Source organism: Schistocerca nitens, chromosome 5 (assembly GCF_023898315.1).
Source record: "Schistocerca nitens isolate TAMUIC-IGC-003100 chromosome 5, iqSchNite1.1, whole genome shotgun sequence".
Lineage (NCBI taxonomy): Eukaryota > Metazoa > Arthropoda > Insecta > Orthoptera > Acrididae > Schistocerca > Schistocerca nitens.
In genome coordinates, this window is record NC_064618.1 from 502,730,434 (window position 1) to 502,857,173 (window position 126,740).

General features: G+C 42.9%; 1 protein-coding gene across 1 annotated transcript; it reads left to right on the forward strand.

The window, feature by feature from the left end:
- Window positions 1-61,901: 61,901 nt before the first annotated feature.
- On the forward strand, window positions 61,902-105,770 carry LOC126259944 (uncharacterized). The gene is made up of 4 exons (XM_049957046.1): window positions 61,902-62,287; window positions 81,121-81,348; window positions 99,423-99,665; window positions 104,316-105,770. The coding sequence occupies exons 1-4, from the start codon at window positions 61,948-61,950 to the stop codon at window positions 104,474-104,476; spliced, it is 972 nt and encodes a 323-aa protein (XP_049813003.1). The 5' UTR covers window positions 61,902-61,947; the 3' UTR covers window positions 104,477-105,770.
- The last annotated feature ends 20,970 nt before the right edge of the window (window positions 105,771-126,740 follow it).

The following is a 126,740-nucleotide window of genomic DNA, read 5'->3' on the forward strand; positions in this document are numbered from 1 at the left end:
AAATGTAATTTGTCGATGATTATATAATTTTTGGAACTGGATGTCATGGACGATTATATAATTTTTTGAACTGGTTGTCACATTATTAAGGTTGTAAGTAGGCTGTTTAGGTTTTTTTATTGGTAACGCCACCTCTGTATGAAAATCACTGGCTGTGCTGTGTGTAGTCTGTGGCTGCTTTGCACTGTTGTAATACTCGCCATTGTAGTGTTAGGCAGCTGGCTGTGAACAGCGCGTAGCGTTGCGCAGTTGGAGGTGAGCCGCCAGCAGTGGTGGATGTGGGGAGAGAGATGGCGGAGTTTTGAAATTTGTCATGAACTGCTATATATATTATGACTATTGAGGTAAATACATTGGTTGTTCTCTATCAAAATCTTTCATTTGCTAACTATGCCTATCAGTAGTTAGTGCCTTCAGTACTCTGAATCTTTTATTTAGCTGGCAGTAGTGGCGCTCGCTGTATTGCAATAGCTTGAGTAGCGAAGATTTTTGTGAGGTAAGTGATTTGTGAAAGGTATAGTTTAATGTTAGTCAGGGCCCATTCTTTTGTAGGGATTATTGAAAGTCAGATTGCGTTGCGCTAAAAATATTGTGTGTCAGTTTAAGCACAGTCCTGTATAAATAGTTCTAAGGGGACGTTTCATATGTCGACCCTTAGCCTAGGATACCTCACTGGAATCTTCTGATTTTTTTCTTGTAGTTTGTGTAATTAGTGTAGATTTTGTTTACTGCTAGCGCGTAATTGTAGAGAGAATCTCCTTTGTAGTTGCAGTCTTTCATTGTTGTACAGTAAAACAGGTGTGGCACGCATGTAGATTTGCACCAAGTATTTCGCAGCTGCAATTAACTAGATATTATTTTCAGTGCTATGTTAATGTGTTCCCCTATTTTTGCTCTTCAAATTGTGTTTTTCTGTGTTGTCGTGTGAAATATTGTGACAATAATGGCGTGTGAAAAACGTAACACTAGGCTCCAAAGTAAATTGAGAAATGACAGTGAAGACGAAAGCAGTGTGTTAGCGCCACCGTGTAATGAATTAACTAATATTCAAAGTAGTAATTTGGTAACTGTGCATAGGGAAATGGAGCGGGTGGCAAACAATGGCGTGGACAGTGAAACAATTAGTGAAGAGGGAAGCATTATCGATCGATCGGTCGGCAACAGCTCACCTCAGGAATCGGGAATGACAGGACACAATTTTGCAAATACTGTAGATTCAGGTTTTGGGTCCCCACCGTTTTCTCAAATAAGTCAAGACACAATTTCTGCTTGTCAAAATGTGAATGTTGCCGGTGCAAATGCACTGCCGAAAAGCATAGAGGAACAGATTCCAGACACTAATACATTATTATTGCAATTAATGCAACAAATGAAACAAAATCAGAGACAAACACAGCAACAGCTAGACACAATGGGACAAAATCTTCGAAAGTTAGACACAGTGGAACAAAATCAGAGACAAACACAGCAAAAGCTTCAAAAGTTAGACGCAATGGAACAAAATCTTCAAAAGTTAGACTCATTGGAGCAAACTCTTGAACAAACACGTGAGGATTTAACTAATGAGTTACATCACATTGAATCGAAATGTCAAAAAGTCTGTAATGACGTAAAAACACAAATTTGTGAGCATTTCCAACCTATTTTTTCGCGGCATGAAAATGCACTACAGAATCACGAAGCAGCCATAAAAGAACTGCAAACTACTGTTCACGAAAATCATGAGACCTTGCAAGCTAAATTTGACTCAGTTGTATCTACCGATTCGGTTACGAAACTTGCAAAAACTCAGGAAAACATAAAGGACACAGTAGATACTCTGAAACTTGGTTCAGAAAAACACACTGAGGAAATAAGTACACTATCGGATAAAGTAGCCGAACTTTCAGATCAGTTCACTAACTTATCTACAAAGGTAGATGATGATCTGAATGACACAACACTTGTAGCCTTCACTGACACTGAAGAGTATGAAGAAATTAGAAAATTCAAACAAAATCAAAATCAAATCAATAAACAGTACAAAAGAGAAACCCGCGAAGTACAAGATCAGCTGACACAGGTAATACAAGAATTACGTATTTCAGAGGACACTCGCGCCCCAATACGGGAAGAGGGACATAGAAATACGGAACAACCACAAAATAATAACACAGGACACTTCGGAAATTATGAAAGAAATTGGCAAGGCACACCGAATTTTGAGATGGAACCGCCGACACGACGTAACAATGACCGATATGCGACTCGCCGACATTTTGACTATAAGCTGTTCATTACTACACATAAATTCAAAACATTTAAGAATTCTGCCAACGACATTCATCCACAAGCGTGGCTCCATCAATTCTCTCATTGTTTGCCTCCCAACTGGTCGTTAGAACACAGATTAGAATTTATGTGTGGCTATTTAGAGAATGAACCAGCTGTAAGAATGCGATCGGTCATTCACGATTGTCACAGTGAAGGAGAATTTTATCATGCCTTCCTCTCAGCGTATTGGTCTCAAGCTACACAAGACCGAGTAAAACATAGCATCATAATGATGAAACGTTTCGAACAATCTGAATTTTCCAGTCTTATGAAATATTTTGAAGACATGTTGCATAACAATCAGTATCTTTCAAACCCATACAGCCCCTCAGAACTCATCCGCATTTGCTTAATCAAATTACCTGAACATTTACGGCATATTATTTTAGCAGGACGTTGCAAAGACGACATTGAAGCTTTTCAGGGACTGTTACAAGAACTGGAAATTGACACTGACAATCGCGGAACGCGAGAACAGGAGCACAATAATTACAGGTCACATCTGTCAGAATGCCGCGATGACAGAAATAATACACGACAAGGCTATTCTTATAACGTAAATCGTGACCAAAACAGACACCACCCGTATGACAACCGTTGGCAGAGTAGTAATAATTACAGGGAAAGATCGCACTTCCATAGTAATGAACATGATAGAGATTACCATAGAAACAGACAATATGGGAACCAAAACAATTAGTATCAAGGGAGGCAGAATAACTTCAGACGCAACAGTTCGGCGCACAGTTACGATTCAGGGAGAAATTCTCCACCACGTGACGGACAAAGAAGAAACTACGGAACCTACCGACATGACGACAGACGATATATTCGTAACGACAGACCTGAATTGCATCAGAACTGGCGGGATTCAAACAGAGCAGGGCCTTCTCGTCACGGTGAATTTGTAGAAGTTAGGTCTCCTAATCCCAATAACGGCGCGCGCCAACAAAGAGACAGACAATGACTCGCACAGCAGGCAGCCGCGTGCGCCAGCTGGCTCAGGGAAAAATAACATAGACGCTAACCTTGAGAAAAATTCCATTATTCTCTACCGACGTATACCACTTGACAATTGCGTTAAAATTGAAACTCTGCGTACTAGGAAGAGTAAAGGTTTACACCACATTTCACATGTAAAACCGTTTATTGAAAGATAATCTGCTTTTTAACTTAGTCTTTGTCATAAAATTTTTCACTTTACGTTTCTAGTATGCTTTGTCAGAATTAGAATCTGTTAATATGCAACAATGTTTGAAGTTAAATATCCAGTAAAGAACCAAGAGAACTTATTTAAACAGAAATTACGAATGCATTGTTATTGTGAACAGACGACACAGTGTTATTGTGTGTGTGCATTCTTGCTTGTTTGTTGCACGATTACGTAACGACTATAAGCCTCACATACTTAGAACGTTTACCAGTACTGCTAATGAGATTTTAATGCAACATTTTAGTTTATTTGAAAATACATTCTGAATTTAAAGTGCTTTCTGAGAGATACCAGATGACACAGAGGTTAGTTTATGTGACAGCTACACGATTTTTATCACGACGCTACTAATGAGTGACAATTTACAATGTTGCTTTTGCGGTGTATCTCTTTTATATCTGCACAGTTTTCTGAATTCTTCTGGAAAGAAAAACATGTTTTAGTAGTAACTTTTGTGGTATAGCAACAATGAGACAGCCTTTTTCGTGGCACAACAATACGTTACAGCACAGTACTTTCCTCATCACGGCAATAAGCTTAATAACTAAGATATCTATACGCAAAGCATTTCACTTTTGTGTATCATGAGGTAAGTACATTGACTTCTGCAGAACTTAGCTTTCAGAGGACGATAACTACGACACTTCCACAGATATTATGTTGCAACAAGACGCACATTTAGCGCTACAGGACACGTATTTGAGTGATTAATTTCGCACTTAAAACATTTTTTTAAGATATTTGAAGTACAATGATACAAGGGTTTTCCGTGATATATTTCATTCCATTGCTGTAATCTGTAACACCTGAGGGTATAATTACATTAATCCTCAGGGGTGTACACGCTTACTTTGTGTACCATGTGTTTGGCAAGCACAAGAAGCCCTAGCTAATATGGTATTTGCTTATACAACTTTACACATCGGTACCATATTTCTCTAACACATAAATTACACAGCTACCTGATCATTTAACAGAGAAAGAAACATTTTTTTTACTACGTCAGTGACAGATGTTTACGTAATTACACAGTTGGATAACTTCACACTTACGAAATTGTATGTTGTTTGTACTTTGTGAACTGTTCATATTTTTTCAGAACCATTGTGATACTATGAGAGCTTTGAATGATATATTTGGTATGGGATCACGATTTTTAAAGTACGTTTGAGGCAGATGACACTTTTGACATGAGCAGAGATTTTTTTTTTAGGTTTTGAAACTATTGGAGGAAGCTACGACGATTTTGAGAGTTGACTGAGGTGTTATGATGTTATTTTTACGACGACGATGTGTATTATGCTGCTGAGGTATGTTTATGGTCAAGAAGCTGATGCTATATGAGGAATTTGATTATGCTACATATTTCATATAATGAAATATTAAAGAAGCGTCGACGAATATATATATGTGTAATAAGGTAAGGAGTAATGAATAGTACGTAGGGACTCTGACTGGTGAAAAAGGATGTTGTAAACCGAGAATCGTACTTTAAGAGTTATGAAATGTGTGTAAATGCGTGAATGTATCACAATGCCGGCGAAAATTTTTTGGACACTGTTATATTCATACGATTTTGTTTCTACAGATTTGTAACGCAAATTCTTCACCTATGAAATTTTTATATGAGACTGTCGCTGTAGTGAAAACTGCTGTCGTAAATATTTCGTTAAGAATGGTAAGTGACCATGAAGTAATTCGTTGTGAGCGGCCAGGTGTGTCAGACGCCTGGAGAAAAAGCCATTATTGCGAGCCCTTTTCAGCAGCACAGGTAGGAAAAAAAAGGGAGGCCATTATCCTCGGTATTGACGTTCCTTTGTAGAGAGCATCGCAAAAACGACACGATCGAACTTGAAAACATATGTTGACACTGTGGAAGCTCTTAATTTATGATATTTACAGAAATGCCTAATGAAATGACGAGAAATATTTTTACATCTGCACACCTGATTATGACAAGCGTCTTTCTACGAGAGTTGAGAGATTTTCTGTACTACCTTATGAAATGCCCTATGGCTAATGAATGATGTTTCATGCCTTCCTTTGTACATATTTACTCATTTTGTTTAATATCTAGTTTCTAGCTGCACTGCAGCATTGGTTAAAATAAAATTTTATAGATGTACTGATATAAATATTTTCTGTCTACAGATCGAGTAAATAATAATTTTTTTTCAAAAAAATGAGGGAGCACAAAAAGACATTTACCTTCACAGGAACTGCATTCATAATTTTCTTTTCAAGTACTTGGTAATTTCTTTTGTAGAATAAATTGTGATGCATCACTCTAGTGTTAAGATGTGACATAGGTATTAGACATGGCCATTTTTAGTGTAATATTTTTTCTGCTTGAACTTTGTCATGTTTAGGTATAAGTTATTTCATTTTATGCTGCTGTTTGTCAGGCATAGTGCTACTAAATTTCACTTTGCATTACTCTGTTAAGCCAGTTTACTACTGATTTATTTTTCTTGTTTGCTGCTCATTGCCTTATATTAGTTGTAATTTATGCTGCTTGCTTTGCCTTTTGTATTTTTTGTCATTGATGTTTGTGTTAATTGTTTTGTGCTGCTGCATTGCCTCGTCCCTTAGTTTAGCATCTGAGCTCAGTAGATTTAAGTTAGCTTAAGAGGGGGTAGCCTATAAGAGAATGAGTTGCGATGAATTTGAAGAAATGCACTGAGAGGCTATACGAGAAAAGTACAGAAAGCAGGTATAGATAGGACTTTTTGGAAATAATGAAGAACGAAGGGAGATCTCCGAGAAGTTAAGAAAGTTTTGTTTGCAAAATACTGCAGTAAAAGAAACCTTGTCCTTTCCTTGTGTTATCCCACTATGTGTTTGTGTTCCCTTGTGTATTTGTGTTTTTCCTGTCTTTGTGTGTTTAGCTGATGTTATGTTGTAGAATTTTGCTAATACCATGTTATTTACTTTGTAAAGATGTTTAGACATTATTTATTCTGTTTTGTTTTCATGCTCATGTGTGAAGTTGATGTTTCGAAAGTCATTCTGATCTTTTATGTATGTACTCATGTCATAATTCCTGTAACACTGATGTATATGTTATTTCGATTCTTTTGTAAAGCCCCTATTACTACAAATGTTATCTGTATTGTTATGTTCTTTAATGATGTATTCTGTATCTTTGTAATTGTAATCATATGTCATAAGATTGTAATAGACACCAGTTCATCAGATTAAGCAACTTGTAAGTTACATTTCACTGCACACGTTTCTGTTGGTCATAGTATATGGACAATATGTGAGAAGTAGGGACTGTTAGTGTTTGCACGTGTGTTAATAATTCAGCAAGGGACTGGATAACAGCATTGCTGGTTCTAAGGACAATTAAAAAAAAAAAAACTTTGTGAGTGCACAAGTGGTGGTTTATGGACTTGCTATATTGTCCGCAAGACTCTTCGATGGTGATTGTGCACCTGCACATTTGCAACAGATGGCTGCTGGCCGTCTCTACGAGGACTACAGTGGGTCTGCGTCTTTGCTGACTCACCAGTACCATTATCTCTACAAGGACTACAGTGGGTCTACATCTTTGATGACCCACCAATACCATTATTTCTACAAGGACTGCAGTGGGTCTGCACCTCTGGTGGCCCACCAGTACCGTAATCTCTACCAGGACTACAGTGGGTCTGCTCTGTGATGACCTACCTACCAATACTCTTCAAAACTTCGACTGACTCTGCGGTGGGTGTACTCTGTTGTGGCCCATTACTTGTCTGCATTTCAAGAGTCAGCACTGTCTTTCCGTTGGAAGGACACTACTTCTTCAAGACTGCATGGAAATCCACTACTTCTGTGTGCAATTTCTTTTACTAATGAGACTTTGTGAAAAAAAACTGTAATTACTATTATGATGAATGATCAGAACTATCTTTACGGACTGTGAGAAAATTTTAGCTTTTGACCAACATTGTATCAATAAGTGTGTGCATTTGATATATTTGTTATTGTAATTATGAAAAATTTCTTCAAATCTGTATTGGCCACTGTCCAACACAATTTGTAAAATTTTTTGTGGGGAGCATGGGGGCTATGTAAGTAGGCTGTTTAGGTTTTTTTATTGGTAACGCCACCTCTGTATGAAAATCACTGGCTGTGCTGTGTGCAGTCTGTGGCTGCTTTGCATTGTTGTAATACTCGCCATTGTAGTGTTAGGCAGCTGGCTGTGAACAGCGCGTAGCGTTGCGCAGTTGGAGGTGAGCCGCCAGCAGTGGTGGATGTGGGGAGAGAGATGGCGGAGTTTTGAAATTTGTCATGAACTGCTATATATATTATGACTATTGAGGTAAATACATTGGTTGTTCTCTATCAAAATCTTTCATTTGCTAACTATGCCTATCAGTAGTTAGTGCCTTCAGTACTCTGAATCTTTTATTTAGCTGGCAGTAGTGGCGCTCGCTGTATTGCAATAGCTTGAGTAGCGAAGATTTTTGTGAGGTAAGTGATTTGTGAAAGGTATAGTTTAATGTTAGTCAGGGCCCATTCTTTTGTAGGGATTATTGAAAGTCAGATTGCGTTGCGCTAAAAATATTGTGTGTCAGTTTAAGCACAGTCCTGTATAAATAGTTCTAAGGGGACGTTTCATAAGGTAAATACAATGTTTGCTCTGTAACAAAATCTTTCCTTTGCTAACCACTTGCCTATTAGTAGTTACAGCCTTCAGTTATTAGAATCTTTTATTTAGCTGGCGGTATTGGCGCTTGCTGAATTGCACTAGTTCGTGTAATGAAGATTTTTGTGAGGTAAGTGACTTATGAAATGTATAGGTTATTGTTAGGATTTCTACTGATTCAGGGCCATTCTTTTGTATTAATTATTTGAAGTCAGGTTACCATTTGTGAGCAGTCAGATCGCGTTACCGTAGACTATAGCGAGTAATTAACGAATAGGAAAAGTCTGAGTTTTGTTTGTCAGGGCAAATTCTGTAGGTCAGTGTAGAAATGATAAAAACAAGCAAAGTGAGAGTACAGTCAGTTTCACTCAGCAGTTTAAGCAGGTTCACTTGCATTCAATTTCATTCAGCAGTAAGAACATTGAGTAAGCATTCAGCAATTTAAGTAAAAAAAATTATTAAGTAAAGAAGTTTCACACTGAACGGAAATTATGTTGAAAATATGTTTTCGTAGGTAAATGAGTGGGGAATAATATTGTTTATTGGAATCCTGAATAAAACCAACCAGCTATAAGAAATAATGTTTTGCATTACTTAGGAACGCCCCTCATAAAGTCACCTTTTCTTGTCAGCTTCAGATCCAAATTTAATCACTACGAATCGCTGTTCGTTATCAGGCCAGACGTTCAGTTAAACCTACAGAAGATGTGCAATTGAAATACATCATTGGCCATTAAAATTGCTACACCACGAAGATGACGTGCTACAGACGCCAAATTTAACCGACAGAAAGAAGATCCGGTGATACGCAAATGATTAGCTTTTCAGAGCATTCACACAAGGCTGGCGCCGGTGGCGACACCTACAATGTGCTGACATGAGGAAAGTTTCCAACCGATTTCTCATACACAAACAGCAGTTGATCGGCGTTGCCTGGTGAAATGTTGTTGTGATGCCTCGTGTAAGGAGGAGAAATGCGTACCATCACGTTTCTGACTTTGATAAAGGTCGGATTGTAGCCTATCGCGATTGCGGTTTATCGTTTCGCGACATTGCTGCTCGCGTTGGTCGAGCTCCAATGACTATTAGCAGAATATGGAATCGGTGGGTTCAGGAGAGTAATACGCAACGCCGTGCTGGATCTCAACGGCCTCGTATCACTAGCAGTCGAGATGACAGGCATCTTATCCACAATGCTGTAACGGATCGTGCAGCCACGTCTCGATCCCTGAGTCAACAGATGGGGACGTTTGCAAGACAACAACCATCTGCACGAACAGTTTGACGACGTTTGCAGCAGCGTCGACTATCAGCTCGGAGACCATGGCTGCGGCTACCCTTGACGCTGCATCACAGACAGGAGCGCCTGCGATGTGTACTCAACGACGAACCTAGGTGCACGAATGGCAAAACGTCATTTTTTCGGACGAATCCAGGTTCTGTTTACAGCATCATGATGGTCGCATCCGTGTTTGGTGACATCGCGGTGAACGCACATTGGAAGCGTGTATTCGTCATCGCCATACTGGCGTATCACCCGGCATGATGGCATGGAGTGCCATTGGTTACACCTCTCGGTCACCTCTTGTTCGCATTGACGGCTCTACCCTTCATTCGATCCCTGCGAAACCCTACATTTCAGCAGGATAATGCACGACCGCATGTTGCAGGTCCTGTAGGGGCCTTTCTGGATACAGAAAATGTTCGACTGCTGCCCTGGCCAGCACATACTCCAGATCTCTCACCAATTGAAAATGTCTGGTCAATGGTGGCCGAGCAACTGGCTTGAAACAATACGCCAGTCATTACTCGTGATGAACTGTGGTATCGTGTTGAAGCTGCAAGGGCAGCTGTACCTGTACACGCCATCAAAGCTCTGTTTGACTCAATGCCCAGGCGTACCAAGGCCGTTATTACGGCCAGAGGTGGTTGTTCTGGGTACTGATTTCTCAGGATCTATGCACCCAAACTGCGTGAAAATGTAATCACATGTCAGTTCTAGTATAATATACTTGCCAAATGAATACCCGTTCATCATCTGCATTTCTTCTTGGTGTAGCAGTTGTAATGGCCAGTAGTGTATAAGGTAAGAGTGCAGTAATAAGATTTCTATCACGCAACGGTCGGAACTGGTATTCCGAATAAACACAAAAAGTTGATCAGACGGCGTCTGTCTTCCTTCATGATGCAAGTTGTGAAGTTCTACATTACTAAATGGCCACGCAATCACCCGGTCTCTGTGGAATGATGGCCAATCTAACGGCTTCCAGGAGTAATAGACACTTTATTTTCAGTACTTCATATAATTACTGATTGTATTGAAAATTTAAAATGCTGCCATAATCTACTCATTAAGAGTTACGGTCTTACAATAAAGTTATAACACAATAAGCCAAGTATTAAAATTCGGAACTATGTCTTGAGGCAGCGTAACTCACGTCAAGAAAATTACGCGGAATATATTCATCCAGCATTTGAGAATAGAAGCACTTAGAGACTCCCAACAAACTTTGCACATAATTTCAGACCTTTTTGGCCATTTGTTTCTCGCTGATACGCGCCATAAAATAAAAAAGGACAAAAGTTTATACATTTTCTCCATTCGGACAGCAAAACTTCAGCAAAAGTCCTGACGTTTTAATTTATAACTTCTTTACTGCTAACTATTAGCAATACATATTGCAATGAGTATCCAAATATACCACTGAATGTACCTGCGATGTTATACACGGTTATTCTGAATGATGGACCTATTTTCAAAACTTAGTATTTATTCAAGTACAAATCCAAAATGAACAAGCTTTATACCAATGAAAAGAGAAAGTTTCAAAATGTTTTTCATAATATTTGATATCAATTTATTAAATTTAATAATTTGTAATTAATTAGTCTTTAATAATTACTTAATAATTACAATTATAATAAATGTTATAAATATTTAATGTGGTCACCGTTGGCTGTACGGCAAACATCCAAGCAGTAGCCAAACTCGTCCCAAACACGCGATACCGTATCTGCTGTTACCCAGTGCACAGCAGCAGTGATCCGGTTCAGCAAATCGTTCAGAGTGGCTGATAGAGACGGGACGTGAACAGCTTCCTTCACAGAACCCCATAAGAAATAGTCGCAGGGTGTGAGATCAGGAGATCTCGGTGGCCAGAAGTACAGAGCCAGGTCCTCAAGTCCCCTGCTACCGATTCAGCACTGAAGAAGGAAGTTATTCAAAAAGCCTTATACATCACGGTGCCAATGGGGTGGAACTCCATCCTGTTGGAAAATGAAGTCCTGGATATCTCCTATAACTTAAGGGAACAGCCATTGTTCCAACATCTCCAGGTACTTGACTCCCATTACAGTTCTTTCCGCAAAGAAAAATGGTCCGCAATCCTTTGGGCGGGATACGGCACAGCACGTTAATCTTCGGTGAGTCTCTTTCGTGTTGCAATGGTGAATGTGGATTTCCCAGACCCCATATGCGAACATTGTGTCTGTTGACTTTTCCACTAAGGTAGAATGTCGCTTTATCGCTAAAAATTACACGCTGTAGAATTGTGTCATCCTCCATCTTTGCTAGCACATAACCACAAAATGAGAGACGCTTCTCTTTGTCATTGGGGTTACGAACATGCAGAAGTTGTAATCGGTAGGGCTTGTACAGCAAACGCCGTCTCCGAACTTTCCATACAGTTGGTTGGGGTACTTCAAGTTCTCGACTGGCTCTATTGGTATTGCATGGTGGCTTAATTAAAAAGAATAAGATGGAATAAATGCAATTATTTTAGTAGCTGTGTGTCCGTTTACGAAGTCTCGTAACCGGTTGGCCCTGACTAGTATTAGCACGCAATCTGACTGCATAAAATAAAAATAAAGAATGACAAGAAATTTCCATTAGCACAATTGATTAATTAAGTCCCCTGCAACTATAAAAGCTACAAAACAACAAAGCACAAGTGTAACTGTTCTGTGTGTGGTAGTGTGACTCAAAGTACATGTATCTGGCTCGGTTATTCCTCGATAGAAGATACTGTATTTTAAACACCATTTACAATGAACTAATTGAAAAACCAGAAATACTATAATTGCACATAGAAACGAGAATTACAAGTCTAATACATGAACACGAGCAAGATGCTTTGTTGATTGAACCTGTGACCAAGAGGCATTGTCATCTGTAATACTTTTTTTACCTCAATATGTATTCACGAAAAATACACTGTGATAATTGCAACATCTTCCATCTATACATTACACCAACCGAACAGCAACTACTCTCTCGCTCAACAGAATAACAACTTCACTCGACATCCTCTGAACTAGTACTGCCCTCGACATCCCCTGAATTACAACTGCGCCAGTGCAGGCGGCGGAATAATAATCTTTGGCGCAATCTCTGGCGCTGTGACTCAGTGTAGCCACCTTTCATATGCCCCTCCTCTATGGGCTAGAATTTGGTGGTATTTTTGACAGCATTGTTGGTGAAAATACCACCAAATTCGTCTAAAAACACAAACAAAAATAAAAGATGATATTTATAAGTAAATATCACATAACTAAATAAATTTTGGCTTTGCACTGATCCTTCAATAACCTAATATATAAAACTAGAGTAAGGAATACAAATGCTTGCATACATGTGATTTTACATAATAGTTTACGCAAGTATCATTTCTCAGAATAGTTAAACAGTTCAATCAGTGGCACCAGCAATGAGGAATAGGTGCAGATAAGAGTATCATAACATTTCATAAACAGTATATACACAATAAATCAGTTTACATAAATATTCACATAAAATCTTTTCAATAGTTCAATGAACAAGTAGCACTCCTCAGAGTAGTTGACAGTCCCAACAGTGGTGCCCAGCAATGGTCAACAGGTGCAAATAGCAGTCCCATAACATTTCATAAACAGTAAATACACAATAAATCAGTTTACACAAATGTTCACATAAAATCTTTTCAACAGTTCAATAAACAAGTAGCACTCCTCAGAGTAGTTGACAGTTCCAACAGTGGCACCCAGCAATGGTCAACAGGTGCAAATAGCTGTCCCATAACATTTCCTAAACAGTAAATACACAATAAATCTGTTTACACAAATATTCACACAAAATCTTTTCAATAGTTCAATAAACAAGTAGCACTCCTCAGAGTAGTTGACAATTCCAACAGTAGCACCCAGCAATGGTCAACAGGTGCAAATAGCAACAAGTGACATCATTTCAGTAGCAACAGTTCCAACAGTGGCACCCAGCAATAGCGAGCAGGTGCAGGCAGGAATGGGTGTCATCACATCAATAGTAGCAGTTCCAACAGTGGCACTCGTACCCAGCAATGGCGAGCAGGTGCAGACAGCAGTCCCATCAAATTCACCAGTAGTAATTAAACAGTTCCAACAGTGGCACCCATCAATGTTGAACAGGTGCAGACAGCAACAAGTTACATCATCTCAGTAGCAGTAGTTCCAACAGTGGCATCCAGCAATGTTGAACAGGTGCAGACAGCAACAAGTGACATCATCTCAGTATCAGCTGTTCCATCAGTGGCACCCAGCAATGGTGAGCAGGTGCAGGCAGGAATGAGTGACATCAGATCAATAGTAGTAGTTCCAACAGTGGCACTGGCACCCAGCAATGGCGAGCAGGTGCAAACAGCAACATCATTTCAGTAGCAGCAGCTCCAACAGTGGCACCCATCAATGGCGAGCAGGTGCAGACACCAACAAGTGACATCTCATCAGTGGTTGAGCTGTTCCAACAGTGGCACCCAGCAATGTAGAACAAGTGCAGGTAACAGTCCATAATATTCACCAGCAATAATTACACAGTTCATCAGAGTTCCTCAGCAGAAATTAAACATTTCCAAGTGGCACCCATCGATGATAATAGGTGTAAGCACGAACAACAGTTTGAATGCTCACGCAATTACTTTTACAAAATTATTATCAATGCTCTTGCACTAAACATACAAATTATAATAAACACACAAATGATATCAGATAATTGTCATATTAACTATTACAAATACACAAATATCAGTAAACCTATAATATTTATGGGCGTCAGTGCAAGCCACAACAAACAAGTAAAATAATATTTAGGAGGTATGTCGATACTAATTATTTGGGATTAGGAAAGGAAAACACACAAAACACACTCACTCATCTTTCATCCACATATTAAGTACTATTGTGTAATTGAATAGTGTTAACATTGTAAATGCAATTCTGTCAGAATTTGATGTTCAACATGTGTATCAAATAGTAGTGACAGCAGTGTATAATAGTCAATAATAGTTAGTCACTGTCATAGTCATCATGTCAAGACCAATGTTTGCCAAGCCAAATCAAAATGTACGGTTGCTGAACAACTGTCAGTGTGCCAAAATATGCAAATACTTCCTCTCTCCAAAAAAAAAAAAAGTATATACTGCTTATTGATTTAACAAAGTGTGTGTGTGTGAAGACAATCTTCCTTCCACTGGAGTGTTCTAGTCTGCCATCTTCATCCTTCTTGTTCCATATAAACCAACAAAAAAAAAAAAAAGAAATGCTCCTCACTTACTTTACCTCTTATCCACCAAAACTCCAATAATCATCAGCATCACATAATCCCAATACTTCAATAATACCTCTTCAATACGTCGATACATATAAACCTTATCACCAATATCATTTCACTTCCATAACAACTCTTTCCTCTAGTCAGTCTCCTCGAACAAGTACAGATAAAATCCTAGTGCAAACCTCAATTCATCATCCCATACAATCCGAAGACACAACGTCCACACACTACCTCTGTGTAATCCATCTGACCCAAATCTTCTACTCATTATGAATTATAAAATACATTTTGGTTACCTTGTCCATCATTAAATAAAAGAAATGCATACATGACCTCTTAACAGCCTTCAGTTTGAATAACTTTCAGAAAGTAGGTGCGAGTACACAGTATTAATGATCACTTAAGAATTTGAATGAATAAACCGTAATATTTCGCAGTGTGTACACCACTTCAAGAATCATGGCAAAACAGAAGCAAACATGTGGAGTATTTTTTGTGTCAAATGTCACTTGCTATTTCAATTGCTCACGAAGAATGCAGTGTAATAACTGTCAATGGTCTAAAGCTGGTGTTGGTATTTCATGTCGTCAGCTTCCTTTCTATTATAATGAATTAATACAGACTCTATAAAACCTCCAGTGCATGTGACTTCAACGAAGTTTCTTATACCCGTGTAGTTCGTAGAATTATAGCAGTTCATTTTCTTATTTTAAAATATAAAGCACTGAGCGTAAGCAAAACATGCAATACCGAGTAAATATACCAGTAGAGAACAGAATATCAACAAGTGGATGCAGCACAATCCCTACAACGAGGCTCTGCCAAGCGAACAATCTATAATTAGTACCATAGTATAACCTAAACTCCATGTTCGTACACAGTATATAAGCATTTCTATATACCAAATTAAAGAGTAGTTATGACAACAAAACAGAAATGTGTAAATATGCAATCCATTCGCAAAGCAGCAAGTATATATCTTACATAATAAATAGGTCATTAGCATCATATCAGCATAAGCAAATAAATGTTCATATGTAATCTCAATAAGTAAACATGAAGGCGCAAGCAGATAAATCACAAAGTATAACCTACATACATAACCATATCAGCACAACTAATCAGGTGACAATTATAATTTAAATAAATAGGCACAGCAGGCACATAATAAAAAATATGACAACAGTGAAAAAGCATGGCGGCCAAGCGATGCATAATATATACAAGTAACAACCCTGTTCATTAATAAAACATTGTCAAAATCAGCAAATGTACGCAAGCATGTCGCTTCACAAGTAAATTCATAGAACATAAAATTTAGCACAAAGTATAAATCACGTAATCGCGAGCAGCAAATTACGTATAAAGTACATACCTAAGTAGAAATATGTTACCTGAAAAATAAACTCAATTAATAGTTACCTTTTTAGTTTATTACTTTCTTCTTCGAAATTACATTCTTCCTTAAATTTTCTCGATAGCAAGTCCTCTTAACGTCGGACACGCACAGAATTTACCTGAAGTTCTTAAATATTTTATACAACTGTATCCTGGAAAAACTGAACGTTAATAACGTAAGTTATCAAGTCACTATAGCTTTATACTGAATTTAATCGGAGAAATTAGACTGTGTATTTGTCTACGGCTGTCAGTGCATTCCCACTGAGCGCTCGATCAGCTGTAGGTAAGCGTGACGTAGGAAGTAATTGTTTGCGGTCAACGGCTACCTTGTGCGGCGCGTGGTCTGACTGTCGCTTTGTGTATGTGCCGCCGCCAGAACACGGCGCGGCACCCTTGAATTTTCTGCGCGTCTACGCGCAACTGTTAATCTCTCAAGAGGATGTCATTCCACAAAAATTTTAACGTTCGATATATGATGTATTCCCTTAGAGCGCCGTGATTTAAAAGTTTCTACTTCAACAGTGTTATCATGAATAATTTTGCGAACTCTATATGGACCGTTATAAAGCAGAAAAAATTTGCGACACAAGCCTTTTCCTTTGTGAGACAAACGATGAGACTTAATTAACACCTTTTGACCAACTGACAAAGTTTTTAAAAGGCCAGGACGTTTAGCTGATTTCTCTCTTCTAGCAGCCGCAGATGCAATATTTTGTAGAGCCAGGTTGACAACTTCAGAATGCCGCAGTTTCCGTGTAGGCGGAAAAGGAACTATTTCAGAAATGCGATTTGTCGGTGCTTTATTTTTTAATATCAATATAGGCGGTAAATAAGTTGAATCATTAGGGAGTTCATTCAGAATGTTTTGAAAAATATGAAGATACTGATCCCACGTTCTGTGATTATGATGACAATAAAGACGACACAATTTATTGATTTCCTTCATCCATCTCTCTGAAGCGTTAGATTGAGGGTCAAAAAGTGAAATGAAAATTGGTTTAATCTTACGACGCCGTAGAGTACGAAATCAAATTTTAGAGCGAAACTGTGATCCATTATCTGATATAACTGTATCAACATGACCCACTTCTTTAAGAAAATGTTTGATGAAAGTATTAGATACCGAGCAAGCTGTTGCTTTGCGTAAAGGTGTAAAACACACATATTTTGATGTCAATTCCACTACTACCAAAATGTACGCAAAACCATTAGTAGAACGAACCACTGGACCGACCAAATCGACTGCAGCCATCTCCTTTAATTTCGCTGGAATGATAGGAAACAACGGTGCTCTGTGAGAAATAGTTGGTGGCTTAGCCTTTTGACATAATTTGCATTTGGCAAGAACAAATCGAATACTTTTTTCCATATTACTGAAGTAGCAGTTTTCTCGTAATTTATGAAAGCATTTTCTGGGACCAAAGTGTGCATAACTGAAATGTGTATACCAAATCAATTTATTAACCCACTCATCAGGAATGCAAACTAACCAAACAAAGTTGTCAACCGATTTTCGTTTAAAAAGAATATCATTGCGAACTAAATAATACTGTCTAATCGCTACGCTTTCCTTTGTCATAAGGCTGGTATCTATTGTCCTGTCTGTTTCGTTTGTCATTTCCAAAATTACCGTTATAACATCCGTTCCGGTCATTATCCCTTTTCTCTGAAAATTTATTGTGATTACCGTTACTGAAAAAATTACAAGAAGTTCCGTCGTCGTTGTCATACTCAAGTTCTTGTAGCAAAGTCTTAAAAGTTTCAATGTCGTCTTTACATCTTCCGGCTAAAGCAATGTGTCTTATCAATTATGGCAGCTTAGTTAAACAAATGCGATTTAATTCAGTCGGGCTATAAGGGTTGGAAAGGAATTGATTCTTTCGAAACATGTCTTCAAAGTATTCTGCCGGGGTGCGGAACTCAGACTGTTTAAAATTACGCTGCATAATAAGACTATGTTTGACTGTCTTGCGTGTTTTCGGACCAAATGCTGATAGAAATGCATGATAAAAATCATTTAAATTATTACAATCTCTAATAAGTGCGCGCATGCGCGTCGCCGGTTCGTTTTTCGTCAATATCCTGAAAACTGTCACTTTTGTGTAAAATAGTCATATCCGGTTATTCTTTACTGACTCCTTTTCTAGATAGATTGATAGTTGAAGAGTTGTTTTTATAAATACAAAGAATAGTAAAAGAGTAGGCAGCAGTGCAGAAAACTAAACGGGAAATAGCACCATTACAGCTCGGGGCCCTGTGAACGCTACGGCACATATTCACTTAGTGTAGTGAATCCCCTGAGGACCTAAATAGCCACACATAAATTCCAGTTTGTGACTTAGTGGCCAATTTGGCGGAAGTGCGTACATAAATTGATCTAACCATGAACATGGGTGTATGTCATTATTAGAATTGCGAAAGATCTTAAATTTCCGAACAGTTAAAAAGTGTTTATAGTCAAAGTTTTCGCCTCGTGGCGACAAAGACCTACCGCGTCTGTCCCAGTCCGAATGTCGATTATTGTCAAGTTCGCGCGCCTGGCGCTCTCTTGTTGCATCTCGTAAATGAAATAAATTATATTCTTCAAAACCCGCTGCTATCGGTGATTCTAAATTTCTTCTACTGTCTTTTCCTACAATTTCGCTTTCAATTTGTTTAACTTGCTTTCGTAACGCCTCAAATTCCCTTTTAACGCTTTCATTAAATTTTCCCTGATTTTCAACATGTTTATTTATATTCTGGTACTCTTCTGTTTCTACAAATGGCAATGGAGCTGTATCATCTGAATCTCAGTCCCCATTTAAACTAAGACTTGTCAATTTATCTCAAATCTCCTCAACTGTTTCCGATAAGTCACCTATTTTTTCTTTCTGTTTATTTACGTCTTCCGTAAGTGTCGCGACTAGGGTTTCAGTATTGACACATTTAGTAGTTAATTGTTCATATTGTTGTGTTAGGTTATTTATTCTGTCATTTGGTACGGATTCCTCGATTCTTTCAAATTTTCTTCCTTATTGTGTGCACGTTGAAGATTTAACTCTGAAAAATTTTGTACTATCACGCGATCTCTTTCTTCCTGTTCTCTATCCTGTTCCTTTTGTCTAATTTCTATTGAAATTAATCTATTATTGTGAGCATTCAAAATCGGTTGTACTTCTTCTCTAACTTCTTTCTTTAATTCATCTTTCATGTTTTTAAAACATGTCCCTATTCGTGAGTCTAACCGTGTTTCCATTGTTCCCATATCAGTTTCTAACCGTGTTGCCACTGTTTTTAATTCATATCCTATCTGTGATCCCAAATTTAATATTGCACTCATCAACTGCCCCATATTACCTGGTTCGAAATTCTTTTCGCCCCTAACATTTCCTGTAAAACTACCTTCCTTCGTCATAGCTGTAAGGCTATCTGTGTTCGATACTATTCCAGAATCTTCTGTCGTTAATCTCGTATTCTGAAAATTCTTTGATTGTGAAAATTTTTAACTGGTTCCGGACTATTTTCCCGGCTTAGTAAATTGTTTTCTACTTCATTATTCATCATACTGCTCTCCTGTGTTGGCGAGTTCGCCATGTTATCAATTTCGTCATTCGGACTATCCATCATTTTTGCCTTTTTCATCGATCGCGTAATCATTTACAAAACTACAAATGTTCAATTACAAAATCTATACGTGCACTATAGACTACAATTACTAAACTACAAATTACTACAACAATACTACTGTCTACTATTTTTACTATCAGAAGAATTCCAAGGGACGATCCGAAGCAGCGGTCGCCACGTGTATGAGGGCTTAGTTAAAAAAATAAGATGCAATAATTTTAGTAGCTGTGTGTCCGGTTACGAAGTCTCGTAACCGGTTGGCCCTGACTAGTATTATCACGCAATCTGACTGCATAAAATAAAAATAAAGAATGACAAGAAATTTCCATTAACACAATAGATTAATTAAGTCCCCTGAAACTATAAAAGCTACGAAACAACAAAGCACAAGTGTAACTGTTCTGTGTGTTGTAGTGTGACTCAACGTACATGTATCTGGCTCGGTTCTTCCTCGATACGACAAGATATTTTAAACGCCATTTACAATGAACTAATTGAAAAACCAGAAATACTATAATTGCACATAGAAACGAGAATTACAAGTCTAATACATGAACACGAGCCAGATGCTTTGTTGACTGAACGTGTGACCAAGAGGCACTGTCATTAAAGAAATCTGTAATACTTGTTTTTACCTCAATATATACTGACGAAAAATACACTGTGATAATTGCAACATCTTCCATCTATACATTACACCAACCGAACAGCATCTACTCTCTCGCTCAACAGAACAACTGCCCTCGACATCCTCTGAATTACAACTGCACCAGTGGAGGCGGCGGAATAATAATCTTTGGTGCAATCTCTGGCGCTGTGACTCAGTGTAGCCACCTTTCAGTATACTTACTGGGACTGCGCCCCAAAGTTTCATCAGTCCGTCGGACATCATCCTCTGACGCACGCGGTCGGCCTGTGCTTTTCCCTTTGCACACACTCCCAGTCTGTTTAAATTGCTTAAACCAACGGCTAATGCTTTTGCGAGTTGGTGGTTAAATACCGAATTTGGTACGAAATGCCCGGTGCACTGCAATTTGCGACTAACTTTTCGCGAACTCAGAAACGCAGGAAACCTTGTGCTCCACAATCACCATCTCACTCTCAACTGACAGTGAGACGGCCCTATGGCCGCCCAAACTCTACTGGTCACTTCTGAAACCATCATCACCGGCCCGCCGCCGCCCGCCAAAAACTTCCAAACTTCCTCTTTTCATTGGTATAAAGCTTTTTCATTTTGGATTTGTACTTGAATACATACGAATTTTTGAAAATGAGTCGATCATTTAGAATAACCCTGTATTATTGTATGACACCCAGTTCAGTAGATGTGACGTCATAAAGACTGAGATGCGTGAAAAACTAGCTTTAGCATAAAAATGGCGCAAATTAAACAGATTATACTCTTCCATGGTTTGATAATGAGAGAACATGCATTATCTCATTTCTAAAGCAATCACACATTTAGAGCTATTTTATACTTGAGGGATGGGTTCTTTAAGAACCTACGGTGGTGATGTGGGTGGGGTTTGGGGTGGGTGTGGATAAGAGTGGGGGGGGGGGGGTTCATGGCGATATCAGAAAACATGCAAGCGCAACACGGCTCCGTATAACTGTGGACTAATTGATGGAGAAGTCTGGAGGCACCCTTTATCAGTGGTGTGTGACAAACGACTGATGGCGATGACACAGCACTCAACACGTATTCAAGCCAGGAAGCTACACGAGAGGATGCAGTGAGTTCCCGGTACGACGTAACGTACATCCGCTGAGCGGCAGCTGTGACGACAGTCCAAAGTCCAGCGCCGTGCCACAGTCCAGCTCCACCCAGTAGGCTGGAGATAACGTGCGCCGGCGCCAGGTTGCGTCTCGCCTTCCAGGGAATTTCTGAGGCACTCAGCGGAGAGGCTATGCTTACTGCGAACTGTGAGCAAAGAGGGTCGCAATGATGCACTTCTCAGCTATATTCTGCTATCCTCTAATTTAACACTTCTCAACAACTTTTTAAATTGATTCCTGTTGTTTTTGATCTGCTGGTTTCAAATCTAATGTCGGTTTTCAATCTATTAGAACTTTAATTTCCAAAAATTTGCTGCTAGACTAATTAATTTACCGACAGGGTTATGATACTGTAGCTTTTTTTCTCACAGATTTGATGACATTTAACCGTTGTTGGGAAATAAACTTTTCCTTACCAGCCATTTGCTGTTAGATTAATTGCTTACATACGTATGGTACGGACAGGATTATGATATTTCATCTTTTTTCTTACAGATCTGATGTCATTTCATCATGGCTGCGAAGAGACATCACTGTAACAATTATCTAGAGAGTTGCAGTTACAATTGTGGATACTACACCTTTATTTGTAAAAGACGCAATTTTGAGGCAAGCTTATAACGCATATTTTGGACCTACATACTGCAAGTCACAAATGTGAAGAAATGTTCCGTGACTGGACGAAAAGAAAGTGTGAAGGGTTACCTTTCGGACTCCCCATGTCCTGGTGAGAATCAGTGCATCACACAAGTGACTGCTATTTCTGTATCTTTATTACAGAAGGAATTAGTACGAAAAACAGACATAAAATATCATATATTAATATCCTTAATTTATCACAAAGGTGAACATCAAGGAAAAGGCTGCATGGGTGTCATTCGTGGCGGTAATGGAAAACTTCCTCGATAGTAAAAAAGCTGTTAAATATGAAAGTGTCGTAGCTGATACGTTGTCAGAATTTCATGTCCTGGGATGTGATATGAGTGTCAAACTCCATTTTCAATAAAATTATCGTGATAAATTTCCTGACAACTTAGGAGACGTCAGTGATCAACTGGGCTAACAGTTCCATCAAAACCTCAGGATTACGGCAGAGCGCTGTCAATGGAGTTGGTACGAGCATATGATGGCAGACTGATACTGGGGTGTTTAACGAGATCTCTCAAACAGCCCACAAACGACAGAGCTCGAAACGAAAATTTCTTCCTCAGCACAAGGTGTTAGTTATATGTCACTTTTAATAAACTATAACCTTCTTCATGGTAATATGTGCTTCACTTCGTGCCACTGAACAGATTTATACTCTATTCCTATTCAATTAGCATTTAATTTAATTTAATTTGTATTGCCAACTAAGTGCAAGAGACTTAAATATTTGTCCATCTACATTACGGTTTAATAATAAAACATGAAATACTGACTTTTGTGACTGGAAAAAACTGGAGCTTTCATAAAAAAATCGACCTCGGATCTGAAAACATCGCTCATAAAGTTGGTAAGAACAACTCCCGATAATAACGCAACAAAATGTTGTTGACCAGCATAATTTGTACGACTACAGTGTTACACTGAAGAGTAAGAGTTTAAGAAATCCACAGGGCCACGCCCCAATACCGAAATGGTTCCTTTAGGAATGTCACTGCAGTTTCCTCATACATCCCTTGTTTTTCTAGTATACCGTTCTTCTAGTATTCCGTCTCTAATGTCTTTGACGTCAGCCAGGCAAACTCTCTCCTTTTGTTCTTACTTCTTCCAGAGTCACTCGCTTCGTTTACGTACTACAAATTATCAGAAGACGAAAATTGAGTGTCGGGAACGTTTTTCGGTGTCGCACTTACATGTTAAGGTCAGAAGCAGTTTTGCTAGAACGGTCAGATATCGGTTTCTCGATCCTCAGTTTGTTTACACAAATAGCGCCTGGAAATTACTTAACATAACATAACGTAACAACGCACACACATTCCAAAAACAGTTGTGAGTTTATATGATAGCAAAAATCGATATTGGAATTGGAAATTCGGTAGCTACAGCAACGTTTTCAGAACAGATATTGGAGTGTTTTCAAATGAGCAACTAGAAGTAGTGCCGGGAAACCGGTTTACGAAAGCCTGCTTCGGGAACCCTATGTAAACATAGTGAGTCCCTCTACTTCTGTACAAACTTACTCCTACTTCATTTCTTAATGCTTAATGTTCTTCTGCACACAGGTGTTCGATTTATATCACACTGCCCTTCACTGACACAGGATATTGTATTGTTTCTCGTTTTGTAAATCTACGTTCACCTTGTATATTTTTTTCTGATCGTGCGATTCAAAATGGCTCTGAGCACTATGGGACTTAACTTCTGAGGTCATCAGTCCCCTAGAACTTAGAACTACTTAAACCTAACTAACCTAAAGACATCACACACATCCATGCCCGAGGCAGGATTCGAACCTGCGGCCGTATCGGTCGCGCGGTTCCAGACTGAAGCGCCTAGAACAGCTCGGCCACTCCGGTCGGCTGATCGTGCAGAATGTGATAGTTTTTGTTTTGTTTTTAGATTAGAACTACTGATGGCCTCGGGAGAGCCAGTCATGACAAAACTCTACCATCTGGTGAGCAAGATGTATGAGACAGGCGAAATACCCTCAGACTTCAAGAAGAATATAATAATTCCAATCCCAAAGAACGCAGGTGTTGACAGATGTGAAAATTACCGAACTATCAGTTTAATAAGTCATGGCTGCAAAATACTAACGCGAATTCTTTACAGACGAATGGAAAAACTGGTAGAAGCGGACCTCGGGGAAGATCAGTTTGGATTCCGTAGAAATGTTGGAACGCGTGAGGCAATACTAACCTTACGACTTATCTTAGAAGAAAGATTAAGAAAAGGCAAACCTACGTTTCTAGCATTTGTAGACTTAGAGAAAGCTTTTGACAATATTAACTGGAATATTAAAATTCATGGAGAAGAAGTAAAAACTTTGAGGTTCGCCGATGACATTGTAATTCTGTCAGAGACAGCAAAGGACTTGGAAGAGCAGTTGAACGGAATGGACAGTGTCTTGAAAGGAGGATATAAGATGAACATCAACGAAAGCAAAACGAGGATAATGGAATGTAGTCAAATTAAATCGGCGGATGCTGAGGGAATTAGATTAGGAAATGAGACACTTAAAGTAGTAAAGGAGTTTTGCTATTTAGGGAGTAAAATAACTGATGATGGTCGAAGTAGAGAGGATATAAAATGTAGACTGGCAATGGCAAGGAAATCGTTTCTGAAGAAGAGAAATTTGTTAACGTCGAGTATAGATTTAAGTGTCAGGAAGTCGTTTCTGAAAGTATTTGTATGGAGTGTAGCCATGTATGGAAGTGAAACATGGACGATAACTAGTTTGGACAAGAAGAGAATAGAAGCTTTCGAAATGTGGTGCTACAGAAGAATGCTGAAGATAAGGTGGGTAGATCACGTAACTAATGAGGAGGTATTGAATAGGATTGGGGAGAAGAGAAGTTTGTGGCACAACTTGAAGAAGGGATCGGTTGGTAGGACATGTTTTGAGGCATCAAGGGATCACAAATTTAGCATTGGAGGGCAGCGTGGAGGGTAAAAATCGTAGAGGGAGACCAAGAGATGAATACACTAAGCAGATTCAGAAGGATGTAGGTTGCAGTAGGTACTGGGAGATGAAGAAGCTTGCACAGGATAGAGTAGCATGGAGAGCTGCATCAAACCAGTCTCAGGACTGAAGACCACAACAACAACAACATGTTATTACTCTGCCACCACGTTTACATGCAACACATATTCCGAAAGACGAAAACCGAATTTCGAAAACCTTTCTTCGCTGTCTTGTTTACAAGTTACGGTCTGAAGCGGACTTGCTAGCTGTTGTAACAGCTGTTTTACAGGCACCATGTATAAATAAGATGTCTTTCTATTGTCACGTGCGTCGTCTGTTTATACAGACAGTGATTTGGCAAGAAGATTTGTATGTTATTTTACACTGATGAAGAAACGTCAACTTTAATTGAAAGCATTTAAAGGCGTTCGTGTTAATTCATTGATGTAAATTATAGCTAATGTTATTCACCAGTTCAAGGCAACAGATAAAGGCCGCAATTCTGTCTGTCAAACAGACGACACATATGCATCTCACAAGTAAATTTCTCGATGTAAAAACATTTCAATCCAACCGTGATGATGACATGACCATATAAATGCACAGTGGTGTTTTAAATGAAAATGAAAGTAGCTGAAGCAGTAAATCGATAATGGACAGTCAGAATCACAAGTCGAACATAAACCAGATTCACACAGAATATACAAGGTGGTCCATTGATAGAGACCGGACCAAATATCTCACGAAATAAGCATCAAACGAAAAAACTACAAAGAACGAAACTCATCTAGCTTGAAGAGGGAAACCAGATGGCGCTATGGTTGGCCCGCTAGATGGCGCTGCCATAGGTCAAACGGATATCAACTGCGCTTTCTTAAATAGTAACTCTCATTTTTATTACATATTCGTGTAGTACGCAAAGAAATATGAATATTTTAGTTGGACCACTTTTTTCGCTTTGTGATAGATGGCGCTGTAATAGTCACAAACGTATAACTACGTGGTATCGCGTAACATTCCGCCAGTGGGGACGGTATTTGCTTCGTGATATATTGTTGTTGTTGTGGTCTTCAGTCCTGAGACTGGTTTGATGCAGCTCTCCATGCTACTCTATCCGGTGCAAGCTTCTTCATCTCCCAGTACCTACTGCTAGCTACATCCTTCTGAATCTGCATGGTGTATTCACTCTTGGTCTCCCTCTACGATTTTTACCCTCCACGCTGCCCTCCAATACTAAATTGGTGATCCCTTGATGCCTCAGAACACGTCCTACCAACCGATCCCTTCTTCTAGTCAAGTTGTGCCACAAACTTCTCTTCTCCCCAATCCTATTCAACACCTCCTCATTAGTTATGTGATTTACCCATCTAATCTTCAGCATTCTTCTGTAGTACCACGTTTCGAAAGCTTCTATTCTCTTCTTGTCTAAACTATTTATCGTCCATGTTTCACTTCCATACATGGCTACACTCCATACAAATACTTTCAGAAACGACTTCCTGACACTTCCTATACTCGATGTTAACAAATCAGTTATTTTGCTCCCCAAATAGCAAAACTCGTTTACTACTTTAAGTGTTTCATTTCCTAATCTAATACCCTCAGCATCACCCGACTTAATTCGACTACATTCCATTATCCTCGTTTTGCTTTTGTTGATGTTCATCTTATATCCTCCTTTCAAGACACTATCCATTCCATTCAACCGCTCTTCCAAGTCCTATGCCGTCTCTGACAGAATTACAATGTCATCGGCGAACCTCAAAGTTTTTATTACTTCTCCATGGATTTTAATACCTACTCCAAACGCCGGCCGAAGTGGCCGTGCGGTTAAAGTCGCTGCAGCCTGGAACCGCAAGACCGCTACGGTTGCAGGTTCGAATCCTGCCTCGGGCATGGATGTTTGTGATGTCCTTAGGTTAGTTAGGTTTAACTAGTTCTAAGTTCTGGGGGACTAATGACCTCAGAAGTTGAGTCCCATAGTGCTCAGAGCCATTTGAGCCTACTCCAAATTTTTCTTTTGTTTCCTTCGCTGCTTGCTCAATATACAGATTGAATAACATCGGGGAGAGGCTACAACCCTGTCTCACTCCCTTCCCAACCACTGCTTCCCTTTCATGCCCCTCAACTCTTATAACTGCCATTTGGTTTCTATACAAATTGTAAATAGCCATTCGCTCTCTATATTTTACCCCTGCCACCTTTAGAATTTGAAAGAGAGTATTCCAGTCAACATTGTCAAAACCTTTCTCTAAGTCTACAAATGCTAGAAACGTAGGTTTGCCCTTCCTTAATCTAGCTTCTAAGATCAGTCGTAGGGTCAGTATCGCCTCACGTGTTCCAATATTTCTACGGAATCCAAACTGACGTGATATATTACCCGTCCATTTTAACACGCGTGATATATTACCCGTGTTAAAATGGACCGTTTACCAATTGCGGAAAGGGTCGATATCGTGTTGATGTGTGGCTATTGTGATCAAAATGCCCAACGGGCGTGAGCTATGTATGCTGTTCGGTATCCTGGACGATATCATCCATGTGTACGGACCGTTCGCCGGATAGTTACGTTATTTAAGGAAACAGGAAGTGTTCAGCCACATGTGAAACGTCAACCACGACTTGCAACAAATGATGGTGCCCAAGTAGGTGTTTTAGCTGCTGTCGCGGCTAATCCGCACATCAATAGCAGACCAATTGCGCGAGAATCGGGAATCTCAAAAACGTCGGTGTTGAGAATGCTATATCAACATCGATTGCGCCCGTACCATATTTCTATGCACCAGGAATTGCATTGCGACGACTTTGAACGTTGTGTACAGTTCTGCCACTGGGCTCAAGAGAAATTGCGGGACGATGATAGATTTTTTGCACGCGTTCTATTTAGCGACGAAGCATCATTCACCAACAGTGGTGACGTAAACTGGCATAATATGCACTATTGGAAAACGGAAAATCCATGATGGCTGCGACAAGTGGAATATCAGCGACCTTGGCGGCTTAATGTATGGTGCGGCATTATGGGAGGAAGGATAATTGGCCCCCATTTTATCGATGCCAATCTAAATGGTGCAATGTATGCTGATTTCCTACGTAATGTGCTACCGATGTTACTACAAGATGTTTCACTGCATGACAGAATGGGCAAGCACTTCCAACATGATGGATGTCCGGCACATAGCTCGCGTGCGGTTGAAGCGGTATTGAATAGCATATTTCATGTCAGGTGGATTTGTCGTCGAAGCACCATACCACGGTCCGGACGTTCACCGGATCTGACGCTCCTGATTTCTTTCTGTGGGGAAAGTTGAAGGATATTTGCTATCGTGATCCACCGACAACGCCTGACAACATGAGTCAGCGCATTGTCAATGCATGTGCGAACATTACGGAAGGCGAACTACTCGCTGTTGAGACGAATGTCGTTACACGTATTGCCAAATGCATTGAGGTTGACGGACATCATTTTGAGCATTTATTGCATTAATGTGGTATTTGCAGGTAATCACGCTGTAATTGCATGCGTTTTCAGAAATGATAAGTTCACTAAGGTACATGTATCACACTGGAACAACCGAAATAAAATGTTCAAACGTACCTACATTCTGTATTTAAATTTAGAAAACCTACCTGTTACCAACTGTTCGTCTAAAATTGTGAGCTATATGTTTGTGACTATTACAGCGTCATCTATCAGAAATCGTAAAAAGTGGTCCAACTAAAACATTCATATTTCTTTACGTACTACACGAATATGTAATAAAAAATGGGGGTTCCTATTTAAGAAAACGCAGTTGATATCCGTTTGACCTATGGCAGCGCCATCTAGCGGGCCAACCATAGCGCCATCTTGTTTCCCTCTTCAAGCTTCGTTCTTTGTAGTTTTTTCGTTTGATGCTTATTTCGTGAGATATTTGGCCCGGTCACGATCAATGGACCACTCTGTATATTGAAATACTAGCGTACACGAGTTCTTCAGTGCCATGCGATTCGTAGTTTAGCAGCATCACGTTGGGAGTTTAATTTCCTACAACAGGCAAGGGTAACAATGAACAAATTCCATCGCATTATGAAATACCAGCTGCAATGAATTACATTCTAAAACTAAACATAAGTACCGTGGATACCACTCCGCTGAAGCCTCCGTGGATTGCGTGATGATAGAATGATACATCTTTTCCTGTTTATTGAACAGACTGACTTAGTCAATAGGTGGCTGTTTGTAGACGCAGCTTGCAGCAGATCCATATTCTGAATTACACCCTGACACAAAGTTAGCTTATAACATTACAGGTCGGGATTGGGCTATGAAGTCTTAAATATCTTGTTTGTATCTGTCAGTTGGTATGGAGAAATTGATATTTCGGGCATTTCTTTATATAGTTTTGCGTGATTAAGTCCCGACGCTATGCAAAGCTTTCATTTAGTTACGTGCCCTTTGCTATTTGTAATGTTTTATTTTCCGATAATAAATCATATTATTTCTGATTACCATTAAATTCTAACAACGATAAATGTTTGAGGTCATTTGCAACAATATTTTAATAGCTATGTAGATGACGTGACGTCATTTTTACTCTTAGAAAAAGTGTTAATTGTTCGTTTATGAAGGGTCAGTGTCGGGATCAGTGATTACCATTCGAGAAATAATTGATTTGACGAAGTTCAATTGCACACAATCGAGTGAGGCGAATTATGACCTTGGAATTTATTGTAGATGTAAGCGTCGCGAGTGTGACGCGGTATCAAGGCTGCTTTCGCGCCGTCGATGGTTTGCTTTAAACTCGCGAAAATACAATTTACGCGAATTATTAATTACCGCGAAAGGGTAGAATATTTGATGGTTATCCCACTGTTGATGGGTCATTGTGGAGGACATAGGTTGGGATAGAAAGATCTATTTCAAAATCCAATATAAATCCTGTTGATCGAAGTAGCCTAGCAACCCAAAAGCTAATACGTGGTTATGAGCAGAAACAGTCTACCATTTTTCATGCACACATTTAGACTCTACATCGAGGTGTGAATGATTTTTGGGTGCGAAATAAACATTTGAAAGCATTTCATTGAATAAAAGGAAAGATATAAAGAAGTTTATACGTGTATTTTGTTATTTCAAGAACAGTGATATTTTCTTGTAGTGGTGTAGAGCCTTACGTATTATTAATATTGTGACAGACTGGTCGTAAGTACTCTCGTTAAAAGTCGAGTTTTGTGCCTGATTAAGAGTAGCTGGTTCTTAGAATCTCAAAGATTAAGTGAAGAATAAAATCACACTTCAATAACGCTCCATCGAAACCCACTATCTTTATACTATATTAAGCTAGCTATTCTGGTATCAGGTGGTGCCGTGGCCGTGTAGTTGTGCGTTGTGGACAACAAATAGGTAAACACAAACATATCGTCGAGGGAAAGAAGAGACGACAACGACTACATACACGTATACACATACAAACAGTATACATGGCGTCTTACAATACAACACAACGACGTCGCGGTATAAGCTTTAGTTGCGACTGTACTCTCATTTAGGATATCTCAAATCAGAAATCATTATTTAAGTTCCCAGTTAGTTCCCTACTCTGCATTGGAGCGATGCATGCGAAGATTCCTTGAAGTACGGCGCAAACACATGCTTTCCCTTCCCTGACCTAGTGAGTTACAGCGCAGTCCATAAGGATCTCGATTTTTAAGAAACGCTAACGTTTTATAGAAAGACTCCGCACAATGTAACTCCATTAACATTACTCAGCTCTATCTCAGCATTAAACTACTTCTTTGCATCTCGCAATGGAGGTTAATGAGAGTCTCGCAAATAGTTCAGCAAGACCAAGGTTGAGCTTGCATATTGTTTGCAAAACCTACGTGTTTACAGTAAATGTATTCCTGCCTCGTATTGCAGATATATAGATGGCACATATAAAAAAACTTCATGATAAATATTTGAGTATCAACAAAACCTCATCGCTTTTATTATTTGCTACTGAACAGTTTCAGGTCAATAATTTACTCATGTATAGTATTATAATACATGGTCCAGAATAAACGGGTTTTGATACAGACAACTCCAGATTTAGTACAGTCTTCATCACATTTTGGCGCAAGTAGAGTATAATCTTGAAAGGAATACAGCACTACGGAAATTCGATTATGAAGTGTGATGCAGATGGACTTTGCCGTCTAACGTTATACGAAAATTTTATAAACCAACACAATAGCTCTTTCAAATGGAACAATTGATAAAACTGTAGCAGTCAACTCAGCGACGTAATGAAAGCGTCTGGATTCAAATTTGGAAGAAGTGAGGTTAAAATCTCGTCCGTCTATTCCGGTCCAGGTTTCTCTAAAGCGTTTCAGATGAATGTCTGGGTGGTACTTCCAACAAGACTTTCCTCATTTTCGTCCAGTCCGAGATAGTGCTCCAAGTCTAGTACCCACAATTACGGTGGATGATTAAATTTTAACCTCTCTATTTTTGTAACGGACGCGAAATTACACCACAATTTTTTGTGATAATGTAGACTGTGTTACTTTTTATCAAGCATCTTTGTGCACCTTTTTGCGTCCATTGCGTTCCACAGACTGTGTACACTTCCAAAGAAAGCTGGAGTTTGTCCTATACTCACGAAATTAGCGTTGGGAACAGCTACAGGAATCCCGAATTTTCGACCGACAAAAGGCCTTGTGGAGGTGGTCTGCTATTGCCTTCCTCCATCTGTTATGAAGTGACGTCTGTATCTGTGTCTTGTGAATAACCGTCAGCAGTATTTGCACAGTGTAGTGTTGTTTAGTGGTGTTATGGATGAAGGAAGGCGTAAGGTGAAACGCAGTGTCAGTACATGGCTTATAGCTCTTCAAAAGCACCGAAGGAACAGCAAAGCTACTTGTCCACATCAGGCAGAGGTGAAATTCATGGGATACCCCCTAATATCGTAACGGAGCTTCTATTGCCAGGCATAGTGCAGCAACTCGACATGACATGCACTCAACAAGTCACTGAAAGTCTCCTACTGGGTCATGTTGCCTGTTTAACCGTCCATAATTGCGAAAACGTTACCTATGCAGGATTTTGTGGACGAACTGACTTCTCGATTACGTCCCATACATGTGCGATTGGATTCATGTCGAGCGATCTGGATAATCAAATCTCTTGCTCGAATTTCCAGAATGTTCTTCAAACCAATCACGTACAATTGTGGTCCGATGACACGGTGCATTTCATCCGTAAAAATCCCATCGTTGTTAGGAAATGTCTCCAAATAGCGAGCGTAATCATTTCCAGTTAATGATCGGTTCAGTTGGACCAGAGGATCGAGTTCATTCCATGTGAACAGAGCCCACACAACTGTGGAGTTACAACCATCTTAGTCAGTGCCTTGTTGACAACTTCAGTCCATGGCTTAATGAAGACTGCGCCACACGTTAACCCTTCCATCACCTCTTACCAACTGAAACCGGTACTCGTCTGACCATGCCACGCTTTTCCAGTAGCCTAGGATCCAACCGATATCGTCACGAGGTCATGAGAGGCGCTGCAGGCGATGTGCTGTTAGCGAAGGCACTCGCGTCGTTCGTCTGCTGCCATAGCCCACTAACGACAAATTTCACCGCAATGTCAAAAATGTTCAGATGTGTGTGAAATCTTATGGGACTTAACTGCTAAGGTCATCAGTCCCTAAGCTTACACACTACATAACCTAAATTATCCTAAGGACAAACACACACACCCATGCCCGAGGGACAATTCAAACCTCCGCCGGGACCAGCCGCACAGTCCATGACTGCAGTGCCTGAGACCGCTGGGCTAATCCCGCGAGGCGTCGCATGTCCTAACGAATACTTTCGTCGTAGCCCCTACATTGACATCTGCGGTTATTTGACCGCAGTGTTGTTTGTCTGTTAGACTGACAATTCTACGCTCGTTAACTGAAAGCCGTCAGCCACTGCTTTGTTCGTGGTGAGAGATGATGGCTGAAATCTGGTATTTGAAACGGAATGTCCCATGCGTGTAGCTCCAACTACACTCCTGGAAATGGAAAAAAGAACACATTGACACCGGTGTGTCAGACCCACCATACTTGCTCCGGACACTGCGAGAGAGCTGTACAAGCAATGATCACACGCACGGCACAGCGGACACACCAGGAACCGCGGTGTTGGCCGTCGAATGGCGCTAGCTGCGCAGCATTTGTGCACCGCCGCCGTCAGTGTCAGCCAGTTTGCCGTGGCATGCGGAGCTCCATCGCAGTCTTTAACACTGGTAGCATGCCGCGACAGCGTGGACGTGAACCGTTTGTGCAGTTGACGGACTTTGAGCGAGGGCGTATAGTGGGCATGCGGGAGGCCGGGTGGACGTACCGCCGAATTGCTCAACACGTGGGGCGTGAGGTCTCCACAGTACATCGATGTTGTCGCCAGTGGTCGGCGGAAGGTGCACGTGCCCGTCGACCTGGGACCGGACCGCAGCGACGCACGGATGCACGCCAAGACCGTAGGATCCTACGCAGTACCGTAGGGGACCGCACCGCCACTTCCCAGCAAATTAGGGACGCTGTTGCTCCTGGGGTATCGGCGAGGACCATTCTCAACCGTCTCCATGAAGCTGGGCTACGGTCCCGCACACCGTTAGGCCGTCTTCCGCTCACGCCCCAACATCGTGCAGCCCGCCTCCAGTGGTGTCGCGACAGGTGTGAATGGAGGGACGAATGGAGACGTGTCGTCTTCAGCGATGAGAGTCGCTTCTGCCTTGGTGCCAATGATGGTCGTATGCGTGTTTGGCGCCGTGCAGGTGAGCGCCACAATCAGGGCTGCATACGACCGAGGCACACAGGGCCAACACCCGGCATCATGGTGTGGGGAGCGATCTCCTACACTGGCCGTACACCACTGGTGATCGTCGAGGGGACACTGAATAGTGCACGGTACATCCAAACCGTCATCGAACCCATCGTTCTACCATTCCTAGACCGGCAAGGGAACTTGCTGTTCCAACAGGACAATGCACGTCCGCATGTATCCCGTGCCACCCAACGTGCTCTAGAAGGTGTAAGTCAACTACCCTGGCCAGCAAGATCTCCGGATCTGTCCCCCATTGAGCATGTTTGGGACTGGATGAAGCGTCGTCTCACGCGGTCTGCACGTCCAGCACGAACGCTGGTCCAACTGAGGCGCCAGGTGGAAATGGCATGGCAAGCCGTTCCACAGGACTACATCCAGCATCTCTACGATCGTCTCCATGGGAGAATAGCAGCCTGCATTGCTGCGAAAGGTGGATATACACTGTACTAGTGCCGACATTGTGCATGCTCTGTTGCCTGTGTCTATGTGCCTGTGGTTCTGTCAGTGTGATCATGTGATGTATCTGACCCCAGGAATGTGTCAATAAAGTTTCCCCTTCCTGGGACAATGAATTCACGGTGTTCTTATTTCAATTTCCAGGAGTGTATTCCGCGTTCAAAATATGTCTGTTGCCATAAACACGTTGGAAACCTTTTCACATGAATCACCTGACTCCAAATGATAGTTCCGCCAATGCACAGCCCTCTTATACCACGTGTACGCGATATTATCGCCATACGTAAATGTGTATATCGCTATCCCATGACTTTAGTCAAATGGCTCTGAGCACGATGGGACTTGACTTCTGAGGTCATCAGTCCCCTATAAATTAGAACTACTTAAACCTAACTAACCTAAGGACGTCACACAAACCCATTCCCGAGACAGGATTCGAACCTGGGACCGTAGCGGTTGCGCAGTTCCAGACTGTAGCGCCTAGAACCGCTCGGCCACTCCGGCCGACGACTTTAGTCACCTTAGTATAATCAGACACGTGACTGCGCAGGTGTCCAACAGGAATTCTGGCATTGCTCCATTAATTTCCAGCTGCAGCGTGAGTTTCCGCACGCCGTCTGCTGCTGCTATTGGCACCAGCTGTTGTTATCGCTCACTAGGCAAGAGAGACACTTGCTAGACGCTCCGATTTTTGGCCTGCAAAGCAAGTGAGGTCAGGGAACGAGCAGTGATGCCGTTGATAGCTTGGACTGCAATCAGGGCACAATGTAGTTGCATTAACTTCTCTGATACTTACACAAGCTGCGACATTGTCGCGAAGAAACCGTGACCGTATATGTAAAAAGTTTCCTTCAATTTGCGTCTATGGTGACTGTACGCCAGCTTGTTTTAAACAGTAGTGCTACTGACAACATGACTCGTGCATATGATGTTATTTATATGTATTTGACGATGCTGGTGCTGATTCCGCATTTAACATTTGACGATGCCACTATGGCTGCAGTACATTAGGACTTTGTTTTTATGAAACAGATCTGATGATGGTCATTAAAGACCGAAACCGGTAATCTGTTAACAAAACGTTTGTGACCATAGACGTAAATTAAAGGAACTTATTCTCTGATACTAAAATGGTTCAAATGGCTCTGAGCACTATGGGACTTAACATCTATGGTCATCAGTCCCCTAGAACTTAGAACTACTTAAACCTAACTAACCTAAGGACATCACACACATCCATGCCCGAGGCCGGATTCGAACCTGCGACCGTAGCATTCGCGCGGTTCCGGACTGAGCGCCTAGAACCGCTAAACCACCGCGGCCGGCTCTCTGATACTCTCTGACGACATGGAGGAAGCTGTAGCATAAGCTTCGACTTGCTTTGAGACAAGTCAACGGCGAACAAAGCGCTTCTGTTTGTGCACGTCTACCAACGCGGAGGGTGGTGGACTGCAAATTACTGCTATAACTGAGACGGGTCATATACAATATGTACAACAACCAAGAGGGAATAATAAGAGTGGACGATCAAGAACGAAGTGCTCGTATTAAGAAGGGTGTAAGACAAGGCTGCTGCCTTTCGCCCCTACTCTTCAATCTGTACATCGAGGAAGCAATGATGGAAATAAAAGAAAGGTTCAGCAGTGGAATTAAAATACAAGGGGAAAGGATATCAATGATACGATTCGCTGATGACATTGCTATCCTGAGTGAAAGTGAAGAAGAATTAAATGATCTGCTGAACGGAATGAACAGTCTAATCAGTACACAGTATGGTTTGAGAGTAAATCGGAGAAAGTCGAAGGTAATGAGAAGTAGTAGAAATGAGAACAGCGAGAAACTTAACATCAGAATTCATGGTCACGAAGTCAATGAAGTTAAGGAATTCTGCTACCTAGGCAGTAAAATAACCAATGACGGACGGAGCAAGGAGGACATCAAAAGCAGACTCGCTATGGCAAAAAAGGCATTTCTGGCCAAGAGAAGTCTACTAATATCAAATACCGGCATTAATTTGAGGAAGAAATTTCTGAGGATGTACGTCTGGAGTACAGCATTGCATGGTAGTGAAACATGGACTCTGGGAAAACCGGAACAGAAGAGAATCGAAGCATTTGAGATGTGGTGCTATAGACGAATGTTGAAAATTAGGTGGACTGATAAGGTAAGGAATGAGGAGGTTCTACGCAGAATCGGAGAGGAAAGGAATATGTGGAAAACACTGATAAGGAGAAGGGACAGGATGATAGGACATCTGCTAAGACATGAGGGAATGACTTCCATGGTACTAGAGGGAGCTGTAGAGGGCAAAAACTGTAGAGGAAGACAGAGATTGGAATACGTCAAGCAAATAATTGAGGACGTAGGTTGCAAGTGCTACTCTGAGATGAAGAGGTTAGCACAGGAAAGGAATTCGTGGCGGGCCGCATCAAACCAGTCAGTAGACTGATGAAAAAAAAAAGGCTGCAGAATCCCGCTTCGCTGGACTACCAGACGATCGGGTGCTCGGTATATCAGATTGTGACGCTGATTGGTTACTATCAGCTGATCGTAGAACACAATGGCGATTACTACTACTACGAATGTCGACATCAGAAGCATCGAGAAAATGTAGCTCGCGCTGATTCTGCTACTGTCGTGAGCTTTGGCTAATTTTTAGCGTATCGCTCACGGTTGGAAATAGACGTATAACAACATCACGGTTTAATGATTACACATACGATTCGCCACAGTTTTACTGCAAAAAACACTTTTGCTTTCTAAGCCTTGAGAGTCAGCTTATGCCTGCTTACGTTGCTTACCGCACTGATTAAATTTGAGCTGAGTTGCAACTCCGTGGGTGTGATGATCGTAGCAGGTAGTCAAGCCACAAACACCAGAAAAACTCAAAACTACTTCGGTCTGTGAGTATGTGTACTTTTTGTGTCAATGTGTATAATTTATTACTAGAAGACAGTAAGTGTACTCCGATGTTTAGTGTCAGTCACCGTTACGGTCGCAGGTTCGAATTCTGCCTCGGGCATGGATGTGTATGATGTCCTTAGGTTAGTTAGGTTTAAGTAGTTGTAAGTTCTAGGGGACTGATGACCTCAGAAGTTAAGTCCCATAGTGGTCAGAGCCATTTGAACCGTTTTTAGTGTCAGTTATTTGACTTGCCTTGCAGTGTAGGTGGTTGAGAAGGAGGCAACTGCAGACAGTTGTTGGTCTTGCAGTAGTTGTAACAGCAATTCCTGCCGTTGTTGTTGTCGTTGTTGCATTCCGACTGTTTTTCTTGCTATTGTTGCTGCTGCCAGTGATTATTGCTGTTGCAGATGCATCTGCTGCTGCCAAAACAGTAGAAAGTCCGGATCCGTGCTCCACAGCGAGTGTTATGGTCCAACCTAATGTAAGAACTATAAAGTCCGATACAGATGCAATTAACACCTGAAGGCAATCAAGATACGTCCTCAGTAAAAGCACATTGTTCAATTAAGATGTTGTATCTGACTGAAACCATAATCTGACTGCGTATTATAGATTAACCTGCAACACAGCGAGCGATCTCAAAAGTGTCAATTATGTCAGAGCGTTTGTAGTTTCCAAGGAATAAACGCTCACCACTAAATCATATAACTATTTTCAAATGAATTAAAATGCTTCGCTGTAAATTAATTTCACTCCAGCAACCGCAAATGAAATCCTTTCATTTCATAGAAATATCAGCTACAAATCAGAAGTCAAGAGAATCTGCTGTAAGGTAAGATCAACTATATTCTCGCAAAACTTTATTAAAAACAATGCTTCGTAATATTTCATGATTGTCGTTAACTTTTCAGTTCAAATCAATAATATATAATAGAGCCTCGGCTTGAAGCATGTATAATGAGATGAAATAAATTATTGAAACAATTAAGCGAGAGGAAAATTTAATTATGTTCGGGAACTGGAATTCGATAGTGGAAAAAGGAAAGGTATTGGAAGAATATGGACTGGAGGAAAGGAATGAAAGAGGAAGCTGCCTGGTAGAATTTTCCACAGAGCGTTAATTAATCATCGCTAACACCTGGTTTAAGAATTTTGAAACAAATGAGTCTACGTGGAAGAGACCCAGGGATATTGGAAGCTATCAGATTGGTTATATTATGGTAATAATAATCTCGAAGCAAAATTCTGAACTGCAAGAAATTTCCAGGGGCAGATGTGGATTCTGACCACAGTTTATTGGTTATGAACTGTAGATTAATACTGAATAATTGCAGAAAGGTAGGAGATTAAAGACGTGGAATATGGATAAATTGAAAGCACCGATTGTTGTTGAGAGTTTCAGTAGGAGCACTAAGCAATAACTGACAGAAACGGGGGAACGGATACAACAGAGAAAACATGGGTAGCTCTGATATATGAAATAGTAAGGCGCCCGCGGATCAAATAATTAAAACGACAAGGCCTTCTAGAAATCCTTGTATATCACAGAAAATACGAAATTTAATTGGTGAAACAATAAAACATAAAAATGCAACAAAAAAAGCAAGCGAAAGGGGATAGAGAAATGAGATCAATGGAAAATGCAAAATGGCCCAATAGGAATGGATACAGAACAAATTCAAGGCTATGGAAGCATATATAACTAGGGAAAACACAGATACCGCCTATCCTAGACCGCCGCCTATGGGAAAATTAAAGAGAGCTTTGGAAAGTAGAGAAACATGTGTATGAATATCAGGAGCTCAGACAGAGATCCAGTACAAAGCAAAGAAGGGGAAGCTGAAGGGTGGGAGGAGTATAAACTAAACTCCGCCCGAACAGGCCATGAAGGCCCAACGATACAGACCGGTCGTCGTGTCATCCTCAGTCCACAGCGTCACCGGATGCGAGAATGGAGGGGCATGTGGTCAGCACACCGCTCGGAAGGGGTATAAAGAGAAGGAAAATGAACTTGCAAGCAATGTTATAGAAAGGAAAGAGGAAGTAGATGAAGATGAAATGGCAGTGATAACACTGGCGCTTGGAGAAGACGACATTCCCTCAGACCTACTGATATCGTTGGGAGAGCCACCAACTCCACCTGTTGTTCAAGATGCATGCGACAGGACAAATACCCGCAGACTCTAAGAAATATGTAGTAATTCCAATTCTAAAAAAAGAGATGCTGACAGTTGTGAATATTACCAAACTGTCAGTTTAATTACTCATGCTTGCAAAATATCGACACGAATTTCTTACAGAATAATGGAAAATCAGGAAGAAACCGACCTCGCAGAAGAGCAGTTTGGGTTTAGAAGCAACGTAGGCACACGCGAAGCACTACTAACCGTAAGACTTACTCTAGAAGACATTTTAAGGAAAGGCAAACCTAGTTTTTAGCATTTGTAGACTTAGAGAAAGCTTTTGACAGTGTTGACTGGAATAGACTCTTTAGATTTCTGAAGTGGCAGTGGTGGGTTAGCGAAATATTATTTACAACCTGCACAGAAACCAGACAGCGGTTATAAAAATCGAAGGGCATGAAAGGGAAGCAGTAGTGGAGAAGGGAGTGATACAGGGTTGTAGCCTACCCAGGGCCTTATTCAATATGTACATTGAGTAAACAGTGAAGGAAAGGAAAGAAAAAAACTAGAGAAATGATTTGAAAGAGCGGTTGAACATAACTGAGAGTGTCTTGAAAGAAGAATATAAGACGAACATCAAAAAAATTAAAACGAGGGTAATGGAATGTAGCCCAATTAAACCAGGCCATGCTTTGGGAATTAGATGAGGAAATAAGACACTAAAACTAGTAGATGAGTTTTTATATTTTGGCAGTAAAATAACTGATGATGGCCGATGTAGATATGATATAAAAATGGAGGCTATGAATGGCAAGAAATGCGCTTCTGAAGAAAAGTTTGCTAACATGGTATATAAATTTAAGTGTTAAAAAGTCTTTTCTCCGTATTTGTCTGGAGTGTAGCCTTCTGTGGAAGTGGATGAGAAGCATTTAAGACAAGAAGAAGACAGAAGTTTTTTTAAATGTGACGCTATAGAAGAATGCTGAAGGTTAGATGGGTAGATCGCGTAACTAATAAATAAGTACTGTATGGAATGGAGAGAAAAGAAATTTGTGGCTCAATTTGACTAAAAGAAATCATGAACTGAGTACTGGAGGTAGGTGTGGTAGGTAAAGATTGTAGAGGAAGACCAAGCGATGAATACAGTAAACAGGTTCAGATAGATGTAGGTTGCAGCAGTTACTCGGAGAGGAAGAGGCTTGTGCAGAATGGAGAGCTGGCATCAGTCGTCCGACTGAAGACCACAACAAACAAGTGAAGAACTTGCGAATGCAGTATGTAGCTCGGACCAGACGACGTCACATCTTTTTTCTGAACTGCAATTATGAAGCTCATGTTTAAATGGCAAGACAAAAGGATTAGCAAGAAACGGAATACCGCTAACAACAAGACACACTCAAGATCCTCAGAAAACGTTTCAACAGTTAATCACACGGTTAACGACTTAGATAAGTTCCTACAGAAAATTTTGTGGCCTATTGTACATTTTATACGAATGGCTACAGAAAAAATTAACAGACACTACCTGAACTTATCGTATAGTCTACGCAGTTTACACTAGTAACATAAACTTAGAAAATTTAGAATTAAAAGCAAGCTAGGAAACGAGAGATCGCTCATCACTCGCAGCAGAATGACACTATTGGGTGGAGCCACAGGGCATCGAGTCACAACCTACATTATTACATACACACCACTGCAGCGCTTGACAACTACGCTGGGCGTAACTGAACTCTTGGCGTGTTGTCATCAGACGGTGAACATATGGTGGTGCCTTTGTGGGCAGAGCGAAACTAATAAAAGAAAAACACTTTTTTAACATACACTACAGGCCATTAAAATTGCTACACCAAGAAGAAATGCGGATGATAAACGGGTATTCATTGGACAAATATATTCTACTAGAACTGACATGTGATTACATTTTCACTCAATTTGGGTGCATAGATCCTGAGAAATCAGTACCCAGAACAGCAACCTCTCGCCGTAATAACGGCCTCCATACGCCTGGGCATTGAGTCAAACAGGGCTTGGATGGCGTGCACAGGTACAGCTGTCCACGTAACTTCAACACGATACCACACTTCATCAGGAGTAGTGATTGGCGTATTGTGACGAGCCAGTTGCTCGTCCACCATTGACCAGACGTTTTCAGTTGGTGAGAGACCTGGAGAATGTGCTGACCAGTGCAGCAGTCGAACATTTTCTGTATCCAGAAAGGCCCGTACACGACCTGCAACATGCGGTCGTGCATTATCCTGCTGAAATGTAGGGTTTCGCAGGGATCGAATCAAGGGTAGAGCCACGGGTCGTAACACATCTGAAATATAACGTCCACTGTTCAAAGTGCCATCAGTGCGAACAAGAAGTGACCGAGACGTGTAACCAATGCACCCCATACCATCACGCTAGATGATACGCCAGTATGGCAATGACGAATACACGCTTCCAATGTGCGTTCACCGCGATGCCGCCAAACATGGATGCGACCATCATGATGCTGTAAACAGAAACTGGATTCATCCGAAAAAATTACGTTTTGCCATTCGTGCACCCAGGTTCGTCGTTGAGTACACCATCGCAGGCGCTCCTGTCTGTGATGCAGCGTCAAGGGTAACAGCAGCCACGGTCTCAGAGCTGATAGTCCACGCTGTTGCAAACGTCGTCGAACTGTTCGTGCAGATGGTTGTTGTCTTGCAAACGTCCCCATCTGTTGACTCAGGAATCGAGACGTGGCTGCACGATCCGTTATAGCCATGCGGATGAGATGCCTGTCATCTCGACTGCTAGTGATACGAGGCCGTTGGGATCCAGCACGGCGTTCCGTATTACCCTCCTGAACCCACCGATTCCATATTCTGCTAACATTCATTGGATCTCGACCAACGCGAGCAGCAATGTCGCATACGATAAACCGCAATCGCGAGAGGCCACAATCCGACCTTTATCAAAGTCGGAAACGTGATGGTACGAATTTCTCCTCCTTACACGAGGCATCACAACAACGTTTCACGAGGCAACGCCGGTAAACTGCTGTTTGTGTATGAGAAATCGGTTGGAAACTTTCCTCATGTCAGCACGTTGTAGGTGTCGCCACCGGCTCCAACCTTGTCTGAATGCTCTGAAAAGCTAATCATTTGCATATCACAGCATCTTCTTCCTGTCGGTTAAATTTCGCGTCTGTAGCACGTCATCTTCGTGGTGTAACAATTTTAATGGCCAGTAGTGTATTTAATTCCCTGCTTGGAGCTGAGAGGGCTGTGGCAGAACTTCGTTCTTTTCATCCATTATCCCTGTAGGTTGGAGGGGGCTAGAGGGCTTTGCCAATTTGTTTCGATGGAAAGGAAGGAAGAAAAACGACTGGGTTTAACGTCTCGTCATCATCGAGATCATTAGAGACGGAGCACGATATCGGATTGTGTCAAGGATAGGGAAGGAAATCGGCCATCCCCTTTCAAGGGAAACTTCCCGGCATTTGCCTGTAGCGATTTAGAGAAATCACAGAAAACCTAAATCTGGACGGTCGGATGCGGGTTTGAACCGCCGTCATACTAAATGCGAGTCCAGTCTCCTAACCACTGCGCTACATCGCTCGGTTGTTTTGGTGGAGATTTCTGTTGTATCAGCGATTGAGATGCCCAAAAAATACACTCAGGCCTCTACAAAAAGGTAATATAAAGTTTATTTACACTATGTGCACTTAACAGTTTGAATACTGTAGGTTCTTCCGTGGTGCTGAGTTACAGTCATTGTTAGTAATGTTCCTGACTGTAACTAAGTAGTCTTGAACGTTGATGAACTTAGATAAGTTTCTGACACTTAGTAATGTTTAGTGGCGTTGGTCTTCGTCCGGTGTGTTGTCATCACTGCAGTCTTTCACACTAATATTGAGAGCAGCAGCATCGCATCTTCTCATGAGCACGTCCTGGGTGCTGGGATGGAGTGTTTACCTTGCCGGCATTTACTGCTATATCTGTAGGGAAGGAGTTAAGTGTATATGGACATCTCTTTATTTTGTTTGTGTAGTATGTGCTCGGCCAGAGCATTGGACAACATTGCTTTCACCTTACTGACTAAGGCTACTGGGCGTTTGAAAAGGTATCGAGGATTGTCGGGCCTACCAAAGCGGCAAATGAGGGGGTTCTAATGTTGATAAGTCTGTAGACGCACTGTATATAGGGCCTGATCTGAATTGCAGCTGTTTAAAAAGACGCGCTGACCAATCAGAGTCTCGAGCAGTGTGGTCAAGCGGAGATGTGTTCTCTGGTGGTGTGCACGCGTGGTGCCATCCCTCGGAGAACTGCGAGTCGGCGAACAAGGAAGAGCGAGTTTGCACTCGGGGCGCTAGAGAGAGGTTCAAAAGTGCCGTCTTTACAGTAGCTGCGAGCGTATGCGACGTGCCGAGTGCGGTCGCAATAGTTAACTGCGAGCTTCATTCTGATAAATTATTCATATGCACAGGATCATAGGAAAGAAAGTGTACCATATATATTGCCTAACACGAAACTTGGCTTGTTGAACGTTACTTCATGTAGGATGAAATCATCATTGAAAGAGCCGTTCTCAACGTGGTGGCCGGGGCAGGGCGGGGGGGGGGGGGGGGGCGCTGAGAGTAATAGAGTGCGACGCCGGCTTTCATTGAAATATTTGTATTTTATGTTATGTAAGAATAAAGACTTCCGATGATCAAATATTGATAGCGTCAGATTCTCATTTCCATGGACCAAGTTAGGAACCTGGTTCATCGTTAATTTGCTGTCTTGTTTCATAAGAACTGACCAGTAGATCCCGTCAGCAGGAATGGTGAGAAAAGTCATGAGGCGTATGTCATCACACAGTCCCTGTCACAGATCACTCGCTATGTTAGCAACTTACCAAAAATTTAGCAAACACTAATGACAATAAACCGCTTGGAAGTGTGACCACCACTTCCTTGCATCACTGACTTCAAGAATAAGTTGTCACAATCATTTTAACCGTCCACCTGATTTCAGTCAGGCTTCCGGAGACACCTTAAAGGTAGTGAGATAGCTAGAAGTTGAATTCCAGCTTGTGTTCAGTGGGAGTAGTCAGCCGGATTTATAATGAAGGGATTTATGTTCCGCTCTTTCCATGGATAAGTGGATGACTCGCAGAGGTAACAAGAGATCCCAAGCACATGACTGACCGAGTTTCACTTCTCCTTCGAAAGCATATGGTGCTAATAAGGAAAAAGATTCGAATTTAATCAGTTCCTAAGAAGCCCTAATATCAGCCCTAGAGGTATCCTACTTAAATAAAACAACAAGTTTACTGTTAGCAGTCACCGTTTTATTTATTTCCACGGCGCGTTTCAAAGGTTTAAGCCTCCATCATAATACACACACAAATGTCATACTAACTAATGTAAATCTAACCGATGAAGGAGGTTTAAACCTTTGAAACGCGTCGTGGAAATAAATAAAACGGTGACTGGTAACAGTAAACTTGTTGTTTCATTTAATGTCAATAACAGTCACGGTAAAGCCTAACCTAAAATTGTTCGCATTTAAAGGTATCCTACTTAACTGCAAAATTCTACTAATCACACATTATTGGTGAGAAATTACAGCCTCCCACAGCCGTCAAAATACGCAAACTCGTGCAACGAGAAAGGTTTGGCGAGAGACTGAAGTCGATACCTCTCTCATATGACATCGTGACTCGTCTTTTTGATCCTCTGATATAAAACAAAGAGTTGCTACCACATCTTCATTACCCCAAAATTCGCTTTGCAACTTGATTATAGTACTGATATCGGAAATCTTTCTCAGCTTCTTTTTTTGAGAGCTAATGTTATGAAAATGAAATGCAGGAGACTATCTATTTTGCAAATCTCTAGAAGGTAAGACTACAGACGAAGATGTTTTCTTTCTTGTAAATTCCTTTTCTATTGACAACATTCTGTTACGGACTAATTATATTGGTGTATGTACCGATGGGGTGGCAGCATTTATTGGAACTAAAAAGTGTTTCATGACAAGAGTGTGCGCCGTTTCTCCTTCTGTAAAATTCACATATTGCATGATACACAGTGAGGCATTGGCATCTGAAGTAGTACAACCGGAAGACAATGAAGTGTTGAACGATGCAGTTAGTTTTGAAAATTTGGTGAATGCATGAGTCTGAAACAGTAAGCTGTTTTCCATTCTTTGCAAGGAGATGGGTTCTACTCTTGATTCGCTTCTTTCGCACTTGGAGGTGCGTTGGTTGTCTCGTGGTAACATTCTTCGTAGCTTAGTGTAGTTGGAGGACGAATTTCGTCTTTTCTAACTGAACAGCAGTACCATACTTGAGGTTCAGTTTCTGGATGAAAAATGGCTTCTGACACTGTGCTTCTTGACAGACGTTTTTGAGAAACTGGATGATCTTAACGGGTCACTCGAAGGCCAAAATATTAGTATCACCTTTCTAAGCAAACAAGTGCTTGCTTTTAAGAGAAAACTTGGACAGATGGAGAAGGATAACTGCGAGATATTTTCTTGTCTGAATGATTTCGTGGAGAAAAATGAGTTGCATGTAGGTAAAAGTAATAGAATTGGCGTAGTACACACGAAAACCTTCGTCAACAATTCGAGAATAAATCACCAGAATTTTCATCTGAGTGTGACTGGATCCTCCCGTAGGATACGGTCACAACAGACAACTTGTCAATAGTAGAACAGGAGGAACCAATAGAACTCTTAAGTGATAGAGCACTTTTAAATGAATTTAACTCGAAGTCCCTTAACAAATTTTGGGGTGCAGGCTCAGTATGAATATCACAATTTAGCAAGAAGGACGGTAGACATTGTATTGCCCTTCACATCAGCTTACTGACGTGAGTCAACATTTTCCGCAATTATTTTCATTATTGCCATTATTTTTTAGGGGTGTCATCGAAGAATATCGTCGTGAAGGCTTGAAATTATGTGTAAACTTTGGTGGAAGTCGTAAGGCCCGTCATTCTAAAATACTGGATGAACGTAGTCTGGGTAATTTGCGCGCCGTGGGTTACACTTCGTCAAGACACATACACAATCCCTAACTTTAATGCTTGTCTTATTGCGTTAAACCTTTAACGTAAGATTATACCTCTTAAAGTGTAGATGATGACACCTTTTTAAATTTTTAAATCCAGTCAGTAATAATGTTAAATACTCAAAATCGAATTTTTGTTGCCCCTGGAAGACGTTAGATAGGCAATTCGTGCCTGGCATAGCTGTTTTGTAATATAGAACGTAAACGTAAGCAGTCCTTTAAAGATCAAAGAAACCATCCTATTTAGATTTTGGGAAGTAAAGAAAAGCTAAATTTTGATGCTCAGATGAGGATTTGACCCTAGCTCCTCTCAATTATCGGTTCGATGTAGTAAGAAACCGTTATGTCCTGAAACAAATGTGGCAATATTATGGAGAATATTTAACTGAATTTCTCCCTATACGCAAATTTAAAAGTCTCACTGATGTTTTTTCTAGCAAAACGCTCGAACTGAAATTTGGCAGCCGCGCGGGATTAGCCCAGCGGTCTCAGGCGCTGCAGTCATGGAATGTGCGGCTGGTCCCGGCGGAGGTTCGAGTCCTCCCTCGGGCATGGGTGTGTGTGTTTGTCCTTAGGATAATTTAGGTTAAGTAGTGTGTAAGCTTAGGGACTGATGACCTTAGCAGTTAAGTCCCATAAGATTTCACACACATTTGAACGTTTTTTTTTTTTAATTTGTCAGAAAATGATCCATGGAACAGGCAAGCAATTAAAGGACTAGCAGAGCGCTCAGAACTGAAGACTGTGGGGCAATACGAAACTTTAGATGCACTAGACTAACCTAAATTCTTCGCCTTTTTAGGTAAATTCAGCGGTAGCAACTACAGATGCAAACCTCTACACCACTTTGACGTCTGCACTTGAATTCATTACTTCTGCCAGAAAAAAAGCTTTAGACTGAAATTATCTCTCGACGACGTCTGAAATTTGTCACTACCGCGTCTCGAGAACAAAATACTGGAAATCATCCATTTTATCAACGAGTACTCTAAAATAGTATGACGTTTACATTGAAATAGCGGTGGCTCATGTGGGTGCGGAGACGCAAGGACTGGCCGCTGAGCCTCAATACAAAGATAACGTATTGCACACAGAACGTGGAAAGACACAATATTGTTTGATTAAACGATTGAAGAATGCCGGCCGGAGTGGCCGTGCAGTTCTAGGAGCTACAGTCTGGAACCGAGCGACTGCTATGGTCGCAGGTTCAAATCCTGCCTCGGGCATGGATGTGTGTGATGTCCTTAGGTTAGTTAGGTTTAATTAGTTCTAAGTTCTAGGTGACTGATGATCTCAGAAGTTAAGTCGCATAGTGCTCAGGGCCATTTGAACCATTTGATTGAAGAATAGTAGCTAGAAACTGTCACATCCATCAAACAACAAGTATTATGCATACATTGTGATTTAAAGCGAAACAATGACATAAAACTAACAGTAGAAAAGGCAGATACACGGCAGATTCATTGGAAGACTCCTCAAGAAGCATAGCCCACCCACGAAGGAGGTTGCTTACACAATCCTCGTTCGACAGAAACCTGAGAGGGACACTTACCAAGTAAGGCAGAGGATATAGAGAATACCCAAAGAAGATCAGCCCGCGTTGTCATGGGTTCATTTTGTCAGCACGACAGCGCCACGGAAATGCTCATCGAATTGCAGTGGTAGACGATACAAGAGAAGCGTTGTGCATCGCAGCATGGCTCACTGTTGAAATTCCTTGAGCGTACCTTGAAGAATCAACCAGATGTACTGCTTCTCTCGCGAAAAGGTCGTGAAGATGTAATTAGGGAGATCGAGCTCACACGGGAGCTTAGCAGCAGCTTTTCTTCACATGCACCATTCCCAGTTAAAGCAGGAGAGTGAGGAAGTCGCAATGGTACACGAAGTAGCCCCCACCACACAACGCCAAGTACCTTTCAGAATATAGATGAAGGTGTACTGTCTTACACCATCGTATCCTGGGACAACTCTTCATTTAGGAAGAAAGTTTTTGGTGCACAGGAGCGTGTGACGCAGTTAATACACACTGATCATCCAGAACATTATGATCACCAACCTACAATCGATATAAACCCTTCCAGGCGATAGCACCGTCACCTGGCAAGGAGTTACTGCTAGTCAGACACACGCACGGTGCATGTAGTATCAGTGAGCGTGCTGCCCGTGAATAGAATGGGGATGCCGCGCGATCTACCTAAGTTTTGATCGAGGGCAGATTGTGATGGCCCGGAGACTCGGCACAAGCATTTCGGAAGCTGAAATCACGTCCATACGTTGTGGGACTGGCGGTCAGCTCCCATTACAGATGTTCAAATGGCTCTGAGCACTATGGGACTTAAATTCTGAGGTCATCAGTCCCCTAGAACTTAGAACTACTTAAACCTGACTAACCTAAGGACATCACACACACCCATGCCCGAGGCAGGATTCGAACCTGCGACCGTAGCGTTCGCGCGGTTCCAGACTGTAGCTCCTAGAACCGCTCGGCCACCCCGGCCGGCCATTATAGATGTCGGACGTCGTAGACTGGGCAGACTAGTAAAACAGGAGAGGTGACGAACTGTGGCGGAACTAACAACAGACTTTAATGCTGGGCAGGGAACAAGTGTGTCTGAACACACAGTGCACCGACCATTCCTAACGATGGGCCTCCGCAGCCGACGACCCACGCATGTGCCAATGTTAATACCACGACAGCGACAACTACCACTGAAATGGGCAGGGGAGCGTCGGCATTGGACGTTGGCGCAATGGTGGAACTTTGCATGGTCTGATGAATCCCGATACCTTCTTCATCATGCCGATGGGAGTGCTCTAATCCGTCGTCTTCCAGGGGAACAGCTCATTAACATCTGTAATGCGGGACGGAGACAAGCTCGAGGCGGCTCGATTTCAGAAGTAGGAAGCACGACAATCGCGGCATTCGCCATATCACCTGTCCACTTGTAGACCGTGCAGTATTCCTCGGCCCCTAGAGTACTTATGCCAACACACAACATCAGCCACACAGTTCGGTCCCGGCCACCGAACTTTTCGGACTCAGCAGCCGAACAAAGACGCAGTCCAACCGCCGATCCTGGACCAATTTGCCTACGCCGTCTTCTAGAGTGGCCAACCGGTATACTACGAGCCTTCGCCTCACCAATCATTGACTTCTAAAGACTCCGGCCTCACTCTTGTTCTCCGTCTTCATCAGCACCGTTCTCCTGAAATGCCAACCGATCAACGCCGAGCCTTCACCTCACTGACTAGAACCTCTGAGGACTCCGACCTTCAGACTTGGTATCAAACTATCATAGAGTTTATAAGTGTGATTTCTGGACAACATTCCAGCTTGTGGCCCTCCGCACATAGATATTAGACATTAGTCAGTTATTGTGATTCATCGCAGACTCTTCAGTAAGAAGTGTTATCGATTAACAAAACTACAAAAAAGTACAAAAATCAGACAATAATAGAGCGTACTACATTCAGAAGTTCTTTTTGTGTTTTTCAAACACTTATTCAACGGCATCTCATTTGGCTATTTCACTGTATTCATTTATACTATTCCAAGTAAAGTGTAGAGTGTGACTTGTCTACTTGTGAGCATGTACACCGTGCCCCAGTCGCAACCAGTTAGGGGCATACTAACAACATATTTCGAACTTATGATCAACAAAATAGGTTGCGCACCTGACGCCTACACCAGGTGTGAATCCATTGGAAATAGACCTTCATATGCATCAGTTATTTCTTTGTTACTCCAGTGTGAATGACACAATGAGGCCTGTAAATCACTGATAATCTTCATTATTATTGCCAATCACCGTGTTACATCTGACCATTTTGTGAAAAGTGTTGTGCGGTCTAAAGTGTTAGCTTCATGGATGCGACTGGTATAGGAATCGGCTCTTCATAAATGTACCAGGATGACATTTTCGTTTGGGAACTGTATTCCTCGAATTCTGGTGTGGAAGGAGTTAAGAGGTTACCAGACGACTGACTGTGGCTTCAGTATTTGGTTGTACGGCGAAATCTCGACAATATAATTTAACATTACACATGCCTCACGCTGACTAAATATCCTGTGTTTGCGATAGGTTTTTCTGGTGCTCGTTCTGACTCACTGTCAAAAGTATTACGGAGTTTTTCACTATATATTATTTGATTGTGCTTACAAGTAATAATAAATGGAATCTAAGGTTATACTGTTCGGTTGCTAGGAACAGCAGAGGGCCTATAACACTTCCTTGAGGAACACCAGATGTCAGTTCTGTTTTACTTGATGACTTTAGGTCAATTTCTACGAACTGTGACCTATCTGACAGGTAATCACAAATCCGGTTACATATCTAAGAGGCATGCAATTTGAATAGAAGTCACTTATGAGGAACAGTGTCAAAAGCATTGCGAAAATCTAGAAATGTGGAATCAGTTTGTGATCCCCTGTCGAAGTCATCTTTGACCGTGAGTAATAATGCAATTAAAAAGTTAGAAGTTGGACAGTAAATAATATAAAGCGAGCAAACGTTGAAGAATTTGAACACAAAACTCTGAAAACAGTGCATTTATAATAACTTAGATTAAATTAAGAATCCGAATAAAATAAAGTTAGTATGCGACAAAAGTACTGAAGAAGGGCTTGAAGTGGTAATACGTACGGGAAGTGACACTGAAACAGAGCCGGCCATTGTGGCCGAGCGGTTCTAGGCGCTACAGTCTGGAACCGCGCGACCACTACGGTCGCAGGTTCGATTCCTGCCTCGGGCATGGATGTGTGTAATGTCCTTAGGTTAGTGAGGTTTAAGTAGTTCTAAGTTCTAGGGGACTGATAACCTCAGATGTTAAGTCCCATAGTGCTCAGAGCCATTTGAACCATTTGAACAGAAACAGAGTAAATAATAGATTTGCCAATTGTAACAACTTAATACATGGAGTACATAGCGAATCACAATGAAATAAATAAACACAGGATATGGAGGAATGGAAAGGAACAGAAAGTATGGGAAGTATTGAAAAACTTTGATGACTAAACGAAGACTGGGAAAAAGGAACTATTGAGCTGGGTTGTTCATTTAATATTAAACCAGGACTGTAGCCAAATGTTTTGTTAATTTCCAGGGCTTGTAACAGGTTGAGATTTTGGCCTTTGTTTACTAAACGGAGACGTTGGGATTGTAGCTGGTAGCTGTGGTTCTCATTCTGTACATGTTCAGCAAATTTATAATCGTAATTCTTCAACATTCAAATGCGTTCACATTCAACCAACGTATTTGCTACGTCTCAACCTGACTGGCCAACATAAAACTTGTGATAAGGACAAGTAATTACTTTTATTACAAATTCACTTTAAGACAAAGAAAAGCGATGCACCACCAAGGAATTACGAGAATAAGATGGAAATCTATAGATGTGATGTACATATACACACAAACAAATGGTTGCACTTTAAGAAAAAATTCGATGATTTATTCAACAGAAAGAGCTTCACAAAATGAGCAACTCAGTAACGCTTTGGTCCACCTCTGCCCCCTTATGCAAGCAGTTATTCGGCTTAGCATTGATTGCTAGAGTTGTTGGATGTCCTCCTGAGGGATATGGTACCAAATTCTGCACAGTTGGCGCGTTGGGCCGTCAACATCGAGAGCTGGTTGGAGGGCCTTGTTCATAATACACTACTGGCCATTAAAATTGCTACACCAAGAAGAAATGCAGATGATAAACGGCTATTCATTGGACAAATATATTATACCAGAACTGATACGTGATTAAATTTTCACGCAATTTGGGTACATAGATCCTGAGAAATCAGAACCCAGAACAACCACCTCTGGCCGTAATAACGGCCTTGATACCCCCCCCCCCCCCCCATGAACCATGGACCTTGCCGTTGGTGGGGAGGCTTGCGTGCCTCAGCGATACAGATAGCCGTACCGTAGGTACAACCACAACGGAGGGGTATCTGTTGAGAGGCCAGACAAACGTGTGGTTCCTGAGGAGGGGCAGCAGCCTTTTCAGTAGTTGCAAGGGCAACAGTCTGGATGATTGACTGATCTGGCCTTGTAACAATAACCAAAACGGCCTTGCTGTGCTGGTACTGCGAACGGCTGAAAGCAAGGGGAAACTACGGCCGTAATTTTTCCCGAGGGCATGCAGCTTTACTGTATGATCAAATGATGATGGCGTCCTCTTGGGTAAAATATTCCGGAGGTAAAATAGTCCCCCATTCGGATCTCCGGGCGGGGACTACTCAAGAGGATGTCGTTATCAGGAGAAAGAAAACTGGCGTTCTACGGATCGGAGCGTGGAATGTCAGGTCCCTTAATCGGGCAGGTAGGTTAGAAAATTTGAAAAGAGAAATGGATAGGTTACAGTTAAATATAGTGGGAATTAGTGAAGTTCGGTGGCAGGAGGAACAAGACTTCTGGTCAGGTGACTACAGGGTTATAAACACAAAGTCAAATAGGGGTAATGCAGGAGTAGGTTTAATAATGAATAGGAAAATAGGAACGCGGGTAAGCTACTACAAACAGCATAGTGAACGCATTATTGTGGCCAAGATAGATACGAAGCCCACACCTACTACAGTAGTACAAGTTTATATGCCAACTAGCTCTGCAGATGACGAAGAAATTGAAGAAATGTATGATGAAATAAAAGAAATTATTCAGATAGTGAAGGGAGACGAAAATTTAATAGTCATGGGTGACTGGAATTCGAGTGTAGGGAAAGGGAGAGAAGGAAACGTAGTAGGTGAATATGGATTGGGACTAAGAAATGAAAGAGGAAGCCGCCTGGTAGAATTTTGCACAGAGCACAACTTAATCATAGCTAATACTTGGTTTAAGAATCATGAAAGAAGGTTGTATACATGGAAGAACCCTGGAGATACTAAAAGGTATCAGATAGATTATATAATGGTAAGACAGAGATTTAGGAACCAGGTTTTAAATTGTAAGACATTTCCAGGGGCAGATGTGGACTCTGACCACAATCTGTTGGTTATGACCTGTAGATTGAAACTGAAGAAACTGCAAAAAGGTGGGAATTTAAGGAGATGGGACCTGGATAAACTGACTAAACCAGAGGTTGTACAGAGTTTCAGGGAGAGCATAAGGGAACAATTGACGGGAATGGGGGAAAGAAATACAGTAGAAGAAGAATGGGTAGCTCTGAGGGATGAAGTAGTGAAGGCAGCAGAGGATCAAGTAGGTAAAAAGACGAGGGCTAGTAGAAATCCTTGGGTAACAGAAGAAATATTGAATTTAATTGATGAAAGGAGAAAATATAAAAATGCAGTAAATGAAGCAGGCAAAAAGGAATACAAACGTCTCAAAAATGAGATCGACAGGAAGTGCAAAATGGCTAAGCAGGGATGGCTAGAGGACAAATGTAAGGATGTAGAGGCTTATCTCACTAGGGGTAAGATAGATACTGCCTACAGGAAAATTAAAGAGACCTTTGGAGATAAGAGAACCACTTGTATGAACATCAAGAGCTCAGATGGAAACCCAGTTCTAAGCAAAGAAGGGAAAGCAGAAAGGTGGAAGGAGTATATAGAGGGTCTATACAAGGGCGATGTACTTGAGGACAATATTATGGAAATGGAAGAGGATGTAGATGAAGATGAAATGGGAGATACGATACTGCGTGAAGAATTTGACAGAGCACTGAAAGACCTGAGTCGAAACAAGGCCCCCGGAGTAGACAACATTCCATTGGAACTACTGACGGCTTTGGGAGAGCCAGCCCTGACGAAACTTTAACATCTGGTAAGCAAGATGTATGAAACAGGCGAAATACCCTCAGACTTCAAGAAGAATATAATAATTCCAATTCCAAAGAAAGCAGGTGTTGACAGATGTGAGAATTACCGGACAATCAGTTTAATAAGCCACAGCTGCAAAATACTAACACGAATTCTTTACAGACGAATGGAAAAACTAGTAGAAGCCGACCTCGGGGAAGATCAGTTTGGATTCCGTAGAAATACTGGAACACGTGAGGCAATACTGACCTTACGACTTATCTTAGAAGAAAGATTAAGGAAAGGCAAACCTACATTTCTAGCATTTGTAGACTTAGAGAAAGCTTTTGACAATGTTGACTGGAATACTCTCTTTCAAATTCTAAAGGTGGCAGGGGTAAAATACAGGGAGCGAAAGGCTATCTACAATTTGTACAGAAACCAGATGGCAGTTATAAGAGTCGAGGGGCATGAAAGGGAAGCAGTGGTTGGGAAGGGAGTGAGACAGGGTTGTAGCCTCTCCCCGATGTTATTCAATCTGTATATTGAGCAAGCAGTAAAGGAATCAAAAGAAAAGTTTGGAGTAGGTATTAAAATCCATGGAGAAGAAATAAAAACTTTGAGGTTCGCCGATGACATTGTAATTCTGTCAGAGACAGCAAAGGACTTGGAAGAGCAGTTGAACGGAATGGACAGTGTCTTGAAAGGAGGGTATAAGATGAACATCAACAAAAGCAAAACGAGGATAATGGAATGTAGTCGAATTAAGTCGGGTGATGTTGAAGGTATTAGATTAGGAAATGAGACACTTAAAGTAGTAAAGGAGTTTTGCTATTTGGGGAGCAAAATAACTGATGATGGTCGAAGTAGAGAGGATATAAAATGTAGACTGGCAATGGCAAGGAAAGCGTTTCTGAAGAAGAGAAATTTGTTAACATCGAGTATAGATTTAAGTGTCAGGAAGTCGTTTCTGAAAGTATTTGTATGGAGTGTAGCCATGTATGGAAGTGAAACATGGACGATAAATAGTTTGGACAAGAAGAGAATAGAAGCTTTCGAAATGTGGTGCTACAGAAGAATGCTGAAGATTAGATGGGTAGATCACATAACTAATGAGGAGGTACTGAATAGGATTGGGGAGAAGAGGAGTTTGTGGCACAACTTGACCAGAAGAAGGGATCGGTTGGTAGGACATGTTTTGAGGCATCAAGGGATCACTAATTTAGTATTGGAGGGCAGCGTGGAGGGTAAAAATCGTAGGGGGAGACCAAGAGATGCATACACTAAGCAGATTCAGAAGGATGTAGGTTGCAGTAGGTACTGGGAGATGAAGAAGCTTGCACAGGATAGAGTAGCATGGAGAGCTGCATCAAACCAGTCTCAGGACTGAAGACAACAACAACAACACCCATAAGCATTGAGTCAAACAGAGCTTGGATGGCGTGCACAGGTACAGCTGCCCATGCAGCTTCAACACGATACCACAGTTCATCGAGATTAGTGACTGGTGTATTCTGACGAGGCAGTTGCTCGGCCACCATTGATCAAATGTTTTCAGTTGGTGCGAGATCTGGAGAATGTGCTGGTCAGGGCAGCAGTCGACATTTTCTGTATCCAGAAAGGCCCGTACAGGACCTGCAAATTCGATCGTGCATTATCCTGCTGAAATGTAGGGTTTCGCAGGGATCGAATGAATGGCAGAGCCACGGGTCGTAAAACAACTGTAATGCAACGTCCACCGTTCAATGTGCCGTCAATCCGAAAAAGAGGTGAGACGTGTAACCAATGGCACCCCATACCGTCACGCCGAGTGATACGCCAGTATGGCGATGACGAATGCACACTTCCAATGTGCGTTCACCGAGATGTCGCTAAACACGGATGCGACCATCATGATGCTGTAAACAGAACCTGGATTTATCAAAAAAAAAACGATATTTTGCCATTCCTGCACCCAGGTTCGTCGTTGAGTACACCATCGCAGGCGCTCCTGTCTGTGATGCTGCGTCAAGGGTAATCGCAGCAATGGTCTCCGAGCTGATACTCCCTGCTGCTGCAAACGTCGTCAAACTGTTCGTGAAGATGGTTGTTGTCTAGCAAACGTCCCCATCTGTTGACACAGGGATCGAGACGTGCCTGCACGATCCGTTACAGCCATACGGATAAGATGCCTGTCATCTCGACTGCTAGTGATACGAGGCCGTTGGGATCCAGCACGGCGTTCCGTATTACCCTGCTGAACCTTCGATTCCATATTCTGCTAACAGTCATTGAATCTCGGCCAACGCGAGCAGCAATGTCGCGATACGATAAACCGCAATCGCGAGAGGCTACAATCCGACCTTTATCAAAGTCGGAAACGTGATGGTACGCATTTCTCCTCCTTACACGAGGCATCACAATAACGTTTCACGAGGCAACGCCGGTCAACTGCTGTTTGTGTATGAGAAATCGGTTGGAAATGTTCCACATATCAGCACGTTGTAGGTGTCGCCACCAGCGCCAACGTTATGTGAATGCTCTGAAAAGTTAATCATTTGCATATCACAGCATCTTCTTCCTGTCAGTTAAATTTCGCGTCTGTAGCACGTCATCTTCGTGGTGTAGCAATTTTAATGGGCAGTAGTGTACTTCAAACGTTGTCAGTTGGGTTAAAAATGGCTCTAAGCACTATGGGACTTAACATCTGAGGTCATCAGTCCCCTACACTTAGAATTACTTAAACCTAACTAACCTAATGACATCACACACATCAATGCCCGAGGCAGGATTCGAACCTGCGACCTTAGCAGCAGCACGGTTTCGGACTGAAGCGCCTAGAAGCGCTCGACCACAGTGGCCGGCGTTCTCAGTTGGGGAGAGATTCGGCGACCTTCTCGGACATGCAGCTTCGGCAAGCACGAAGAAAAGCAGTAGAAACTCTCGCCGTGTACGGATGAGCGTTATCTTGTTGAAATGTAAGCCCAGAATGGCTTGCCATGGAAGGCAACAAAACTGTGCATAAAATACCATCGACGCACCGCTGTGCCGTAAGGGTGCCGCGGATGACAGCCAAAGAGCTCCTACTATGAGACGAGACCATCACTCCAGGTTGTAGGGCCGTACGGCGGACGTCAGTGACGTTGGTATCACACCACTGTCTGGGGTGTCTCCAGCCACATCTTCGGCCTGGAATCTCATTGACTTGAGTAGAATTGTCTTCTGAGATGAATCCCGCTTCGATCTGACCCCGATGACCAGCGATGACGCGTCTGAGGCGCCCCAGACAGCGCTGGGGTACCGGTCTGACTGCCACCCGCTATACGCCGCGACAACCAGTTGTGATTGTCTGAGATGCCATTTCATGTCGTCGCAGGACCCCTTTAGTTGTCATACCCGCCACCATTATGGCACAGACGTACGTCGATGGTATTTTACGCCCAGTTTCGTTGCCTTCCATGGCAAGCCATTCTGGGCTTACATTTCAGGAAGATAATGCCCTTCCACGCACGGCTAGTTTCTACTTGACAAGCCCTGCCTTGGCCAGAAAGGCCGCCGGATCTCTCCCCATTGAGAACGTTTGGAGCGTTATGAACGAAGCCCTCCAACCATCTCGGGGTATTGACTGTCTAAAGCGCCAAATGGACAGAATTCGGCACGATATCCCTCAGGAGGACACAAAACAACTCTGTCAATCAATGCCAAGCCGAATAACTGCTTGGGTAAGAGCCAGAGGTATTCCAAAACGTTACTGAGCTGCTCATTTTACAAAGCTCTTTCTGTTGAAAAAATGATCCAATTTTTCTGAAAATATAATCATTTGTTTGTCTTTGCATGTACATCACATCTATCCCATTCGGCTAATTCCTTCGCCGTGCGTAGTTTCTTTTTTTTTTTTTTTGTCTTGGTGTGTATAATTCATTTATTTTTATTTTTTGTATTTCCATCCTTTTAGCAGGACGTCTCTGGGACGACGGCCGATTATTATCGTTACAAAAAGTAAAAACACCTACAGCCGTCTTTAGGATTTTATTTTGTCGCTACCAGTTTCGACGCTTCACTGCGTCATCTTCAGGCTGTTTTGATGCGTTACAGGTTGATACGGTCCCCATGTATAACCCATCAGTTGCCAGCACTCCAACCATCAACTGTCAACTACACAGTTGATGTTTGGAGTGCTGACACATTATCTGCGAATCCAGTAATGTTGGCAACTGATGGGTTATGCATGGGGATTGTATCAACAGCCTGAAGATGACGCAATGAAGCGTCGAAACTGGTAGCGACAAAATAAAATAGAATCATAAGGACGGCTCTAGGGGTTTTTATTTTTTGTCACGAATTTATTTTTATGTCTTTATGCTAGCGTTTAATGACTGTGTGTGTCGTTTTTGTAATTTCCCTCCTGGTGCAACGAAGAAATCGATAAATTCATTTGCCCGCATCTCGTGGTCGTGCGGTAGCGTTCTCGCTTCCCACGCCCGGGTTCCCGGGTTCGATTCCCGGCGGGGTCAGGGATTTTCTCTGCCTCGTGATGGCTGGGTGTTGTGTGATGTCCTTAGGTTAGTTAGGTTTAAGTAGTTCTAAGTTCTAGGGGACTGATGACCATAGATGTTAAGTCCCATAGTGCTCAGAGCCATTTTTGATAAATTCATTTCGCACTACTGGCTGACAGTCGTGAGCTCCTTTCCGACACTGACATTTTCGTCGAAGCTTCTACATTAGCAAACCGGCAATTTCGGCAATTCCGCGAACTGCAAGAAACTGTTGCCACTAACTTGCGGGCCGGCCGGGGTGGCCGAGCGGTTCTAGGCACTACAGTCTGGAGCCGCGCGACCGCTACTGTCGCAGGTTCGAATCCTACCTCGGGCATGGATGTGTGTGATGTCCTTAGGTTAGTTAGGTTTAAGTAGTTTTAAGTCCTAGGGGACTGATGACCTTAGAAGTTAAGTCCCATAGTGCTCAGAGCCATTTGAACTAACTTGCGGAACCTACTGTACTTCTGGAAGTTGGCGGTACTTGAGTAATTCGACTTGCTAGGGATAGTTCCAGGTCAAAGAACCTGCAGGAGTGACTTCTAGAAGTGACTTGTGGAAGTTTACTTGCTAGTGAACACGTGTATTTACGAAGAAAAGAGTATAGCAATGCACTCAGATCCGTGAGCTGTCGAGCAATGAACCGGACGAGCGTAAATTCTCCGCCTTCGTTCGTGAATGCGACTATACAGGGTGTTAGAAAAAGGTAAGGCCAAACTTTCAGGAAACATTCCTCACACACAAATAAAGAAAAGATGTTATGTGGACATGTGTCCGGAAACGCTTAATTTCCATCTTAGAGCTCATTTTAGTTTCGTCAGTATGTACTATACGAGGTGTGGCTAGAAAAAAACCGGACTAGCACTGGTGAAACAATAAAACGAATTCAATAAGGCTGAAAGTCGCGTGGCCTGTTACGTGACTCTCGCTCCGCCTACTGCTCGAGTTTCATCTGCCTCCTGCACTCAGTCTGCCCGTGGCGTCTGTTTTAAGTAGTTGACGTTTTGTCTGTGCGTCGGAAAATGTTGAGTGTACAGAAAGAACAGCGTGTTAACATCAAATTTTGTTTCAAACTAGGAAAATCTGCAAGTGAAACGTTTGTAATGTTACAACAAGTGTACGGCGATGATTGTTTATCGCGAACACAAGTGCTTCAGTGGTTTAAACGATTTAAAGATGGCCGCGAAGACACCAGTGATGACACTCGCACTGGCAGACCATTGTCAGCAAAAACTGATGCAAACATTGAAAAAATCGGTAAACTTGTTCGACAAGATCGCCATTTAACAATCAGAGCAGTGTCTGAGTTAACAGGAGTTGACAAGGAAAGTGTTAGGCAGATTCTTCATGAAAGTTTCAACATGAACAAAGTGTGTTCAAAAATGGTTCCAAAGTGTCTCACAATTGAACAGAAGGAACGCCGAAGAATGATTTGTTCTGACATCCTGGAAAACATTGAAAGTGATCCCACCTTCTTACAAAATGTTATTACTTGCGATGAATCGTGGTTTTTTACTTACGATCCCGAAACTAAACGCCAATCGATGCATTGGAAAACTCCTAGTTCTCCACGACAAAAAAAAGCACGAATGTCAAAATCGAAATTCAAGGCAATGATGATTGTTTTTATTTTTTTGACATCAAAGGGATTGTGCACATTGATTGGGTACCAGAGGGACAAACAGTGAATCAGCATTACTACATTAGCGTCCTGGCTACCCTACGTGAGCGAGTACGGAGAAAACGGAACGATTTGTGGAGAAAAAAGTCATGGATCCTTCACCAAGACAATGCCCCAGCTCACAGTGCGTTGTCAGTGAAGACGTTTTTGGCAAAACACAACATTCCCATCTTAGATCATCCACCCTACTCACCTGATTTGGCCCCCTGTGACTTTTTTCTTTTCCCTAAAGTCAAGTCAGCTTTGAAAGGAACTAGATTTGAGACTGTTGAAGCAGTAAAAGAAAAAGCGACGGAAGTAATGTATGGACTTACCGAAAATGATCTGCAGCATTGCTATGAACAGTGGAAAATTCGTATGGAGCGGTGTAGAGACCGAGGAGGAGAGTACATTGAAGGAGATAACATGAAATTGTAAATAATTGTAAATAAATGTTTTTTCCAGCATCAGTCCGGTTTTTTTCTAGCCGCACCTCGTACTTCCTCGGTTCACCGCCATGATTTCATACGGGATACTCTACCTGTGCTGCAAGAACATGTGCCTTTACAAGTACGACAAAACATGTGGTTTATGCACGATGGAGCTCCTGCACATTTCAGTCGAAGTGTTCGTACGCTTCTCAACAACAGATTCGGTGACCGATGGATTGGTAGAGACGGACCAATTGCATGGCCTCCAGGCTCTCCTGACCTCAACCCTCTTGACTTTCATTTATGGGGGGCCATTTGAAAGCTCTTGTCTACGCGACCACGGTACCAAATGTAGAGACTCTTCGTGCTCGTATTGTGGACGGCTGTGATACAATACGCCATTCTCCAGGGCTGCATCAGCGCATCAGGGATTCCATGCGACGGAGGGTAGATGCATGTATCCTCGCTAACGGAGGACATTTTAAACATTTCCTGTAACAAAGTGTTTGAAGTCACGCTGGTACGTTCTGTTGCTGTGTGTTTCCATTCCATGATTAAGGTGATTTGAAGAGAAGTAGTAAAATGAGCTCTAACATGAAAGTAAGCGTTTCCGGACACATGTCCACATAACATATTTTCTTTCTTTGTGTGTGAGGAATGTTTCCTGAAAGTTTGGCCGTACCTTTTTGTAACACCCTGTAGTGACTATAGACGCTAATCGTTAGATGGCAGTAGCGTCTGCTCTGAAATCGTGCCTCTTTTTTTAAAAAAAGCAAAACAAGAAGAAAAAAGAAAATAAAATAAAAATGATAGCTCGAAATTATCTCGTGCAACAGCTGAGTCCCATCACTGGGGCTGTCCTCGCTAGCAGGGGAAGGCCGGGAACAGAGAGAGAGAGGAACGGAGACAGACAGATAGAGAGGGGAGTGTCGGAGCGCAGCTGCAGTGTTGGGCATACGGGCGGTTGGCGGGAAGGGAGGAAGCGGCGCAGGCACGCGCCGGAGACGTGACCGCCGCAGCGGTAGCGGCAGCTGGGAGAGAGCGAGGCGGTGGGAGGCGTCTGGCGCTATATAGGCGGCGCGCGGCCCGGCGCCCGGCTAGTCGCTCACTGCTGCCGCTGCCGCTACTGCTGATAGCATGGCCGCCTGCTACGTGCATCTGCTGCTGGTTCTGCTGGTGGGCGCGCCTCTGGCGCCCGCCCAGACCGCCTCAGAGCCAGGACCGGAGGCGCCGCTGGACGTCGTCCTCTCGTCGACGCTGCGCGCCGGCGACGCCTCTCTGCCCGAGTACGTCGTCGTGCCGGAAGACGCCGCCTCGCAGCCGTCGCCGTCGCCGTTGGACCTGGCCGTGGAAGACGGGGACGCGGCGGCGCCGCCGCAGCTGCGCAAGCCGTCCGCCGACAAGGCGTGGAGCCTCGCCGAGCGCCGCGAGCAGCTCATGGCCGACCTCGACGACGGAGAGCCCATCTACCCTAGAGGTGAGCTGCACCAATTCAATAACACTCTAAGGCTTAAACGGGGATGCAGTCTCTCCCTTGATGAAATTTTCTCGGGTTTTCTGTTAGCCGAGTCGCGTTGTCTCAACGTTTCGACGAGTTTCCTACCCGTCATCTTCAGGCAGCCGGTCGGGGTGGCCGAGCGGTTCTAGGCGCTACAGTCTGGAACCGCGCGACCGCTACGGTCGCAGGTTCGAATCATGCCTCGGGCATAGATGTGTGTGATGTCCTTAGGTTAGTTAGGTTTAAGTAGTTCTAAGTTCTATGGGACTGATGACCGCAGTAGTTAAGTCCCATAGTGCTCAGAGCCATTTGAACCATTTGATTTCTTCAGGCCAGTAAACTCGTCGAAATTTCGCGAAAACACCAAGTCACGACTCGGTTGGTAACTCGGCAACATTTCATCAACTATAAATAGTTTTTCCGTTAGTGCTGTTACAATTTGTATTTGTTCACGGACAGCCAGTTTCGGTCAACTGAGATCTTCGAGTCGCGGTTTAACATGACATCAGTTTAGAGGAGAGTTCCTTGACGTCAGCCAGAAAAAGTTTCGAAAAGGTTCGAAATTATGTGTAAAGTTTGTTGGAAGTCATTAAGCGTTCTCTGTCTCAGATACTGGAGTAGTATAATCTCGGTAATTTGCGGGCGATGAATTGCGCTGCCTCAAAACATATACACAGTTTCTAGCTGTAATAATTGACTTACTGTGTTAAACCTTTAACGTAAGGTTATAGCTCTTAATGAGTAGATTATGACAGTATTTTAAATGTTTAACTTTTACCAGTAACTGTATAAAATACTGAAAACCAAATTTTTGTTACACATCAGTGCCGTCAGAGCGGCACCCTGGAATGGCAGTATAATACAGTTTAGTAGGTAATAGTTTAGTAATACAGATGTTATACTGAACTCGGAGCGTATTATTTTGTAACTATGAAAGTTACTTCCTGGCAGAAGTAAAGCTGTGAGGACGGGGCGTGAGTCGTGCTTGGGTAGCTCAGTTGGTAGAGCACTTGCCCACGAAAGGCGAAGGTCCCGAGTTCGAGTCTCGGTCCGGCACACAGTTTTAATCTGCCAGGAAGTTTCATATCAGCGCACACTCCGCTGTAGAGTGAAAATTTCATTCTAGGATCTATGAAAGTTATAGCGTGACTTTGCGAGGCTTTACAGAGTCTATTCTGGAGGATTTAGTTTCTCCGTGTTTTCTCTTTCTCACTTTAGCTGAATGTTACAATGGTTCCACCTGTAAGATCGTGGCTAATCTCTTTTCTCGTCCTAGCGTATCTGACTTTTAGAGTTCTGTTTTTAATTACCTAAATGTCATGGAAACGATTAACATTATCTTCGCCTGAAGTAATTTGGGGAAATTACTGAAAAATCCAACAAGAGTGCAATGTCTTAAAACCTACGTCACTTTGGTCAGTACACGCGGTTATATGAACTTAATCAACAAATTTTCACCGTTGCTTGTTGAGTTGTCTTATATGACAAATTTAACAGACAATGCTTGTCCTTCTGACAATATATTTTCCAGACATCTCTCCGCGACATATACGTCAACTTCTCAGTTCTCGACATGCGATTCACTAAAAGTGTCTCAGAATTCGGCAGACGGATACTTGTCTGTTGTGGACGTCCAACACCCAGCTTTTGAAGCCGGACAGGAGCAACCTGGTCTGCAATCCGCCGGGAACTGTCCGCAGATTGTTTGAATCAACGCAGATGCGTGTATATGTGTAGAGGCACTTGCAACAGTGCATGTCAACACCACCAACTGTTTCTCTGCATCGCTACGTCTCATAATTAGCTACTTTTTCATTCATTCCAAAAGATTCCTGCATGGTGATGTAATTTTCGCACATATTATTGGTTATCTTTGACACAATACAAAGTATCGTCTGCGACTCTGCCAGCTACAATATGATTAGCAAATCATAGCTGCAGCCAAGGACCTAGAGCTAAGACGTGGGAGTTAAATGTGATCTCACACTATTATATGGTAAACTCAATTCACTCATCCACTTTTTATTATTTTTTTAGTCAGCATCCTTTCTCCTGATTAGATGCTATGTACTACAGCCAACATTCTCTGAAAACCGTTGAAAAATGTCTATGCTTTGTCTTACCCTACAGTCTTTGCCTTCTAGTGCTTCTGCTTCTCGTTGAGCTAAGTTAACTGTTCCTTAGTCTAATGAGATGACCCACCAGTTTCTGCCAGCTTTTAGCAAGGGTTTCCCACGTGCTTCTTCCGTAGCGCGTTCTTTTTCTACAGACCTTATACTTCTACATGTATACTATACAAATCACTGTGAAGTGAATGGCTCAGAACATCTTCTATTGCGCCAGTTAGTAGAGCATCTTCCCGTTCCATTTACGCATGGAGCTAGGGAAGAATGAGTGCTTAACCGCCTCTGTGTGCGCTGTAACTAACCTAATATTGTCTTCGCGACCCCTACGGGAGCGATACATTCCTCTCTTGATAAGAGCGAAAGAAACTCAACCAGCAAGTTTCAATAACTAACGGTAACAATCGTCATTTGAACGAATAAATAGATTCGATGAATGATGTTGACCGGCTCCTACTGTTCTGTGTTATTCATCTGTATTTCGGCTCGTTTGAGTGGCTGTCTCACATCTTCCGATTCTGTGCTAATACCTCCAGCCATGGACACAGATTACATGCAACGTGCTCTGCATTCGACTCTTCGTCTGTACCTGCCTCTACTTCTTCCAGTGCCCAGTTAACAGTGTCTGGAAATTTATGCCCGATCGCTGTATTACAGTACACCGTCGCCCTGGACGGGGATGAAAATCTTTGCGTTCAGTTCTCGTGTAATTGAGGGGAGATCTTTGCTGAAACATTCTCATTAATTTACCACAGTCGGAAGCTGGAGGGAAAAAAAAAGAAAATCTCTTCCATTCCACAGCCATACTTGATCGGGGGTCCACATATAGATGCACTAGAAATTTTGAGCGTTTGAGACATTATTGCAAATGACCAATAAAAGCTGTGAGTGTAAAGCAAACACAGTGGCCTTTTCTTTTCGTCTTTTCTTCCAAATAACTCTATTTTTATGGTCTATCTACCCAGTAAATGAGTAGTATGTTTCTCTAACACTTAGTCCAATACTGCGTTGTGCAGCAGAATTACAGGAGCACTTTTTCGAAACCCCGTAATTCTCACCCAGTGCGACACTTAAGTTTGAAAATTGGCTCTAAGCTTTCCTCCGTAATGGTGCAAAAGCGTGGGGCCCTGCAAAGTCACCCTCGGCCTCGACAACGCTTCGTACACCAAGATGTCGACACATGCGCAGAAAAAAGGCTGTAGCTCAGGACTACTTGCGACGCGTAATGTGGGTTAGTGATGTCACACTGGCACCAAACTTCACCACAATTCTTCCCAACTGTATCGTGGACATGTCAGACGACAGGAAGGCCGCCTCACACACATTTCACCCCCTCTTGTAAGGCCTCTGCAGTGCAAGTCAGAACCGATACACCCAGCGTTGAAGTCACTCCGTTTTCTTTCGTGTGGCCAGGGAAAACATTCCAGACAAACCGTAGCTGAGAACCGGCTCAAAAAGGCCGCACGGGGTGGCATAAAGGGCGTCAATGAAACCATCCCTTTCCCTTGGCCGTTGATACACACACATTTCGCCGTCGAAAACGACAGTTCGCAGAGCGAGGAGTAACACGAAGACGTTCGTCACAACCTTTGACACTGGTAACATCCCCGGGCTTTTCAGACCTTCTCTAAGCATTCCCATCGAACACCACCGCTTGGAGCGCAGCACGACCGAATTTTTGCTCTCGTGTACTGGTTGTAACCCTGAGCGACCGTTAAAAAGCATTCGACGAAATTCCAACGTGATGCGAAGTAGCTAATGGTGCTTATGCTAAGGGTGCTCCAAAGGGGTCGGATCGCGTTTAATGGGGATGCAGCGCCAAAGTGCATTCGGGAGGACGACGGTTAAAACCCGCGTCCGGCCGTTCACGTTTTGGTTTCCCGTGATTTCTCTAAATCGCTTCAGGTAAATGCCAGGATGGTTCTTTTGAAAGGGCTTGGCCGATTTCCTTCCGCTGCCTCTCCTAATACGAGCTTGCTTCGTCTCTAATGACCTTGCTGTCGACGGGACGTTAAACAATAATCTCCTCCTCCTGCTCCAGCGCCACAGCGTCCTTAGATAAGCGTTGAAACGTCCGATGGTGTCAGCAGTGTCAAACGTTGTCAAGAAACGTTGTGAATAATCACAACAAAAAGCTCCTGAGATTGCAAGAAAACTTTCACATACAAAGAGCCATTACATTGGAAAACAAGGTACCCAACGACCAAATACATCTAAGCAATAACACTCTGATCATGCTAGCCACCAAAACAATAACAAACCGAAATGTAACCAGGATAAATAAATAAGGAATATCCTATCTCTATCTCTCTATCTATCTCTCTCTCTCTCTCTCTCTCTCTCTCTCTCTCTCTCTCTCTCTCCCTCTCCTCCCCCTCACACACGCGCGCGCACACACACACACACACACACACACATATATATATATATATATATATATATATATATATATATATATATATATATGACACACAGAAAATACACACACACACACAACAAAGGAAAAATATCAAACGAAAACACAACACAAACCAAACGCAGACAAACACACAACAACAGTTGACAACACTACACACCGAAAACAAACATATTTTGGTCACAAAAAGGGAAAGTACAAGTGATATATGCGATGTGACAAACGTGGGTAACAGAACGACAGAAATCTGCCAGCTTGAGTATAGAAACTAACCAATGCATGTCCAGGACGATACAAATAACAGAGCTGGAAATAGTAACATCGGACAATAAGATCACATTACGAACTTTGTGGCACAGAAGTTGATTTTAACCTAAAAATAAGAGAAAGACACAACAAAATGTAATACAGCAGCATATTATATCTACCACGTAATACGTTCATTGTATTTATAAAAGGAAACATGTATTACAGGCCACTGACGATGTTTCCCAAATAAAGGAAGCGTAACGCGTATGGCAACTAGCTTCAATTAGCTGCATAGACGGTATATACCTCCACGAATTTGTCAAGAAAGTCTTCCTGTTATCCATCGCACTGCGAACTGTCGTTTTCGGCAGAAGAGTGTCTTGAATGTTTTTCTCGGCCACCAATGAGAGAGCCGTATTGACTTTAACACTGGGCTTATCGGTTCCGACCTCCATCGCAGAGGTGTTCAAAAATGGCTCTGAGCACTATGGGACTTAACTTCTGAGGTCATCAGTCCTCTAGAACCTAGAACTAATTAAACCTAACTAACCTAAGGACATCACACACATCCAAGTCCGAGGCAGGATTCGAACCTGCGACCGTAGCGGTCGCCCGGTTCCAGACTGTAGCGCCTAGAACCGCTTGGCCACCCCGGCCGGCGCAGAGGTGTCAAAAAAAAGGGGGGGGGGGGAGACATGTGAGTGACAGGGGGTGTGACTTCTTTCCCATCGTATGACAAGTCCACAGTGGCACTGGACAGAATTGCGGCGAAATCTGGTGCCAATGTGACATCAATAACCCGCCTTAAACGTCACATGAAGTACTGAGCTGCTGTTTGAAGCGCCGGCGATCCCGAGATGTCGTCGCGTGGCGCCGTGCTTTTGTATCATTACAGAGGAACGCGTGCACACCTTTGAGTCAAATTTCAGACTTAAGCGCCGGCCGAAGTGGCCGTGCGGTTAAAGGCGCTGCAGTCTGGAACCGCAAGACCGCTACGGTCGCAGGTTCGAATCCTGCCTCGGGCATGGTTGTTTGTGATGTCCTTAGGTTAGTTAGGTTTAACTAGTTCTAAGTTCTAGGGGACTAATGACCTCAGCAGTTGAGTCCCATAGTGCTCAGAGCCATTTTGATTTCAGACTTAAGCGTCGCTATGAGTGCGAACCGCAAGGTTTCGAAAACGTGATCCTTCAATTCTGTTCCACAGCGTAGAAGAAAGCTACTGCATACTTTACAAGCTACGTGTATTTGACAGCAGCGTCTTGACGTTATCACCGCAGTAAGACGCCTAGCTTACTGTCTGCTCTTCGCCCGTGTGTTTATACGGCGTGAATCACGCGAGTACCAGTTCCTTTGTTGTCCTAGAATACCGGCCGTCCCCGCTTAACCGTGGAAGACTTGAGGAAACGGAGGCTCCAGCCGCTTATAGCGGCAGCCGCCGGCTGCACCGCCCTTGGGCTATATATAGCACCCTCCCGGCCTCATCTCCTGTTTGCAAAGCGTGCGTTCCTTCTCTTTGTTCTGATCAGTCTATAGTGGACGCCACTTACAGTACAGCGTCACAGACTTAACAGCCAAAATAAACAGATTATCTGTATGTTTAACTACTCAAATACGAGGGCTGATCAGAAAAGAATGTGATTCATTTTTTCCCGCAGAAATCAGGTCCTCTTTTTTCTTGAGCACTGCTTTTTAGTGATGGGCATAAGAAAAAATCGCAGGGTGCAAGACTGGAGCTATAAGTCGCATAGGGAACACAGGTATGTTCAACTGAACCAGAAACAGCATGACTTGATATAGAACGTGAGGCCACGCATTGTCATGATGAACTAGGCACCCATTCGTTTCCCTGTGATGTGCTTCCCCAGTTTAGCCAATACTGAGATGCTTGCTGCTGCAGCAGTAGTGAGAAGCTAACTGCATGCCGGTAAATCACTCCAGGACAGTCAAAAAATTTGGTTATCATCACTTTCCCTGCAGATGTAAAAACTTTCGCCTTTTTTATGTTGGAGAACCTGGCGATTTCTACACTGTGCTGGCTCGTTTTCCTTCAGGATGATAATGATGCAGCCATGACTCATCACCGGTGATAATCGACTCCAGAAACGCATCCCCTCATCAACAAAGAGACGCAGTACCTCACGGCTTATCTTCATTCGCACAGCCTTGTTTCGAGAGTCAACAGACGTGGCACCCAACCGGGCACTGACATGAGTCATAAGGAGATAATATGAAATTCTCAACATTTCGGTGAGGTTACGTACACCAGGTGTGTTGATGCTGACTTCGGTCACAGCATGTCAAAAAACCAGGCCCACCCTGCTTAACACATACAAGTCGGCCGTCTTTGATGTCCTTGAACCAGCTAAACACTGATGCCCGAGGTAGTGCATCTTCATCGTAAGCTTGCTGCAGCTTTTTGTAAGTTCCTGTAGCTGTATGGATTAAACGAACGCGCCGCACTGGTCCTCTCACGTCATTTCCATTTTTTGGTATGCGTAATGCAAACAGCAGAGCATTACTACCAACTCACCGATACGTGAGTGCTGCCGCCTATGGTCATTATACTCAAAACCCGCTTTTTTTTTAATATTCATGGTTCAGATAGGAAACTATCACACAAGTCTCAGTCTCAATCTCTGTTAGTCAGCCCTCGTACAAAGGCAAAATTGGTGGTTACAAGTTCTGTATATGATAACTACGACACAGTCTACATAAACGTCCAGCCTCTAATGATCACACAACGGAAGGACGTAAGACTGATTCTTCCTGTCGAGCTATGAGAGCAGTGGTAAGAGACTGGACTCGTACTCTGGAAGACGGAGATTCAAAACCCGGTCTGGTCATCCGGCTGGATTTTCTGTAGTCTCCCGAAAACGCCTAAGGTAAATGCCGGTAGATTCCTTTGAAATGGACAAGGCTGATTTCCTTCTCAACTTGATGTTGTCATCGACAACATTTACATCTTAATCTTCCTTTCTTGTTTTTACTCTTACTTCCCTACATCAGTTCCAAATAGGGACACAAATTTCATAACCTCGCCTTATGCTTGCATTGCTGCATTTATTTCGTTCAGAATGTAGCTTTAACACTGTAGAGATGGATAGTCTGCAAAAATTGACATAATTTTTCCAGAGCAAACTGGTTGTAAAACAGTTCTTGTTTATCCTTTGATGTAGATTTTGGTGATAGTTTGGACAGATTACTCTTGTAACCGACACAATCAGCTCTGAGGATTGTTCTTGCTGAACCGAAACCGGTCTTTTTGAAGAATTAAAGAAATAAAGACGGACAATCAAATATCTGCCTAATGGATTTTTGGTCAAATTAAAACAAATCAAGCCTACTATGAACTTAATCAGAGGAAGTCCTTTTCCGCCAAAGATAATATCTGCTGATAAGCAGTAGTCTATAGCACACTGTTGGGTGTGTTATGGACGATTTTCGGCATTCTTAGCATCGACCTTTCTCTTCGCTCCGTTAACAATTGTAATGTAAGGGAAAATAACTGTACCTGTTTCCTTCTTTCACCTCTTTATTGCGAGTTTCCATTAGTGTTAATTTCTGAATTTCGTTAGTTCGTTATGGAAGGGAAGAATGGTAATATTAAGAGAGGAAAGAATAACTGACAGGTGTATCTCTAAAACACCAATCTGTCTCTAGAAAGAGCTAAATGATTCCTGTGCCAGTCTCCCTATGGCCTTGCTTCGCGTATGTCGGAGATCAGCAAGAACACAACCCCACTTGATGTTTTTGATGGAAGGTGAATGTTCGACTATTGGTTCAGGTAGACTGACTTAAGCGTCTACTCAGCAACCCCTGAGCTGATCACAGGAAGTTTCGTGATTTTTGCTCTTTTCATGGATGCTCTTTTCATGAATGCGACTGGTATAGGAATCGGCTCTTCATAAATGTACCAGGATGACATTTTCGTTTGGGAACTGTATTCCTCGAATTCTGGTGTGGAAGGAGTTAAGAGGTTACCAGACGACTGACTGTGGTTTCAGCATTTGGTTGTACGGCGAAATCTCGACAATATAATTTAACGTTACACATGCCTCACGCTGACTAAATATCCTGTGTTTGCGATAGGTTTTTCTGGTGCTCGTTCTGACTCAGTGTCAAAAGTATTACGGAGTTTTTCACTACATATTATTTGATTGTGCTTACAAATTATAATAAATGGAATCTAAGGTTATACTCTTTGGTTGCTAGGAACAGCAGAGGGCCTATAACACTTCCTTGAGGAACACCAGATGTCAGTTCTGTTTTACTTGATGACTTTAGGTCAATTTTTACGAACTGTGACCTATCTGACAGGTAATCACAAATCCGGTTACATATCTAAGACAATTCTCCAGAGGCATGCAATTTGAATAGAAGTCACTTATGAGGAACAGTGTCAAAAGCATTGCGAAAATCTGGAAATGTGGAATCAGTTTGTGATCCCCTGTCGAAGTCATCTTTGACCGTGAGTAATAATGCAATTAAAAAGTTAGAAGTTGGACAGTAAATAATATAAAGGGAGCAAACGTTGAAGAATTTGAACACAAAACTCTGAAAACAGTGCATTTATAATAACTTAGATTAAATTAAGAATCCGAATAAAATAAAGTTAGTATGCGACAAAAGTACTGAAGAAGGGCTTGAAGTGGTAATACGTACGGGAAGTGACACTGAAACAGAGCCGGCCCGTGTGGCCGAGCGGTTCTAGGCGCTACAGTCTGGAACCGCGCGACCACTACGGTCGAGGTTCGATTCCTGCCTCGGGCATGGATGTGTGTGATGTCCTTAGGTTAGTGAGGTTTAAGTAGTTCTAAGTTCTAGGGGACTGATAACCTCAGATGTTATGTCCCATAGTGCTCAGAGCCATTTGAACCATTTGAACAGAAACAGAGTAAATAATAGCCATTCGACTTGCCCCACCTGTTACGCCCGAAACTTTTTTTTATCTTCAATACAGCCCAGATCACCTGTTTCTCTTCGTACATCCCCATTCCAGTCGTACAAGGATTTCTACGTAATGCAGACATTCATGATATCACGAACGATATTAGGTATCCAGAGGAAGTTCCCAACACCTCCGCTACGCATCTAGATACACAGCTAATTATATTGTTCTTAAATGGGACGCTGCATTGTCATTAACGTGATTTAAGTGCTCTTCGAAAAAGAATGCCACGTCTCAACGCTGGATAATGTATGCATTTAAACCTTAAGCGAAATTAATCGGGAGAGCTTATAAATATTAGGCCTAAGGGATCTGTCCACGTCCCGATAGGAGATTAATGACTGCCAATGGAGGAGAAGTTTCACTATGCCGCCCTTCTTGGTTCTCACATTTCTACAGACCGTCCATAATTTTATTCAGGTTCACCGCTTGCTCCGGACAAGTATGAAGTAAGGTGGCCTCTTCCCACATAACAAGTTTCTCCATTAATTACGCGTCGCTCACTCCTACGCACACACGCTAACACGTACCTAACAAATTGTCGACACAAAATGGACACTCTACACACGTATTTCTTAGTCATTGCTGGCGCTGCTTGTTTCTTCAGAACAGCCCTCTCGACAGAGATATCCAATCTTATAAGCTTTTGTTACCATAACGGACATTCTGGTCAACAACTTTCTCTATAATTTTCTTTTTCCCTTCTGTAAGTACGAAATCATCAGAATGAATTCCGATATTATTTCTCCGTTCTGATTCTTCAGTTAATTCTCATTTGGAAAGTTCAATTAACGTCAAGTTTCATTTAGCTCCGTTTCTTTCGTAATAAAGAAGGAATTATTTTCCATTGATATCATTCGCGTTATTACACCAGTGCAATTATACCTTACACAACAGTCTCTCAGATGTACCCGACTCCGAATAAGGAAATTCGGGACAGAGCAGAGTCTCACAAGAGGACGTTTCGATATTCAAGGATGAAGTCGCGCTGTAATTCACAGTAAAGCGCCCTACAGGCACTACATTGAAGCAGCATATCGGCCAGCTACTCGATGCTTATCATTTGCGCGTCTTCTTCGGGGCATAGCACGAGTGGTTCTTCCTCGACCTTCCTTACGTCTGGTGTATCCTGTGTTACCTCAGTCACTCGACTTGTGGTGTGCCGGCTAAGTAACTCTGCTGGCAGAATATTCAAACACCACTACGTCCAGTCGGATGGTGCTGAGTGTGTCTGCTTCGTCTTCTCAGCACGTCACGACGCAGGCGAGGAACTGGTGGCTATGAATTACTAGACCATCTAATGTAAGAACAGTACTGACTAACCGTTGTCTTGACTGTAAGGTAGTAATGGTTCATACGCTATTGTCCACAATGTGGTTCGATGCTAATACACGTCTATGTCGTCGACATTGAAGATGCTCTTCCGCGAGGTAGACTTGTGGAATACATGGCGTAATGGTTTGATACAACTCTTGCTCCAATCAGTTCTGCGGTGATAAAAGTTACTTTGCTCTCTTATACTACGTTGTTAAACGCCATTAGCGAAAAATTATCGTTTTCACATAGCATTGGGAACAATACTGATCTCGAACCCAAAACATAGAAGGAATGCAAGGTACAGCCCCTCTTTCAGGGCTGTCAACGTACCATAAATCAGCAGGATGACTCCTGGATACGCGCAGCGAAGAATCTGCAAGCCTTTCTTCGAAGATACGTGGGTACTATTGCGTCCTACAACTGCATGGTCGCCTGACCTGGTACCCATCGGACAGGTCTGGGATATAGTTGATTGTAAACTTTTTCGTCGTGGTCAGACGCTGCTCGTGACTTCCATACTGTGGAGGCTGCGAATCTGTTACCAATGTGGTCAAATCTTCAATTGCCGGAGAGTCCTGCGGAGTTTTTGTCCCCTTAGTGAACTCTCAAAATTCTTGTTCTATCCAACTTACTCGTTGCGAAAACCTTCAAAATGCAACTCAAGCGATAAAAGGAAAGATGGAAATAGTGGAATTTATCTAACAAACGTCGTTGGCAAGCAAAGATTTTGTTAGCAACTGAAAGTAACCGACTTATGTCTCAGGCGCCAATTTAATCTAATCGTTCTTGAAACTTACGGTGGGTGCTGACATTTTTCATATTCTAGCGCACTTTAGCGAGACATTTACAAACGTACCGTCTTTTCAGCAGTGAACAGAATGCCAAATATCAGAAAAAAGTAATACTGTCAACAACAACAAATACTGTATGTCCATTAAAGACGCTTCAAAGCATCATAAAGAGACACGTATTCAAGATTCAACTACTCTGTTTATTTACTTCATTGTAACCATCAGGATGTGAAAATTATTTGGAGGTTGCTACAACTCCATTAGGCTCAGCTGGCTGAGCCGTCTGTATAAACCATGTTCCCAAGCCCCCTCCTAATGGGAGCTAATTGGCATTTCAAGGCCAAGGCTTCTTGAAAAGCACCACTCGATGCAAATACACTTCTCGGGTTTGTCGCCGGATAATATTGTGCAAGTCCCACAATATTTCATCGAAAAAACTGTTCGACATCTCCAGGTGGTGGTAGTTGCTGTAGTCACTGCTGTGAAACGCAACTGATGATAATCGAGCTGTGGCGCCGAAATTTATCAGGCGAAAGCAGGAATTACGCATACGCGGGTAGAGGCTGAGAGTTGGATGAAAGTATACGGAATATAGGCTCTCTAGATGAAAGTGGCGCTCATCGTGCCTCCTACCGGAAGCCGATGAGAGGCTTGAACATCTCCACTGTGGACAAAAACCGTGCTGCCGGACGCTCTAGTGGTTAGAAGGTGAGCTAACTGTCGACAATGCCCTGCGTTGGGTCATGAATCGGAAGTCCTTGGGTATTTTTATTTCCAGGTGGTGCTTAGTTGTCACATCACTCGACATCAATGGTTCCAAAAAAGTTCACTGTAGTCACCTAAGTCCGTTTGGAATTTGATAATGTAAACTGTGCAATACATTACAGAAAAATATATTTTAATATATAATATAAATCTGAAATAGTACAGAAAGACTTAAATCGAAATGAGACCCGTGGAGTAGACTACATACCGTCAGAACTACTGAAATCGTTTGAAGACCCGGCCACAACAAAGCTATTCCACCTGGTATGCAAGGTACATGAAATATCCTCAGACTTCAAGAGTGACGTAATAATTCCAGTTCCAAGGAAAGCATCAATTTGGATCCGGAGAAATGTAGAAACTCACGAAGCACCACTGACCTTACTTATCTCAGAAGACAGGCTAAGGAGAGGTAAATCTGAGTCTATAACTTTTACAGATTGGAGAATGCTTTTGACAATGTCGAATGGGTACTCTCTTTGATATTCTGAAGGTAGCGGGGCTAAAAGATAGGAAGCGAAAGATTGTTTACAACTTGGACAGGAACCAGATGGCAGTTATAATAGTCGAGGGGCATGAAAGAGAAGGTTGTTGGCTATTCCCAATGTTATTCAATCTGTACATCGAGTAAGTAGTAAGGGATATGAAAGAAAAATTTGGAAAGGGAATTAAAGGTCAGAGAGAAGTAATAAAAACTTTTAGGTTTGGCGATGTCATTGTAATTCTGTCAGAGACAGATGACTTGGAGAAGCATTTTGAACCGAATGAACGGTGTCGTGAAAGAAGTATGTAAGACGAACATCAACAAAAGCAAGACAAGGATAATGAAATGTAATCGAATTAAATCAGGAAATGCTGAAAGATTTAGATTAGGAAATGAGACACTAAAAGTAATAGATGAGTTTTGCTACCTGGCCAGTAAAATAACAGGTGATGGCTGAAATAGAGATGATATAAAATGCAGACGGGGATTACCAAGAAAAGCGTTTCTGTAAAAGAGAAGCTTTTTAACATCGAATATACACTCCTGGAAATGGAAAAAAGAACACATTGACACCGGTGTGTCAGACCCACCATACTTGCTCCGGACACTGCGAGAGGGCTGTACAAGCAATGATCACACGCACGGCACAGCGGACACACCAGGAACCGCGGTGTTGGCCGTCGAATGGCGCTAGCTGCGCAGCATTTGTGCACCGCCGCCGTCAGTGTCAGCCAGTTTGCCGTGGCATACGGAGCTCCATCGCAGTCTTTAACACTGGTAGCATGCCGCGACAGCGTGGTCGTGAACCGTATGTGCAGTTGACGGACTTTGAGCGAGGGCGTATAGTGGGCATGCGGGAGGCCGGGTGGACGTACCGCCGAATTGCTCAACACGTGGGGCGTGAGGTCTCCACAGTACATCGATGTTGTCGCCAGTGATCGGCGGAAGGTGCATGTGCCCGTCGACCTGGGACCGGACCGCAGCGACGCACGGATTCACGCCAAGACCGTAGGATCCTACGCAGTGCCGTAGGGGACCGCACCGCCACTTCCCAGCAAATTAGGGACACTGTTGCTCCTGGGGTATCGGCGAGGACCATTCGCAACCGTCTCCATGAAGCTGGGCTACGGTCCCGCACACCGTTAGTCCGTCTTCCGCTCACGCCCCAACATCGTGCAGCCCGTCTCCAGTGGTGTCGCGACAGGCGTGAATGGAGGGACGAATGGAGACGTGTCGTCTTCAGCGATGAGAGTCGCTTCTGCCTTGGTGCCAATGATGGTCGTATGCGTGTTTGGCGCCGTGCAGGTGAGCGCCACAATCAGGACTGCATACGACCGAGGCACACAGGGCCAACACCCGGCATCATGGTGTGGGGAGCGATCTCCTACACTGGCCGTACACCACTGGTGATCGTCGAGGGGACACTGAATAGTGCACGGTACATCCAAACCGTCATCGAACCCATCGTTCTACCATTCCTAGACCGGCAAGGGAACTTGCTGTTCCAACAGGACAATGCACGTCCGCATGTATCCCGTGCCACCCAACGTGCTCTAGAAGGTGTAAGTCAACTACCCTGGCCAACAAGATCTCCGGATCTGTCCGCCATTGAGCATGTTTGGGACTGGATGAAGCGTCGTCTCACGCGGTCTGCACGTCCAGCACGAACGCTGGTCCAACTGAGGCGCCAGGTGGAAATGGCATGGCAAGCCGTTCCACAGGACTACATCCAGCATCTCTACGATCGTCTCCATGGGAGAATAGCAGCCTGCATTGCTGCGAAAGGTGGATATACACTGCACTAGTGCCGACATTGTGCATGCTCTGTTGCCTGTGTCTATGTGCCTGTGGTTCTGTCAGTGTGATCATGTGATGTATCTGACCCCAGGAATGTGTCAATAAAGTTTCCCCTTCCTGGGACAATGAATTCACGGTGTTCTTATTTCAATTTCCAGGAGTGTAGATTTAAGTGTTAGAAAGTTTTTTCTAAAGGTATTTGAGTAGATGTAAGACGTAGTTGAGAAACAGTTCAGGCAAGAAGAAGACAGAAGCTTTTGAAATGTGATGCTACAGAAGAATGCTGGAGGTGAGATGGGTAGATTATGTAACCAATGAGGAGGGGGGGGGGGGGAGTGAGGGGAGAAATATGCAGCATAGCTTGGTTAAAAGAAGGGATCGGTCGATAGGACACATTCTGAGACATCAAGCGATAACGAATTTAGTACTGGAGCCGAGTGTGGACGGTAAAAATTGTAGAAGTAGACCAAGAAATGATCACAGTGAGCAGGTTCAAAATGATATATGTAGTAGTGGTTATTCGTGGCTCGCACAGGATAGAGTAGCATGGAGAGCTGTATCAAATCATCTTCGAACTGAAAGGCACAACTATAGCAACAATAATATTTTAACATGTCTTTTGAGGTGGCTCAGCCTGACACTCGTTAACTACGAGTTGCGCCTGGCCGTGGTTTCCAGCCCCCAGCGCTGAAGTATTGTGGACTCCATTTTGAATTCTCGTGTGTTGTCTTTTAGAGTAATATGTGGCATAAAGTTGAGGCCAGAGGGTTGTGTCGTCCTCTTTGTTGTTGTTTTTAGGTTTCCGTGTCTCAGTCGGTAAAAACGGAAGCCTTTATGTGATCGCTTTGTTGTCTGGGCGTCCGTCCGTCTGTCTATCCGACGGTTAAAAGCCTTTTTTCTCGGGAACGGATAAGAAAATCGAAGGTTCTTAGTCAACTGAATGAAAAGATACGGTCATTTATGTTCAATACTTTCATACTCGGAAACTCTCTGTAGGATAGTTCCCGTTGACTTAAAATCGTGAAATTTAGCATAAAGCAAGATTTCATAGTAAAAGTAAAGGAAAAGATTCGAAAATTGTAAAACTGTAATTATATAAAACTAACAAATACTTTCGTCAATTCTTATACGTCTGTCTGTTTTTCTTTAAGATCCTTTTTTCTCTTGAACTAGCTGGCGTATCAAATTCAAATTTACGTCACACACTAAGGTCTATGGTTCATTGGCGGTGTAAGACATTTAACCTTCTAAGTCAGTGCACTCAAGAGTTTCGGCCATTTATGTTACACATTTTAATAGTCGCAAACTCACGTAGAATCATGAAATTTTGTAAGAAGCAAGGTTCCAAAACACGAGTAAAGTAAAGAAATTTGAAAATTGTTAAGTTGTAATTACATCACTTAACAACAAATTTTTGTCATTAGAAGCATAACATATGAACATTACTAGATGCAAAAGTCAGATGTAAGTTGTAGTCATATTTTGCTAAGTAAATAAAAATATTTTATTAAATGTTCTATATATCTACATATATAAACTGAGTCCACTGCTCGCTTCGTTTTGCATGTGTGGGCTAGACTGATGGAGTACTGTAGACATTTTGATGCGGTCTTGGAATTTCCGGGACCGATATCTTGCCTGTATCGGTATCGAAAATAGGCCAAAATCGTTGATATTATCGGTTCCCATGATGGATGAACTGTACAGGGTGATTTTTTCCAGCGCGTACAAACTCTAGCGATTGATCGATGAGAGGATACGAAACGAAAAAAGTCTAATGAACTTATGTCCGGTTTCCATGCTTGAGACCATTTATTCAATCATACATTGTTATGGAGATTGCGGTCTAGTACGAGCTGTACCATCCAGCCTCAGTTGCAGTATGTGTTGCAAATGGTTTCCATGTGACTCAACACATGCGTGTACACATCGTAGCATGTTCTATCTCACATCTTCACATCGGCCAGGCTGCATCCGAACCGTGTCAAAGGCAGCATGAATACGCTGCTCCGGTGTCTCCGCATCTAGAATGGGCTCTGCATGCACGATACGTTTGAGATGGCCCCATAACCAGAAATTGCACGGGTTGAGATCCGGTGAACGAGCAGGCCATGCAACTGGACCCCTCATCCGATCCATCGACCAGGGAAGACACAACTGAGAAGCGTCCGGACGTTAACGGCGAAGCACCACCGTATAGCAGCCGCATAAACCATCGAATCAACGATGGCACTTCTTCCAGCATAGGAGGCAAAGTCATCGGCAAGAAACGCCGATAGTTCTGGCCTGTTAGGCGACGTGTAAGGAAGATTGGTCCCAGAATACGGTCGCCAATTATCCCGGCCCACAAGTTCCGGCTGCGCCGATGTTGATGATTCGCTGTCACCATAGCATGGGGATTCTGCATACTATCCCACAGATGACTGTTACGAAAGTTGAAGAGACCACTCATAAAGCCGGCCAGAGTGGCCGAGCGGTTCTAGGCGCTACAGTTTGGAACCGCGAGACCGCTACGGTCGCAGGTTCGAATCCTACCTCGGGCATGTATGTTTGTGATGTCCTTACGTTAGTTAGGTTTAAGGAGTTCTAAGTTCTAGGGGACTGATGACCTCAGAAGTTAAGTCCCATAGCGCTCAGAGCCATTTTTGAACCACACATAAAGGTGGGCTCATCTGTAAATAGGATGGCTGATACAAATCCCGAAATGGTGGTTGGCTGGTGAAGAAACCAGTGAGAAAACTGTACCCTATGTGGAAAGTCTGTCGCTAGTAAGCCCTGCACATGCTGCAAGTGATAATGGCAGTAACAATTGTCATGGAGAATGTGCCACTCGGTCGTCTGACTTACCCTATACTGGGGGGCCAACTGCCTGGTACTGACACGACGATCGCCTTACACAGCGTTAATAACATTTTCCTCCAAGTCTGGTGTCCGAACAACTCGGGTACGTCCTTCATGATTTCCTGCTCCCTGAAACGACCCTGTCTTAGGGTGAAACACTGTTGCAAACATTGAATGCTATGGTTATTGTCGGCGGGGACAGGTCTCCTAATACAAAATTGCTGCCCGCCGCCCGCTACCATTTGCATTTCCGTAAGTAAACACCATGTCGGCAAGCTCTCGACCACTGCGCACAACGATGTATGACATGCACTACAAGGTGAGTCAGCAAGAGAAGTGAATCGCACACAACATTACCAGTTACTATGGCAGGAGAGGGCGCTAGGGCACGACGTATGAGAAACAGTACCACCCCCTAGAAGGATACCATGCATAGTGTAAATGTGACTGGATGCTATAGCGCATATTAGACCGCAGTCTCTGTAACGAGCACTCCGTGTTCAGGCCACGAATGGCCTACCGGGACCATCCGACCGCCGTGTCATCCTCGGTGGAGGATGCGGATAGTAGGGGCGTGGGGTCAGCACACCGCTCTCCCGGTCGTAAGATGGTATTCTTGACCGAAGCCGCTACTATTTGGTCGAGTAGCTCCTCAATTGGCATCACGAGGCTGAGTGCACCCCGAAAAATGTCAACAGCGCATGGTAGCCTGGATGGTCACCCATCTAAGCGCCGACCGCACCCGACAGAGCCTAACTTCGGTGATCTGACGGGAACCGGTGTATCCACTGCGGCAAGGCCATTGCTCCTCTGTAACGAGGTGTGGTTGAATAAATGGTCTCTAGCATGGAAACCGTGCATTTCCGGACATAAGTTTATTAGATCTCTTTTGTTCCGTATTCTTTCATCAGTCCCTAGAGTTTGTAAACGGTGGAGAAAATCACCCTTGTATACACATACATAGTTTGTACGGAACCCCCAATGCGCGAGTGGTACTCGGACTTCCCCCGTTTTCCCTTTTTCCTAGACGTTAAGAGTGCTATCGTATGGTGTGTGACGAGACGGCTTGGTGTGTTGGCAGTGGCGACCCCGCGGCTGGTGGCCCACGCGCGCGTGGCGGGCCCGGGCACGAGCCTTCGCGCCGACTCGGCGGAGCGCTGCCTGCAGCTGTGCCGGCTGCGGCCGCACTCGTGCGACGCCGCCAACTACCACGCGGCCACCCACAAGTGCCGCCTGCTGGCGCGCTGCGCGCCCACCAAGGTCGCCTACGAGCACCACGACTACCACCACTTCGCCGCCAGGCCGCACGGTGAGTCTCCTATACTAGCAATCAACCAGTCTCTCTGTGTTCACACATCCAGGGGTACTCATAAGGCTTCACGTTTGAGTCACACTGTTTATTGACCGTGCGTTTATGAATCTATTCATTCACTAGCTTTTAACTCACAGCACTACTCAGTCCTGCCCTCAACACTTTGTACAGACACTTCACTTTGTCGCCCAATTTTCGGCATTGAGCAGCAAGGAGTTTTGATAGTGATCCGTCAATCGTCTCGAATAAGAGTCCGCACGTCCAAACACTGTGGGAATCACGACAGTGTGCGCCAGGCAGGCATGAGGTAGACCGCAGAAGTTTGCGCGATGTTATTGGGATGATGACAGACGACTCACTTTTTTTTTTTTTTCTCACGGCCAGATCTCCTTAGACATTCTGCAACCGCCTATGAATATATCTGCGATGCTCTGGTTTTCGGACAAAAGAAACTCAATGACAGCTCTCTGCTTGGACGACATTTCGTAAGCCATGTATATTGCTGACACCTGTCGGAACTTCATGAAACTACAGAGGCTGACGCGGAAATACTCCACGATGTCCTACAACATATTTCGCATTTTTTCAAACGAAACTGGCCCAGAAAAAAGTATAGCTTTACTTATAGAACACCCCTTGTAATGATATACACTCTAAGACAAAAGAAAAGAGAGACGCACCACGAACGAAATTATCCGACTGTGACCTTTTTACAAATGATTTCAATTTCAAAAGAACTGGATGATTTATTCAAGAGAAAGAGCTTCACAAATTGAGCAAGTCAGAAACGCGTTGGTCCACCTTTGCTGGTCATCGGGGCTCAATGTCTGGAGACAGCCCGGACAGCTGCGCGATACCAACCTGGCTGTCACCCGCCATACGGCTCGACTACCAAGAGTGATGCTCGGTAGTGCCATTTCCTTTCATTCGCTGCATCCTTACAGCACAACGGTACGTCGATGATATTCCACGCTCCGTTTTGTTGCCCTTCACGGCAGGTCATCCTGGGCTTACATTTCAGCAAGATATGCCCGCCCGCATACGCGAGAGTTTGTGCGAGTTGCCTTCGTGCTTGCCAAACCCAGCCTTGGCCGGCAAGGTCGCCGGATCTCTCCCCGATTAAGAATGTATGGACCCTTATGGGCAGGGCCCTCCAACCAGCTCGGGATTTTGACGATCTAACGCGCTAAGTGGACAGAATTTGGCACGATTTCCCTCAGGAAATCCTCCAACAACTCTGTAAATCAATGCCGAGCCGATTAACTGCTTGCATAACAAACAAAGAGGGACCAACGTGTTCTCGATTGCTCAATTTGTAAAGCTCTTTCTCTCTAATTAATCAACAATTTTTTCTGAAATTGTAATCATTTGTTTGTCTGTACCTGTACATCATATCTGTCAATTTCCGTCCCATTCGGACAATGACTTCTTTTTTTCTGAGAGTGTATCCAGGTAGTGACACGAGTTATTATTACGCTAATAGTAGAGGTGAAAAGTTGCACACGTTTCAAGCAATATGTGGAGCAATAAACAGAATACTTACGCATAAAACTTGACCGAGCGAGGTGGCGCAGTGGTTAGCACACTGGACTCGCATTCGGGAGGACGACGGTTCAATCCCGTCTCCGGCCATCCTGATTTAGGTTTTCCGTGTTTTCCCTAAATCGCTTCAGGCAAATGCCAGGATGGTTCCTGTGAAAGGGCACGGCCGATTTCCTTCCCCATCCTTTCAAAAAATGGCTCTGAGCACTATGGGACTCAACTGCTGAGGTCATTAGTCCCCTAGAACTTAGAACTAGTTAAACCTAACTAACCTAAGGACATCACAAACATCCATGCCCGAGGCAGGATTCGAACCTGCGACCGTAGCGGTCTTGCGGTTCCAGACTGCAGCGCCTTTAACCGCACGGCCACTTCGGCCGGCCCCCACCCTTTCCTCACCCGAGCTTGCGCTCCGTCTCTAATGACCTCGTTGTCGACGGGACGTTAAACACTAATCTCCTCCTCCTCCATAAAACTTGAGAAGATACAAAAATTAAATTTGATTAATTAATTTGATAAAACTATGGTGACACAATTACTGCTGTATAAGAGCGAGAATTATATAAATAAAAAGAAAGACGACTGAAAAATACAAGAACAAACAGAGCTTCATGAGGACAGTGAAGTGCTGCACAAGAAGAGATTTAATACAGAATCAAGATATCCGAAATGAGTTTAATTTTACTTCCTGTGAACGAGGAAATAGTTAAATACAGAGAGAGTTGAAAACAGAAAAGAGGTGGAAGACTAGCCGAGACAATTTTGAACCACAGTCCGAAAGGAAGGAGAGATAGAGGTCGACCAAGGAAACGACAGACAAAAACTTTGTGAAGACGAAACAGACATCTAACTGGTCTCCGCACGCAAGACGACGACAACATTAAAAAATATCACTAAGTTATAGATGACGACATCCGTCCTATTCCTACTGACATATTCTCATACTATCATATTACGAAAGTGCTGTTAACAAATCACCGTAAATGCGGTTGAGGAAAAGTGAAAACTGAGTGTTTTGCCTTTGTGTTTTCTCTTACTTATGGCGTAACTAGTGGAAGTGGCAATGCTACTAAAAGGTTACTGGTGGTACGAAACATACAACGAGACCGCTAGCGCTAAGTGGTAAGCGCAGAGGAATGCGTGCCGGTTTCCTGAGTCTCGGAGAAAGCACAGTGGCACTTTTTGTACGTCCTGCTCCTAGCAGCTACTTCTACTGCTGAATTATATCTCTACTGGAACTCAACAGACGCAGGACTCAGCCTCTGCAAGGAGAGTCACACTAGTCATACCTCAAATCAAGATTCTAGAATGTCGTAGTAGCAACCTCAGGACAAATATTCTGATTCCAAAATTCAGTAGAACACAGTTCGGAAGTGTTTCCCGTAATATACTGTATTGTTCGTTATATTTCCAAATGACGTTGTAACATTAATTCTACAGCTGAGAAAGATGTAACGAATCGAAAAGATTACGAGGATCTACTATACTGGTGTTAATCTAACGAAGCTGAAGCAATGCGATATTTTACTACTTTATTATCTTAACGGAGTGTACCGTAATTAACAGCGAAAACTTAGACGGCTGAAAGTATACCATAGCAAAAGCATAAATATTCCAGTAAACAAAGGTCCGAAAACGAACCATCTGCTAAATGACTGTGAATGAGTAAAGACACAAAGGAATTACAGATACTGGCTGCGAGCTGGCATTAATTTAAATCAACAGGGAAAGTTTAAAATTTGTGCTGGACCGGGATTCGAATCTGGGTCTTCTGTTCACTAGGCAGATGCTATGACCACTAAAGCGTCCAGACACAATGGTCATAGCAGCTATTACCCTAGCACGCTACCTGTCAGATTCAAATTCTCAACTTATTCACACACTAATTCATAGTGGCTGCTAGAACAGGCACCACATATGTGTGAATTTGTAGGTACGAGCCTTCACCCGCTTCAGAACAAATGTATTTAAAATGTAAACTTTTTGAAATGCAGCTTTTCCTCATGTAATTGCACGACAAAAAGTACAGTAATGCTTCATCGCGTCACATATTATATTTAGAAATATTATTATGTTGTAGATATAGCTATGGGAGAGCTGAGTTGTCACAGAAAATAGATTGCATTTTGTGGGATGGCTGGGCTCTCCAGGGAGTTAAGGTCAGAAGCAGTAGAACGAAATGTGCTATTACCCTAGCACGCCACCTGTCAGATTCAAATTCTCAACTTATTCACACACTAATTCATAGTGGCTGCTAGAACAGGCACCACATATGTGTGAATTTGTAGGTACGAGCCTTCACCCGCTTCAGAACAAATGTATTTAAAATGTAAACTTTTTGAAATGCAGCTTTTCCTCATGTAATTGCACGACAAAAAGTACAGTAATGCTTCATCGCGTCACATATTATATTTAGAAATATTATTATGTTGTAGATATAGCTATGGGAGAGCTGAGTTGTCACAGAAAATAGATTGCATTTTGTGGGATGGCTGGGCTCTCCAGGGAGTTAAGGTCAGAAGCAGTAGAACGAAATGCATAGAAATAAGTGATTATAATCTGCTACAACGGAAGCAAAATATCACAGAGAGTCAGTAACTTAGGATCAAATTAAGTATTTTAAACAATTCAGTTTCCACAAAGAAGCAAAATGGCCACTTACTATTAAACTTAAAAATAATGGATTAAAAACTGTTTTAACAAAGAAATAAATATATTTTATTGTAAATTATGATTCGAATTAAATTGTTTCCACTTTTCACAAATAAAAGTCAAAATGTGTTCCTCAACTACTGTACAGAGTTCGTGGCACTAGAGGGAGGACGACTCGCATTTAACATGTACTCCACTTCTGCTCTTGAATTTGAAAATTTTTCTTCGCAATAAATGCACTCTCTTTTTTTCATCGTTGTCGTCAAAAAGAAGCTCTCCCGAGGTTGGGGTTCTTGCACTTCGCCTTTTTCTTTTTACTGCCTTTCATCTCTTCGGCTGCTTTCCATTTTTACTTCTTTTTAGTATTTTTTTCTTCTCTTTCTTTATTTGCTACCTGCTAAGTAACCAGTTGGTGCTTGGCTCGTAAAGTGGCGAGAAGCCACCGCCAAGCTGGCCACTTTGCCTGCATTGACGCCATTACACAAAACTTGTATACCCCCTAATAGCATGGCCAGAATTTCAATAAATAAAGTAGGGTTTTGGAGTCAAGATGTGACACTTTAACACAATTGCACTAAAAAGAATAAATGCACGAACTGACCGCTTACGTTACATCAGGACAACTTAAATATAAAAAAAATCAAAGAAAATAGATTGGATTTTGTGGAGTGGCTGGGCTCTATAGGGAGATAAGAAATTTCCCGCACCATTCCAGCACCTTATGGCTCCAAGGACCCCAATGGCCCCTCTGCCCGCTGTGGCCATTTTGACCGGCTCTCCCCTGTATGTTTGTTTGTCCTCTGCATCAGATGCCACTGATGATAGTCCCTGGGCACGAACAGCGGTCTGGCAAATTAAATATTTTGCGTGCAGCTCATGGTATTGGCGAAATTTTTTAACGAGTATTAAAGTGGTTTCAGCATTCGAAATCTGGATTTCTTACAAGAGATCTAAAAAATACCGTTTCGGAAGTGTCGTATGGAATGAATAGAACCAGCAAGCAATCAGAAACTTCGTGCTGTTGTCATAGATATGTCTCAGGTATAGTAAAAAAAAAACTAAATTCACTTGATTTGAATTTTTGTTGAGGTGAAAGGGTTTGTTGTTGGGTGTCATAATCGGCTTTACTTTGATAATCTGCAATCGTCTACGAAATTATCTGTAAATCCACGCCCCCAGAATCTTTAAAGACTCGAACTCCCATGTATAACACAGCTTCAAACATCTAATAACTTTTCTCTGCCTCGTGATGACTGGGTGTTGTGTGATGTCCTTAGGTTAGCTAGGTTTAAGTAGTTCTAAGTTCTAGGGGACTGATGACCATAGCTGTTAAGTCCCATAGTGCTCAGAGCCAGAGCCATCTAATAACTTTATAAATGAGTTAATGCGTTCAATTTTGACTTTAAGCATGCAAGAGAGAAAAAGTTTAGAAAAGATTTGAAATTATGTTGAAAGTTCGTTGGAAGTCACTAAGTGCTCTCATTAACAAACATAGTCTGGATAATTTGCGGTCGGTTTTAAGCGAAAGATAGTTTTTTCGCGCATCTCATTATCCATGACGTCTTAATTCGTAAACTATGCGTCGTATAATGATATAATTTTGCACGTACCTTCATTGGTAGATGTGGATACTGTCTGGAAGATGTGTTCTCAATAGAGTTAGTAGTAACAAATAATAGACGGCCGCTGTGGTTATAGGCGCTTCAGTCCGGAACCGCGCTGAAGCTGCGGTCGCAGGTTCGAATCCGGCCTCGGGCATGGATGTGTGTAATGTTCTTAGGTTAGTTAGGTTTAAGTAGTTCTAACTCGAGGGGACTGATGATCTCAGATGCTAAGTCTTATAGTGCTTAGTACCATATGATCCATTTGAACAAATAATAAAACATAATGCCTGATGCTGAACAACGAAAATTAGTCCTTTTCACAATTGTGTGGGAGGTGTCGGCGAGAAATAATTTAGTAAAGGCTTGAAATTAAATGTATAATTTGTTGCTAGTCGCTAAATGCTCTCAGTCTCAACTGCTGGTTGAATGTAGTTCGGGGCATGTGCTCCCTCAGGACACGTACCCAGTTTCCAACTGTAATACTCGTCTAACTGTGATAAACCGTTAATGTTCTATAACATCTCTTGAAGAACAGAATGTGACATGACTTTAAATTCGGTCAATAATAATATGTAATACTAAAAATGACATTTTTGTTACCCGTGGAAGCCGTTAGATAGGCAACCTGCGCATGGGACTGTGCGCCGTGGACCACGTAGCGGGTTAGCCGTTCAGTAATACAGATACGAGCATAGCAAGAGAAATGAATTTGACGATGCCACTATGGCTCCAGTACGTTTGGACATGTTTTTATAAAACAGCTATGCATCATCATATTTAAAGTGCACAGATGCACATGAATGTCAGTAATGCTTTTCATCATGGTCCATTTTATTGTTTTAAGGCTTAGACAATCCGCTAGTTGTATTTATGTTTTACCTGTATTATGGTGAAGTTCTGAAGGTGGTCATTATACAAACCAGTAGTCTTATGATATAAAAATTTGTGACCGTAGACGTGAAGTGAAGGAAATTTATTCTACACTACTGGCCGTTAAAATTGCTACACCACGAAGATGACGTGCTATAGACGCGAAATTTAACCGAATGGAAGAAGATGCTGTGATATGCAATTGATTAGCTTTTCAGAGCATTCACACAACGTTGGCGCCGGTGGCGACACCTACAACGTGCTGACGTGAGGAAAGTTTCCAACCGATTTCTCATACACAATAGCAGTTGACCGGCGTTGCCTGCTGAAACGTTGTTGTGATGCCTCGTGTAAGGAGGAGAAATGCGTACCATCACGTTTCCGACTTTGATAAAAGTCGGATTGTAGCCTATCGCGATTGCGGATTATTGTATCGCGACATTGCTGCTCGCGTTGGTCGAGCTCCAGTGACTGTTAGCAGAATATGGAATCGGTGGATTCAGGAGGGTAATACGGAACGCCGTGCTGCATCCCAACGGCCTCGTATCACTAGCAGTCGAGATGACAGGCATCTTATCCGCATGGCTGTAACGGATCGTGCAGTCACGTCTCGATCCCTGAGTCAACAGATGGGGACGTTTGAAAGACAACAACCATCTGCACGAACAGTTCGACGACGTCTGCAGCAGCATGGACTATCAGCTCGGAAACCATGGCTGCGGTTACCCTTAACGCTGCAACACAGACAGGAGCGCCTGCGATGGTGTACTCAACAACGAACCCGGGTGCACGAATGGCAAAACGTCATTTTCTCGGATAAATCCAGGTTCTGTTTACAGCATCATGATGGTCGCATTCGTGTTTGGCGACATCGCGGTGAACGCACATAGGAAGCGTGTATTCGTCATCGCCATACTGGCATATCACCTGACGTGATGGTATGGGGTGCCATTGGTTACACGTCTCGGTCACCTGTTGTTCGCATTGACGGCACTTTGAACAGTGGACGTTACATTTCAGATGTTTTACGAGCCGTGGCTCCACCCTTGATTCGATCCCTGCGAAACCCTACATTTCAGCAGGATAATGCACGACCACATGTTGCAGGTCCTGTACGGGCCTTTCTGGATACAGAAAATGTTCGACTGGTACCCTGGATAGCACATTCTCCAGATGTGTCATCAACTGAAAACGTCTGGTCAATGGTGGCCGAGCAACTGGCTCGTCACAATACGCCAGTCACTACTGTTGATGAATTGTGGTATCGTGTTGAAGCAGCATGGGCAGCAGTACCTGTACATGCCATCCAAGCTCTATTTGACTCAATGCTTAGGGGAAGGCCGTTATTACGGCCAGAGGTGGTTGTTCTGGGTACTGATTTCTCAGGATCTAAGAACCCAAATTGCGTGAAAATGTAATCACATGACAGTTCTAGTATATTTGCCCAATGAATACCGGTTTATCTTCTGCATTTCTTCCTTGTGTAGCAATTTTAATGGCCATTAGTGTATTTAAAGGGCACAAATCCACATGTATGTCAGTAATGCTTTTCATCATGGTCTATTTTATTGTTTTAAGCTGTTGACAATCTGATAGTTGTACTTATGTTTTTTCCCGTATTTTGCTGCTGATCTGAAGATGGTCATTACAGAAACCAGTAGTCTTACGATATAAAAATTTGTGACCATAGATGTTAAGTGAAGGAAATTTATTCTATTTTCGGGTCACTGTTCAATTTGCGACCATGTCGCTGCTCGGGAAACCCCCCAATAACTATGCCGACTCGGTCTAGGCGTGGGAGAAAGGCAAAAGTAAAAGGAGTGTAGAAATGGTAAGAAGCCGCTGAGACTCCGTAGCGGATGAGCTGAAGGGGCCGTTCGAGGCGGGCCGAGCGGCGGCTCCTGGGGCCCTGGAAGGTTCGTTAACCAGGAGATTGCCCAACGGCACCAGAGCCGCGTCCAGTGGAGCGCGCCGCTGCGCTGCGGGTTGCGCCACGGCGCCTGCCCGCCCGACCGTGACCGGCGACCGTCCGCTTCTCCTCCGGAAGGCGACGCGAGGCTGGCCGGCGTTCCGCGGCGGCCGTTTCTCCACGCGCCGCCGCCCCGGTTTCCACCTCGCATTTGAGATTACCGCGCCGGAGGCGGACGCCCGCCCCGCTGCTGCCGACTCGCCAATTTTCACATCCGGTACAAACTCCCCGTCCAGCGGCTGCACACATACAGCTACTGTTGTGTACTACCTCGCACAGCGCTAAGGAGAGGTGGGCTATAGGATGGTGCAGCAGCTGCCGTTGTAGGGAAACTGGACAGGACCAGAAATTGTTAGTGAACACGTTCCTGTAGCATACAGAGAAGTTGCAGCATTAGAAAATTGTAGCGAAATGCAGGAAGATCTGCAGCGGATAGGCACTTGGTGCAGGGAGTGGCAACTGACCCTTAACATAGACAAATGTAATGTATTGCGAATACACAGAAAGAAGGATCCTTTATTGTATGATTATATGATAGCGGAACAAACACTGGTAGCAGTTACTTGTGTAAAATATCTGGGAGTATGCGTGCGGAACGATTTCAAGTGGAATGATTATATAAAATTAATTGTTGGTAACGCGGGTGCCAGGTTGAGATTCATTGGGAGAGTCCTTAGAAAATCTAGTCCATCAGCAAACGAGGTGGCTTACAAAACACTCGTTCGACCTATACTTGAGTATTAATCATCAGTGTGGGATCCGTACCAGGTCGGGTTGACAGAGGAGATAGAGAAGATCCAAAGAAGAGCGGCGCGTTTCGTCACAGGGTTATTTGGTAAGCGTGATAGCGTTACGGAGATGTTTAGCAAACTCAAGTGGCAGACTCTGCAAGAGAGGCGCTCTGCATCGCGGTGTAGCTTGCTGTCCAGGTTTCGAGAGGGTGCGTTTCTGGATGAGGTATCGAATATATAGCTTCCCCCTACTTATACCTCGAGAGGAGATCACGAATGTAAAATTAGAGAGATTCGAGCGCGCACGGAGGCTTTCCGACAGTCGTTCTTCCCGCGAACCACACGCGACTGGAACAGGAAATGGAGGTAATGACAGTGGCACGTAAAGTGCCCTCCGCCACACACCGTTGGGTGGCTTGAGGAGTATAAATGTAGATGTAGATGTAAACAGAAGTTTTACTTAACTACTAGCTTTCTTCAAGCGTTGCAAACAAACTCTACAAAAGAACAGGCAGCACTAAAGAGCGTCGTGCAGCGTGAGCTCCTGCTTCTACTACTAACGCACGAGCGAACTGTCGAAGGCTCACTAAGAGTGAAGACTGTCGAAGACTGCGACTGAGACTAGCCGTGCAGCTGCCACCGGCCATCCCATATCACGGTGGTAGATGGCACTCGTAATCAGAGCCGCTGAAGCCGTGGCAGGTCACAGCGCAACTGCTATCGGCATCTGTGCGTTTCCATTGCCAACTGTCAGACGCTGGTGGGGGTGATATCAATCTATGATAACACAATAGCTACGTTAATACTCCGCATTGGGACTGTTGATATTACACTACTGGCCATTAAAATTGCTACACAAAGAAGAAATGCAGAAGATAAACGGGTATTCATTGGACAAATATACTAGAACTGTCATGTGATTACATTTCCACGCAATTTGGGTTCTTAGATCCTGAGAAATCAGTACCCAGAACAACCACCTCTGGCTGTAATAACGGCCTTGATACCCCTAAGCATTGAGTCAAATAGAGCTTGAATGGCATGTACAGGTACAGCTGCCCATGCTGCTTCAACACGATAAAACAGTTCATCAACAGTAGTGACTGGCGTATTGTGACGAGCCAGTTGCTCGGCCACCATTGACCAGACGTTTCCATTGGTGAGAGATCTGGATAATGTCCTGACCAGGGCATCAGTCGAACATTTTCTGTATCCAGAAAAGCCCGTACACGACCTGCAAACATGCGGTCGTGCATTATCCTGCTGAAATGTAGGGTTTCGCAGGGATCGAATGAAGGGTAGAGCCACGGGACGTAACACATCTGAAAATTAATGTCTGTTGTTCAAAGTGCTGTCAATGTGAAGAAGAGGTAATCGAGACGTGTAACCAATGGCACCCCGTACCATTACGGTGGCTGATACGCCAGTATGGCGATGACGAATACACGCTTCCTATGTGCGTTCATCGCTATGTCGCCAAACACGAATGCGACCATCATGATGCTGTAAACAGAACCTGGATTCATCCGAAAAAATGACGTTTTGCCGTTCCTGCACCCAGGTTCGTCGTTGAGTACACCATCGCATACGCTCCTGTCTGTGATTCAGCGTCTAGGGTAACCGCAGCCATGGTCTCCGAGCTGATAGTCCATGCCGGTGCAAACGTCGTCGAACTGTTCTTGCAGATGGTTGTTGTCTTGCAAACGTCCCCATCTGTTGACTCATGGATCTGGACGTGGCTGCACGATCCGTTACAGCCATGCGGATAAGATGCCTGTCATCTCGACTGCTAGTGATACGAGGCCGTTGGGATACAGCAAGGCGTTCCGTATTACCCTCCTGAACCCACCGATTCCATATTCTGCTCACAGTCATTGGATCTCGACCAACACGAGCAGTAACGTCGCGATACGATAAACCGCATACGCGATATGCTACAATCCGATCTTTGTCAAAGTCGGAAACGTGATGGTACGCATTTCTCCTCCTTACAGGAGGCATCACAACAACGTTTCACCAGGCAACGCCGGTCAACTGCTGTTTGTGTTTGAGAAATCGGTTGGAAACTTTCCTCATGTCAGCACGTTGTAGGTGTCGCCACCGGCGCCAACCTTGTGTGAATGCTCTGAAAAGCTAATCATTTGCATATCACTGCACCTTCTTCCTGTCGGTTAAATTTCGCGTCTGTAGCACGTCATCTACTTGGTGTAGCAATTTTAATGGCCAGTAGTGTAGAAGCTCGCATAAAATAAGAGGAAGAAACAACTCATAATAAGTCCCAAAGTGCCACCAGCAGTCCTGATGTCGCCGGCCTCTGTGGTCGAGCGGTTCTAGGCGCTTGACTCCGGAACCACGCGGCTGCTACGGTCGCAGGATCGAATCCTGCCTCGGGCATGGATGCGTGTGATGTCCTTAGGATAATTAGGTTTAGGTAGTTCTAAGTCTAGGGCACTGATGATCTCAGATGTTAAGTCCCATTCCTGTAGGCAGTGCTATACGACGTTTGAGGTGGTGTAAAGAGAAACGCCACTGGACAGTGGACGACTGGAAACGAGTGACTTGGAGTGATGGATCACGCTATACCCTGTAGCAATCCGATGGTACTGTTAAAATTTAGCAAATTCTTGGAAAACATTACGCGCCCTTGTGTGTAGTGCCAACACTGAAGTACAGAGGAGATGGTGCAATGATGTGCAGGTGTTTTTCACAGTTAGTATGTGACCCATGCTATTAAGAAAACATTAACTGCGGAAGGATATGGAGACTTCTACAGCACTGTGTACTGCGTACAGTAGAGGAACAGCCCGGAAACGATGATTATTGTATCAGCACGACAATGCATTCTACAGCTCTGCTCGCATATTTGGTTTCTGACTGAAATAACGCTAGCGTGCAGCTACCCGCTCTGCGCAGCGCTGGAGACGGCTACTTCCGCGGCGAGAGCGGTAGTCGGCGTCTGTGGCATCAGCAGCTGCTGCAGAGGGAAAGCCCGCCGGTCTACAACTAGGCGCTAATGCGGCGATTTTACGCCAGCATCCGCGTCTGCGGTTCGTTTTCTCCGATCTCATCTCGGCACATTTCTGTGAAACTTCCGCCCACTGCAGACACGCCATCGTGCTTCCGTATAACGAGATATACCAGTAAACACTCAGTTCTTTAAACAATCCGAGTCCCGTGCATAAAACGTTTTCAAACGTCTGATTACTTTACAGATGAGTTAATGTGTTAAATATTAGACGTTAGGCATGTACACGAGAAAAAGTTTATAAAAGATTTGAAATGATGCTAAAAATTTGCTGGAAGTCGCTAAGCGATCTCATTTTGAAACCCTGGATGAATGCGGTTTGAATAATTTTAAGCTAGTTTTCACACATCTAAATGTTTATGACGTCATATCTCCTGAACCTTGTGTCGTTCAATGATCTAATTTTGCAGGCGCTTCAATGGTATATGTGGGAAACGTCTGCAGACTGTGTTGCGGATATGGTTCAAATGGCTCTAAGCGCTATAGGACTTAACATCTGAGGTCATCAGTCCCCTAGACCTAGAACTACTTAAACCTAACTAACCGAAAGACATCAGACACATCCACGCCCGAGGCAGGATTCGAACCTGCGACCGTAGCAGCAGCGCGGTTCCGGATTGAAGCTCCTAGAACCGCTCGGCTACAGCGGCCAGCTGTTGCGGATAGAGTCGATAGTGAAGAAGTAACAAATTAAAACGTCATGTGTGATGCTAAAGTTTTACTGCAACAGCATTGAAAATGTAGTAAGTGATAAACTTTTTCCTCTCATCATTTTGTGGGGTGTTTGAAATTATGTGAAAGTTTGTTCGAAGTCGCAAAGTGCCTCATTCTCAAATACTGGATGCATAAAATCCGGGTATTTGCTTGCAGAGAGTTATGCTGCCACAATACAAACACAGTTTCTAACCGTAATACTCATGTTATTGTGTTAAAGTTTTAACGTAAATTTATATCCCTTGATGCGAGTATTACAAAATTTTAAATTTTTAAATTCCGTTAATAATTACCGCGATCTGTTGAATAGCAAATTTTTATTGCCCCTGGGAGCCGTTGGATAGGCAACCTGCAATTTAAATTGGTTCCGTGTTCCAGGAGGAGGAGGAGATTATGTTTAACGTTCCGTCGACAACGACATCATTAAAGACGAAGCACAAGTTCGGATTATGGAAGGATGGGGAAGGAAATCGACCGTTCCCTTTCAAAGGATCCATCTCGGTATTTGCCTCAAGCGATTTAGGGAAATGACGGAAAACCGGACGCGGGTTTGAACCGTCGTCCTCCAGAATACGAGTCCAGTGTGCTAACCACCGCGCCACCTCTCTCGGTCTGGATTCCAGGATAATCTCTTAGTAATATACGGGGTGTTTCATAGTTCATGTTACACACCTCTAGAGGTTGTAGAGAGGACTTAGTTGGGCAAGTTTTACGCACGAACCCATATCTGGAAACTCCATCCAACGACGCTACAGAAAATCAAAGTTACAGACGCCGGCTCCTGTACATGTATGTATATATACAGAGTGATTATATAATGATATTATAAACATTTTTGGATAAATGTATCAGTATGAGGTAAGGAACCCTGTAGCGGAAACGAATAAGTCAGCGAAGGAAGCGAAAACCGTTCTGACACCTCTGACAGTGGAATCTACATCTACATCTACATCTATACTCCGCAAGCCACCCAACGGTGTTTGGCGGAGGGCACTTTACGTGCCACTGTCATTACCTCCCTTTCCTGTTCCAGTCGCGTATGGTTCGCGGGAAGAACGACTGCCTGAAAGCCTCCGTGCGCGCTCTAATCTCTCTAATTTTACATTCGTGATCTCCTCGGGAGGTATAAGTAGGGGGAAGCTATATATTCGATACCTCATCCAGAAACGCACCCTCTCGAAACCTGGACAGCAAGCTACACCGCGATGCAGAGCGCCTCTCTTGCAGAGTCTGCCACTTGAATTTATTAAACATCTCCGTAACGCTATCACGGTTACCAAATAACCCTGTGACGAAACGCGCCGCTCTTCTTTGGATCTTCTCTATCTCCTCCGTCAACCCGACCTGGTACGGATCCCACACTGATGAGCAATACTCAAGTATAGGTCGAACGAGTGTTTTGTAAGCCACCTCCTTTGTTGATGGACTACATTTTCTAAGCACTCTCCCAATGAATCTCAACCTGGTACCCGCCTTACCAACAATTAATTTTATATGATCATTCCACTTCAAATCGTTCCGCACGCATACTCCCAGATATTTTACACAAGTAACTGCTACCAGTGTTTGTTCCGCTATCATATAATCATACAGTAAAGGATCCCTCTTTCTATGTATTCGCAATACATTACATTTGTCTATGTTATGGGACAGTTGCCACTCCCTGCACCAAGTGCCTATCCGCTGCAGATCTTCCTGCATTTCGCTACAATTTTCTAATGCTGCAACTTCTCTGTATACTACAGCATCTTCCTCGAAAAGCCGCATGCAACTTCCGACATTATCTACTAGGTCATTTATATATATTGTGAAAAGCAATGGTCCCATAACACTCCCCTGTGGCACGCCAGAGGTTACCTTAACGTCTGTAGACGTCTCTCCATTGATAACAACATGCTGTGTTCTGTTTGCTAAAAACTCTTCAATCCAGCCACACAGCTGGTCTGATATTCCGTAGGCTCTTACTTTGTTTATCAGGCGACAGTGCGGAACTGTATCGAACGCCTTCCGGAAGTCAAGAAAAATAGCATCTACCTGGGAGCCTGTATCTAATATTTTCTGGGTCTCATGAACAAATAAAGCGAGTTGGGTCTCACACGATCGCTGTTTCCGGAATCCATGTTGATTCCTACATAGTAGATTCTGGGTTTCCAAAAACGACATGATACTCGAGCAAAAAACATGTTCTAAAATTCTACAACAGATCGACGTCAGAGGTATAGGTCTATAGTTTTGCGCATCTGCTCGACGACCCTTCTTGAAGACTGGGACTACCTGTGCTCTTTTCCAATCATTTGTAACCCTCCGTTCCTCTAGAGACTTGCGCTACACGGCTGTTAGAAGGGGGGCAAGTTCTTTCGCGTACTCTGTGTAGAATCGAATTGGTATACCGTCAGGTCCAGTGGACTTTCCTCTGTTCCTCTGAATACAGGCACCGGTACTGTCGTTGCTAACAACGCAACCCCCTCATCGCTCGCCCCTCAGATTTAGTGGTAAGGTGGCCCACAGTACAGCCCGTGAAAAGCCGAACACAGATCAACCATGAAAACAGGAAGAAGATGTGCCTAACTGTGCAAAAAGAAACAAAACAGAAACAGCGAACGGACCAAGGTCTATATGTGCAACATCAAGCTAAGTAGACGCGCCATGGCGTCGTGGTTTTGTGGTTACGGTATTGGACTGCGACGCACAAGATCCGTATTCAAAAATACCTCGTGCCTTTTTTTTCCACAAATTATGAACAGCCCGTTCGTCACTGACGAGTCTGTTCGCTGTATTCAAATTTGTATGTGTCTCGTGGTTGTACGTCCGTTTGCAACAGCGGAAGGGACCTGTAACTACTCTATTAGCAGCCGAAAGGAAGTGGCTCTCTAAATGGAACCGCAAACGGTTGATGACAAGGCGATAAGTCAACCGAATCCTCTCCCGGAAAACACGTCTGGTGTGTCATATAGGACATTGGTGACAGTATGTGTGTCATACGATAGGAAACTCTTATCAACGCATCTAACTTGTACGCCTGGTGAATGAATGAGACATGCCTCCTTGATCGTTGTAGGTGTTCCTATGAATGCAAATGTGATCAGTCACAAAGAAATGAAAACATGATAGTTCGTCACATAATCTGCAACAAATGAACGCAAGTTTCATAATCATACAGTTTTCCCTGTGCTCTATCACAACATATGTTTTTAACGTTTTTCAAGTTTTGACTCTTGAGTTCCTTTACTGAAACATAATTCACCCCCGTTTATTTGTTGTTTTCATTTCTGCAAAAGGTCTACACGGCATTTCGCCTGCTCTCAATATTTGCCACATTTACTTGCGACGGTAATATATTCTTACCACATGACTAATATTCTGTAACTTCTTCTTCTTCTTCTTCTTCTTGCGTTACGGCCTCTGTAGGACCACGGGTAGCCCCTTCGTGGACTGCATTTTCCTCTTCTTCTCCCAGAACCTCTTCATTCTTTCTCTTCTTCTCTCCCGCTCTTCTTCCGACATCTTCAGTTTCCGTTTCTCCTGTCGGCTCCACTGGTAACACTCTAATCTTTTCCTGTATTCTTCTCTGTCATTGATCTCCGGCATATTTGTTAGTGTATATTTGTTCCTCCAATTTTCCTTTCCTTCGACCTTGATCCCCAATTCCAAGCAGTCCTTCCGAAGTTCAACAACCCACTTGGTTCCTGTCTTTCCCCTTGTCCTCCCTGTTGTTTCCCACAGTCTCTTCGTCATTCTGTCCATACTCATCCTAACTACATGTCCAGCAAACCTTGCCCTTTTGAGTCTGATTTCCCCTGATATTGTTCTCATGTTCCGGTACAATTCTTTCCTAGGTCTTCGCATCCACCTCTTTTGGGACCTAGTATTTTTCTCAGTATTTTTCTCTCTTCTTTCTCTGGTTGTTCTGCCTCATTTCTTCCTAGTGTCGTCGTCTCAGCAGCATATAATACTGCATTCCTCACCGTTGCCTTGTAGTGGCTTATCTTTGCCTCTGTGGATATATTCTTTATATTGTATATCCCTCTCGTTATGCAGAAGGCTCACCTCATCTTCTTTATCCTCTCTGTTATTTCCTCCTTGCTCTTGTTCCTTCCTGTTATAAAGACTATAGAAAGAAAACACACACATCAGTGACCGGACGGACAGTTCATAAGTTTGTGGGAAAAAAATGGGACCACAAGGAAGTTTTGAACACAGATCTCCTACACTTCACAGTCAATCACCGTATCCACAGAACAACGACGCTGGTTGTTTTCAGTTCGGTCGATGTTGCATATATTGACCTTGGATCGTTCACTGTCTCTATTTTGCTTCTTTTTTCACAGTTCAGTACATCTTCTTCCTGTTTCCATGCTTGATCTTTGTTCAGTTTTTGTCTGGTTATCCAGAGGGCCATCACACCACTAAATCTGAGGGGGTGCGATGGGGAGTTCCCTTGTCAGACTGTAGGATAGGCAACTTTCGTACGTGATGACTACCCTTTATCAATCGGCTGCGTTGTTTTGTTTTGACTCCTCTAGCGCCATGCTACTGTACGGGTATTATTTCGTTATTTTTCAGGACGGCAGACATGGACCGACATACAAACTAAAAATTAATTACCGAGCGAGGTGGCGCAATGGTTAGACACTGGACTCGCATTCGGGAGGACGACGGTTCAATCCCGCGTCCGGCCATCCTGATTTAGGTTTTCCGTGATTCCCCTAAATCACTCCAGGCAAATGCCGGGACGGTTCCTCTGAAAGGGCACGGCCGACTTCCTTCCCCATCCTTCCCTAATCCGATGAGACCGATGACCACGCTGTCTGGTCTCCTTCCCCAAACCAACCAACCAACCTAAAAATTAATTATGTAATTTATCTTTTTTGAAGTGATAATAATAACTTCATGATCACCTCTCGTACTTTATAATCGTCGCCTTGTCGAGGCAGAGCGTAAGAGGTGTCGACGTTTTGTTGCAGTGCGCGGTGACGGCTTCTCCCACGAGCCCAACTCCGGCTCCTGCATGAAGGTGGTGTCACAGCAGGCCGACTACGCGGGCGCCGACCGGCTGTGCGAGTTGCAGGGCGGCCGCCTGGCGGCGCTGACGTCGCCGGCGCTCAACGAATACGCCGCGGCGCTGCTGCGTCAGGCGGGCGCGCAGTACGCCTGGATCGGTTTGCGTGACGTCTACGGCCGCGAGGGAGACCCCACGCACAGTGATGGTACGTGTGTCTTTCGCGCAGCTTAAATTAAATTTAAAAAAAAAAAAAACGCAAGACATTGCTAAGCAATCCATAACTAAGCATTTGAACTGGCCAACATGATCACGCAGGCCTTTTATGTGACTGTCCTTACTGGCTAGTTTACAGTCAGGCCAAACAAATACTCCTCATCGCCTCATTCTATGCTACACCCAGTGTCAACATCAAACATCAGTTTGAGTCTTCGTACAAATCAAATGTTTTTAAAAATTAATTTTGCACACCAGTTTTGTAGAGTGGTCCAGTTCAGTGTTATGCAAAATTTGGTTGAACGATGTGCATTAACGCAACATCATGTTTACATTGACAGTGTTTTATCTGAATTCTGAATAACAAACAAGACTAAAAGGGTACCTTTGATTGGGCTTCTCTTCCTTGAGATTCCAAGGAGGTCCGCGTTTCTTCTAGAAATGTGGCTACCATCTGCGAAGATCAAAATTGTCCTCCATGTACACCATGTAGACTGTTATTTTTTTTAAGGGCAGTTTACAATCTGGAATCTCTGCTGAATTGCCCATTCTCCAGGAGAAGGAGCAGTTCAGAAATAATAAAAAATATTATTGGCATCCTGCATCAACAAAAACTACCAGAAACAGACCTCTTTAGCACAGCGCAATGCACCCATCCCTAGTAAATCACAGACTACAATAAAACACTTTTAGCAAAAACTGTGAGATAAGGCCTCTTAGAAATGACTGATTCAGTTTATATTTACTCTGTATTTTGATTTAAAAAATTGTTCCGTCCACAGCATGTACAAAGTCATACTCATAGCATATTGATGTACTGCTGCATCATATGTTTTGGAACTTCGGTGTAATGTAATTAAGTTGGACATTAAAACTGCAACACAGGGAAGGGTAGCAAATAACGAAACTTTGTTTATTAATTATCTTTCCTTTGCAGGGGACCATAGTCATATAGAATTTTTCGGAAGAAATTTCCGCCATTTGACTGTTCATTGACAATAAATGAACAATTAACATTTACATGGTGGAAATATCAATCAAAAAAATTTGTTTATTGTGTGTATACAGTATAATAGGAAAAATGCATGATTCAATTTGTAGGTAGTTTGGGGGCACACAGGATGTGCAATTTAGTAGACAAAGCTGCTGGCTCTTGCAGCAACAATGACTCTGAAATGGCTGGGTATCGAGTTGAAATGAGCTTCAATGACAAGTACTGGTGATGATCACCAATTGCACAGACAGCCAAGTGGCGGCATTCCAGTCTCTTGGCAACCTATGAACAGGTGTTTCCACTGGTTGAGAGGCCTGGAGAACATGCCTGCCAGGGCAACAGTCGCAAAGCCTCCATATCGAGATATGTTAGGACTTTTCTGAAAATAAATAACATACGTTCAGAAAGAAGAAATTCAGATCTCTGCCGCATTCAAGCAATGAAAGACTTCATTCGCGACAAGTTAAAATTTGTACCATGGCCAAGATTCGAACTCAGGTCTCCTGCTTACTAGGCAGATGGATTAACCATCTGCACCACCTTGGCACAGTGGTTAGACGCAACTGAGCGGACTACCCCAGCACACCACCGTACTGAATCCAAATTCCCATTTCCCGTACACTATCAGAGTACTGTCCCATAGCCCTCTCTCCTCTTTTTTTTCTTCACATCACGCGAAGTCTCGCACGAGTTCAGGCGAAAAATGCTCTGCACTGAATGATCATATAAGCCCTCACAGTGCATATACATCCATATGAGTGGTGTCTGTTCTTTTGGACATATCCGAAAAAAAAGTTTGCGTTCGTGAACAACTTAATGATGAACAGAGTATAGTGGTGTGGTGCTCTTTATATCCTTCATGGAGATGAGTATGATCATACTGAACACACCGATTCTATATTCGTCGGATTCCAACCAACATGAGAAAAACTAGGCTTGATAGGCCATGATCTGCCTCTGTCGAATTCCGACATTCTTACCAGATCTTTCTCCCTTTTAAATGGGGCATAACATCATCTTCTTCCCAAGATCTAAAGGTGATCTCGGAATGATAAACCAGCTTTGTAATCTTTCCTTGTATACAGAATGTACAGTGGCTGGACAAAAATATGGAAACACCAAAAGCAATTACCATGCCCAATACAGTGTAGAAAAACTGTTGGCATTCAGACCAGCTTCCAGTCGTCTTGGAATGTATCACTAAAAGAGAAACCTATACCATTCTTCCTGCAAAATAGTGGCAAGTTTAGGTAACGATGATGGAAGTGGGTAGTGATCATGCACCCATCTCTCCAAAACAGACAACAAATCCACAATAAAGATTCAAATCTGGTGGCTGTGGAGCCCAGAGGAGACGCGACAATTCATCGACGCGCTCGCTAAACTAGTCCTGGACGATGTAAGCTGTGTGAAGAGTGGCTTTGTCGTCTTGTAAGACAGCATCATCATTGGCGAACGAAAACTGTACCATGGGATAGGCCTGATCAGCCAAAATGCTCACATAATCCTTGGCTGTGATAGACATTGCAGAGTACTCATAGGTCCCGAGGAATACGACAATATAACTGCCCAAATCATCACTGAACCCTCACCATGTTTCATTCTTGGGATATAAACGCGGCCAGTAGTTGGAAACAGTGTACAGCACGACTCATCTTACCAAACGACTTTCTTCAATTGCTCCATTGTCCAGGTTTTGTGGCTTCGGCGCTGCGTTTTCCTGCAGCAGGAATTTGCATCACTGATGAGTGGTTTTGGAATTCTAGTTCGCATCGCAATTCCTGTATGTGGCACAAATCTTCGATACGCAGCCTCTTGAAACACTAAACACTTCGGCTGCCTTGGTTACGGAAGCCCACGCCATTCGAGCACCAACAGTTTGCCCATGTTTGAATTCACTTAGCTCCGAAAAAATGCAGTGACAGCTACAAAGAACACAGTTCTGACCACGACTGACACTTCAAACTTATTGAGGGCATTGCACAGGCGCCGTTCATGGTCAACTACAACAGCGCAACCAGCAGGCTCAGCGGGAGGCTGCATCTCTGCTCAAGCACACAGTCCTCCCGATGTTCTCATATTTTTGTCCAACCCCTGTAACTACTTTGTGTGGTTGCGCTGAAATGTAAGTTATTTGCGTATCCAGGCATGTAATGCGCTGGTAAGCCAAACATTATGACCACTGCCCACCGCGACGTTGGATGACCCTGGTGGCTTTGCGGGCACGTGACGCGGTAACAGAAGTATGCAAGTGTAGCAGACGTGGACGGGGTCATTCTAGCGAAGATATGGGCTGCAACCGGGAAAATCCATTGAGATAAGCGACTTTGACAAAGGGCAGATTGTTATTATGCAGAGCCTGTGAACGTCTATCTCGAAAACGGCGAACTGTTTGAATGTTCAAGTGCTACAGTCGTGAGGATCTATGGAAAGAGGTAGAAGGACACTGAAACTACCACTAGTCGCTAAATGGTTGGACGTCCACGGCTCTTCACAAAACGTGGATTCAAATGGCTCTGAGCAGTATGGGACTTAACATCTATGGTCATCAGTCCCCTAGAACTTAGAACTACTTAAACCTAACTAACCTAAGGACATCACACAACACCCAGTCATCACGAGGCAGAGAAAATCCCTGGCCCCGCCGGGAATCGAACCCGGGAACCCAGGTGTGGGAAGCGAGAGCGCTACCGCACGACCACGAGCTGCGGACACACAAAACGTGGACTTTGGAGGCTTGTCTGCACTGTGAAGTAGGAGAGATGGTGATCTGGGGCATCTCTGCTGAAAGAGCATAATGCTGGTGCACACACAAGCGTTTCGGAGCAAATTGTTCTCCGTACATTGTCGAACAAGGAGCTCTGCAGCAGACCACCCCTATGTGTTCACATGTTGACCCAACGACATCGTCAACTACCATTGCAGTTGGCACAGGACCATCGGGATTCGACCGTCGATGAACGGAAACATGTCGACCCTTCTGGTGAATCACATTTTTGCTACACTAGGCAGATGAAAGTCTTCACAAACGCCGTCATCGAGGTGAACGGTGGCTCGAAACGTGCAGCGCTCCACGGACCCAGGAGACCTGATACACTTGCATGAGACGTGTGGTACTAATCGAAGACACGCTGCCAACTGCGAACCACCTGCATCCCTTCATGCTTATTGTCTTCCCTGAAGGCGTTGTCACCTTCCAGCAGTATAACTGTCCATGTCTCAGAGCCATTGGTTTGAGGAGCATTATAGCGAACTCACGCTGATGTCTCGGCGACCAGTTTCGCCTGATCTAAAACCTATGGAACCCATCTGGGTCACTATCGATAGAACACAAATCAGCGGCCCGTTATCTACGCGAAGGACATGACCGGTCGTAGACATCTAATGCCACACACCTGCACAAACCTACCAACAAACTGTTGGGTTCCTGATATGCAGAACCAGTGTATTTCGTTCCAAAGACGTACAAACAATCTATTAAACAGATGGTCATCATGTTTTGGCTCATCACTGAACGATTTTATGACAGTTTGACATTTGTTGCATGCCACCTTCGCAATGTTGCAATTTTAGTGGTCAGCTGTGTAGTAGACAGTATCGCGAAAAGCTGAGAGACATTAGCTATACTGACGGTGTGGCTACTTGCAGGTACTTCTGTGTCGGAACGCCGCTTCTTCAAGCCAGCGCCGCAACACTGGAGGAACGCCACGGACAAGAACTGCTGGGCGTTGCGCGACGACGGGCACTGGGCCGAGCTGTCGTGCAAGACGCGCCGCCTCTACGGAGTCTGCGAGGTGCCGCTCTTCTGAGGAGCCGCAGTTGCGCCAGCATGCCGCGCCAGTGCTGCCGCGCGCGGGCGATACATCGAAACTGCTACCGATCGATCAAAATAACCTTGTGATCGACACATGACTGAGTCGAGTGTGACTGAAGCTAACCTCCAGTAGGAGCGCTCGCGTTGCCTGTCCTGAACAGACACGGATGACCTTGAGAACGTGAGACAACTACCATCATTTGCTCATGCCGACATCGCCCCCTCCCCTACCCGTCTCTACCTACCGTTACCAGAAGAGACTTTAAACAATGTGTAGCTACAAAAGTACTGAATGCAATAAATGCCTTACTAGTGTGAATTTCTGCTTATTAAAACATTTTATTTTCTGAAATAAAAATTCTCAGATTCTCCCATTACTATCAGAAACTAGGCTTCACTATATAGTGTTTATCAGTTTTCGTTGTCTCACAGAGTAGTTTCATAAAATTACAATCGCAAGATTATGAGCTCGCATACCCAATAAAAACTTGCTAAGATCCGTTTCTGTGTAACATCTACTTGAAAGTGCCTTTCTCATCCATTAATCCCATGTCAAAAATAAAAAGGTCAATCTGACATTAGCGGTGCCTAATGCAGTTTGACTCAGTATAGTTTCTAAGCAAAAAATAATAATAATACAATTGAAGTACTAAGTCATATATCAGTGCCTTACTCACCTATGAATGTAAAAACATGAACCGTCCAGCAAAATAAGTTTATAAAACTCTTGCCTTTCAATAAAATATTCTGGGTGGAAGAAAACTGTTGATTTTTGCTGAGGAAAGTACATAAAATGCTGTTCTTATTTGTAACAGGCAGTAACATTTCAAACCCCAGTTGTTTTTTGGGCCATTAGACGTAGCGTGTTTTATGTTAGGTGACAGATCTTTTGTTGATAAACATTGCTTTCCTTTCCATGCTCACTGCTTTAAAACTGCAAGACAGCACAAGTCGCCTAACATGAATGAACTGTTATGTTCCTGGGGCCATCTTTGGCTCTTTTAATAACATATTTATGTGGGAAGTAGTATAGGTATACTTTAGATATAGCACTAACACGTCCTTATTTATAATTTTGCAGCTTACGCTGCAAGTAAAAGTACAAATGTGTTATCTTTAATGTGAAATTATCATAGAAACATATCTTGTTACCAATATCATCTCTTTATTTTTTAAGAAAGACTTGTAATAATTAATGTATGTTTATGTATGTCTTAACCTACTGTATGCCTGATTGTAGTTTCACAGCTTATTTATAACAAAAATATAAGACAGTATTATGTTTTTTTCACCTTTAGTAATGTTATGTGTTGTGTGCAAATAAATTTCAGACTTACACATAAAATCTAAATGAGAATTATGAAAATCACATCACTCTTCCTCATTTCCTTTAACTGGAGTACCTTCAACATTTATTCAACAGTCAGCTTAAGCTTTTGATTATCAGAGGAAATATGCATAAAAACCAAAGAAACAGTAAATAGCATCAGTGGAGGAAGTCTAAAATTTGGTGGTTTTGATAAATTATAATAGGTATGTTAGTTTTCTATATGAGCTCAGGGAAATAAGGGAGGATTTAAGAGTTCTGCAGAAGGTTTCAGCTGATAGTAAGGAAGACTTACGTTCAAAATCACAAGACAAGATTGTGTATTAAAAAAAAAAAAAGGTGCAGGAGTATATCATGTGGACTACATCATCGTTTGAAAAATGTGTAGGAGTCAAATTTAATAGCAGAATGTATCTAGGTTTGAGTACAGATTCATCTCATAACTTGTTAGTGAAAAGTGCAATGCTAAAATCCAGAAGAATAAAAAAAGGAGCATATACAAAAGCAGTAAATGGCAATTTAAAAATTTGCACAATAGTGTCAAAATCAAAAAGCAAAAAAGTTGCATAGGGGACTTGAAATTTGATTCAAGATCTGAGGAACACAATAAAGAAGTTTTATACTATTCTTTGTGACACTGAAGTGCTCTTTCATGTGCCACTGGGTGTAGTTATAACTGTATAATTAGTTCAGGGAGGTAGTATTACTGTAGGTATGAAAAACCCTCTAATAGCTCACAAAATATTCCAACTTATTGACAATAGAATTAAGTACAATAATGCGAAGGATGACCTGGAAAGCTAGGGGTAATAATTGCTGAGCAAATAAATAGATCTGAAAAGAAAAAAAATGGTAGAAAACATAACCATCAGTCACCATAGGTGGTTTATCCACATTGCACATGCTATGGGCCAGATCTGAGAAAATTTTATTCAAATAATACTACAGACAAAAATTATTACAGCATTATGTTAACAGAATCTTCTGTCAGTTTTTGGTAGAACAACATTATAATAAATGAAAAGCATCAGTTTACTTTTCATTTATTATTACAGTATTCATTACTTGCGAATAAAAAAGACACATTTATTAAAATATTCATTTACATGAACAAAACATTTATTCGCCTTTTGTTATAAAATGGCTTGTGGATAATACACAGGTAAGTTTGAGATAGACAAACTTTTCTTGCTCCAATTTTTTGGCATTTAGATGTATAAAGCAAATATACTTTTTGACGCATTTAAATTGGTTTTCAGAACAATTTTTTGTTCAAATATTTTGTCAAAAAGTTTATTTGATTTTAAAAGATTTGCCATTGTGATATATAGAAAATATGTTCTACACATGTCATAGAGTGTAGCGACACCTTACATCTCCTGAAAATCGTTTTGCTTCAGGACAGCGATAGAAGACTTAAATTATGACTTTCTTGGGTAAACATTAGAGAAATTTCTAATTTCACTCTAGTTTTTGGCGATTAATTTCGTTGTGATTCATCTGAAACTCGTCACCAGATTTCTTCAACATTTATTGGGCTCTTATACTTCTGCAGCTCAATGTAAACTTCCACTGGTCATGGAAAGCAATACAAAATATCTATTTGTTTTTATATCATGTATAAGACTATATACTACAGTTTGTATGTTCTCCCTCTGGTGTTGAAAGACAAGAAGTCTTCAATTCGTCTGTTGATACTATTATCTCCATAGGTAGCTGCCAGTATGCTGCAATAAATAGTGAAACTCGATGTCTCTTATGAAATTTTTCAATCCCAAAGCTTTATGTAACTGCATAGATGTATGTCATCTTGTAATTCAAAGATTAGTCAGACTTATCCGTAAAACATTTTCAATTAATTCAGACGAGTTTGTATGTCCAGCAGCTTCGCACAAAGCGTTACATTTTCGTATAGTTGTGTTGTGAACTATGGATAGTGCTGTCTTAGGATACTTCAGATTCAAATTCTGTTCATGTTACTATGTACCAATAGCGCAGTCCTAATTGTATTCACATATTCTGTACTGTATTTTATTTCTAATTGGCCCAGTTACTCTCACGTGTACAGTACAAGACATTAGATATTTGACAAGTCAATATTTATAACTACGCTGAACTTCAATAAATAATTACAGTTGAACATCTGTTACACATAAACAGCATTTAAGCACTACAAAAAACAGAGATCTGCATGATTATATCAAGGAGACATCTAAATGCAATACAATAGTGGAAATTAGTATAAAGGCATGTGGTTGTCTGTAGAAAACACCTTGGTTTATGTATTTGGTATAGTATTCATTTTCCGCGAACAGTTTACAATAAAGCAAACTAAAATACATTCGCATTTCACCATTAAAATTAGGCTGAGTACTTAAAAATTGAAAAAAAAACGTCTTTCGGGTATGAAGGGGCGGCAGTTGATATAAAGATAGCTTCGCTAGATGACCCACACAATAGTGAATGTTAAATGTTCGCTGCAGTTACAGTTTGGAGGCATGTCTGCTAATGTCGTACGGCAGTTATTGTGATAACACAGCGTGGAAAACCTCTGTCGGGTAACGAACAAGCGAGCACTAAGTTGCACAAAGGAATGGCCCTGTCTAATCGCCAGATTGCTAAGAAATCAGGGTGTTCCAGTAGTGTTACTGACAGTTTTCTCAGACTGGGTGCACAGTATGATAAAAGTGTCAAATATAGCCGGACACGAAAATTGTCAACATCAGATATGCGTTTGATTCTGCGTAAAGCAAAAGTTAAGGGCTTCTGTTCCTCTCTAATAGTGGTTAATTTGCAGTTATCAGTCACTTCCACGTGCATTACAGAAATCCTGGCTCAGGATGCGAATCTGGTATTCAAGAAACGGCTCCATAAGCCATCTTGAAACAATGCGCATGAGGAGGCCCGCCTGAAGTTTGCGGAAGAACATATGTCGTGGACCGCAGAATGGAACAAAGTAATTTTCAGTGATGAGAAGAAGTTTAATGGGCCACACGGTTTTCGCAGTATTACTGGCATAATCTCTGTACAGAAGAACACGTTCGGATGAATAGAAACTTTGACAGTGACAGCGTTATGATCTGGCCAGCATTTTGTGCTTAAGGCACGTCCAACATATCATAGCTGCACTCCAAAATGAAGTCTCATGATTCCACAGGAATGCTGAAATTTAATTGGATCGTAGGTATGAGAGATTTGACGATGATAATTTACTATTCCAACACGAAAACGCTAGGATTCAGGTCTGACAAGAGAAAGACGTGGTTTCAAGATGAAGAAATTCCATTTCTGAGCTAGTCATCGAGAAGTCCGGATTTAAATCCTATGGAGAGTCTACGGCGGGAGGGGGGGGGGGGGAGGCGACAATCTTTGCACGACGTGTTTATCGCAGTGGAGGACATTTCGAGACTGTGGACGAGCTGCAAACTGCAGTTCGAATGGAGTGGACCTCAGTCTCGGAAGAAGAGATCACTGCCCTTGTACCTGTACAATCAGTGCCTTAGAGGATTTTCGCAGTAATTAATAACAGTGAAAGTTGGATTAAATACTAGGTCATAGTTGTGGTCTATTTACTGTATACGTTAGATTAGTCTGACAACAATTCTTAACTGATTTTATATCAATTTCCACCCCTGAAGTTGTCTTGTTTCTTTAAGTTTCTTAAGTACCGATGCTAATGGAAAAATGAAAATATATTTTGTTTTGCATTGTTGTAAACTGTGGGGGTAAAGTACGTGCACACCAAAATCGTAAATAAACATCTTTTTCCACAAATAAACATCTTTTTCCACAAATAATCACGTACCTTTGTACTGATTTCTACCGTTTTAGTGTTATCAGTCTTGCTGCACTTAAGGAAAGTATTGTAGATTAGTCTCTGTTGGCCGTAGTCTCGTTAGCATGGGGAAGGAGAGGAGGAAGACTTGGCAAGTGCAGTCAGTTGAACAGCACTGCGTCGACTAAGTGAGCTGCTATGGCTATTCACCTAGCTAGGACATTTATGTTACATTTGTTTTGGTGTAAAACAAGTGAAGCTGTGCTCGACCTGAATGTTGGTTCGACCACTACACTGCATTACTATGCAATATGCTGTTAGAGGTGATATGCCCTTGACTTCTTTCGACTTTTGAAGCGACTTATTCAGCCAGCTATAGGAAGACCTAAAGCTCAACGTGGACTTTGAAATGCGGTGAATTTGACATTTTTCTCATTGTTGAATGCGAAAAAACACGATAAATGACAGAAGAAATCCCAAGACAAAGGGGAGTCGAGCCCAAGTGCTTTAGCTTTGTAGTTGGGAACACTGACACAGTCTGATCAAATGTATCCGAACACCTGTTTGTGGACATTAAGACTGGGTGTGTTCACCCTTCGCCTTTATGACGGCTTGAACTCTGCTGGAGACACTTTCAGTGAGGTATCTGGATACATGTGGAGGAATGGCAGCCCACTCTTCCTCAAGAGCCGAAACCAAAGAAGGTAGTAATGCTGGATTCTGCAGTCTGGAGAGAAGTCGATATTCTAACTAATCCGGAAGATGTTTGATTTGGTTCTTGTTGGGACTCTGAACAGGCCAGCCCATTTCAGGAATGTTATTATCCACAAACCACTATATCAATGACGCTACTTTAAGACAGTGTGCATTGTCGTGCTAGTACAAACACTCATCGTCTCCAAACTGTTCCATTGCTGTAGACAGTACACAATGATGTAAAATGCATTTTGGGCCTTCTTAAGCATAATAAGAGGACCTTACATTAACCACGATAAACAACCCAACACTGTAACACCACCTTCTCTGCAGTTCACTATTGGCACTGTACATAATGGCAGGTGAAGTTCTCCATAAATTCACAGAACCCAAGTCCTTCCATCAAACAGCCATGGGGTATAGCGTGATTCATCATTTCACATCAGTTGTTTCTAGTTAAGCACTGTTCAGTGGCATGGCTCTTTACACCACCTTAAACGTCACTTAGTACTGACTTTAGAAATGGATATCTTATGATCATCTGTTTGACCATTGTACCCCAGTCTTTTTAATTCCTTACGCACAGTCACTGTGTTAACTGGACTCGCGATATCACTTTGGAACTCATCGGTGATTTCTTCCGCTGATTACATGTGCTTTTTTATAACCATCTCTCCTGTAATGCTCGACGGTTCCCGTCCATCAGTACATGAGATGTGCCTGGCCTTGGTTTAAGTCGACTGTTCTTTCGCGTTTCCACTTCAAAATCACATCACCAAGGTTGGCTTGGACGGTTTTAGATGGGTTGAAATGTCCGTGATGGATCTATTACTCAGGTGACATCCAGCGACCAGTCCGCATTCGAGTCACTGAGCTCTCCTGACAGACCCACTCTGCTGTTACTGCTCCACTAACCACAACACAGTACCCGCACCTCCTTTTGTACTGGTGTGTCCTCTTTCGTGACATCTACTGGTCAATTCCGCGTTACAGATGGGTATTCGAATACTTTTAATCATATAGTGTAATTTATAATCAAGTTCGAGATTAGATTAGATTAGATTAGATTTACTTTCATTCCAATTGATCCGTAGTGAGGAGGTCCTCCAGGATGTGGAACATGTCAGAAAAACAACAATACATGACAAATATTTACAACTAAAACAAATAAGCTAATGTACCATTCCACAGGTCCCAAGTGGAATGATCGTCATTTTTTAATGAACACTAAGAGTCATTTTACAAATAGTAATGCACTGAATTTAAAATAAAAAAGTTTTTTATTTATTTATAAGGTAATACAACTACTGTAATACTTATTTACAATGAACACATTACTGCACTGAAATGGTGCAGAAGTTAGATTATACTAACACACACACACACACACACACACAAATTTTCAATGAACACATTACTGCACTGAAATTGTGCAGAAGTTATGTTTTACTTATATACAAATCAGTTGGTTTTACTAAGAAATTCATCAATGGAGTAGAAGGAGTTGGCCACCAATAAATCCTTTAGGCTTCTCTTAAACTGAATTTCATTGGTTGTTAAGCTTTTTATGGCTGCTGGCAAGTTATTGAAAATGTGTGTTCCTGAATAATGAGACAGTCTGTAAAAGTCGGCACTTTCAATAGCGTACAGTTATCATTTCTGATTGTGGGTAATTCGAATGATGGTAACAACTCGAAACAGTCGTGCTTTACTCTTCACACCTAGTAAAAACACCGTGTTCGCTTGGTCAGTTATACTATATACATAGCACAAGAAGAGAGGACTCCGAAAATTTTATTATAATTTTATGATGGAGAGACTTTCTATCTATAAAAGTCAATCTGAATGAACATTCCCGACTTGCTGCAAAGCTACGAGCGTTGACTGAAAAGTAATGCCTCCACCTTCGTAACTCTTCAACAGTTGGCAGCATTGGTATGCAGCAGGTACTGGCTTGTTCCGTAGCCTCTTCTCTACAGCTCCATTTGGCGGGAAGCCTTAGCACTGAACGTTTGTGTTGTTACAGTGTAAAGTATGGAAGCCTGCGCAGATGGTCGGTCAGTGCGATTTAAGCAACGTGCAGTCATTGAATTCTTGACAGCAGAAGGTGTCACCCCAAAGGAGATTAATCAGAAAATGAAAGCAGTTTATGGTGATTGCGTTGATGTGAGTACTGTGCGTCGTTGGGCGAGTAAGTTTAAAAATGTTGAGGTAGGAACACTTGACTGCGTGACAAACAAAGAGTTGGACGTCCTGTGACAGCAACCACCGAGTTTCACAAGCAAAATGTTGACAGATTGATTCAGGACGATCGGCATATCACTCAGAGAGAAATTGCAAGCACAATCGGCATTTCACAAGAACGCGTGGGTCACATTATTGCTTTGCTTGGCAAACCACCCATTTCACGTGCCACAACAGCAGAGCTTCAGAGACTGAATCCTACCACCATATGGCATCCTCCATACAGTCCATATTTAGCACCATCTGACTTCCATCTGTTCCTGATAATGAAAGACCATCTGCGGGGTCATCATTATGCTTCTGATGAAGGCTTGAGAGAACTGTGAGGCTGTGGTTGCGGAAACAGAGTGTCGACTCCTTCCATGACCGCTTCAGAAAACTTGTTCATCGTTGGCAGAGATGTATCCAATTGGCTGGTGATTATGTGTAAAAGTGAATATTGGTAATTAAAGATCACACTCCAAGGATTATTTCTGCGTTTGATTTATTAAAGTATTCCCATCCAAACACACTTAACGAAGGTGGAGGCATTACTTTTCATTCAACCCTCGTACAACGACCTCCTTCAGGGCAAGACTTGGGGTGGGAGAGACGTGCCTCCATTTATTGCAGATGATCGGTGTCAATAGTAATATTTATGAATTATTGGCCATAAAATACAGGGTGTTTGGAAATTCCCGTTACAAATCTCTAGGACGTGTAGAGGGGCGTGTGTTAACGTGCCACAGCAATGCCTCTGCGTCGTGGTTACCGTCGTCGCTGGCGGCGCAGTGTACCAGTGTATCGCAGTTTGAAGGCGATTGATATTGACTTGGCTGGGCAGTTTAATAAACAGCAATTGATTGGAGGTCCAAATGTTTTTCGTGGACTGCATCTGAACTTCACTTGTGATGTACAAGCAGTGTTCGGAGGTAGTACATGGCTGACACTGGCTGTTGTATCGGGCAACCAAGCAGATTATGGTGGCCTTGAAGCATTACCAGATGGCTTGGAAGACGTGGAGTATTGCTGAGACTACAGGACTGTTGGCTAAACAGCCTTATGGTACTCTTGTTCCAAGCATGCCATTTGTATTGTCTACTAGAAGAAAGAAGAAGTTAAATGCTGATGAGTACCTCTTTTTGTGGGTGAAAGTCGGCAATGGCAATTATAAAATCTAGATCAACGGTGACTGTATGCTGAATAGGAACCCATGTCTGGAAACGTACTGTTTCCTTCTACGATGGCTTCAGTTCAGGTTTTTAACCCACCCACTTCAGCTAGAGGAATTGAATTAGGCGTGACGCTACATGTAATGTGAATAACAACTGTAGTTCTCTTCAGAATAAATGTCGGGATTTCAAAAAAGTCACCCATTAATTCTTTTGTGCAGTGCAAATATTCATCAAGAATATTAAAATCGCTTCCAAATGTGCTACAGAGAATCTAAAGATAGAACTGAAATCTGAATAAAGAAACGATTCCTATAAAATTGTTACCAGGTTTGTACAATTAATATTAGCAAATATATTAACATTAGTGTGGAAAATTGTTTGTAACAACAGTAACCAAAACTACAGACGCGCTACAAATACATACGATACATCACCTGCCAGCGCTTGAAATTAACCATAAAACGACATACAGACAAAACATGCTATGTATTTATTATAGATAAAAATATATATTATAATTGTTGAGTGCCAAAATAAATAGTTCTGCACAGTTACTAGAAAAGGCTACCCACTGAATCAGTTGTATACAATATTTTTCATTGCTTATGTTCATTTCATTTAATAAGAAATTTGTGGATTAACTATTATAAAGCCGGCCGCGGTGGTCTCGCGGTTTTAGACGCGCAGTCCGGAACCATGCGACTGCTACGGTCGCAGGTTCGAATCCTGCCTCGGGCATGGATGTGTGTGTTGTCATTAGGTTAGTTAGGTTTAAGTAGTTCTAAGTTCTAGGGGACTGATGACCACAGCAGTTGAGTCCCATAGTGCTCAGAGTCATTTGAACCATTTTTTTTAACTATTATAAGGAAGTTATCTGAACAACATACTCATAGTGCGCAAGCATCAAAAGATAAGAAAGACTGTCAGTTTACTAGCAACCACTGTTCTGCTTCGTGCAGAATACATACTGTAAGCGTGGTGTCACCGCCAGACACCACACTTGCTAGGTGGTAGCCTTTAAATCGGCCGCGGTCCGCTAGTATACGTAGGACCCGCGTGTCGCCACTATCAGTGATTGCAGACCGAGCGCCGCCGCACGGCAGGTCTAGAGAGACTTCCTAGCACTCGGCCCAGTTGTACAGCCGACTTTGCTAGCGATGGTTCACTGACAAATTACGCTCTCATTTGCCGAGACGATAGTTAGCATAGCCTTCAGCTACGTCATTTGCTACGACCTAGCAAGGCGCCATTATCATTTGTTATTTATCTTGGGATGCATGTACAGTCAGACCGATGTTCACCAATAATGGATTAAAGTTAAGTATTCCAGCAGCTACGTGCTTTTCTTGATAGTATAATTACTTTACCTGTTCCAGACCTCACGCCACCCTGCGTGAGCTTAAACGCGTGCCTTTCGGCTTCCTCCAAACCCCTTGAATTGGCTCCTGCCAATTCACAACATATGACGACGAGGATTTTGCGTTCTTAATTGCCCTGATTTACTAGTGTCATGGCTTCGCCACAATCTCCAGATGTACTGTCCGAATTTTATCGCTTGCAGAATCAGCAGACGCAGGCCTTACTGGATGCCCTTGGACAGCTCGTCCAGGATCAACGTGCAAGGCAAAACGATGCGGCCACCGCCGCTCCACCGCTACCGCAGCCACAACACGCTGTTGCACCAACTTTTCGTCCGTTTGATGCTGCACTGGAAAGCTGGACGGAGTGGTCACGCCAATTTGGATTCCATCTCGCCGCCTACAGAATTCAAGGTAATGGGCGGCAGCCGTTTTTGTTAGCGTCCATAGGCGTCCAGACGTACCGTGGGATAGTGAAATTATTTCCCCGACTCAACGTAGCAACTCTGTCCTACGACGAACTTTTGTCGGCATTAGATGCATATTTCAAAGAATCAGTCAAACGGTGCCGCTGAACGATTGGTCCGGACTTTCAAGTCACAGATGTTGAAAGAGTCGCATTCTCGGGAGGACGCGTTATTGCTCTTTTTGTCCTCGTATCGCTCTCAGACCCGAGATGGTCGCTCGCCGGCTGAGTTGCTCCACGGTCGTCCTCATCGAACCTTGATGTCTTTGCTAACATCCGCCGCATCAGGTTCCTGTGCAGCGCCAGCCACCTGCTTTTGCTCCAGGCGACGTTGTATACTATCACAACTATCGAGGTTCACGGCGTTGGCTCGCAGGGCGCATTCTTCACTGCCTCGGCCGCGCTATGTATTTGGTTTTGGGGGCCTCTGGTGAGGTGCGTCGGCATCTCAATCAGCTGCGCCTCTGTTGTCGCACGGGTTCTGCCGCTCCCCGTCTGCTTTCAGCGACGGTGCCGTCCGGTCAGCGCCCTGGGGACCCATCTACTGGCTCGCCTCATCCCCAGGTGTTACCGACGCTGCCTTCTATTTTGCCCCATGGCGACGCGCCGCCGCCTGTTGTCGCTGCAACCGCCGGGCGCCTCCCTGGGTCACGCGCCGCCGATCGCTTCCCGTGACCAGCTGTCCTGCGACATGGAACTCTTGCCCGCTCCGGACCAAATGGCATCTTCGCCCGTCGGGTGCCCGACCCGATGGAGGTCGACCCTTCGGCCCCTCCTGTCTCTATACGGGCGCATACACCGCATGTTGGTGTGCACCCTGGACTAGGTTTTCAGGCGTTTCCTAGCTCCCCTCGGACCGAATGGCAGGGTGCGGTGGCACAGCCTCACCTGTTGTTAGGCTCCCCACCTCGTCGCATACGTCAACATGGGGTCCTTCCCACGGCGGGCGGAAGCCTTATAACACAACCGTACGCCGATTTGCGGGGGAGGAATGTGGTGTCACCGCCAGACACCACACTTGCTAGGTGGTAGCCTTTAAATCGGCCGCGGTCCGCTAGTATACGTCGGACCCGCGTGTCGCCACTATCAGTGATTGCAGACCGAGCGCCGCCGCACGGCAGGTCTAGAGAGATTTCCTAGCACTCGGCCCAGTTGTACAGCCGACTTTGCTAGCGATGGTTCACTGACAAATTACGCTCTCATTTGCCGAGACGATAGTTAGCATAGCCTTCAGCTACGTCATTTGCTACGACCTAGCAAGGCGCCATTATCATTTGTTATTTATCTTGGGATGCATGTACAGTCAGACCGATGTTCACCAATAATGGATTAAAGTTAAGTATTCCAGCAGCTACGTACTTTTCTTGATAGTATAATTACTTTACCTGTTCCAGACCTCACACCAGCCTGCGTGAGCTTAAACGCGTGCCTTTCGGCTTCCTCCAAACCCCGTGAATTGGCTCCTGCCAATTCACAACAGTAAGTCTATGCTAGTTAATTAACAATGTGTAACTAAAAGCAAATGTCCGTCTGCTTAGCTGGATGGTAACGTGCTTGCCTCCCGTGCACAGGGTCTGGGTTCGATTCCCACCTAGGTTCGCGATTTTCTCCGCTCGTGGACTGGGTGTTATTTTGTCTTCATAATCATTTCATCCTCATCACCGGCGCACAAGTCGTCCATTGTGGCGGCCGAACTTTCCCGGATGGGGCCTCCTGGCCAACGATGCCATACGTTCATTTAATTTTTTTAAAAGCAAATGACATTCTCTTACTAATATTCAAATGTGTTTGAAAGCATGTATAACATCATATAGTGCAGTCGCTCTTATGACTGAGGATGTCAGTCCAGTCACATGAGATAGCTGAAGAGGGAGCAAGCAGAGCATTATCAGGGTCTTTTGGTCGCTATTGTTAAAGTATTTGTTTGGGATGCAGCAACATTGGACACAGTCATTTTAGTGCCTCAGTTTGCAGCTTGATATTGCGTATTCATTGTGAGCTAACATAGAATTTTGATACTGAATGTTGTTGGTGGTCATTTGGCATTCAGGTAGCCTTGAGGCGACTGTTAAATGTACTGAATTTGTTCAGGTTAACGGTCTGGTGCACTGCACAATATCGTAGGCACATGTTAAACGTTGCCTGTGTAGGCTCTGCTTGCTTTGAACATGCTGCTATTTCAAATTAATTTGTTTTAATTTCAGTGGAACCTCGCATGGCGAGCATAATTCGTTCCAGAATCTTGCTCGTAGTGCGAAACTATCGTTAAGAGAAACAATTTATCCTGTAAAAATTAAAGTAAAATACGATAATGCAGAAAAAGTACTAAAAGTACTTCAAAGAAAATCATACATAAAAATTTATGTACTTTATTATTCACGATACATAGCTAATTCTTTTTTACTAGGTAGCTATCTACTGTCATTTGCTTCTGCCGGCACTTCAACACTTGGCGAAAATGCGATACAGCATTATCGTCAAATAAATTTGTAGCACGCGTAGCCACCATTTTATTGGGATAATGATTTTCAATGTTCGATACGACCGATTCCCGTGCTTCCAGAATTTCTGTTATTGCATCAGAAGATGCTGCTTTGCTGTTACCGCCTCCTCCTCCTCTGAAGAACTCCTTTCCACAACTTCCTGCTGTGAAACACACAATTCCATTCGCTCTTCAGTGCTGATTTCTTCGCTGTGATTTCCACAGGCTTATCGATATCACTGTTATCCACTTCTAGACCCATGCTCTTGACCAAAGGCACAATCTCGTTGACTTAGGCTCCAAGGGTACTGATTCAAATGCCTCAAAGTCACGTTCGACAACGCACTCCGGTCAAAGCTTCTTCCAAGCAGAAGTGGAAGTTCTCTTGGTAACCCACGCCTTTTAGATCATCTTGACGCAAGCAACGATGTTGAAGTGATATTTCCAAAACTCTCTGAGAGTGAGATTGGTAGCTTCAGTCAACTCAAAGCAATGCTCGAAGAGTGCTTCAGTGTAGAACTTCTTAAAGTTAGAAATAATCTGATGGTTCATAGGCTGGAGTAACGGAGTGGTGTTGGGAGGCAGAAACTGGATCCTGATGAATTCAAATTCTTTAACGAGGTGGCCTTGTAGGCCTGTAGAATGGACAGGAGGGTTGTCCATAACAAGCAAGACATGGAGTGCCAAATTCATCTCAAGTCAATATTTTTTCACCAAAGGACCAAACACTGATTTGATCCAATCACGAAGAAGATCACGTCACCCAAGCCTTGTTGTTGGACCTCCACATCACATTTAACCTGTTCTTCTTGGCTTTACACTTCATGAAGGCTTGTGGAGTTTCTGAATAGTAAACAAGCAGCGAGTTTAATTTTTAAATTGCTGCTTGCATTGTAACTGAATAGCAGTGTGAGAAAGTCTTTCATTGGCTTGTGACTGGCAAAGCACTCTCCTCTGCTGTTACAAAGCACGGTTCGGCGTCTTTTTCCAGAATAGACCCGTCTCGTTGCGGCAGATAACCAACATATTCTACAAGCATCTTGAAGTTGCTGAAGTTCTCTGCTGACTTTGTGTTGGAGCTGGCTGCTTCGCCGTGCCTCACAATGCTGTGGATGTTGGATCTTCTCTTAAACTTCTCGAACCACTAACAGCTTCCCTTAAACACTTCTTCGGCCGCTGATGGTCCTGGTGCCTTCTGAATGAGATTGGAGAAAATTATTGTCGTCTTCTCGCAAATGATGTTCTTGTTATTAGTGTCGCCTTGCAGTTGCTTTTCACTTATCCATATAAGGAGCAACCTTTCGACATCGTCCAGAATACGAAACCGTTGTCTAGATACCCTTGTCAGTCCATTTGAAGCATCCATCACCTTAATCTAGTCCTTGTTCTTCAGGAAAGTGCGAATAGTTGGTGCAGACCGATTATATGTGCGTGCTAAATCAGCGACGCTCACACCACTTTCGCGTTTTTCAGTGATTTTACATTTCATTTCTAAGGTCATTTCCTTTCTCTCACAGTCGTCTTCTTGCTGCTTCATCATTGGGGACATTTGTACGAAGGTTATTAAAATTTGCACACACAAAAAAAAACACTGTGTGAACACGTTTAGAAAAATGTGTGATCACAAGCTGCACTAAGATGGTAGCAGAAATAGCAATAAATCCACACTGCAGTACTTACTAAAGACATTATTCGTAAGCCGTTGCCGACAATGAAGAGTGTTCATATTGTTGAACTTTTCCCCCGGCGCGCGTGGATGGCTGCTAACGTCACACTACATCGTCGACACTCGTTATTCGAAACATCGCTCGTTAAGCGAGTCTTTTTTTCTTTCAATTTGTTTTTGACGTAATGCAAATTGCGCGTTATGGTAGGTGCTCGTTAAGTAAGGCTCCACTGTATTTTGAAATGTATTCATTGAATGTTCCTTAGGATGGGGTTTTATGATTCAAAAGATTTCATTAGGTAACAACTCAACAGCGTACAACCAGACCACCATATCAAAAGACAAGCCCTTAAATTGGTATGTGGTTGTGTACTAGCAATCTCCTGTTTTGAAAGTAACAAATTAGGTGATCTGATGCTCAGTTCCACTTCATAATTTTGTTACCATAAACCTCCTCAGTGCGTTGCAATTTGGTTGGCTCGCCTGGGATATGACTATAGTGGCAATCTATTACATGATTTATTTCAGGATCGAGTGTCCCAATAAACAGTTTAGGGCTTTGGACAGATAGACTGGGGACTCTGATCTGTAGTCACCGCACTAGCAGCAGCAACAGCATTAGCAATGCGACCATCGTTTATGGGTGTACATCTGCGGCAGCAGTAGCTACAGCATATGGAATACAGGAATGTATATGCTATACGCTGATTTCCTGCCGCCACATTCTTTATGACAGTCTTTGCATCACAAGTAAGTGCTGTTATGTGTTTGTGCCACCTTCATGAGACTGACAATGTCTACACTGCAGTCATCACAGGATGCTGCTGACCAAACAGCTGCCTGCCAGTGCCACTAAGGACTGATCTGCAAGGAAATATGTAATTGTGCTTTCTTACAAATTATGTTTGTCAGGCAACATTAAACTACACATTTCCTAATACCTTCAGGGAGATAACGGATGTTTAAAAGCGCATGAAAAACTTTGAACGTGTGCTAATATTTGAATTTTTTATGTGTTTTCTATATTCATTTCCTGATTAACATTCACTTGAGAACAATGCACAGCAGACACTTAATGATCCAGGGAAGGGTTCACATAGCCTTATCACTGGGGGATGACTTCATTTTAGTGCATCAGTTTGTAACTGTGTGCATTTCCCTGCATGATTTTAATTAATGTTCGCATTTACTTGTCTTTTTCAATTTCTCCATTAACTGTTATTTAGGCTGTGCTTTCGTGATTCAAATGATTCCGTGAGTACACAGTGTAAAAGTGCACAATCAAACCCCTAAACTAGTAGGTGAATCATGAACTTAGTATTTTGTTGTGTTCTCGCCTACCTGGTGGTTGAAAAGTAGCAAATGAGCTTGATGATTACTTCCACTCAATAATTTTGCTACCATAAACCATCCTGGTAAATTGCAGATGGTCCACTTGCTGCTGTTTGAGAATAGGTGTCAGATCTCACCCTTTCATTTCTCTCAGCTTCATCATGTAACACAAACATAGCACTACTATACACACATCCATTATACTCTTTCCTACACTCTCCAACTACATACACAACATAGCTCCCACATATCCGCAAGGAAAGGCATAAATGTGCACGGAGTAAGAACACCCTTTCCAACAGGCAGATGACCTCACCCTGTGGAATATCACAGCCAACAATACCGTATAGTATTTGTATTTACCAAACCTAAATTGTGCCTCAGAAGTAAAATTCTTTGGACAACTAGAATTATTCTAGAAAACTTAAATCTTCTTGAAAACTGAAATTCTTCTTGAAAATTACAAAAAGAGTTCTTGGAAGCTAAAATAATCATTAAAGTTAAAAATCTTCTGAAAATTAGAATTCTTCTTCAAATTAAGCAAACTATCTGAACTGATAGTGGGTGGATTGTCACATTTTCGTCACGCTAGATTTTTTCTTTCCATAGATTGTATCTGAATATTTTACGACATCACCAGGCTCTCGTTATCTATTCAGTTACTTGAATTTGTTCTGGATCTCATTTCCCCAAGTGCACCTCTCAGGCAGGCAGTATTTTTCATCTAAAACTGATTGAGCCTGTTGTACACTACAACTTGTTTAAATAACAGCTTCATAATTTACTATCAGTAATCATATATTCTTTGCATTTTATGCACAAATGGCCCACCATGTGTTGGCAACATAGTTCCATCTGAACCCTAAGAGAATTCAAGATGAACTCAACTTTATTTCATAAAAGTTGATTTCATTGTTCTTATATTTCGTATGTGGAGGTCAGTACTTTTCGTGGGTAATGGCTTCATTCATTGAACTTCTGCACTGCACAAAAAAAGAAATTGTTGTTTCTCATTGCGAAATGTGTGAAAATGAAATGTCGCAAGGGAAGGTTGGTTTCAGTCTTGTCGTTTATGACACCTTCTGAGGCCTCTTCGTGTCGATTCTGAGCAGCGGTGCATCCGAAATTTTTCCTCGGTCTCAGATAAGAAACTGCGTGATTTCAACACTTGGCGTCACGTATCTGACTTCCGTCACAGACACGTCTGCAGAAGGGCTGAAATGTGGATAAGGCGAGGTGTGACAACCTTCCTGTGGAGTGACACGTCCAAAATGCCAATGGTCAGAATCGCGGGAAAATATAGTGCCTATGTGACATCTTACAGCTCCGTTGAACTTCTGCCCTTTTTTACACATACCGGCAGGTTGCTTTTCAAAGTATTACCAAGCCAGAGGGTGAGATAACAGGGCGCCCCACTTTTGCACCATTAAAGAAGAAGGTTGTAGATATCTTCGAGCCAAACATCGAACTTCTGTGTCAGAGTGGGAGAAAATGACGGGAGTTCAAAAATGTGACCCTTTAATTTTGTTGGACAATGTATTACCGCCTCTAGGTGGGTATTTTCATCTCGGCATGGTCTCTAACACTCCGGCCACCGCTCATCGCTGAGGACATACATCGTCTCCCATTTACCTGAAACGTAACAAATGCATTCATTTGCGTTATGCAGTGACCGAAAAAATCGCAAAACCAAAGAATAAGTAATGTAGAGTACTGACATTTCGTGAATACATTTGTCTAGGTACCATATTTAAGTGATTAACATTGCAAGATCACAGCTTGGTGTACGCATTAGATAAGCCATTGCAGATGCGAAATACTGGTACATTAATAACAGGTGCAAACGCCAGAATGTTGAATGCAAGCATTGAAACGTCCATGGATTGTGTTGTATGGTGTCGGATGTTAGTTTTTGGGATTGAGTTCCATGCCTCTAGCACTTGGTCAACCAAATGAATGGCAGCACAACAGATCGGATCATCAGGTCGACTTACAGATCTGCAATCAGGGTTCGTGGGATAACCACGAGAGCGCTCCTGTTGTCATACGAATCGCACCCCAGACAGTAACTCTTGGTAGTCCAGTGTGCATAGCACGCGGACAGGTTGGTTGCAGACCCTCAGCTGGCCTCCTTTGACCAACACACGACCGTCACTGGCCATAAGGCAGAGCCAGCTGCCATCAGAAAACACCTCCAAGCTACCCTGCAATGAGCTCTCGCTTCACACCACGGAAGTCGCAAGTGACGGAGGAATGCATGCTACAGGCGTCTGGCTCGGAGATGCCTTGCAGTAATCAATGGAAGGGGTCGGAGAGATATAGTCATAAGCCACATCGAACTAGTTTTGAGATACAGCGAGTTTAAAGTTCCACGGAGGTCTGAAAACGTTTAATACAAAATAGAAACCTTATTTCTACTGCAAACACTTGCTTAATACTTGCGAAGTATGTTGTTAAATAGTCAACTCTCTGCATGCTATAAAATATTAATTTTAGAATGTTTCTAATTAAGATGTAGTCAACGGTGGCTTATGACTATATCCCCCAAAAAATTGTTTAAAACATATAAAGTATGAATTTGTAAGGATTTATTTTAACTACTCTTACACAGCAAGCAGAATATACAGGGTACACTTTCAGGAAACATTCCTCACACACAAATAAAGAAAAGATGTTATGTTGACTTGTGTCCGGAAACGCTTAATTTCCATGTTAGACCTCATTTTAGTTTCGTCAGTATGTACTGTACTTCCTCGATTCACCGCCAGTTGGCCAAATTGAAGGAAGGTAATGTTGACTTCGGTGCTTGTGTTGACATGCGACTCATTGCTCTACAGTACTAGCATCAAGCACATCAGTACGTAGCATCAACAGGTTAGTGTTCATCCCGAACGTGGTTTTGCAGTCAGTGCAATGTTTACAAATGCGGAGTTGGCAGATGCCCATTTAATGTATGGATTAGCACGGGGCAATAGCCGTGGCGCGGTACGTTTGTATCGAGAAAGATTTCCAGAACGAAGGTGTCCCGACAGGAAGACGTTCGAAGCAACTGATCGGCGTCTTAGGGAGCACGGAACATTCCAGCCTATGACTCGCGACTGGGGAAGACCTAGAACGACGAGGATACCTGCAATGGACGAAGCAATTCTTCGTGCAGTTGACGATAACCCTAATGTCAGCGTCAGAGAAGTTGCTGCTGTACAAGGTAACGTTGACCACGTCACTGTATGGAGAGTGCTACAGGAGAACCAGTTGTTACCGTATCATGTACAGCGTGTGCAGGCACTATCAGCAGCTGATTGGCCTCCACGAGTACACTTCTGCGAATGGTTCATCCAACAATGTGTCAATCCTCATTTCAGTGCAAATGTTCTCTTTACGGATGAGGCTTCATTCCCACGTGATCAAATTGTAAATTTTCACAATCAACATCTGTGGGCTGTCGAGAATCCGCACGCAATTGTGCAATCACGTCATCAACACAGATTTTTGGTGAACGTTTGGGCAGGCATTGTTGGTGATGTCTTGATTGGGCCCCATGTTCTTCCACCTACGCTCAATGGAGCACGTTATCATGATTTCTTACAGGATACTCTACCTGTGCTGCTAGAACATGTGCCTTTACAAGTACGACACAACATGTGGTTCATGCACGATAGAGCTCTTCCACATTTCAGTCGAACTGTTCGTACGCTTCTCAACAACAGATTTGGTGACCGATTGATTGGTAGAGGCCGACCAATTCCATGGCCTCCACGCTCTCCTGACCTCAACCCTCTTGACTTTCATTTATAGGGGCATTTGAAAGCTCTTGTCTACGCAACCCCGGTACCAAATGTAGAGACCCTTCGTGCTCGTATTGTCGACGGCTGTGATACAATACGCCATTCTCCAGGGCTGCATCAGCGTATCAGGGATTCCATGCGACGGAGGGTGGATGCATGTATCCTCGCTAACGGAGGACATTTTGAACATTTCCTGTAACAAAGTGTCTGAAGTCACGCTGATACGTTCTGTTGCTGTGTGTTTCCATTCCATGATTAATGTGATTTGAAGAGAAGTAATAAAATGAGCTTTAACATGGAAAGTAAGCGTTTCCGGACACATGTCTACATAACATATTTTCTTTCTTTGTGTGTGAGGAATGTTTCCTGAAAGTTTGGCCGTACCTTTTTGTAACACCTTGTATAATTTTTACACATTAATACATACATATCAGGTATCTGAGATGTATAAATTACTTTTTCATTGATACAGTTACATCAAGGAAGTTCCTCTACCTCATCATTGTACACGTTATTTGCAGTATATGACCGAAAGAAATCTTGATTTGCTGCAGGTATGTATGGCATAAGAGACACTACATCATCAATTTTTTTCTGGTTAATTGGTAGTGGCTTTCTGTACTTTATTGGCAGCTGATATGGATTTGGTTCAACTAGCCTTCCTTTCTTTTTGACACGAATATCCACTGACATGAAAGCTCCTATGTCTGAATAAGAGTGCTTTACACATAGCGTGAATGGATCTTCAGACTCAAACTTAAATTGAGTAGCTTCACTCAAATGGTGGGTATCTCCAGACGTGGATTCTGTACGTTTTGAGATCAGTGTCTTCAGGCTTTCCAAACTTCTGAAGTCTTCTCTTTCCACTTTAGTTACAATGAAATATTTGGGACTCGCAGATTTTATTACTTCTGCCCATTCATCCGGAGCGTACACTTTTGGACGTCTGTTTCTTGCATACCGTTCAATGCGACCAAAATCACGATCGCAAGGTAGCATGGTGTGACCTACCACAGGGAAGTAATGCTGGACAGAATCAAATCTTTTGGTGGAAACAAGGGACCTTTCCAAAGCAATAATAGTCCAATTCTTTGCCTGACCCTTGCAGTTGTCTGTGATTAGGTGGAGATGTTTTGTCTGAGGATTAGGTATCTCCAAGTACTTCAATAAGCAGCTCCAAACCTCATCTGAACCCCGTCCTCCATCTTTCTCGCTCCACAGAAACATACAACCCTAATTTGATCCACAGTCGTGGAGACCATAGTTGTATGTCCATACTTTCCTCTTGTAAAATTCTGGACCAACTATTAGTTTAGGGGTGGGGAACGTTTGCTGCATGTCCATTGCTATCACATGATGCTCTTTTGAATTTTCTTTAGCCAGAGCAGTTAAAGACGCAATCATATTTTGTCCTCCGACAGCCTTTTTGGGATGCAGTTCATATTGTTGTTTCTTTTCTGTGACTTCTTCTGCACATAATTCTGGGTTATTTATTGCAATTACAAATCCATCACATTTTGAACAGGTGTCACTTTTTGGTAGTTTGAAGCCTATGTTAAATTCAGATACGAAAATTTCCCTGAATTTACTTTCAGATACTGCAGGAACTTCCTTGCAGTATACTGAGTATTTGTCTCGAATAAGGAAGCAATAAATTTGTAACAGTTCGTTGTTACACTGTGGTGCCAACTGGTGCTCAAATTGCTGTTGCTCAAGCATTTAAGATGTGCCAGAACCATACGCCGAACACAACGGTCTCCCATCTCGGTAGTGACATCTGGCCACCCGGAGCCCGGTCTTTTTGTGACTACATTCTCATGACAACTGCTGCCAGCAGTCATGTACAGTGGCTACATTCTTGCGAAGTCTTTCTGCAGTGTCGCAGAAGGGACATCCATCTTCTAGTAGCCATGTTAAAGGACCTCAGTGAGTTGATAATGGCGTATTTGTCGCCTTAAAGGCATTCTTGACTAA

Coding starts and splice junctions, on each gene's coding strand:
- LOC126259944 (XM_049957046.1), top strand. CDS start 61,948: ATGGCCGCCTGCTACGTGCATCTGCTGCTGGTTCTGCTGGTGGGCGCG. Junction 62,288..81,120: donor AGAGCCCATCTACCCTAGAG/GTGAGCTGCACC, acceptor GTGTGTTGGCAG/TGGCGACCCCGCGGCTGGTG. Junction 99,666..104,315: donor AGACCCCACGCACAGTGATG/GTACGTGTGTCT, acceptor GGCTACTTGCAG/GTACTTCTGTGTCGGAACGC.